General features: G+C 36.8%; 1 long non-coding RNA gene across 1 annotated transcript; it reads left to right on the forward strand.

The window, feature by feature from the left end:
• The first annotated feature begins 5,581 nt into the window (after positions 1-5,581).
• On the forward strand, positions 5,582-96,249 carry LOC132366604 (uncharacterized). The gene is made up of 3 exons (XR_009503476.1): positions 5,582-5,758; positions 9,223-9,289; positions 95,161-96,249. It is a non-coding gene; the product is annotated as an uncharacterized LOC132366604 (long non-coding RNA).
• The last annotated feature ends 47,930 nt before the right edge of the window (positions 96,250-144,179 follow it).

Genomic DNA, 144,179 nt, shown 5'->3' on the forward strand with positions numbered 1-144,179 from the left:
AGACTCAAAATCATACTTCTAACATAGACCTCTCCTTGAGCTCCAGTTCCATATATTCAACTGCCTTCTCTACATTTCCACTTGAGTGTTTAACACTTTTTTTGTGTGGCAGCTCTAATACCTATCTCTTGTAGTCCATTCTCTTCCATTTGGTATAGACTATCATGGACTCATATCAAGACTACTGATTTTGTTTAATAACTGGTTCCTTTACCCCATACTTTTATTCAACTTGTCCTACATTTATCTTTCTAAATCACCACCTGTAATATTGCCACCATCCTGCTCCAATATTTTCAGTGGCTCCCTACTATGAAAATAAACCCCATCTTCTCTGTCTGGCAACCAACAAATTGGTCTCAGCTGTGTCTCCAATAAATTTCTCCAAATACTCTCCAACTTGTAGCCTCCATACCAAACAAACTAGTCTCTTCATTGCATTTGAATATACCATGTGTATTTTTGCCTTTTTTCAGGAATTATACACAAGGTTCTACTTCAGTGGAACACACTTCTTATTCTGATCCACTTATTAGAACCTAAAGTGACTGTACAATTTATCTTCCAAACGGGGACCCTTTGGTGGGGTTGGGGTGAGGCAGGTAGGAAGAGAAGTGATCACTCAGGGACTGTCTCAGGTAAACCAGCATGTATAATTAACCTATTAATATCTATGTATATTTTCATATCTATATCAAATGATATCTATATCTATATCAAATCTCACCTTTCCAGAAAAGTTTTTAAACTCCCTGGGCTCAAGTAATCATTTTCCCTTTTTAGAGCACTTTGCACATACAAGTCGGAACCCAAAGATGAAGACCTGAATCCCAGCTCCTCTACTTATTAGCTGTGTGATCCGGAGCAGGCCACTTAAACTCTTTGGATTTCTGTCCTCATTTGTAAATAGGACTATTGTCTTCATTTCTTTTCCTCCCTGTAGTAGGATGATACATCCACATCCTTTGCCTTGTGACTTTGCATTGCTTGCCGCTGTGGGTGGAATACACTTCCTCTTTCCACTGATGTTGGCCTTGGCCATGTGACTTGATTTGGCTGATGGAAGGTTAAGAGACATGACATAAGCAGATACTTTAAGCGTGCTTCCATGGTTCTGTTTGCCTTCCTTTGAGCTCCTATGATCCACTCTGTGGTTAACATGCCCCAAGAAGCTATAACTTTATCCTGGGCCTCAGAATGAAGACAAATGAAGCTGAACCAAACCTAAATGGAAGCCTGCAGTCGAGAGTAACCCACTCAAAGCCAGGCAAGCCCACATGAGATCAGAGAACCAAAACCAACCCACAGATCAAATGTCAAGAGAAAAAAATGCTTGAGGTTATAAGCCATTGACATTTGAGGATTGTCACATAGCCTAGTTTCAGGCAAAACTGAATAATATAACCATCTTATATACTTTTATAAAATAATATATTTATGTGAAGATGATTTTAGAAATTGAAAATCACAATTCAAATGTTATTTATGATCATTGCTCCTCAGTATTATGAATTATTTTATATATATACTTCTCATCTCCACATTCTAAACTGTAAAATATTAGAGATAAGACCATTTTATATAAAAATAAAATAATTGTATATTATATAAGAAGTATATATTACATAAGAATAACAACTATGTGAGAATTATATAAGAAATATAATTATTTCATATATTTGCCAAGGTACCCTGCACGGGGTATGTCGAGCGTACTGAGAAGTGTTATACGGCTACTGTTGCTATTCTTCCTCCTAATTACGTTTGTTTGTGTCTTTGTTTTTGCTCTTTTAGATCTTTATTTTTTTATATTTTCACAAGGCAGTATAAGATATGAAAAGGGTAGATTACCAAACCAAACAGGTGGATTTGAGACCTGCCTTGATGGCACCTTGGGCAAGTTGCTTAAACCCTCAAAGCTTTAACTTCTTCGCTTATAAACCAAATAATAATAGTAGTAGTAGTAGTAGTGGTAATACATTTCTAAATTAAAATTACAATAAATAATTTAACACAGTGATTGTCACATTTTAAAGCACCCAGTAAATAGTTTTTATTATATCATCCATATATACTCCTTTCTCCTCTCCAGAAATTTCAAAGCAGAATTCTCAGACAATCCTACATTCTCTAGACAAGTGTAATTCTCTTTATTCTAGACAGACAGACACTTAGACACACACCTCTAGAACTCACAAGATTTTCCATAATTAGGTGGGGGAAAAGTGACAGGAAAAAGACGTCTTGAAAGTTCTGTGTTCTCTCTTTGCTCTGTGGCCTTGTTCCTGATATTTCCAATGCCCTGAAATAATTCACATTTCTATTTACCTAACTAGTGCTTAATCAATCTTCTGAGTTCAAAAAAAAAAAAAAAAATCCTGGTAGAGGGCCCTTAAACAAGGAATTGAAATTGCTTTTTTATTTTTTTAAATTTATTTTATTTATTTATTTTTGGCTGTGTTGGATCTTTGTTGCTGAGTACGGGCTTTCTCTAGTTGCAGCGAGGGCCGGGGCTGCTCTTTGTTGCGGTGTGCGTGCTTCTTATTGCAGTAGCTTCTCTTGTTGCAGAGCACGGGCTCTAGGCATGCGGGCCTCAGTAGTTGCAGCACGCGGGCTCAGTAGTTGTGGTGCATGGGCTTGGTTGCTCCGTGGCATATGGGATCTTCCTGGACCAGGGAATTGAACCCGTGTCCTCTGCACTGGCAGGCAGATTCTTAACCACTGAGCCAGGGAAGTCCAAAATTGCTTTTTGACTTGTCAATCTTCCCAACTGTATTACAAGGTCTTTGAGGGCACAGGCCATGTCATTACTTTTCACCAGCCCCTAGCACAGTCTTGACACATGCTAAGTGCTTAAAGACATGAGGTAAAAGAAAAAATGGAAGAAAGGAAGGAAGGAAAGGATGGAAAGAGAGAGGCAGAGGCAAGAAAGAAAGGAGGAAAGAAATAAAAGGTTATTTTTATTTTCATTCTTCCCTGAAAAGAGTGTTCAAAGAACAAGACAGTTACTACAGCATCATGAAAACTCATCTCCACCCAAATCTACATTTTGCATCAAATCCCATGTGAGTGTGTTCTCTTCCTCTCATCAGAGTAATAGGATGTTTATTTTAAAATGTCAACTCATCATAAAACCTATTTGGGGCAAAATGGACTCCAGGGAGATTGACTGAAATTCCAATTCTTCTCCTCCTGGTTCTCTTCCTGCTTCCTTGTTCATTTTAGGAAAAGGCTCTGATCTGTTTAAAAAAAAAAAAAGGTTGGGGGGGAGCCTCTAGCAAGAGACACATATAGAACATGTGTTTCACCTGCTTTTTAATATTAAGTACAGGCAATTTTGAGCTTCGTTCATTTAAAATACTTACTTGTGCTTCACATTTATGGCTAGGTATTAGAGATGAGAAGCCCAGATGTGGTTAGTAATGGGGGAAAAAGATTAAAAATAGAGCCACAGAAAAAGAAAGATGATCCAACGGAAAGAAGAAATAGAAGTCATCGTCTTAGAGTAACGTTTGTTCAGAGCTCTTCAGCTGTTTTAATCCTAAACTCTAAATGCTCCCTCTGAGCATGAACAGGAGAACAATCCAAATGATTCTCAGGTATGCGCTGGTACTGAGGAGTGGGACTGGAGTGATATCCTTCTGGAATTTGATGAAATCAAGTTGAAATTAAGATACGGTTATCAAACCAGCAATTCACATCTTTGGCTAAGGGGACGTTAATCAATAACATAAAGTAACAGGCTTCACCGTTCTTAATTTGACAAGTATTAGATAAGACTTCTCTGTGCTGCCTTTCTATTCTAATTTTTTAAATAAGCATCTTCAAAACTGATTCAAAGAATTCAAAGAAAAAGGAGTAGCAAAAACAATTGGGGAATAAAGGAAGAACTCAGCAATTTTAATTGTCCACATGGGTCATAAAAATGGATTTTTCTAAGGGACAGCTATCCAGTGCATTGGCCACGAAATACACAGATATCCCTAGTGATGCTATGTCAATGTACATTAACTTCTGCTATATAGATGGACTCAGTTCTCCTCACATACTTACTTCTCTGGTGTGTGCCTGGCAAACAGAAGACTCTCAACAAATGTTAGTAAATGAATAAATACAAGATTGAATTAGTGATCTGCTTATTTATTATTAGGGCCAGGGCTGTTGCTGAATCCACAATTTGTACTCATAGTTGATTCCTCTGATAGAGGTAAAACTTAATGGAGACAGCCTCACAGAGGAAGAGAGACAGTTCCTGCCTGCTACCTGACAAGCTAAGCCACTTGTCTAAACCAATTCTGCAGCAACAAGTGCCCAGTGGATGGGGAAGGCAGACGTACAGATGGCTGTCTGGATGCGTCACGGGACGGGATTGCCACTACAGCCCATTGTTACATTTATTGCTGACAGTGTAATTCATTGGCTGACTCCTTGTTTTTCAATTGGTCACCCTCAATGGACAGCTGCACTGGGGGTTGTACTAATCGTGCCTGGGACGAGAGTATGCTCCGCGGGTGGGCCCAGCTCTGCAGCAGGGGCTTTGTGACGTCAACCCTGGACTGCTGTACAGAAGCCCGCGCTTCACTCTCCCAGGGCCCTGAACAGGCGTCCTCATGCCCAGGAAACACAGCACTTTTCTTTCTGAGTGTTCCTCTTTCTGAAGTATGATACAATGGAAACAAAACAAAACACTTCTTAGTTTCCTTTTCCAGTAAGAATTTCTTAAAAATAGACTGAAATATCAGCTTTAATACTCACTGTAGAAAAAGATTACAGTAACTTCATTAGATTTTATCCAAATTATCAAGTAAAAAGAGAAGCTAGAGTTCATGTGGAGGCATCAAAAAGCTCTTTTAACTCATCTGTGTCCAGCAATCATGTATATATTTTGATTTTTATACTGTGGAAAATGATCTTTATTTTGTGTACAGTATGATGAGGATTAAATAACACTCGTGGGATATTTTCATCAAAGAATTCTAAGGGTATTTTTACAGTGAGAAAGCCTCATATTTCAAGCACAGACTCAGCAGGTAATAACACAAGACTGGAGTCATGGCTCAGGCAACCATCTTTCCACTGGTCTCCTGCCCCTCTTTCTTCACCTGTAAAATGAGTCATTTCACTTCACTGACCTTACTTCCACCTGACTAACTTCCAGAAAGTCATGTGGCAGCTCTGTTCCCTAGGGTTTAATCTGTAAAATCAGAGAACTGAACTCAGTGAATCTCTAACATTCTGTGACCTTACCTGGATATTGAGGCAAATAGAAATTTCAATATATTCCTCAAATTAATAAAAATATGTGCATATACCTTATAAGGGCATGCATTAACTAAAAATGCAAGTAATTCTTGACTTCTTTTTTAATCACAAATATCAGTGTCCATGATTTGACAGCTTGCTTATGAAAAAGTCCCTTACATGTTCCTTTTTCTGGTTTGCTAATTTTCCATTCTGTATTCCAAGGCAGGCCAATAATTGCAATGAAATCAGGTTAAACATTGATCTTCCACCCTGACATTGCATTAACTTTTCTAATAAACATCTTCACTGTGTCAACCAGCACTGTGTTTACATATTGAGCCCAGCAACCAATTGTCTTGCTTCTTTTAGATGCTTTTGAATTCTGGAAGGAATCTTATCTGAAAGACTAGAATCGTGCATCTGCCGTGACTTTCAATTTTGTATTTCAGATTAACTGCTCCTTTTCCTCCACGTTCTGAAGGCCTTCTAAGAAATTTCCTTCCCAGTTCATCTGGTAAGTGCCTGCTTTGGCTGTTACTCTTTAGTGAATTCATGTCTTTTCTCCTATGTTTCTTGTGCCGCCCTTGTTATCTGGAGTCAGGATTCTGAGCTCTGACCTCCCTCCTTGTCCTGCTGCCTAGGAGAATTGAAGGCAGACCCTCAGACCTCTAATATTCTAGATTTTTGAAGATCCAGCTTTGGCTGGGATGAGGCCAGGATTGGAGTGGAAATAAGCACTGAATTTTTTTTAATTTACAGCCTTCTGAAAATTAACTATTTCTGTTCAGATTCAGGGGCTGAGTAAAAGTATTAACCAGTAGATGTGCCTAAAGATCCCTGATCAAATACTCTATTTTTAATGTTGTGAAGAATACATGCTTAGGGAATACTTTTCCTAGCAAATTGAGCCAATGCTGCTTGCTTCACTAGAACTACAGGCAAAAGATGATTACCAGAGAGGCTGGGGAGAAATTGCCCCATGATGTGAAGCAAAGCCTTCATTCATGAATGATTTCTTGTCTCTGAATGTGGAAGAAATAGATCATAAAGTGTGGGGCTGGGATTCTAAAGAATATTTAATACCTCATTCCTGGAGATATGGTCTAAAATTTAAAGACTGTGATCACTGGTCAGGTGAGAAAAGATGCTCCAAGATTCCCCTTATTTTAATATTTATTTATTAATTTATTTATTTGGCTGCACCGTGTCCTGGTTGCGACATGCGGGATCTTCATTGCCGTGTGCAGGATCTTTTAGTTGCAGCATACGGGCTCTTAGTTGCAGCATGCAATATCTAGTTCCCTGACCAGGGATCGAACCCGGGCCCCCTGCATTGGAGTGCATAGTCTCAACCACTGGACCACCAGGGAAGTCCCTTCCCTTATTTTAACAAAAGTATCTAAGAATATCTGCCAATATCATGGATCTCTGGGAAAACATCCTATCCAGACCCACAGAATCAGATCAACCAACCACAAATCAGAGTAGCTATAATGAAAAATTCATTAGACTAACTCTCACCACTTGCCAAGAGGGTATTTACACCAGGCACTGTACTAAGTGCTTAACATATCTCATGTGTGATCCTCATAAAGCTCTGTCAGGTACACATGGTTATTCCTATTTTATGGACAGGAAAGAAAGACTCCGATGGACTAAATAACTTCTCCAAAGTCATACATCTACCACTCTTATCAGGATTAAGCCCAAATCTGCACGACTCCAAAAGTTCCTAGCCATTCTATGCTCCTGCAGAATAGCCACGCCAGTAGAGAGCAGAGGAGAATAGGGGTGCAGACACAGTGGGAGCCTTATCATTAGCGTCCCATATAGGCAGAGGTTCCTTATTCCAAGCGAGCTTTGCTCCTACCCTCATAGCACCTTGCATAGACTTATGTCAGTACTTGCAATTCATGGTATTGTGGTTTGTAATTTGGGGGCTGGAGAGAGAGAAAAATGAAAGAATGGATTTCTAAATATTGGCTCTCTCATTTTATTAGCTTGCCTTGAACAAGTTACTGAATCTCTCTCATCCTAATATTTTAACTACAAATGGGAATAAAACTACTTCTCAGTGTGTGCTTTTAAAAAGATAATAAAATCGAAGGACTTTAGACTAATCCCTTTGCACGTGTAGGCACTTCTTTAATGACCCCCTTCTTTCTTACATTTCAATCTTGCCCAATGTCCCATGACCTCTTCAGAGCAGGGACCATATAATATCCACATGCATGTCTCCAGATAAAATGCTTAGCACATAGTTGGTGCTCAGTGACTTAAAATGATTGGTATATATTGAGAATTAGTTTGTTTGCAACTCTAAGAGCTGTTGTAAAACTTTAGGTTTTAGTGTATATATTTATTGATTTTTTTAAAATATGCATTCTTCGCATTCTTCCTTATATATTATGGTCAGTCTCTTGGGCTCTCTAGAAGAGAGCGTTTTCCAGCTTTCTTTGAGTCTCAAGTCAAGAGAATTAGAACACCCCATAAAAATAACACAGGCATCTCTGACAAAGGACCTGCTTCTGCCAATAGGTTGATTTTGCATTTCACAACTAATTTCACATATCAGTTTATACTAAATCATTTATTCATCCATTCATTCACTAAACACCCATCCATTGATGTCTATATCATCCTAGTGATAACAATGTAAATAGGACTAATCTCTGCCCTGGAAATGTTTATAATTTAGTGATATGAAACACATATGAACAAATCATTTAAAATTGAGTATAGTAATTTCTACAACATATATGAAAAAAGGATTATGAGAGAAAAGGGCACATGGTAACACCTTCAAACTTTGTTTCACTTCTGTTACTGAAAGTTACTTTTTCATCCCAGAATTACATTTCTATTCTTCCCCCTGCCCCCATATTTTTCAGTAAACTTTTGATAATCTTCTATTTTTAAAATAACTTATATGTTATTTTAAGGATTTTTTCCCTTCTTTTTGTGCTTTTTCTCTTTAAATAACATAGAAAATTTGGCTTTTTATCAAGTATCACTAAACTCTTCTATTTTTCTTTGCACATTAGGTATGCAACTGCACTGTGAAGAGATGCTTTCCAAAATTGTGTCTCCTTTACTTTCAAATACCTAAAATGAAAAAATCTGTATCCTGTATGAGGATATTTTATTTAACTAGGATACATATATTAGTCAGGTATTTATCTTAAATTCCCTTTGCCATCGTCAGCCTAATATGTTTACTTCTATACTGGACTTTACCAGTTTCACACACTGGTCAACTATTTCCATCACATATATATTTATATATCAACTGCTGCATAGAAACTTACCCCAAAACTTAGGGACTTAACATTCTCTCACCATTCTGTGAGTAGATTGGACTCAGTTGGATGGTTTATCCACGTGACGTCAACTAGGGCTATAGTCATATGGGGGCTTGAATGGGCTACAATATCCAAGGTTGCTCCCTCACATGGCTGGCAGCTGTTGCTAGCTGTTGGCTGAGAACTGCTGGCAAGTAGATCTCTTAAGTTTTCCTCCATATGACCTCTCAATGTGTCTGGTTTCTGAAAGGGAGTACCCTAACTGTGACATTTCAAGGGTAGAGAAGCAGAAACTGATGGTCTCTTAATGCCTCCTTTTCTGCACTCTGTTGATCAAAAGCCATCCCAGATTCAAGGGGTGGAGAAATAAATGCTCCTCTTAACATGATATGTGGTTCATGGAGAGGAGGGAGTGGTTGGTCATTTTAAGATTGACTGTTATATCTATATACTAGTTAGCTTCTAGTATTTTCTTCAAAAATGATTCCCTTCTCCATTTTCCTTCTGTACATTTTCCTTCTATATGTGAGAATTTAAAATCAGTGATCTCTTTCTCTGTACTAACCTAAACATATAGTTGATTGTGTTTGTTTTATGTCTTTGATGAATATATTATGTTTTACATTTAGAATTCTAAGCTCTAACTCCCTCTTTATCTTCTGCTCTGGAATTAAAGAGAAGCCTTCAGACCTGAAATATACCAAAGGCTGCAATGTATGGGAGGTGGACGGTGAGATTTTCTTGTAAGTATTACTTTTCTTTTTCAGTTCATATATTTTGAATTCTTAAAAAAATGGATATAAAATGCTTTATTACATTTCTATTATAGTCTCAATTGTAAAAATAAATACCCAAACTCTAACAAATTTGGCTAAGTAAAATATTATATAACACTAATGCACAGGAGGTGAGGAGAAGGAGTACATTCTGGACTTCCCTTCTCTTTAACTGTTTTGAAGGAGAACACTGACTGAAAGTCTGAGTGACCCAAGCATGGACTTCATTGGAGTAAACCAGTAAGCAAGATGTATAAAAAATGCTATCAAGATAATCAGATAAAATTATTAAAGAGGAAAGAAGATATTTTGTATCTCATTTGCACAGAGAAACATCTTAAATAAGCCCTCTGAAGCCTGAGAACCCCTAGGTGAGGAGAATATGCATTATTCCAGATCAGAACTAAAGATTCAAGCAAGGAGGATGACCTCATGTGGCTTTCCTGTCTAGAGATATGTAAAAACAAATGTTACAACTATGAATTTGACATTAATCATGGGGAAATTTAACAAATGAAAATTACACATTACTGATGGATCTCTTTGTAAAACTTGTTGGATTTCCATGCCATTTTTTCATTCACTGATCATACGGTAAGGATACTGGGTCATTAATTATAGGCATACACAACAAGAGGTGTTTCTACTGTGTAAGTTCTTTCATGCTTTTTTTTTTTTTTTTCCTAATGGGTAAATTATACCTGGATATTATTTAAATTGAAAATCTGTATTAGTGTATTGAAGCAACATTATGTCTGTTACCAGTATGGTAGTTATAATTAGAATTTTGTTACAAGTGGACAAGAAGGAAATATACATTATCATTATATTTAGACATGCAACCTATACAATAAGAAAGACAGTGATGATGGTAACTACATACTTCTTAGCATTGATTTCTTATTTGCTGCAAGGAGGGAAATCTAGAGGGGACTTAGAGATGGAAGCTGGGAGATAAGAAGCCCACACAGTAAGAGATGAGAGCTTGATATGAGGAGACTGGTCATTCAGCATTTGCTTTTACTAGACTATTTTAGAAGACATGATGATACTACTGGTGGGAACAAATATAGCATAGTAATTTAGGGCACTGGTTCTGAAGACTACCAAATCACTTACTAACTCTCAATGTCTCTTTGAATGTCTATAAGATGGAGATAAAAATTCGGACCTCAAATTTTACATGATGTAAGGCGTATGAACAAAAATTGCCAAGATGTTTGCTATTTTTAAATAAGAACTGTAGAATCACAAATGTTTCTGTGTAACATATCAACTTTAAAGAGAGAAAATCTTGAAAGAAGCCAGAGGAGAGGAAGAAAAATAAACCTTCCTTACAAAGGAACAAGAGTAAGAATATATAGCAAATTACTTCAGAAACCATGCAGGCAAGAAGAGAGTGGGGTAAATTTTTTTTTAATTTAAAATGTTGAAAGAAAAAAATCACTAACCTAAAATTCTATATCCAGTAAACTTATTTCCCAAAAGTGAAGGAAAAGTAACATCTTTCCCAAACAAACAAAAATTGAGGTAATTCCTCTCCAGCAGAAGAATAGTGCTTACCTCATATTGTATGGGAACCTGAGGGAGTTGACATGTATTGGAAGATGTGTTAGAAGACTATTTTAGGAGAAAGAGAGTGATATAGGCAAGAATCTCAACTCTACATAAAGAAAGGATAAAAGTCAGAGAAGAAATAATGAAGGTAAAATAATTTTTTTTCTCAATTGAGCTACAAAAAACTTTATTAAAGTAATAACAGTAATAATGTTTTGGGTAATTATAGCCTGTAAATAAATAAAAACAGCAATATCACAAGGAATGGGAGGGAGGAACTGTGAATACCCTAAGTTACTCGTACTATACTTGAAACAGTAGTGTTATTTGAAAGTGGAATTAGATTGGTTAAAAACCAATATACAGATATGCTAATAGAGGAGAGAAAATGGAATCATATATAATGCTCAATTAAAACAAGAAAAAGGCAGAAAAAGAGAGGAAAAGAAGAAAAAAAGAATGAATGTAACAAATAGAAAACAATTATAATCATGGCAAATATTTATGCAACTATATCAGTATTACTTTAAATGTGAATGGTCTAATAACACCAATTAGAAGACAGGTTTAGAATATATAAAAAATAACCTATTTACCATCACATCAAAAAGAATAAAATACATAGGAATAAGGCTACCTAAGAAGGCAAAAGACCTATACTCAGAAAACTATAAGGTACTGATAAAAGAATAAAAGATGACACAAATGGAGAGATATACCATATTCTTGGATTGAACTATAATCTACAGATTATATCTGTAGAACTATAATCTACAGATTCAATGCAATCCCTATCAAATTACCAATGGCATTTTTCACAGAATTAGAACAAAAATTTTTTACAATTTATGGAAACACAAAAGACCATGAATGGCCAAAGCTATCTTGAGAAAGAAAAACAGCTGGAGGATTCAGGCTCCCTGACTTCAGACTATACTACAAAGCTACAGACATCAAAACAGTATGGTACTGGAACAAAAAAAAACAGAAATATAGATCAGGGGAACAGGATAGAAAGCCCAGAGATAAACCCATGAACTATGGTCACCTAATCTATGATAAAAGAGGCAAGAATATACAACTGAGAAAAGACAGTCTCTTCAATAAGTGATTCTGGGAAAACTGGACAGCTACATGTAAATGAATGAAATTAGAAGATTCCCTGACATCATACACAAAAATAAACTCAAAATGGATTAAAGACCTAAATGTAAGACCGGATACTGTAAAACTCTTAGAGGAAAACATAGGCAGAACACACTTTGACATAAATCACAGCAAGATCTATATCCAGTAAACTTATTTTCCAAAAAAAAGGAAAAACAAAAATAAACAAATGGAACCTAATTAAACTCAAAAGTTTTTGCACAGCAAAGGAGACCATAAACAAAACAAAAGGACAACCCTTGGAATGGGAGAAAATATTTGCAAATGAAGCAACCGACCAGGGATTAATCTCCAAAATATACAAACAGCTCATGCAGCTCGATATAAAAAAAACAAACAAACAACCCAATCCAAAAATGGACAGGAGATCTAAATAGACATTTCTCCAAAGACATACAGATGGCCAAAAAGCACATGAAAAGATGCTCAACATCACTAATTATCAGAGAAATACAAGTCAAAACTACAATGTGGTTATCACCTCACACAGGTCCGAATGGCTATTATCAAAATATCTACAAACAATAAATGTGGGAGAGGGTGTGGAGAAAAAGGAACACTCTTGCACTGTTGGTGGGAATGTAAATTGATACAGCCACTATGGAGAACAGTATGGAGGTTCCTTAAAAAACTAAAGATAGAGCTAGCATTTGATCCAGCAATTTCACTCTTGGGCATATATCCAGAGAAAACCATAATTTGAAAAGATACATGCACCCCAATGTTCATTGCAGCACTATTTACAATAGCCAGGACATGGAAGCAACCTAAATGTCCACCAACAGAGGAATGGATAAAGAAGATGTGGTACATATATACAATGGAATATTACTCAGCAATAAAAAAGAATGAAATAATGCCATTTGCAGCAACATGGATGGACATAGAGATTCTCATACTAAGTGAAGTAACTCAGACAGAGAAAGACAAATATGATATTGCTTATATGTGGAATCTAAAAAAAAAAGAAAGGTACAAATGAACTTATCTACAAAGCAGAAATAGAGTTACACATGTAGAAAACAAACTTATGTTTACCAGGGGATAAGGGGAGGGAGGGATAAATTGGGAGATTGGGATTGACATATACACACTACTATATATAAAATAGATAACTAATAAGGATCAACTATATAGCACAGGGAAGTCTACTCAAATCTCTGTAATGACCTATATGGGAAAAGAATCTAAAGAAAGAGTTGATATATGTATATGTATAACTGATTCACTTTGCTGTACAGCGGAAACTAACACAACATTGTAAATCAACTATACTCCAATTAAAAAAAAAAAGTCCCACCTGTATGTCTTTACAAGAAACACGCTTTAAATATAAGCACTCATGTAAATTAAAAGGAATGAAGAATGATACATCATCTTAACACTACTAAAGAGAAAGCTGGAGTATCTGTTTTAATTTCAGACAAAGCAAATCTCAGAGCAAGAAAAGTTATCAAGGATAAAGAGGAACACTACATACCGATAAAAGGATCATCTCCAAGAAGATATAACAATTTTTACTGTGTATGCACCTAACAACAGAACATCAAAATATGAGGGAAAACTAATAGAACTGAAAGTAGAAATACACAAATCCACTATTGTAATTGGAGACTTCATCACCTCTCAGTAATTGATAAGATACCACAGGCAGAGAAACCAATAAGAACACTGTTGATCTAAACAACACTATCAGTAAATTTGATCTAACTGACATTCATAGAAAACTCTACCCAGTAAGAGCAGAATACACATTTTTGTCAAGCTCACATGGATCAGTAAGATAGACCACAGTCTAGGCCGTGAAATGCACCTTATTAAAGTTAAAGGCATAAGACTCATACAAAGTATGTTCTCAGATGACAATAGAATTATAAATCAATAACAAAAAAATCCTCAAACATTGGAGATTAAATAAACATATTTCTAAATAACACATGGATAAGAAAATCTCTAGAGGAATTAAAAAACATTTTGAACTAAATGAAAATAAAAAATACAACTTATCAAAATGTATGGGATTCAGTGAAAGTAATGTTTAGAGGGAAATTTATAACATCAAATGCATATATCAGAAAAGAAGAATGATTTAAAATCAATAATATAAACTTTCACATTAGAAAACTAGAGAAAGAAGAGAAATTTAACCTAAGGCAAGCATCAGAAACCATAAAAAAAAAAAAAAACTATTGAAATATTAAAGAAAAACATTAGATAAAACCAATCAACCCCAAATCTGAAAAGGTTAATAGAATTGATAAAACTCTAGCCAGGCTAACAAAGAAAAAAGGAGAAAAGATGCAAATTATCACTATTAGAAATGAAAGAGAAATCACTAGTGATCTCATGGACAATAAAAGGATAACATGAATATTATGAACAATTCTATGCCCATAAATTTAATAACTTAATGAAATGAACTAATTCCTTGACAACACAAACTACCAAAACCCACACAAGAAAAAGCAAATAATATAAATATTTCTATTAAGTAAATTGAATAGTTAAAAATATTTCAAAAAAGATAACACCAGTCCTAGATTGTTTCACTGGTGAGCTGTAATAAACATTTAAGGAGGAAATGATTCCAATTCTCCACAATCTTTTCAAGAAAATAGAAGGAGAGCAAACATTTCCTAAATCATTCTGTGAGGCCAACATTACCCTAATACCAAAACCAGATAAACACATTATAAGAAAGGAAAACCACAGAATGATATCTCTCATGAACATAGATGCAAAAATCCTCAACAGAATGCTAGAAAATTGAATCCAACGATGTATAAAAAACTAAGTACTATGACCGAATGGGATTTATTTTAGGTATGCAAGGCTGGTTCAACACTCAAAAATCAGTCAGTACAATCCACTATATCAACAGGCTTAAGAAAAATCATATGATTATCTTAATTGTTGCAGAAAAAGCATTTGACAAAATCTAACATCCATTCATGATTAAAAAAACCCTCCGCAAACTGGAAAAAGAGAGGAACTTTCTCAGTTTGATAAAGACCATTTATAGAAAAACTAGTATCGTACTTAAAGGTGAAAAACTGGATGCCTTCCCACTGAGATCAGGAACAAGACAAAGCTGTCCTTTCTCACTACTCCTAGTCAACATTGTAGTGGAAGTTGCAACTGGTGCAATAAGATAAGAAAGTGAAATAAAGATTTATAGATTGAAAAGTATGTAATAAAATTGTCTTTGTTCATAGATGGCATAATTGTCTATGTAGAAAGTCTCAAAGAATCTACAAAAAAATTCCTGGAATTAATGAGTATAGAAAGGTCACAGGATACATGGTCAAGATACAAAAGTTAATTGCTTTTCTATATTCTAAAAATGAACATTTAAAATTATATATATGAAAGAAAGTACTAATTACTAGTATCAGGAACAAATAGATGGATTTCTTTTACAGATTTTATTATAAAAGATAGAAACATGCAATAAACAACTTTGTTCTATATCTATTCAACAAATTGAAATTGAAACTAAAATCTTCCAATAATATCAAAGAACTGTAAGAATCAGACAAATTTATAGTGATTTCTTTCAAATATTTTAAGAAAAATAACAACTATCCATACAGGCTAGTCCAGAGAAATAAAAATTAAAAAAAAAAAAACAGTTCACAAGTCACTTTTTAAGGCTGATGAAATCTTGATACCAAATGATTAGTTCATTTTTAAGAATGAAAATTTACAAACCAATATCTTTCATGAACAATGCAAAACCTGAAAAAAAATGAGCAAATCAAATTCAAATATATATTAAAATATTATATTACAACAGTTATATTTATTCCAAAAAGCAAGGTTGTTTTAGCATTCTAAAATTAAAATAATTAACTGCATTAACAGAATAAAGAAGAAAACTCATATGATAGCAGCAATAGCAGCAAAAGAAGCATTTGAAATAATTAAACACCAAAATTAAAATACGTCAGAAAACTATAATTAGAAGAAAACTTACTTATGTGATACAGAGTATTTATAAAATTATATCTACAGCAAACCTTGTATTAATGCTATATAGTATTAAAAGTTTTCCCCCTGAGACTAGGATGAGATAACATGTACACTATCACCCCTTATATTCTCCTCATGTTGAAGGTCCCTACTAGTATAATAAAGGCAAAAACAAAACAAGAGAAAAAAGGGAGGGAGGGAGGGAAGAAGGAAAGAAAGGAAATGCTCAAGAATGGAAAATGAAGAAATAAAACTCATTCACAGTTTACATGATAGTACATTTAGAAAATCTAAAATGATATATAGCTAAATGATTAAATAAGAGACTTTAGCAATGCCTTTGCACAGAAGGACAATATAAAAAAATCAAAGGTATTCATATGTACTGTACCACCAGTTAGAAAATGAAACTAAAAATTGACATTTGAAATAGTATCAAAAACTCAAACAACAAAGAAATAGGACAAAATATGTAAAATTTCTCAACACATTAATCAATAAAATATTGTGAGAAGTATTAAAATGACCTAGAAAACTGAGAGGTTATGTCAAGGTTTTGGATTGGAAGACAGTATTTATAGGTTTCAATTTTCTGCAAACTGATTTCCCTATTTTATGCAAACCTGTACAAATTCCAACAGATACTTTGTTTTTGTAAAAATGGACAATCAGTTTTAATGTTAGTGGAAATGTAAAGAGCCACAAATAGCCAAATTTTGAAGAACAAAGTTCGAAGGCTTACACTGCTACCTTAATTGAAGGAATGTGGTATTGACATTTAGACAATTAAACCAATGGAGCAAAAAAAAATCCAGAAACAGATTTTCACCTACACCAACACTTGACTAGGGCAAAGATGACACAGCACTGTGGAGAAAGGATGGACTCTTCAATAAATAATTCTGGGTTACCTGCATGTTCAGAAGAAAAAATGATTCTTGCACAATTCACACCACCCACAAAAATCACTTCTAGTTGGATTATAGATATAAATTTATGAGAGAAAATATAGCTTTTGGAAGATAAGAAAATAGCTTTATAATTTATTAGAAGCCAAAGATTTCTTTGACAGAACACAAAATGTAGTATTAGAAAATTATTGATAAATTGTATTACATTAGAATTTTATGGATTACATAAAATTATTTTAAAAATTACATAAAAATTAAAAAGCTCAGTTCATTAAAGACACTATTCCTTCAAAGGCAAGTAAATAAGGGGGAGAAAATATTTGCAATACATACAACTGATAAAGGATTTATGTCAAGAATATTTTTTAAAACCTTACAAATTAATAAGAAAAGGACAACACAGTAAAAAGAAATAGGCAAGACGTGAAGAGTCCTCTCATTAAATAAGTTATTGAAATGTCTGTTAATCCCATAAGAAGGTGTTCTGCCTCATTAGTCATGAGGAAAATACAATTTAAAGCCACAATGTATTGATGATGTTCTGTTTATTGATGTGGATGGTGATTACAAATGTGTGTTCATTTTGTGAAAATTCATCAAACTGTACATTTATGATTTGTGCACTTTTATATGTATATCATATTTCAATAGAAATGTTTCTTTCTATGAGAGATAAGTGGATGTGGTAATAAGGGGAATTTGGCTGGTAGAAGGCAGAAGAAAAAAGTCTGAATGGTACTTAACCTCATATTTTCCACACTATTCCCTTTTCTCATCCTTACTCTTTTCTCTTTAACACACAGTCTATATTGGCAGTGCTTCAGTAGAAGTGTCAGCTATGGCAATTAAGATCAGGATTAAAGAAGCAGAATGGAGTTTACTTCCCCCTCCCCACCCATTTCCTCACATTTTAATTCTATGTTCCCTTCTGCATAATTAATACTACAGCAGAAGGAGTTGGAGGATTACAAGTGGGAGCTTAAAGTGGAAGCACCAAACTTTTCTTTTATTCTATCCAAACCTCATCAATTATTCTTGCTGCTAGATGAACACTGGGAAAGATAAGAAGCAGGATTTTGGTTTGGGGAGTCACAGGCCGTTACAGGATCCATTGACGTGAAGGGGAAAAGTTAGAAAATACCTGGTAGTGGCAGTAAGGAAATGAAACACCTGCGGACACATCTGTGTTGTACGAAATGGAAACAGGATAGCCCAACAGTGAAGATCATGGGCACCGGAGAAAAATAGACTGGTGTGTGAATTCTGCCTCACACATTTACTATGTGATTTTGGACAAGTTACTTATTCTCCCTAAGCCTCAGTTTTCTCATCTGTAGTTTGTATAAAATACCAATGCCTATTTCATAAGATTGTTGTGATGGTCAAATAAAAATTATTCACAGAAAATGCTTAATGGTGCCTGTTGCAGAATAGGCATTCAGTACATGTTAACTAGGATGATGATGATATTGGTGTTTTAGAAACCTGCATCAACAGTCTTCCATTTTATGACCTTTTAAAGTTAGCTTAGCTCTAAGGCCAGCAATGTCTTCTTGGTTAAAGATAACTCAGTCTCATCTAATAGAGGTCTCTTCAGCAGAACTATACATTCATGAGGTTCATAAAGTATGACCTGTTCTAGGTATCCAGTAATAAGACAATTCCACTGATGGTAACTAATATTTCACCATTTAACACATCAAAGGCTTTATCAAAAGCCTGCCCTGATTCCTTGCATCATTGATATGCTGTAGTACTTCTTCTGTAGTACTTCTTCTAAACTTTAATTTCTTAGGCAACTAGTATTGAGCACCTATTATCTACCAGGTACTCTATTAAGCCTTGATAATTCAGAGTTAAAAGATAAATTCGGTGTTCTCTGATAAGACAGATAAACTAAGACATGAATGCAATATTGGATGATAATGTCTTATGACAGACAAAAGTACACAGGAAGAATATCCAAAATCAACTAGCTGAATTGGGCAGAAGAATATTAAAGAAGGATGCCTGGAAAATGTGATGGCCAAGCTGAGTTTTAACAGATGAACAGGAATTAGCCAAACTAGAACAAGGGGAGAGATCTTTCTAGGGAGCTTGTGTGGAGGCAAAGTGGCATGAGAGAACAGGTTGCATCTGGGAAACGCAAGTATTTCAACAAAGCCACCTACTTGCATTTTGAATAATGGATGCTTAAATTTTTTCAAATTTAATATTTTACATCCAAAGTATGATATGTCCATTTGTAGAGTTAAAACTGCATATGCTCTTATTGACCCATCATCAATAAAAGAGAGAATTGATAGCGCATACATGATTTATCAGACCAACCAAATTCCATTGTGAACAGGAAGCGGAATGTTTTTAAACCTTACTTTTGCATTTTGCCTGGTAACCACACTCCTAATCAGTTGAAATATCCTGGGAGACTAGGTGAGGAATATTTAGATTGCACTTTAGGAAATGCAGCAATTAGCTCTTAGGCCCAGTCTGTCAAAGTGGTATCATATATATAACTTTTAATTCTGTCCCCCACAAAAATGATACCACTGGGAGGGAGAGTTAAGGAGCAGACCTAGGGCCAAGTTATTTCTGTCATTATTTTGTTCTGTGACTCTGATGCATTTTCAGAAAGAACAAAACGAAATTTCATCCTGGGAAACTTTTAGTGATTTTAGGTACAAAAACCATAGACTACAGCCTGTTTTATCCTATGCATTCAAGGATTCTGTGAAACCCACCCAGAAAATAATAAACTTTATTCCATTCAAACACCATTCAGCTGGAGTAATTGTTACCTGTTTTTCAAATCTAAGCACCTGAATCCTAAGTGTAATTTTTAGTGTGAGTTTATGCAATTTAAAAACTCTCCTTATACATACCTACTTTTTAAACCCTTTTTTTAATCAGGATTTTTTTCTTAAATCCTCAAAATTACATGAGAATGAATAATTCCACAACACAAAATACAAATTATAAAAACTACATACAACTTATTAGGAGTGATAGATTTCCAAAAATTAATTGGCTGTATTTTCAAGAACTAGGAATAGTATGCAGAGTGATTCTGCATTAACTTCCAGGCCATCCACATTAGGGAACTGTATTCTAAACCAGTTTTGTCTGAATGTTTACATTCTGAGTCTATATGTGTGTACCATGCCAATCTATAGTGAACGTTGCCTAATTTCAGTCTCTCTGGCAGAAAGATCTCAAACTTCAGATTTCACCAACAGTATTTCTATAGTTCTGTGCCTGGTCCATGTCATCCTGAAATGTAAGGTGTACTTTATTTCAATATGCTCTGCAAAATGCCAACCATAGCTGCTTATTTCCTGGGGATGACATCTCTTGTGCATTTTCTAATCTGCTCTATGGCGTTGAGTATGTGTTCACATAAGCACCTGGATTTTTGGCAGAGAGACGGTACCAGATTGGCAATATAGCACCTGAAAATAGCTCCTCACTGTCAAAAATTTTGGATTCCATGATGCTTCGTCTGTAACACTATCAAAGATACACTTTCACTACCATCTCTTCTTACTCCAAACTCTACCATGTAATAGTTCAAAAGTTTAATGTCTCAACTTTCATGCCTGCTCAGCAGAATTCACTACACCTGTATAAACTCTGTATTTACTAATCGAAGATAAAACAGTTAAAATACCATATCTCAGAAGAAAATTACATAAACCAATAATAACTTGTAATTTGCAAAGTTGCTCAAATTAGAAGAAATAAAATAGGTATGTTATAAATCAAATATGTCATTTTGTATAGTTTACTTCGGCAAATTTGAGAAATATGAATGTACGTGAATAAGGATGCTGATTTTTTTATTCCATTAGCAAAATCTGTGACTTATATTATCCTTGCCCTAATCTACATTTGGACCATCAAAACATACTTCTGATCTGATCACACACCCTACTGAGGACAGATGGAGACAATGATATTTTTATGAGTTTGTAGACAGAGAAAGGAAGGTGTTTGTTTTATTTTGTTTTAAAATGGAAAGGAGGCCTTTTAACACTGCAAATCCCTTCAGCCCAGTGAGGATAATTTGCATTGTTTACTTTTATTGGCCTCATCAATAGACCCAACTGTATTTCTGTTTAGCCCCTTTATTTTTCTTACTCACTTTCACCTTCCTGATCCGGTCCTTACTGATTTCATTTAGGTTTTTAACAATTACCTTATCTCTGTGATTAAAAAACTAATAAGAATTTCTAAGTGAAAACTGTATAGTGTTAAAATCAATTATTAAAAAGATATACAATTAACATTTGTATCTCCAGTAAGACAATTTTAAGTATGCACGATGATAGCTGTGATCTACATAACCAAATCATAAGATTCATCACTTTAAGGCCCTCTGCAAAATGCAAATGTATCAACAGTTTACTTATATGTTCTCTATTTTTCTATGATTCTGTTTTTGGGGGATACATACTTCATACTGCTTAAATCCTGCATGTGTGGACATAAACCAGAATAAAAGGAGGGAATGGCTATAACTTTAGATAGCTGATCCTTTAGTCTAGAGCAAAAGGCCACTTTCATGTCTTTTCACTAAGGGAGCAAGAGCTAGTCCACGAAAACTGCTCCGTAGCCATCCTCCCACCCTGAGCATGAAATACTAAGGTAGGTTCAGGGAATGATCAGAACATGTCATTATTTTGCTTTCAAATCACAAATTTTGCCACTTTATAGCCACAGAGGCAATCAGTACAGCTGAGCATAACTTCAGGAAGGCTGGCATAAAGCATTTAAAAAATCACTTTCTAGTCTGTATTAAATTCTATGAGAACACTTATGAAGAAACTGGAAGTAACTTTCCATCCTTCCTCAAGAACTGGCTCATGAGAAAAGGTAAAATATACAACTTGGGGCGTTCTAAAAATCTTTATACTCTGGCCAAACAATAAATAAATCACCTTCCTGCTAATATAATTTTCACTTTAGGGTTTCTTTAACTCTTTAGAGCCTCTTATTAACAGCACACTTTCTTCAGTTTTCTTTTTTCTTAATTTTCCATGACTAGTGTGTTTATTATCTTAATTTTCTATGACTAGTCTGCTTATTCTAACTCCAAGTTTATAGAACAAACCAACAAAAGTCTTGGGATAAATCTCTGAAACAAGGCCCTCTTTACACTAGGGACCAAGTCTCTCTGACTAATTTTGGGATTACTGATGGCCACATACCCACTTCTCTATCCAACCCCAGCTCTTGGTCTTTCCAGTCCTACACACAGGCATGTGCACACCCTGGCCTGCTTGTTTAAGCTCCATTCACACCTATGGCAACAGTTACTTCAAGGCCAAGGGGTGTGGTGCACACTGGACCAGTTCTTGAAGAAAGGGGTCCCATGGGACCTGGAAGATGGCTTGGGCAACTTGAGCATAAAAGTCCAGGGTCCTATGTAGTGAAATGTGATCAAGAAAGCAGTGCTCACAGCAAAGGAAACCATAAACAAAATGAAAAGACAACCTATGGAATGGGAGAAAATATTTGCAAACAGTGCAATGGACAAGGGCTTAATTTCCAAAATATACAAACAGCTCATGCAACTGAACAACAACAAACAAACAACCCAATTGAAAACTGGGCAGAAGACCTAAGTAGACATTTCTCCAAAGAAGACATACAGGCCAACAGGCACATGAAAAGATGCTCAACATCGCTAATTATCAGAGAAATGCAAATCAAAACTACAATGATGTACCACCTCACACAGGTCAGAATGGCCATCATTAAAAAGTCTACAAATAACAAGTGCTGGAGAGGGTGTGGAGAAAAGGGAACCCTCCTACGCTGTTGGTGGGAATGTGAGTTGGTGCAGCCACTGTGGAAAACAGTATGGAGATTCCTCAGAAAACTAAAAATAGAATTACCATATCATCCCACTCCTGGGCATATATCCAGACAAAACTATAATTCAAAAAGATACATGCACCCCTATGTTCATGGCAGCACTATTCACAATGGCCAAGACATGGAAACAACTAAATGTCCATCAATAGAGGAATGGATAAAGAAGATGTGGTACATATATAATGGAATATTACTCGGCCATAAAAATGAACAAAATAATGCCATTTGCAGCAACATGGATGGACCTAGAGATTATCATACTAAGTGAAGTAAGTCAGAGAAAGACAGATACCATATGATATCACTTATATGTGGAGTCTAAACTATGACACAAATGAGCCTATCTATGAAACAGAAACAGACACACGGACATAGAGAACAGACGTGGTTGCCAAGGGGGAGGAGGAGGGGGGAAGGTTGTGGGGGGGGGGTTTGGAGTGGGAGGTTGGTGTTAGCAGATGTAAGCTTCTATATATAGAATGGATTACAACGTCCTACTGTATAGCACAGGGGACTATATTCAATATCCCATGATAAATCATAATGGAAAAGAATATTAAAAAAAGAATGTAGATATATGTATAACGGAATCACTTTGCTGTACAGCAGAAATTAACACATTGTAAATCAACTATACTTCAATAAAAAAAAAAAAAGAAAGTGAAAATACACACAAAGAAAGCTGTGCTCAGGAGTGAGTGAGCACATCCCCTTGACCTCATGCACTCTGATCCCATCGATGAGGTCAGCAGAGAGGCAGGGTAAGGACCTCTAAGTGCAGGGCTCAGAGCTGGGCCCAGTGTCCCAGATCACAAGGTAATACTGGGGAGAAGCCTGATGGATACTCTACATGTTAGAGAATAATCAATATTATAAATAGGATTATTCCTAGCTATGAAGGACAACACTAGGCAGCCCATATTTAATTATAAATGTGGAGTCGGAAAGGCAAATATGCGTTTCATAAGCAATCATAAGCTAAAGAAAAAAAATTTAGTAAGACAGTCCAAGAAAAAAGTGATACTTTCATGACAATGAAGATGCTTTGAGAATTTTAAGCTAGTATTCACTCATTCTGTGACTATTTTGTAGGTTAACTATTATGTCTCAAATGCTGTACTAGGTGCTAGAGATAGAGCAATGAATGAATGTGACAAAGTTCCTGTCCTCATGCAGTTTTCATTCTAGTGGGAGAGACAAACATTAAAAATGTATTTAAAAAGCAATCATGTGTATTATTGAAGTAATTAGAAATATCGATAAGTTCAAAAAATAATCGGTGGAAGATGAGCATTCCAGGCAGGGACAAGTCAGTGCACAGGTTCTTTGGCGGGAAATGGCTTTTCATGTAACAGTAAGAGAGGAGGTTGGAGGCAAGTGTATTCAGTACCTTGGAGACTAAGGTTATGGGTTTTATTCCAGGAAGCATAAGAAGTCATTACACGATTTTAGGCAGGAAAGTTCCACCATGTGATTCACATTTTTGAGATGATGGCTCAGGCTGTGAGGGGAGAGTGGCAGGGAGACTGGAGGCTATAGTATCATCCGTGAGGGATGAGAGTCAAGAATGTCATCATAGAGAAGAGAGCACAACTATTTATTCAAGAGTCTTACTAAGACAACATAGCATGTTTTTGGATGTTGCCATTTGGGTACCAGATCTTAAAACTCCGCATGAGCATTTCAGAATTGTGTTCGTGCGCTGTTTGTGCGCGTAGAATGTGCTTGTAGGAAGAAAGGCCAAGAACAAGTTAGCCTTCCTTCTCAGCCTCTGCCACTATGGCTTGTCAGCTGGAGAAGTGACAGGATTAGAGGGGTAGGACGGAGTGAGCTGAGCGGATTTAAACCAAGCCTCTAGGTACAGAGTTTCTATGATCGCACTTTCAAACCCACCTAAAATAGTTGCGTTGGGACACAGATTTCAGCCAAATAAACAGACAAAGCTAGGATGAGAAGAACAGAACACAAGGTCAAATGTGCAAATGATTTCAGGTCTAGCTGATCCCAAGGTCCCTTAATTTTTTATGCTCCAACACCTGTTCCTCCCACCATCTCTTTTTATTCATTTTCCTGCCATTTTTTTCTGAATCTGTGATGTTACCTGTTCTAGCTTGGTCCAGCCTGGGTCACTGCTTCAATTTCACTGGACTCCAGCTATTTGCAAAGCACTATAGCTTTTCCATGAAATCCCTACCTGGGCCTTCTCTTTTCCTTTTCTTCAATTTGAATGCAGACATTTCTGTTAAACTGTTTGTTAATTCAATTAGAGGTAGTGAAAGAAGCCCAGGGAACAAACTACAAGCTGCCTTGTTTCAGCAAAGTCTCCTAATAGCGTTCTCAACTCTAGAAAACTGTCAGCTTCAACTGACGGTGCTACGAGGACACGTACAAAAGAGTAACGCTAGAGCAGCTGAGAATGTGACAGTGAAAAAATACACTATTTCCAGTCACTGAGAAAAATAATTATTAACGTGTACCCCATAGCCACTGTCGACAGTATTATGTACTATGGAGGATGCAGCAGTAAATGATCTGGTGTCTGCTCTCATCCCATTTGCCCTGAGAACACAGCCTCATTAATTCCAGAAGGCCCCATTAAAAAGGTGGCAATGCTCTGTAACCTTGTTTCCTCACCCATTAACCACAATGCCCTGACCACAAGATGGCCTTTTTCATGTAGGATTACATGACACCACTCTGACTTGCCCAAACATAGCTCGCGTAGTATAATAAGAAACCACTGGCTTTGGCCAAATGAGGCTTAGCCGTCTCCAGCCTGAGTGACACTCCTTCTTGTCACTAGGGAGTAATGATCTAGTTGGGGAACCAAAAAAAAAAAAAAAGTACTTACATGAAATACTCACTGAACAATTCCAGGCAACATAAAAATAAGATCTCTTTGTCCATTAATTTAGGCTACGAGAAGGACGTCTCAAGTGAACTCTTATTCTTTCTAGGCTCATCACACGCTGCTAATCAAGTTGAAACAGTTCAAAGACTGTTTCATTCCTTAGGTCAAGTCCCCATTTTTTTCCCTTGAGGAAAGTCTAGAAAGATGCTGTTAGTAAAGCTCTCAGGACAGCTGGAGACCAGACCTCCATTACTCATTGTGATGCTCTTCCAAACACAACCTTGATTCACCGTGGATAAGTGAACACAGAGGCAGCCAGCTTAGGGAGTGAAACTTTGAAATTAGATATGATCATTGCCAATAAATCTATTTTGGCAACTTAACCTCTAATATAACCCTCTCACAAAGACAGATGCTATAGATAGAGATGTAAAGAGAGGCATAGATATAGATGCATAGATATGGCTTAGATACAGATATAGTGCCTACCACACATACAAAGCTCTGAAGCTCCAACAGGGAATAGAAGAGGCACACTTCCTGCCCATTCTGTGAGGGGAAACCGGCATTAAGTAAATAAACATACAATTAAGTATATAATATTATGTGCCTTGAAGAAGAAATACAGGTGCTTTGAAAATGTATAACGGTGTTTTGATCTAGTCTTGGGGACCTGAATTAGCTGTTAGGATTGAGTTCCAGTACCGATGAATGAACTTCTCATCACTCACCTGGAATTCTTCTGCCTCTCTGCCTGGCAATGACTCCTCTAGCCTACACACTGGCTACAGAGGAGCTCTGCCGGGCTTCTGTAGGACTCTCACACTTCATCTTCTGAGCAACTGGGGGAGACTGGTCACCAGAGGGAATATAATCAGGACTGTCAGCCTCATACCTCACCTTATCAGTTTACCTGACTCAGCAGAAGCAGCCCACATCTCGCAAGTTATTCATCATTATAAGGACACTTGTCCCTCTCTGGCTGTGTACATTCCCTAAAATCTGACCCAGTCTTCCTCTCCTCTGCACCTCCCTAAATCCATGGCTGGCGCTTCCAGAACCGAGTCTGTCATCAGCTAAGCTCTGTATCTGCAGCCTCTGCTAAGCATTCACACTTCCGTACTCTCATTGAAACTTGACCCTCCCTAAGGTCACAGCTTCCTCTGAAGCTTTCTCAAGTGGCATCTCTTTTCTCTCCAACACCTCATGTCTTGCTGGGCCTTGCTCTTTATTGCTCATTCCTGGATGATCCCTGATAAAAACATGCTTACACACTTACACACACACACACACACACACACACACACACACTCCGAAAATCCCACCTCTCAGTTTATTCCACACGCTAATAGCACTTATATATTGATTACTCTTTGCCAGGCATTGATCTGATTTAATCCTTACAACAAAGCTGTGAGTTATGTGTATTGCTTTCCTTAGTTTACAGATGCATTTGAGGTAACTGGGATGTTAAGTTAGCCGTCCACAGTCAAAGAGCTAGAAAATGTGAGAGCCAGGATTTGAACACTGGCAGTTGGGCTCCAGAGTCCATTCTCTTAATAACTGGGTCATATTGCCTCCCATCACTTGGTGCCATTATCTTCTGTCTTTCCAGCCACTGCCTCTCATTCGGTGAAGATTTTAACTCTTAGCTCACTGTTTTTTTTTTTTTCCCTTGCATTATTAGTCCTGTCATCAGTCTTGCTGATTGCAATAGATATGGGAAAGATCCCTTCAGTACCCCCTTGATGCCATCCCCTCTACCATGCACCTCTTTGAGTGCCCACTAGATTTTGTCATTACCACTAATTGCCCCATCTTCCCAATCTGTTTCAAATGTCCCACAGTGTAATCACTACCTCTCATCTTTCCACTTCAAAGTTCTAGGACCTCCACTCCCACAATTTTCTACCACACCACTTCCCTACTTTCTTCTTATTTGCTTGGATTCCATGCATTATTATAACAATTGCTCCCTTGAATACACCCTCTATTTCCTTGCCCCTTTCTTTCTCAATCTTTCTTGCTTGACACAATTCTAATCCCAGTTGAATCTAGTTCTTCACCTACGCTTACAAGCCTGTCAAGCTGAACCTGAAGAAAAAATGTAGTCGGGCTTACTTTAAATGAAGGCAAACCTCAACACTGTCTAGTAGTTCTACATTTTACTAATCAGTTCTCTCTACCAGTTCGAGATAACGATTTCATTGACTTTCCTTCCTCCACAAACCTGAAATATCACCTACTTCATCCTGCATAGGTGATAATCTTGCCTCTTGTTTCCTGAACAGTAAGAATCCATAAAAATAGACCATCCTCACCCTCCTACCTGCAAACCTCCAACCTGTTTGCATCCCTGCACACTACTCTGCCTCTATTCCTTTCAAAAGGGATGGCAGTCTAAGCCCACTTCCAACCACATTTTTTTCTATTTCACAACATAATTGACTCTCAATATCATTTAGAAATCCAACTATATATCCTAAAAATTTAAACAAAACCAAATGAACCTATATCCAATGTTTTTTTTAAATTTTCATCTGTTACTGTTTTCCTCTCAAGATGTATCCCAGTAGTTTTATTCTCCCCAAAGTAACTGTGCACCTATCAGCACAATTGATTGCAGAAATAAGTAATAGACGTAACACCTTCACTTTCTTATTGGATTCCCATAATGAATTCTGCATTTCTCAGCATATTGAGTTTTTAAATTATTAATCATGTATATAGTCCAAAACTACATCCATAACAAATGACATATAATATAGAGAAAGCAAACTATTCCCTGGTGTCCAACGTTTCTGGTGGCAAGACAAACCAGAAGAGGAAAGCTTGAGCTGTCTGCACATGTCACCCAAGATTAAAAGATGAAAAGAATATTTAAAAGGTAAGGGATCTTATGCAAACTTTTATGCATATTTACCTTCTGGATAGTTTGCTATGATCAATAACAAATAATTTGTTTCATTTTTCCATCCCATTCTCATAAAAGGAAGCATTAGTTAAGTTCTTCTAGAATGATGGTCCATGGCTATTTAAATTAATATTAACACCAGTGTGTGATCAGACCACCCAAGATGGCTTTTTGCTTTCTCTCGGTACATCCCCTGCCCAACCTGCACCTACACCCCACTCACAGGACTGACCTCTCCCCTTAATTGTAGGGCCTAATCAGTTAATGCCTACATACTTGTCCCCCCCGGCCCCAGCCAATGATTGTTTTAGTCTTTAGATCAGAATGATAGTTTAACAAAGGGAAGACTTCCGCCCCATGAAGGAACTTAGCCTGAGGGGCTAGGAGGGCCATGCCCCTCTGCTGGTTTCCCTGGTAACTAATGAGCCAACCTGAGGTAATTCCCCGTATAACTGGAAATCTCCCCTTCCCGCTGGGAGGGAAGACTGCTGCTGCATCCTGCCTGCCATCCACCTGTCCAAGGAGGGTTGCCCCCTTTCCTGCCAGATGCGTGAGATCTCCCTTCTGTCTAATAAGGTCAGTATCCTCATAGCCATGTGAAAATCTATGTTTTCTGAGCCTTCATAACTCTTTTTTTCTCACCTAAGCAGCATTCCTCACCACTTCTGCCTCTTAAATTTCAGCCTGTCCTTCAAGACCCAGGTAAGACCCACTATCTCCATGTTAGCTTCCCATTTGCATCCCTTGTTTCCCTCTCCTCTGTGCTTCTGTGACACCCATGGCCTGTACCACAAAGATGAGCACATGTCCACCAAACTTATTCAAAAGCTCATTCAACCATTTTGGTTCCTCCAATTATTCATTCCTAAGAGGCAGGAACTATATTTTATACAGATTTCATAGCACCTGCTCAATAATGAATACATAGCTGGAATTTATAGATAGACACCTAGGATGTTTATAAACCCTCTCTGTGCTGATTTATGTTTCCTAAAAAGTATACATTTAAATAAGTTAGTATAAAAACATTTATCTATTGTTTAATATAATTTCAGTATGTTATTACACATGAGTATGTAATATAAAACAAATTTATAGTCTTTATTTAAAGGATCTTTCTGGAACTCTCAAAAGAATCTAATAAGCACTTAAAGGGATACTTTTTCTACTCTTTTTCTTTCTGTATTAAAGATCTTAGCAGTATCCTGGATTCAGTACTAAGAGCAAAAGCTAAGGGAGGTATTTATTATGTGGCCTCCAGATAACAGAAAATGTACTGCACTGAAAACTTATGATTTACTTTGCATCTTAGACAAAGCCAGACAGGTAAGATTTTCTCTATCATTGTGCCTAGCACAGGCCTGGGGGTGTAAGTGCTCAATAACTTCTTGTTAATTGATTGAATTTTTGATAATTCACTCAATAGAAGATTCCATTTCTGAAATATGCTCATAATATCTTCAGGAATTAGATCTAGGTGGTATTTCCCAAGGCAATCCCTCATTCTAACTTTGAGAAGTGATGTTGTGATTAATGGGAAAGTGATATTCTAATTTCCCATTTTTAGATTTGACTATTACCTTGAGAGGTAGCAGGTCAAGAGTCTTGCTGCCACACTTCCAGTAATTTTCCTTGGGTGGCAAAAAGTTTTAGAGCTGGAAACAGTTTTAGAAACCATGTATTCTAACTTATTCACTCTTCGGATGAGGATGCAGACCCAGAGAAAACATAGATCAGGTCATATAGAGAAGCCAAGGCAGGAATCAAGCTCTCTTAATCCAGCAACTACCTTATCTTCATATAAATAATGAAGGATGGCAAAATACCATCAAATCCTGGAACTGAATACAACTTACAGATGGTTCATTATTCTTTGCTTTAGCACTTCCAATAATTGGCAAACAGCTCTTTCTACAATGGAATGCCTCTAAAAATTAGAAATGTTCTTTGAAAGAGTAATTCTCAGTGTCTTATATTAAGTTAAAATTTGCCTTTCCACAACTCTGTAGCAATAGTCCTAGCCTTACATTCTCGAACAGAAACAACAATCCACTCTCCCTTCCATGGGGCAGATGTTTCTAAACAACACATGTGACTTAAGTTTCCCTCTTCTCGAGTTCTTCTAAACTTTCTTCGTATGGCATGGCCTTCCTCTGTTCTGACAAGAATCTTAGAATTTTGCCCTTGGACTCGTTAGAATGATTTCAGTTAAAGGTGATCAAAGAATAAACAAACAAAATACAACAACTCAATTTGGCTTAAAGAATAACTAAAAACTCCAGCCTCAGGGCAATTTAGGCATAGTTTGGTCAGAGCTCTGAGTCCATTTTCCATTGCTTTGCTCTTCTCTGCCTTTATCTCTGTGTTTGTGAACTTTCTCCTCAGACTGATGACTTCCCTCATAGTTGTTGGATGCCTGCCAGCAGCAATTAGTGCTGCCTGATGCCTCATTCAGCAGGAAGGGCAGGTTGCTTCCCATTAACTGCTGGGAAAAAGAAAACACTGAGATTTACATCAATTGGCCACCCCTGAACCAATCCCTAAAATCAGGCAAATGCCACACACTGATAAGCTTAGGCCTGGATTAATTAAACCAATTACAGTGCAAAGGAAGATGGAATTTTCCTGATTGGCCTTCGTTGGACATTGCCTACCCTTGAAGCTGGAGTGAGGTCAAGCCCACTCAAACTTTACTGCTGGTATCAACAGGGCAGGTGGAATGGACATTGAGGAAATAGCCATATCTTGCATCTGTAACTGTATGTGATACTCAAGATGAGTCTGACCAGAGTCCAAGTTCAGTGAAATATTCGAAATCAGTCTTATTGCCACTCCCCTCATTTGGAAACTGTTCCTCTATTAATACAGTCTTAGCTTGAATTCACTTTTGTTTAAGCAGGTACAACTTTTGGATTTTGTGGTTAACAAAAGGACCTAGAGTTTCATTTTGCTTTGTATTGCTTTTGAGATGAACTTTAAAAATCTCTTAGGTAACTGATTGTCAAAGCCAAAACTTTACCTGCATTTCTGTTGCTAAATCTCAAAGTCCAGATTTTTATGTGTTGTTCTAAGGCATTTTTGAATTCTGTTTCTATCAGTCAATATATGAACTTCCTCCTTCCAGACTGATGTCTCTTCAATCAGATTAGATTTAAAAATGAGACCAAGACAACGCCAAGGACAAAGCCATGAAACACAGCCTGAGAAATCTCCCTGCAAGCTAACCCCAAATTACTAATTACACGCAGTGTTCAACCAGCTACATATCCACCTACCCCTACTGACATATTTCTATACCACTCCACAAGGACATTCTGAGTGATTTCATCAAAATCCTCACTTAGATACAAATAGTGCAACCTCCCAACCTCCTGAAATCTCCCAGGTAACTCAACCTATGGAAAACTAATGGATCCTACAGGTAGTTTCATTATTTTCTAAATACTCACAATTCCTTGTTAGAGTAATCCATTCTAGAATGCTATTAAAGATCAACACTGCTGATCTAATAGTTTCTAGAATCTACCGTTTTACCTTTGAGAGAATTGGTATGACATTCACTCAGATCACATCTCCTGGCAACACTCCCTTCCTCCATGATTTCTGTAGATTGCTGGCAACCATTCTGCGATTACATCTGTAAGCCCTTTCAAAACTTTGGGATGTAATTTATCTATGGCTACAAGCTAGAATTCATTTAAAATGTCTGGGTGACTTGATAATCTATTTTTTTCTGGGACTGCAGTTCACTTTTAATGGTGTTTTTCTTTTCATTCTAGTTTGATAATAACTTTTCCATAATGACAAGGACAGATGCAAGATAGGAGTGGAATGATTCTGCCTCCTGTCTGTATTTGCTAGCATCTCACCATCTTTTCTAAGCAGTGGGAAGATCTATTGTATATTCATAATTATGATTCCTAGCCTTTACATAAATCCTCTTCATTGGGAACACTCTTCTTGTTCTCAACCTTCTTGTTATCTTTTATTCTTCCATCAGACCTTAGAAATAATCTCCTTGAGAGGGCTTCATTGATCCTCCAAACCTAAACTAAGTACCTGTCCTACATCTTACATTCCCTCAGGATAGCCTTCTGTGAAATTTAGCACACTATATTGTAATTGCCTGTTATCGTATCTGCATTCCCCATTTAACAATAAGACATTAGAAGGCAAGGCCTTTACCTTATTTTTTTTTTCTGCAGAGATTTTTAGTGCTTAGCACTTAAGAGGTACTTAATATTAACGATTATTAAATTAATTGAAAATGTAAAGGTCCTTGTTAATGTTAGCGTTTTTCCAATTCTTATATTTTTTCCCAAGACTTCTTTTCTGACCATGTCACCATGAACAAGATTCCTTGGTGATCAAAACTAAATCCAGTGTAACAATTTATTCAGAGCTTTTCCCAATAAAAGGGTACTTGTTGGGCCTCTAAGGTGTTTATCAAAATAATATTTCTTATGAAAAAAGAAAGGAAAAAATCTAGTATCCATACCTAGTCAATCAGAAAGCCATGACTCATTATAAATTCCTTTTTGAGGCATGTGAAGTGTATCCTTACAAATGGGAACATATGAAAACAAAAGTGAGGTAAGCATTTTTGCAAAGACAAAAACGAAACAAATCTCCTGGTTTAGAATTTTTTAAAACACTTTTCAGACATTAAGACAAATTTAATATTTGAAAGATTGAAAAATACATTTTTTAATCAAATGCTCTTGGTAAATTTTACAGTCTTTAGTTTTCCTATTTTACCGAGGGTATTTTTTACTGATACACTTTTCTTACAACAATAAACCTCCTTAGCTTATCCAATTTGTCACCTGTTCTCTAGTTTATAAAATTTTAAAGCTAACGGTATAATAAACTCAAATAATGATATTTCATATTTATAAGTGCATCCTGGGATTAATAAATAATGAAAACACAGTCAGTTTCTATTAAAAGTGTAGGGTGTGAATGTTTAAGAAGTTATCTACCAACAGGAAAGTGGAATAGTCCTGATTTCCTCTGATTTTAAAATTTAAGTAGATTTCAGCCAGATCAGTTCTCGAACAATTGACAAAAATATCCTGTTTGGTTACTTTTTTTTTTTTTTTTCTGTTCAACACTGGCATACAGCAATTGTCTTGATCTATTGCCACAGATCACTTGCTCCAGTATCTTTTCAAACTATCTTGGGCTATGTCTACATGCTTGATGACAACTTCCCTGACTATACTAATCAGTCAAAGGCCATTTACAAGCAACTACAATTGACTGAGACCCAGAAGTATGTTTCTCTGATTGGGGTTAAGAGAGAAAAATTGTTTAGTACAATTGAAAGTTATTGTACAAACTATTCTGCAACAATTCTTTAGCCAAGTGTAATGAGTGATTCCAAAAGAGAAGACAAATAAGTTGTCTTTAATTTTTTAAGTATTACTAATATATTTACAATTCATTTTGTACCTCGTGCTAATACCACCATGAATTATCTGGACAATCTGGGGCAAATCAACCTCTCTAGGTCTCAATTTTTCCATATAAAACATTAGGCTCTCCAAAAGTTGCAATTTACGAACTTTGTAGTAGGGAGTCCTTGAGTTATTTTTAATATGTCAACAAACTCTTAGGAACCTTGTACTTAACCACAATAGAGATTTACAAGCCCAGTATAGTTTCTGATACATTAAAACCACTCCATAATTAATGAATTCAGGAATGAATAGGAGAATGAATGAAAAAAGTAAATGAATGAATAAAAAAATTAGAACATTGGCTTTTGTCTACATCAACCCTGTAGTCTATTGTTAATTTTTTGCTGATCTGATGTCCAATTATATATGCCTTTGACTGTGGAAAAGTGAATTGAGTTCTTCTTAAGTTTGAGGAATAAAATATTTTTAATACCCAAAGCTGTGGGTATTAATAATAAAAAATGATCCTTGGTAGCAATAATATTAGAAACTACTGAAAGAGAGGAAATATTTCCACCTATACAAGTACTGTTAATCCTTTTCATTGTCTCTATTACACCTATGAATTCTTAAACCTTTTCACAAGGATCTTTGTCTATTACTTTCATCACCTTGTGACTTTGATCCTATTTGTAACTCCCGCTTAGCCTAAAATCTCAACTGATCCTTGAAGAAAATCAATAAAAAAATTATTTACATACTGGTTACAACTAATATAAGCTCAATGTTACTTCATTTAAAGCAACATTTTCCTCAACAGTTCATTCATTCATAATGATAGAATCCAAAAGCGAGGCATAATTCTTCCCTCCACGACAAGAGATTCTAATTAAATGAGGAAAAGGTAGAAAGTTTTCTATCCCTCTTTTACTTAGGTCAAATTATTTGACATTCTTTTTATGTAAATGAAAAATTAACACTTTTTTCTTGTATTTTGAAGTTATAAATTTTTAAAAATTAGTGCTCTTTGTTCTAACTTGTCCCTAGATATGTTCCTGAATCCATAACTCTACACACTCTTTATTTTTATTATAGCTGAGTGGGTAATAGGCTCCAATTTTGTTGTAATTTACCTACATTCGCTGCCAAAGGCCTTCATTAAACTGTTTTCTGTTTTGTTTTTTTTCTTTGACTCATAGAATTTATTTCCTTGTGTGTCTGATATTTTTTACTACATTCTAGACATTGTATTTGAAAAATTATTTGGGAAATATTTTGAAGACTACAATAATGGTACTTTCCTCCAAGGAGAGCTTGTGTTTGCTTGGGGGTACTGCCAGTTCAAGTCCAGAGATTGCATAAAAACTCATGACCTGGGCTGTGACTTACTACAGGCTGTGTTATTCCAATGAATCTCACCCTGAGGTGTGGCACTTTGACACTTCAGCTCACTGTAGAGAGAGTCTCTTGTTTGACTCTGAATTTTATCAGAGATCTAAGCTTTGCTTTTGAGTGCTTTATTTCCTAAGCATCTTATAACAAAGGTTTTCACATTCTGGGAAAATTCAAATGCAGTTGGAGCAAAAGACACTTCTATTAACAAGATTTTGCACTAAATGAACAAATAGTACAATACCCATTTAGAAACAAAGGTTTTTGTATGTTATCTGATCTTAAGTACATGCCTTTGGTGTATATTTGTACAAACTTATAAACTGATTTTTTAATTTTCGTACAAGTGAATTGACTAATATCCTAGTCAATTCAGGCTGCTATAACAGGTTGTCTATGTACCATAGACTGGGTAGCTTATAAATAACAGAAATTTGTTTCTCACAGTTCTGGAGACTGGAGGTCCAAGATCAAGTTGTCAGTATGGTCAGGTTCTGGTGAGAACCCCCTTGTGGATTGCAGACTGCTGACTTCTCCTTGTATCCTCACATGGGCAAAAGAGAACTAGAAAGCTTTCTGGGGTCTCTTTCATAAAGAACTTATCCCATTCATGAGGGCTCCACTCTCATGCCCTTACTCCCTGCAAAGCCCCACCTCCCAATACCATCACATTGAGGGTTAGGATTTCAACATGTGAATTTGGGAGGGTACAAAAACATTTAGTCCATAACACCTAGGATAGTGGTCCTGTTTTAAGAATCTGAGTGCCGTGAAATTTAAGCTCTGAGCAGTTCTAAATCCTGTTTAAAATAATTTTAAAAATTATTTGTGTTTAGAACTGCATGCGCTATAATAGACTAAAAAAAGACTATCCAACATAATCCTGTTTTCTTAGTTTATAATTAAAAGTGAGAATTTAGTGTCCTGTCAAAAAATATTAATTTAGCCCTTAAAGTAAATCAAAATAGCGTGAATGAGATTGACACAACCTTATCATCTCTGTTTTCTATTGTCTAGCACTCTGAGCCAGATTGATCAGTGCACTGACCTCAGTTGTGAAATTTAAATCTTTGCAGGTCAATTTACCTTTAAGAATGAAGTTGAAAAATACTAGTTTTCATTCATAATCTCAGAGTAGAAGCAGAGATAAAATTCAAGTACAAAAGAAAATCCAATCAATAATGAACATCAAGTCAACAAACTGTAAACACGTGATAGGCAATATGGAGTTTTCATCCTAAAAATTATTTGGTTCCATTGCCTTTGTTTCATTCTTCTGAGGGTGAAAGTAGAGTTGTAGAACAGTCCAACAAAAACCCAGATCCACAGTTTAGTCAATCTTCCTAAACAGTAGTATTAAATTCCTTCACTATATGGCCCAAACTGAGAGTAGCCTTTGGAAAAATTCCAAAATAATAAAAGCCTTCCTACTAGAACCTAAGCAGCACATTTTCTGTGATAAGCAGCAATAAGGTGGACTCCTTCTAAACAGCTTAATGAGATAAAATTATACCATAATATTCACTCATTTAAAGTTCAATGGTTTTTTAGTTTATTTACTGAGTTATGCAATCATCACTATAATCTAATTTTAGGATATTTCCATTACCTCAAAAAGAAATCTATACCCATTAGCATTCACTTCCCATTTCAACCCCAGACAACCACTAATCTGCTTTCTGTCTTTATAGAATTGCCTCCCCACTGCCAACCTCCCCACCGCCAACTCCAGACAACCACTAATCTGCTTTTTGTCTTTATAGAATTGCCTAGTCTAGACATTTCATATAAATGGGATCATGCCCTCTATGGTCTTTTATGACTGGCTTTCTTTACTTAGCATACTGTTTTCAGGTTCATTCACATAGTAGCAGTTATCAGTACTCCATTCCTTTTCATTGCCTAATAACATTCCACTGAAGAGATATGCCACATTTTGTTTATTCCTTCAGCAGTTGTTGGAAATTTGGGTTGTTTCCCCTTTTTGGCTATTATGCCTAATGCTGCTGTGAACATCTGTGTACAACTTTTGATGTAGACATATGTTTCTTATGAGTAAATACTTAAGAGTGGATTTGTAGATCATATGGTAACTCTATATTTAACATTTTGAGGAATTGCCACACTGTTTTCCAATGTAGCTGCACCAGTTAACATTCCCACCAGCAATGTTTGAGGGTTTCAATTTCTTCACATCCTCACCAAATTTTTACTGTCAGTTTTTTTTTTTTTCTACAGCTATTATAGTGAGTTGTGAAGTGGTATCTCACTGTGACTTTGATTTGCATTCCTGTGATGACTAATAATGCTGAACATCTTTAATGTACTTAGTAGATGTTCCTGTATCTTTTTGGATATTTTCCAATCCTTTTTTGTTAATGAGTTTCATATATTCTGGATACAGGTCTCATCGAAAACAGGACTTGCAAATATTTTCTCTTTTCAATTTTTTGATGATGTCATTTGAAGCACAAAAATCTAAAATTTTGATGCTATTCAGTTAATCACTTTTTCATTTTTTTGCTTGTGCTTTTCATCTCATAGCTTAAAAAATCATTGTATAATCCAAAGTCACAAAGATTTATTCATGTGTTTTCTTCTACAAACTTTATAATTTTGGCTCTTACATTTAGGTCTTTGACCCATATTGCGTTAAATTTTGTGTATAATGTGAATTAAGCATTCAGATTCAATATTTTGCATCTTGATATCTAGTTGTCCCACCACTATTGATTGAAAAGACTACTCCTTCCCCATTGAATTGCCTTGGCATCTTTGTTAGAATCAATTGACCACAGATATAAGTGTTAGTTTCTGGACCCTCATTTCTATTTCATTGATCTATATGTCTATGATAGTACCACACCTTTTGATTACTGTAGCTTTGTAAATAAGTTTTAGAACTGTGTTCTACAACTTTTTTCTTCCGTTTCAAGTTGCCTTGGTTAGTTTTGGTCTGTTGAATTTACATGTGGATTTCAGAATCAGCTGATGGACTCCTTTAGAGCAACATTTATGTGTTAGCTCACATAAATTCAATTTCAGTGCCATACCTTTTTCAAAATATTTTCTAATCAAATGTTTCATTTATTCAACCTCCACCTTTCCACTGGCCTCTTCTTATTCTCCTAACTTCCATAACTAATCATGCTTAGTTATCCCCATTCTTGAAAAAAGATCATTTCTTGACATTGTCTCACTCTTCACAGTCCAGATTCTTCAAAGAGCAGTCTCTAGTTTTACTTTTAAGTCTCTCTTAAAGCTGTATGAAGAAAAGTTATCAACGACATTCTAACTGCCAAGCAGAACAGCACATTTTCAATCCTTATTGCAACATTTTATAGCAACGACCCTTATATTTTTCACCCTTTTCTCATTTGTTTTTATGATACTACCATAGTCTCCTCTTATCTAGTTCTATTTCCTCTTGTCTATGTTTATTTTGCTCAACTCGTGCTTCTACTCCTTACATGTTGTTTTTACCCAGGATTTTTTCCTCAGCTTTCACGTTTTCTCATTTTGTAAAATTTTACCAATCTCTAAACTCTAATCACAGACTCCCTTTTACAGGTTTTATTTATCTTCACATGGTTATTCAATATGTGTCTCAAAAATGCAGAGTTGAACTCAATATCTTTCTTGTCAAAACTTGTTCCTCATTCTTCCTTCCATATATCAATAAATAAGCTACCTAAATTTAAAAATGAAGGATTTTGAAGTCATTTCTAACTTTTCCCCCTGCCCTTTCTCACATGTAAATGGTAAACTTGTCTTGTAAATTGTATCTCTAAAATTTGTCTCTCATTCATCCACTCCTCTTTATTCTCTGACTCAGCTCAATTCCTCATCATTATTTTCTTTGGACTCCAATAAAAACTTGCATGCTATCATTCATGGTTCCAACAATTTTGCTGTAAAATATAGAACTTATCACATCACTCCTATTCTTAAAAATCCTTCACTGACTTCCCATTACGTGGAGAGTAACTGAATCTACTTAGTTTGGTGTTAATGATGCTGCAAAACTCAGTCCCAGCTTAATTTTTCAATCTTATGCCCAATGACACAATTGCTCCTTTAACAATCCCTACCTTCTCTCTGTTGTCTCATTTCGCAAATATACCACCAAATCCACACACAGCTGTTTTAGCCATAAAAGACTTGCTCACTGTAAACCTCACACATTGCTCATATGTTTATATGAAAGGGAAGCAGGAGAGGGAAGAGAAGAAAGCCAAGCAAGAGTATAATCTCAGACAAAGACCTGTAGAGCATAGCTTCAGCCTGATCCTACAGAGGAACTCTGAAGTTACACTTCTCAGATGTCTAAGGCAAGGAAACTAAGCTGTCATACTCCTGTATCTGTCAGCCACTGGGCAAGGGCTCTACAAAAAGGGACTAAATTCCCAGAGACTTCTAGATTTCTGCATGTGTGGACAAAGAACCTCAGTAGAAAAAGTGGAGTTCCTATAGTAGAGGTATATTTCAAACTTGCCAGATTTTAGTCAAAATAGCTTTTGTACTTGCTTACTTCTCTTGGTTCTTATTTTCCCTTCAATTTTGGCCTGTTCTTATCAACTCTTCTGGGAATATAAAAATAATTTTAATATTTAATGTCTTTTTTAGTTGTCTACAATGAGAGGCTTGGTTCTAATAACCTAATACATTTTTTTTTGTAATTTTAAGCCCCGTTTTTATTCTCAATTTTCACTATCTTTTATTTGAAGTGTTTCTTTTATATTTTGTATATTGTTGGATGATGTTTTTCTAATTCATTCTAAAGATCTGTTTTGTCAGTGAATTTAACACATTTACATTTATTACAACTGTTGCTAGCACTCATTTCTACCTTCATATTTTATTGATTTCTTTCTATTACACATTTTCTATACATTAATTCTCCTTTCATGCCTTCCTTTGGACATATCAAGTTTCTTCTTATTGTATAGAAGTTGACATTGCATTCAATTTCTTATGTTGGTTACCAGGAAAATGACATATGTCTGCATTAATTTTTTTACTTTCTACCCATTTGTTATGCCTATCAATGTCTATATCATCTAAAGTCTCTCATGACATGCTCTCCTCACTCCCACCACCATGTTTGTAGTTTTTACATTTTTAACTGAGATTTATGGATCTTTTATGGATTTTAGGTTTGTTTTAGCAACAAGAAAACTTACTAAGTTATTTCCTCACCTCTATATTCCATAGAGAGTAGATCTTCCTAGGTTTATTTGACAACTCACTGGTACACTTCTGAAAAAGTTTTCAAAAGAGCCATTTGCTTAATGAAACTTGAGTTGTTTGTCTAAGAATATGTAAGTATATTTCCTTTACATTTAAACTACTATTAGTTGAATATGGTAGTCTAGATTTAAAGTTCTTTTATTCTGACTCTTTAACAATGTTACTCCTCTTATCCACAAAACAAAATGTTATATGCATTTTGCATATAAGATTTTCATTGAGAAGTATGTTACTGTCCATTTCTTGTGTCTTTTTAAATAATCTGCTCTTTCTATTGGGAGCTTTAAGAGACGTCTTTGATGTTTTAAAATTCACTCTAATATGTTTGTATTTTTTGTTGTCCTAAAGCTGTGGTACTATGAAACTTGTCAATGTTTACTATGAAACTTGTCAATGTTTATCTCTCTTTAATTCTTAGAAATTCTAGGTCATTATTTCTTCAAATATATCCTCCCTGCCATTTTTTTTTCCAATTGGTTTTCTGGAAAACCTTTAATGTGGAAGTTAACACTTGTACACCCTTCCTTCACATCCCTAATTTGTTTTACTATTCTTTTTCTTTGTCCCTTCCTGATAACTTTTTTGAATTCCTCAACTTAATCTTTAAAGTCACTCATTTGTTAACCAGTTGTACTCATTCTCATGTTTTAATCCTTCTACTGAATACTTTATTTTATTTTTTTCTTTAAAACGTTATTCTGCTTCTCTTTTCCAACATTCTCCTTTATCTCTTTGAGAATGCTGATTATGCTTGTGTTATACTTAATTTTTCATATATATTAAGTTTTTGGTCCACTAACTCTCCATTATGTGGTATTAGGTGGAGGGATTCACCTCAAGTTTGAGATTTTCTAACTTTACAATCTGAGCTGAACCACTCTTTGCATATCTCTCCCCACAGTCAACAACTCCACTCTTGGGGGATTCTCCTTTCCTCCTGTCTGGTCCTGGCAGGGATAGTGGGGAAGAGGGGATTCTCAGGAGGCAGCCAAAATGCCTGAGAATCTGTTGTTATTCACCTTCTACCCCAGCTAAGCACGAGTTCCATTCTGCTATTTTCCCACCATCTGTCACTGGTGCTGGGCTGGTGGTACTATTTATTTATTTTTCTTACTGTAGACAATAATCCATGCAGTGCAATGTGAGAAAAGGTAGGAATTACAACTTAAAATTCCTCCTCAGAATTCTGTTGTCCTTCTACCAAGCTCTTTTCATATCTAGGTTGTCTTTCCATATATGAAAAGTAATCAGCTTATGTCTTCATCAGAATTCTCAGTCTGTTAATTTTAGTTTCTCAGAATCAACCATACCATCACTTCTTTAACACCTACAGAATTATATCTAGGGAAAATAATCTAGCAATATCCATTCATTTATCAAAAACTGGGGAAGGTTTTCCAATTATTCTATATTTTACCCTTATAACAAAGATCAACTTTGCCGCTGTATCTCCCTCTTCAACACTCCATTTTTGGCTATCTATTACAAACTAATTCAGTTCCACAAGATTCTATGTAACTAGCACAGTGCATTGGGCAAAAGTGTGTATTATGATCCCAAACTTCTAAGAGAACTTTCTATTTTGCTGGAGAGGTCAATTTATCAAGACATATAAATCTCTGAGGAATAACAAAGTTGTCAAAGTTGTAAGTTAAATAGTCCTGAACTTAATATGATAAAACCCCGCAGTATTACACATTCAGGTAATAAGTAGACAAGAAATAAGTAAAGAGCTTAACCAATGCATCCTATGAATACATAGGAGCAGATACGTGAGGAAGATAGAGTACCATGAGTCTTCTAGCATCTCAATATCACACAAGTGCTGTGAAGTAGTTCATGGTTTAGCAGTATCTTCCCTGAAAGAGAAGAACAACCTTAACACTGACCTTGAACTGCTTTCTAATTCTCCAGAGTACATTATAAAATGTACTTAAATAAGTTGAAAATTGCTTCTCTATCTCTCAGGAAGATTAATACAGATAAAGTATTCCTTTTAAATCAGATTTATTTATATACATTTACAAATGCCCATTTTTAAATCATCCCAGAAAATTTTACCTTTTACCTTGATAATCCCTATGTCATGGCAGAGCTGTATCTGTTGATATTGACAGTAATTAACTTGAAGAACTGTTGTAAATTACCTCTCCCATTCAGAAGTCTGTAACACCTCTAAAATGAGATTGTTTTCCTCCTACATGCAGCGTTATTTCTTTTAGCTCCTCAATACTTTAAATCCATCTATTTGGCCACTGAAGACCTTCCAGGATTAAATGAACAAACAATTTGGTGAAGACTTCTGGGAAATTACAACAAAAGACAAATCATAGTAGGTGGTTGCAACAGCAGAAACGCTCTTTTAAGAAAAGACTTTCAGGGACTTCCCTGGTGGCACAGTGGTTAAGAATCCACCTGCCAATGCAGGGGACACGAGTTCAAGCCCTGGTCCAGCAAGATCCCATATGCCGCGGAGCAACTAAGCTCCTGCACCACAACTTACTTACTTACTTGGTGAGCCTGCACTCTAGAGCCTGTGAGCCACAACTACTGAGCCCATGAGCCACAACTACTGAAGCCCACGTGCCTAGAGTCCGTGCTCCACAACAAGAGAAGCCACTGCAATGAGAAGCCCACACACTGCAACGAAGAATAGCCCCTGCTCACCACAATTAGAGAAAGCCCACGCGCAGCAACAAAGACCCAACGCAGCCCAAAATAAATAAATAAATAAATTTATATTTTAAAAAAAAAGAAAGAAAGAAAAGGCTTTCTGCAGACTCTAAGAGTCAGAATCTCCTACCGGTTTTGCAAATAGCAGCTCTGGTTGCAAATCAAAGGCCCGACTGTAGGTACACAGAGCTCAGCTCAGGTGGTAACTGGCACAAAGGGTCAGCCCTAAATGAAACTGTGAAGTGAAATTCATTTCAGTGCACACAGTGGTATCTTCCTCCTTCACCTCTCTTCCTCTGAAAACTTTCTCAATGCTTGAAGCTTTCTCGTTCTCTGACTACACAAACTCATTTAATCATGTATTCATTCAATGAACAAGTTGTAAGAGTCAAGTGCCAGATACTAGACTTATTAAGACACTTAAGGCATAAAGTATAAACTTAATAACTCATAGTGTAATGGGGAGAAAGATACAAAATAACTGATATGATAAATACAATACTTAGAGTTCGATACTATGCATAAACATGAGTCAGAAGAAAGATATCAACTTCACTTAGAAGATTCAGAGAAGGTTTTAAATGGGAAAAGACACTTAAACCAGGTATTGAACCATTAGGTATGGGAGAAAGAGTATTCCATGGAAATTAACTGAATGTTCAAAACAGAAAAAGTTATAGCAAACTGCTTCACGTTGAGGTGTGAAATTGCTAGGATAAAAGGCAAAATTTTAGGTCTAAGGAATAAATCCCTAAAATATGAACTTATGGAACCTGATAAGTTAGGAATATTATTTGGCTTTGCAGGGAAACCTGTCTAGAAACCCAGGCAAATGATCATCATCAGTCTTCACAGTTTGTGCGTCTGTCTCTCCCTCATCTCCATCTCTCTGTTTTTCTATCTTTATCTCTATCTCCATTTTAGAACATAATCACATACACACACTCTCACTCACACACATTCACACATGCATAGTAATCAACACCTGAAATGGACACAGTACTATAGATTATGTCATTCTACCAGGTTGAAAAGAGTGGTCAGACCATCTGTTTGCCACCATGCTGACAGAAAAAAGTCTAATCAGATTGTTTTCCTGCTTTGATTCTTGGACAGAGTTAGGGAAAGGCCAGGAAAATCTAGAGAAGAAATGTTTTGAGCAGCCTGAAAATAGCAGGCATGACTGAACACTCTCAGTAAATCCTAAGATGCTGAGAATCGGGGTCTGTGGCTTCTCTCATTTAGGGCCCTGTTATGCAGACATGTCCCCTCCCAGCAGCTATCCAGAAATGTTCCCTCACACCAGGTCTGGGCTGCTTTTAAGATTTTTAACAACTACTGTCACATGTACCAGTTTATACTTTGTTATAACTTCCTCTCTGTTTTGCTGTTAAAGACGCATAAGCTAATGGTATGATTTTGCAAGTCTTTTTCTTTCTATGTACAGCCATATTTTATCATCTCCTCTGAAGACTATATCCTTTATGAGGTTCTGGTTAATGCACTCTTCATTGGCTGGTTCATTGTGGATCTTAAAAAAACACAGAAAAATAGTCCAATTACAGAGTGTTTAGCATAAAAGTAAGCGAATCACTTCTTTATTTCACTGCAACGTTTAGCAGTTTGTATTGAGCCACATGTGCTTTGATAGAAATTTGCTGACCTGTGCATTAGGCAGATAGACCAAAAGACAATCCATTTGCACTGGAAACTAAATTGCTTATGCCGCTGAATCAAGAGTAAGTTCAGAACATATCACTGTGCAAGACAACCAGATATCAAGGAGTCTGCTAGTTTTTCATTTAAAAACATATGGTGTATATTTCCCACATTAGCAAGTATCAATCTTAAAAAATCATTTAATGGCTAATTAGCATTCCATCATATGCTGTTCATACTTATTTATATACATTATATAAATAAATATATTGGGCATATGTGTGTTATTGTCTGTTATTTTTTATAGGCAAAATAAACAATGTTTTGTATTTAGTAGGTATTCAGTTAGTGTAGATCAATCGCAAAAATGGTTACAATAATGATGTTTTACCACAAGAGGGGATAAGCCAGTGGATTTAATTATTGGTATTGCAAAACTTCAATTTTATACTGATAATTTTCTTTTACTAAATGTTCAATTCAAAATCACTCCATTAGGAACTGTTACCTGATGCTGTTATTCAGAATTGTGGAACTGAGACTGAAATGTAAATTTCATAATATTTTTCCTAATAAGGTCTTAATGGGGTTAAGGGTTGATAAATATTAGATCTCACAGTAATGCACCATTCCACAATGTAGAGTATTCAGCAGTATCCATAACAACCATGATTCTTTAAAAATATTTTAATTGCAACATTCTTTGGAATTGTTGATGGTTTATTGTGACAAAATGAAGACAACTTAAGGAAGACTATTTATTGATAAATGGGTTTCTAACCAAGATGATGGAGAATAAGCTTTATATTCTGCTTTTCTGACAAGGCAATGGTTGTATCTGAAAGGAAAAAAGATGCAAGATATTGCTTCTATGCTATCTATTTGAGGAAAAGAATTATGTCAAGCATATGAAATAAAAAGAATGTCACCTTCAGGCCCCAAACCACTGAATCTAGGAAACCTTAAATTTAAATATACATATATTGATCAATTAGCCAGAAAACAAAACACTATAAAAAATCAAAATCATTTCAAATTAGAAAAAAAAAATTCCGTTGTAAAGAATTCATGAAAAAAGTTTACTTTGGGAAGAATAACACCAAAATCTGTGCTAAATGTAATTGCTTGATGTAAACTTTATCAACATTTTTCCCTGATTAATAAGAATTCCCCAAAACTATCTTGGTAAATGATTTTTATTTCTATATAAAAATTTATTTTCAGTTTCTAGGAAGTAAATTTGCTTCAGACAATTTTATTATTATTGGTGCAGCCATAAGATAGAAACTTCATTTTACATGGTCCCTTGAGTATTCATTTTAGCATATAGTTCACATTTCACCTTTTGTGGCCAACTGGCTAGATGTTATCAGTCCTGCTTCCTCCCCTGGCACATAGGAAGACTCTGTTGCACAAACTTCCTTGCGTTCAGGGTAAGGTTGTGTTCCTGCCTCCTGTCGGAAGAACATGAGTGGGAGTATTCTATACCTCTTCCAGGGCTGACCAAGATCTCCTCTCACTCACTCTTTGCTTGTTGCCAGTTCAAAGCAGAGAAACCTATGGAAAACTTTGAAGAAGGCCTAGAAGACAGCAGTGCCACAGATGGAAAGGGCTAGGATCCTTTAATCATCATGCAAAAGGCCACACATCAAATATCCAAACTGTGATATAATCCAGAAATAAACACTTACTTCATTAAGTTACTGAGATTTGGGGGTTCTTATGGCAGCTAGCACTGATCATCCCTGAATAACAAACCTGCCCTTAAAAATTTTTCTGTTGACATTACTGGTTTTGTGTTTAAGTGTTAGGTTTGGTAGTTTGAGGAGCATTTTGTGCCGATTGTTCTCTGCAGGAATTTAGATTTTATTATTGAGTTCAAAAGAAATAACTAAAATAATAAATGGGTTGCTCACACCATATTATTAACTGAACTACCTTGTACTCAACCAAAGACGCTGTGTATTTATTCCTCCTGAGTATCAGTTCTCTAAACTACCTCAAGACTTGAATATTCTGAAATATGTTGCTTCATTCAGTTCACAGCTAAGTGATGCTAGTACTCACTAGTGCTTTGATTACTCATCAAAGCCAGCAGCTTTACGGAATAGAGAGAACTGCTTTCCTTTTTTTTTTTTTTTTTTTCAGATGGTCAAATACTGTATAAGAGAACTGTAAATATTTTGGAATTGGAGTGAACCTTAAAGACTATAGAATTATGACACTTTTCAGATGAGCAAACTGTGCTTTATGAAAGGTTAAGAGATTTGAATAAGGACTCAGAGCTGGTTGGCAGCGGAGCTGAGATTAGGACTATCATCTCCTGAATGCTCAATTACATCCTACCTGCAACTGTTTTTTGACAGCAGTGTCAATCACAGGACTTCCAACACCCACAATCCATTCTAAGGGATACCAGCCAGCCCACAGACAAATCTTGTTCAATTTGACTCACTGGCACTACACTCCTTTCCTATTTGTCCCAGCTGAGTAGTCAAAGGGTGGACCCCAACACAAGAACAGCCAATCTATATACTGACCAACAATTCAGATTGAGATCTGGTATATAAAGATGAAGTGGGCCATGGTCTTTGGAATCTGAATAGGCAAACATGGAGAACTTCAGTCAGCAAATGTGAACAGTCCATATAAAGAGAGAGAGAGAATGAAGTAAGTGGAGGTCATGTGGGATCATGACGAGGCCAAGTTATAGGGGGGAATTTATACTTGGAGATACTTGAAATTCCACCAGAGGGAGATGCTAGAACCAGCAGATTGCCAGAGCTCCCTACATTCCTGATGTCTACCTTGACCCATTCTAGTACCAGTCAATAAACCCTCTGTATCTCATGGTGACCTAGATGAGAAACTGTCTTTACAACTGAAAAAAAAAAAAAAGTTATATATGAATGAGAAACACTTAAATACACCCTTCAACTAAATGCTTGTGAAAAAATATATAATTCCATGTGGAAATAAATCACAAAATAAAATAGCAAAATAAACATTTACATTTTTAAATTTAACACCTAGCAAAAATATAAACAAAATTTAAGGGCGTACAAATTGAGTATGAATATTTACTAAAATCATATCACAAAAAAGGTAAATAACTTTACTGTGTAAAGAGAACATACATATGGATAAGAAAAATACTAATGCTGCAATGAGATAATATGAAAAGATAATGGACTAATAGTTTATAAAAGATACAGGAAAAGCTGACTAGCATATGAAAATATGCTTTAACCTCACTAATAAGGAAATGAGAAATAAGTCAATTAGGAAATATTTTTACTTATAAAATTATCACATATTTATCAAATGTTAATAATATGCTAATAGTGGTTTGGTGAGAAATGTGATCTCAACACACTCCCAATGCATTCGTGAATTGAGAGAATCATTCTGGAAAACCATTAGGCAGCACACAGCTAAAGTCTTCAAAATGTTTTTTCACACTGACCCAACAATACATGATTAGAAATGTAAACATAGATTTATATCAATATTATGTTAGCATTTATCATATTTTAGTGTACTTGTTTGTGTTTATAGGCTATCCTCCTCATTTATTCACTTTGGTACCTCCAAAGCCCAGCACAGTGCCTGGCATAGGGTACCTGACACATAAAATGCGTTTGATAACAATTTGTTGAAAGAACAAATAAAGAGGAGGGAAGACAGTTGCCACAGTACTATTTGAAACAATAAAGAATTAGGAAAAAAAAGTATCCTATGAATGGTTCAATAATTTATAGTACACAAAATATATAAGCATCAAAATTATGTTTTATGAAGTTCTTAATACAAGAAATTATTTAAAAGTAAAGGGTAATGAAAAGGTAAAATATAGCACTTTATGTATCATATGCTTTCAACTATGCTAAAACGTGCATGTTTATATGAAGAGGAATAGAAATGTACTAATATATAAATACTGGTCAAATTTTGGTCAAATATTATAAATAATGGTCAAATATAGGTGAGAGTCTTCTGGATGACTTTTATTTTCTTCTTTATGCTTCTCAATATTTTCCAGTTTTTTATACTATTATATATTACTTTCTTAATTAGAACATAGCTGTAAAATTTATTTTTAAACTGCCTGTAAGGCAGTGCCAGCCCTATTCAACCAATTTAACAAAATGTTCACACTGGCACTTTTTCTGTGAATATTTGGTAAGTGCTAATTGGTGATGATGGTCATTAAATTCTTTTTTTTTTTTTGGTATGTTCAAAATGACAGACTTTAAAATTGCAGGGACTTTCAGCACAGCTTAAAGGGCAGAGAAGACATTATCAGGTGATACTTCAGAGCAGCTTTAAGACTAGTGTAGGAATAAAGGGTTAAAATGGCTTTTTTATATATTAAGATAGAATATGTAGAATACATGACAAAGTGTAGCACACAGCATACATTTAATACATATCAATCCTGTTTCCTTATTTGCCCTCTTGCTAATCAATTTAGTTACAGCTTGATCCAAGACTCTCACTGGTCTCATTGACCTCCTTCCCGTACCTCCCACCCTTTTACCTCCCAAATACCAAGTCTTGTACAAAGATATGTATATAAGGCAGTGCCACATCTATTCAACCAATTTAACAGAATGCTCAGAATTGTAGTCTTTCTGTGACTTATTGATTGATTATGCTAATTGATAATGATAATTATTAAAATGGCCTTTTCTTGGTATGTATGTCAGTATGCTCAAAATGAGAGACAAAAATATTCCACGGACTTTCAGCACAGAGGGAAATAATATATCCCTCCAGAACCGGGCACTGGGAACTCTGGAAGACGATTGGTTAGAATCATGGAGCTCAGATTTGGATTGTGGATATTATCCTTCAACATGGTACCTCTGTAGGAACCTGCGTTTCCCTTACCATTACGTGTGTGTCCTTTTGCAAATTAGCTGCTACCCATAGTGTTCAGCTTTTTAGCTATGTAGGTGTGATACATCACTCCAATTATCCCACCCGTATATATTTGACTACATTTCTTCTGCATAATCTGTTACTTTGTTTCCAAGGCATCTAACTTCATCTACTCACAGATTTATACTTAGTTGAATGTACCATTACTTTTCTTCTGTTGTGTGTCAGATATTCCATGTGAATGTCTATAAATAATCTCTGTTTGATAGACTTCTTTTAGAAAGAAAATGTCTTATATCTTCCTAATGCATTAATGGAAAAAATAATCATGATTAATGACACAGTTGTCCCAAATATTCAACATGTCACTGGTATCTGATGCCATCTGTGTCTATTCACCCAACTTGAAGCATGTAACCATGACCAGTTGCCTTACCTTCATCATTCTAGATTGCACCCTTAATTGAAATTCAGTACAAAATGACAGTTGTTTTATCAATATGGAAAAAAACACAAATAACCACTTGAGTATTATTCATCATGGATGACATTGTCATCATGCCACCTCTATCTACTTCCCATTTTATCTGCCCATCCCCATAAATTTGACTGTTCATGTTGTCACTTGTATACATTTGCACTGTTTAGCATACAAAATTTCTTTCCTTCTTACAATATTTTAGCTATGGTATATTGTCTTCTTGGTAAATGGTAAGTGTTATTATTTTAAAATCGTGATAAAAGTCTACAAATTTCTTCTCCGGGCTTTGCGTACAGCATAGCCTTTATCCTTTTGTTTCTCTCTCTCTGGGTTCCCTCCATTCCCTTCCATTACCACATCTTTTATTACCTGGCTTGAGAAGTTGAAGTGACATCACTGAGATCCTTGGCTTAGAAGAAATGGCAGTACTCATTGCATACTTCTTCATTAGTACAAGGAAGAAGGGTATATGTGCCCCTAGGGGAAGGCCCTCAGCACCAACTCACAGAACACTTCAATTCCTTAACCCTAATCCTGTAACCCCAGTTAACTATATCCCAAATGCTTGCCATTGTTCAAAATAAAGATACTCCAAAGGGAGTGTACAGACAAGGGAGAAATGCCTATGTAGCCAAGAAGGAGGGAAAAATCCTCCTAGAGTCCTATCATCAAGAGCTTCCTGTCTATCAAGAGTGGTAGGTATCACTGCCAGAATCCCTCACGTACAAAGGAAATTTCCACATGTAGTTGGGTCATCACATATGCAATATATTCTACTAGAAAAATTGTAAAGCATGGTTCATGAGTATCCTCAACATAAAACTCCTACTTAGTCAAAGCTTAAATAACCCATAAATAGGCATATTCGGCTCTCCCTGAAGCATTTCTCAGCTGTTGTTATGACTCCTTGAGCATGAGAAGAATTGTTTACCCTAGGTTGAGTTCTGGGAGGGTTAAGTATCTATCCACTGATTTATTGTGGCTTATATCAGAAGACTGAACTTTTGGTAGATTATATTCAACTAGACACTGCCTGCTGAAAATTTAACAGCCAAGCAATAGATTGGTCTATGGTCAAGGCCTTAGAAAAGTGAGTGGTGGCCTTGTAGAGATGCAAGCCACTTAATCAATAAATAAAGCTCCAGAAAGCCCAACAGGAGACAGCTGGCACCTTGACATTCTATTTTGATAGTAGTTTCATTAAATTTTGGAAAATGCATACTTGACTTAAGCATTAGTTGTTGAGAGTTGAATGAAAGAGGCAAACACACTATGTTTGCTTTGTGCTAAAAAAGTATGTCTGGTGAAATACCTGATTCTGTAACAATAACCACGGTGTACACCCAGATGTGAAAATGAGTAGTTAGGTTTATAGGTTAATGATAAATATGTACAGAGAAATTAGGAGCTTAGTTAGATACTCAGCCCACACATCACTTTTCTTTTAACTAACAGGGCACTTCTTGAAACACCCCTGCAAGCATGTTTCCTTGAGTTCCTATTGAAAATAATTTGGTTCATTTTCTAATTTACTTTTCTCACAAGTCAGAGGAAATTTACCTTGCTAAGAAAATCATACTTACCGTGCTAAAAAAATACAATGTACAGGATAAACTGAATAATCACCTATTCTTTAGTAAAGGAGAGAGCTTTAGTAAATAGGATCGAACCAATGTACTTTTCAACCAAATATTATATTTATAATATTAAGAATATGAATACACATGAAATCTATAGGTAGCTAAAGATTATCCACAGTTGCTAATATGTTTTGACAGGACTATAAGTTTGCTCTTCCTTGACAAGAGTTAGGGGTAGTCATGAAGTACAAACTGTGGGTTGGCTACTTAATATGTTGTACAAAGAAAAATAGAAAGCAGAACAATCTCATTGAATCATGATGAAAAATCATAGATTAAGCTTATTTAGTCCTTAGAAATGTGCTAGTTCTCAAAAACACTTTAAAAAACTGAAAATAAAGCTAATTCTAATTATTCATTTGAATGAAGAAGAATTAATAGTTAAGGTAAATTGCAACAGTTAGTAGATATGCATAATTATGTATGTCTTGTATTGACTTCTATATGCTCTTATGAATGCAAACAAGAACATGCAGAGTTCATTTCTCTTGCTAAATAACGTGGATTACACAGTTACTGGTATTTTTATATTATCTCACTTTCATATTAAAAATCAGTGTATTTTTCCTTTTTTTATCATAAAAATAACACATACAAGTGAAAGTAGTTAGAATATATATACAATATGAGTACAGTTGTTTATCATCACGCTAAATTCTTATTTTTGCACCAGGATCTCTTAGAATGAGAATATTCCTGAGTTACATAAGGGTTAAAAGATGGAAATATTCTAAAAAATCTCTCTCCCCCCCCCCCTTCTCTCTGAAGTAATCAGAAAACTTATCACCTGTCAAAATAAACATGTAAGGTTAGAAAGGATAGCATTGACAAATGGTATACATTTCTTTTTCTGGACTAAACAACTTTAAAGACATACTTAAATTCTTGGCCATTATTCAATTCACCTTGGTACTGACTTATTCTCATATAAAAGGACCTACTTGACAGTTGCACAATTGTGTAAAAACATTAAAACTGCTACTACTACGAATAGCTAATATTTGAAAATGTAGCCTATGTCAGGTACTGTGTTACGTACTCTACATATGTCTTGTTTACTCAGCCAAACACACTATGAGGCGGCACTCTTATTATCCCCAATTTGTATATGAAAATATTTAAAATATAGAGTCTAAATAACTATCACAATGTTACTCGACAGAATCTAGTTAGAATCTAGTCTTGGAAATTCACACAGTCCAAGGGACTCCAGGATCACACTTTCAACTACTGTGCTATCATGTGGTAGATAAAATATGCTGCAGATACAATATTTAAATGTAAATAAGCATTCACTTAAGGAATAAGCTGCACTGAAGTTGTTTTCGGATATGATGAAATTAAGAATGATGAGACCTAGGACTTCCCTGGCGGTCCAGTGGTTAAGACTCCGCACTTCCACTACAGGGAGCACAGGTTCAATCCCTGGTCGGGAAACTATGATTCCTGTGCAGCAAGGCCAAAAAAAAAAAAAAAGAATAATGAGACCTCAAGTCATGGAATCTTAGAGTATTAGGGGCTGGAGAGGTAACCAAGACCAACAAAGTTTTACTGATTCTCTGTCATGGGTCAGACATTGTCCTAGGAGTGGTAGTGATTAAAACAAAGTTCTGCTCTCATGAATCTAATACTGTAGTTAGAAAACAAGTAAGTAGAATGGATGATTTCAGAGAGTGATCATGGTTATGGGGAAAAGTAAAATAAAGATAAATTACAACGACAAGGGAGAGTTCCTTTGGCTTGAGTAAGGCATCTCTTAGAAGGTGACATTTAAGTTCATGCTAAATAACAAGCAGGAGTCAGCAGTGGGAGCATTAGGGGCCACAGCCAGTGCAAAGGTCTGAAACTGGGAAGGAGTCTGGCATGTTCCTAGAGAAGAAAGATGGCCAGTATGGCGGGAACACATGGAACGACAGGGAAGAAGAGGGCAAAATGTAGTAGGCAGTGACTGTGTCATTTAGGGCCTTGGAGGCAATGGAAAAGAACTTGAATTTTATACTTTCATACTAAGTAAGAAGATACTAGAATGGGTTTAGGCAGAAAATGCACAACATGATTTTGTTTTTAAAAATATCTCTCTGGCTGCTCTTTAGAGGGTGGATTAGAGTGACAAAAAAGAGTAGAAGCAGAAAGACCAGATAGAAGTTTACTGATGCAGTTGGTGTGAGTGATGGTGGTGTCTTGGCCTGGGGAAGGGAAGTGGAAAGAGCAGAATATGCGGTAAAAGTTGAGTCAATAGGATTTGCTTCCTTAAATTGAGTTACGAGGGTCTCCACATTATCTTCACCCACTGACTCGGTCTGGACCTCTAAGGAAATGCAGAATAGATTTAATCCCTTCAAGTATGGAAAAGCAGTACACATGACCTTCCTGAAATCTCCTTTCCGTATTGAAGAGCCCTCCAACTATCTTCTGATATCTTTTTAATACTCCTGAGTAACCTGAACACCTTCTACTGGTTACTTCTTGTTTGACAACGCCTCCTTTAAAAAGTGGTGCCAGCACTGACAGAAGCACTTCTTTTGGGTGTTCCCTGACCACTGTAGAGGACAGTAAGGCTACTTCCGCCCGATGTACTGCATTTCTTTTAACAGATCCTAATGCACATGAATTGCATGCATAGTGAAGAAAAGAGGTGAGGGATATAGCTTGAAGGGTCAGAACCAGGACGATCACTTGTCATCCTGTTGTTGCAGAATACCTGTGAAAGTGATTCCCGTAGGTAAAGGCAACAGAGCTGGGGAGATGATGGTTTTCTCGGCAGATTATCATCTTAAGAGAAGGTGCTAAACTGATAATTAAATGAAGCTGATGTTAAAAAGATCTGCTGGGTGTGGGGTACAGTGAGGAGAGCAGAGGGAGAAGCAGGATAGGAAAGAGAGCAAAGCAAGGTTAATCGTGAGAAAGCATTCTGAGGTTTTCTGTTCAAGGAATAGGGTGAGTGAAGTGGAGATTTCAGGTGAACAGAGAACAATGTTTTTAAGTTGGAAGCAACGGTAAACATGATTTTTGGAGTAAAGTTCTCTGGGCTCTTTAACGACCTTAATTGGTTTGACTCCTTGTTTTGCATCAGTCACAAATAATATAATGTGAACCAAATTTTAATCAATCACTACAAACGAGGTGTCTTAACTCTGTTTCAGCTAACTTGTTTCCTTATCAGTTCTTTCTGTACCAGGGTGCCACAGGACATACAATAAGTCTATTAACTTTGCAGCCGTCTTAGAATGTGAGAATTTGTGCCATATTAGAACTGTCTCCCAAATGCCAGATCTTATTTTCCATCTTTGTTACATTTTGTTTTTGTTATTCCATACAGAATATTGTCCTATTCTGTGACTGAGCATCTGAAATTAGGGGAACACCATGAGATGGTGGAGAGGGACATTTTGAAGAGGAAATTAACTTAATCCTTAAGAGGAAATGTGCCATATTCAATGAATGAAAATACGTCATTCCATTTATCCTCCTCATTCAGGAAGGGGGACATTATGCACACAATTCTCTTCTCAATAAGAAAAAGGATGAGAAGGAAAAATAAAATCATAACAGTTAATATTAAACTCTCATATTTCTTATAATTCATGTTGAGAATGTTGAGTTGGAGGTAGAAATAAATAGGAAGGCCACAAACAGGGCTTCCAAAACAGTCCTCTTTTGAGACCAAATAATCCTTTTGATACTCACAACCTAGATTGTAGAATACAATCCAAGAACCAAAAGACATATCACTAACAAGAACCAAACAACAGCAGAATCTCGTTTTTAAAATGTTTTCTAGGATTACTAAGGATTTTACAGAAATTAATGCATTCATTTTTACAGCTTCCTGAAGAGTAAATTTAAACAAAAAAGAATAGTTATAAAGGTTAGCATCTATTAAGAGCTTACTATGTGCTAACCTCTGTGCTTAGTGAATTGCCCTGATGCCTTACAGACCACCGTAATCCATCCTTAATCCACCACTTAATCCACCGTAATCAGACCTAAAGAGACAATATTTCAAAACATTTATATCAAAAAAACATCATCTAAAGTCCTTGATAGGATACCTATGTACCACATTTCATTGGACTTCCTGAATAACCAATGCATCTATTTGTTAAGTTCCACAGCTTTACCATGCCACATCAATTCAATGTCTGTAAGGAGACTTTATTATTGGCTAAAGCCTTACAGATGTTAAAGGGTAAAACTAAGCTCTTATATAAGGGGAAAAAACATTGAGTTTAATGTAGTTAAATATTCAAAGTATTTTTGGCAAAGCTCTGCCCCAAAGGTTAAGAATCGGAAACTAGTTGAGTTTTACAAAATAAAGAGTAGTTAAAGACTTTTGTTGGGACTTCCCTGGCAGTCCAATGCAGGGGGTGCGGGTTCCATCAATCCCTGGTGGGGGAAATAAGATCCTGCATGCATGCCGCATGGCGCGGCCAAAAATATAAATAAATAAAATAAAAATAAAGACTTTTGTTATTTAACCTGAATGGGGACAATTTTTATTTAACCTTTTATAAATTAACTGGAGGGAGCTCGTGAGTTACAGATAACACTAAGCTCTTCTAGTTAGTGATGAAAGAAACAGATGGGAGTATGTCATAGCAAGATAACGTGAGACTGTGAGATGGCGTACAAATGGTAGCCAAGCTCCTATGGGAGCAATTGCAAAGCAATGCATTAGCCATCAGTTACATCCTTTTAAAAATACTAGACCTGAGTATATGTGCAGAATATTCAAGACATTGGAACATGGTTAAAAAAGTAAAATCAAAGAGCAAATATTATTTTACCCATTTATAAAGTAAGACCTACCCTTTACTGAAATGGTATACAAGGCAATAAGTAACTATTGTTCTACTGAAGATAAAGTCAATGTGTTACTTGGAAGTAGGATATGTGGTTTCCAGTCCTGGCTCAATTGCTTATTCTTTTACTCAATAAATCATTCATTTAGTCATTCATTCAAAGCAAGATTTATTAAGTATTTATTATGAGTCAGATACTCTGCTGGATATAAGGAAATGATGTGTAGATGATGAAATTATATTCCCTAAACTGAAAGATCTCATAATCTAATAGGGGAGATACACAAAATAGCAAACAATTATAGTGATATATTAAGTGATTAAACATATATTTATGTACAAGATGAAATTATTTCAGATGAGGGTAGGAAAGGTTTTGCTAGTAGTTCAGTGTGGTCAAAATTTAAGGTGGAAACAGACTGGAATAGTGTTGATAAAACTGAGATAAAGCAGGGAAGAGCTGGATTATGAACAACCTACTGTGCTAGGCTAAAGTGTTTGCTTATTTGTTCTAACAACTGTAAGGCAAGCAAGTCAGAAAAATGTAAGGAGAGATGGGTGAAAGGCAATTGTTAAATTTATGTTTCAAATAGGTCACTAATGTTATGGAGACTAAATTGGATGAAACTGAAGTCTGGAGACAGGAAATATTAGGATACTACTGAAAAATCGGGGTAAGAAATAAGAAAGACTGTTTATGGTGATGAAGAGAAAATTGGTGGATTTGACGACCTATTGGAATGGGAGATAAGTAAGGAAGGAGTCAAGGATGAACCACATATTTCTGGATTGGGCAACTGGGTTGATAATGAAAATAATACTCATCAAAATAAGAAGAGTAGATTTGTTATAAATAATTTGGAGACCTATTAAATTTGAAGAGCCTTTGTGACCTCCAAGAAAAGAAGTGCAATAAATATTTGAGTGTACACAAAAGCCTGGACATAAAATAGATATCTATCCTGCAGAGACAGGTTTTACAGTTCTCAAAATGTATACGATAGTTGTAGCGAGGAGTCTGCATAAGAATGAGAATAGAAGATTGTCTGGTGATGGAACCTTGAGAGTCTTCAACACTCTACCAACAATAGCACCATAATATAGATACAAATGTGCTTATACACACATTTTTCAATTCCACATTGGAAATTCATACAAAGTATGTTCTCAGATCATTATGGAACTAAAGAAGCAGTCAATAACAGAAAGATACATAGAGGGCTTCCCTGGTGGCGCAGTGGTTGAGAGTCTGCCTGCCAATGCAGGGGACACGGGTTCGAGCCCTGGTCTGGGAAGATCCCACATGCCGTGGAGCAACTGGGCCCGTGAGCCACAACTGCTGAGCCTGCGCGTCTGGAGCCTGTGCTCCGCAACAACAGAGGCGCGATAGTGAGAGGCCCGCACACCGCAATGAAGAGTGGCCCCCACTTGCCGCAACTAGAGAAAGCCCTTGCACAGAAACGGAGACCCAACACAGCCAAAAATTAAATAAATAAATAATAAAATTAAAAAAAAAAGAAAAGAAAGATACATAGAAAATTCTAAAGTATTTGGAAATTAAACAATATAATTCTATGTAACACATGGGTCAAAGAAGAAATCTCAAGAGAAATTAGAATATATTTTGAACTGACTGAAAATGAAAACACAACATAGCAAAATTTGAAGGATGCAGCTAAAACAATACTTACAGGGAACTTTATAGTATTAAATGCTATATTAGAAAAGTAGAAAGTTCTCAGTCAGTAATCTAAGTTTCCACTTTAAGAAAGTAGAAAAAAAGAGGAGCATGCTAACCACAAATTAAGCAGAAGGAAGTAAATATTAAAGTTAATAGCAGAAATCAATGAAATTAAAAACAAAAAATAGAAAAAAGAACAATGAAAACAAAAATTAATACTGTAAAAATCAATAAAACTGATAAACCTGTAACCAGACTTTTAAAGGGAAAAAAGAGAGAGAAAATAAAAATTACAAATATCAGAAGTAAAAGAGGTGATATTATTACAGACTCCATAGACCTTAAAAGAGAATACTAGAAAAATCTATATGCACACATTCGAAAACATAGATAAAATAGGCCAATTTCTTTAAAGACACCAACTATCAAAACTCACTTGAGAAGAAATAGATAACCTTTTCTACTGAAGTTTAAAATCTTAAGAAAAAGAAAAGAGCAAGATCCAGAACGTGCTTTCACCACTGAATTCTGCTAAACATTTAAGGAACAAATAATTACAATTCTGTACAATCTCTTCCAGAAAATAGGAGATAACAACTCACAACTCATTTTGTGAGGCAAGCATACCCTAATTCCTGAACCAAACAGGCATAACAGGAAAAGAAAATTGTAGACCAATAAATTTTATAAATATAGGCATTAGCAAATTAAATCCAATAATATATAAAAAGGATAATAAATCATGGCCAAGTAGGTGCTTTTTCCAGGAATGTAAACCTGGTACAATATTTAAAAATCAAACACCATAATTCACCGTATTAAGAGACTAAAGGAAAAAATACATATGATTATCTTTATACATGGAGAAAAAGGTTTTAATAAATTTCAACATCCATTTGTGATAAAAGTCTCAGCTAACTAGGAACAGGGAACATTCTTAACCTGAAAAAGGCTATCTCGAAAAAAAAAAAGTTACCATGATACATATGAAAAACTTAATGTATTCTTCTTAAGATCTGGAACAAGGTAAGGATGTCTTCTCTCATCACGCCTATTCAATAACACACTGGAAGTCTTAGCCAGTACAAAAAGGCAAGGAAAAGAAACAAAAGATATCCAGCCTGAAAAGATGAAATAAAATCTGTCTCTTTTTGTAGATAACTTCTCAAAGAATCTATACAAAAACTCCTAGTAAATGAGCTTAGAAAAATTGCAGGACACAAGTTCAATATACAAAAAATCAACTTTATTTCTGTATGCTTGCAATGAATTTGAAATTTTTCAAAATACTATTTACAGTAGCACTGAAGAAATAAAATTTTAGATAGAAATCTAAAAACATAATCTCAAGGTCTGTATGCTAAAAATCATAAACACTGATGAAAGAAATCATAGACCTAAGTAAGTGGAGAAATATACTGTATTCATGTGTTAGAACACTGAATACTCTATTTAATTTAATCCACAGACTTAACACAATACAAATGAAAATTGTAGTAGACTTTTTGTAGATACCAACAAGTTGATTCTAAAGAAACTAGAATAGCTAAACAATTCTGGAAAAGAATAACTAAATTCTGGGAATCACACTATCCAATTTCAGGACTTACTATAAAGTTACATTAATCAAGAAAGTATGATATTGGTGAAGGATAGTCATATAGATCAATGGAACAAAATAGAGAGCCCAGAAATAGGCCCTCACAAATAGTTAATTGATTTGTGACAAATATGTAAAGGCAATTCAATTGAGAAAGATTAGTCTTTTCAATAAATGGTGCTAGAATAGTTGGATATCAACAGGAAATCCATACCTCACATCTTACACAAAAATTAATGCAAAACATATCATTGGCCTAAATGTAAATATAAAACTTTAAAACTTCTGAAAGAAAATAGAAGATCTGAATGACCTTGGTTTTGTTGATAGAGCTTTTAGATATACCACTAATAGCACAATTTGTAAATGAAAATATTGAAAAATTGAATTTTATCTAATTAAAATCTTTTGCTCTGCTAAATATACTGTTAAAAGAATGAAAAGGAGAAAACATTTGCAAATCACATTTCTGACAAAGAACTTGTGTTTAGACTGTAAAACAAATTCTCCAAACACAACAGTAATAAAACAAACAGCCCAATAAAACAAATTGGCAAAAGATCTGAACAGGCACCTCACCAAAGAGAATATGTGAATGGCAAATAAGCAGTTAATTAAGGAAATGCAAATTTAAAACTATGTGATACCACCCATTCTTATTAAAAAGGAAAATAGCACTACCAAGTTCTGACAAAGATATATAACAACTGGAGTGCTCATACATTGCTGGTGGAAATTTAAAATGAACCATCACTTTAAAAGACAGTGTGGCAGTTTTCTTATAAAGTTAAACATGTATATACCATATGACCCAGCAATCTCACTTCTAGGTATTAACTTAAAAGAAATAGTAACTGTTTCACACAAAAACCTGTATATAGGTATTTTTAGCAGCTTTTTGCATTATAGCAGCTTTTGAAAGACATAATCATCCGTATGTCTTTCAAATGGTAAATGGATAAACAAAATGTGGTACATCCATACAATGGAATACTGCTCAGCAATAAAAGGGAACAAACATGCAACATAGATGAATCATAAATTCATTTTACCAAGTGAAAGATACCAGACCCCGAAGACTATAAACTGAATGATTCCATTTATACGACACACTGGATAAAGCAAAAATACAGATACAGAAAAGAAGTAAGTCGGGAATGGGGAGGGTACTGCATATTAGTTAAAAAGAGACAACAAGAGAATTTGGGGGTGATGGAACTCTTCTGTAAGAAAACGTGGTGTCAGATACCTGACTCTATGCCACACAGGGAACTCTACTCAATACTCTGTAATGACCTATGTGGGAAAAGAATCTTAAAAAGAGTAGACATATGTATATATATATAGCTGATTCACTTTGTTGTACAGCAGAAACTAACACAGCATTGTAAATCAACTATACTCCAATAAAAATTAAGTAAAAAGAAATAGAGAACAGTAGCATGAACACTGGAGTGCTGGAGTCATAGCCGTCAGTATGGACTCCTGGATTTTATTTACGATAGATACATAAAGAAGCATATATTAGATGGGCAGATGATTGATAAATAGATAAACAGTGACATATGTTTATGCCTGGATTTGTATACATATACACATTTTCTAGCTCTATTGACAAGAAGTATTAGAAGCAATGACATCCCTGTGGCCGTGAGAACAACTAGTATCCGGATGTTTTGGTTTCTAAATATTATTCTTCAATAAAAGCAACCAGAGATTCTGGATGAAGTGGTTGTTTCCAGGGCTGGGGCAGGGAAGACACAAGAGGAACCTGAAGCATCTTGTGGTACCAGGAAGTAAAAAAAAGTATGCAAAAATAATTTTTTTTTAGAATGAGGGTATATCCTCCCTTTGGCTCCTTATTGCTGAGATAAAAACTTGAGTAAGAAAATAAACAACAATAGTACTGGATTCTAACTCATAAAATAAAAGAAGTATCCATGAGTTCATACTAATATAAATAAAAATGTGAATAAGTGAGATAAAAGGTATAATGCTTCCTTATAAAAATTACGAGTAATAAATGAGGAAAATTCAAAATCACCATTAGAAGAGCATGGTACTAATTATGCAGGCAGGATTCACCTATGGATGAGAAAAGTCACGGTGAAAATTTAAACAGGGTATTTGCAGATTCTCAAAGCAGCTTCCTCCATATGTTTATTCATCAAAAAGGGGAAAACAATAAGTTTACAATGAAGAAACTGGCACACACTTTAACCAAATGATCAAAGTTATCATCAAGATGAATGTATTTCAACATCATTAACCTGATTTGATGCCCTGAGAAGGGAACATCATCCCTGCAGCTTTCTTCCCAAGAATGCATAAGCTTGATCTAATTATGAAGACATATTTGAGAAACACAAATAAAAGGATATTCTACATACGAATCCACCAGTACCTTTTAAATACGAAAATCATGAAAGACAAGGTCACCAAGTAAAGGAGAAACTAAGGAGACATGACATCTAAGTGTATTGTGGGACCTTGGATTGGATCCTGGAACACAAAAGGGACATTAATAGAAGGGCTAGTAAGGACTAGTGAAATCTGAGTAAAATGGGTAGTTTAATTACTAATATTATACCAAAGTTCATTTTTTACTTTGATAAATACATTATGATTTTGTATGATGTTTACTAAAGGGGAATCGAGGCAATTGATAACAGGAACCTCTGTCATTCTTTTGCAACTCTTGTGTAAGTCTAAGATTATCTCAAAAGTAAAAGTTAGAAAGAATTGAGGATATTGAGTAACGGGAACTCTTATACACTGATGTTCATCATCAGTATAAAATATAAATTGTTACAAATACTTTGAAACACCACTTAGCCTCTTCTCAAAATAATCCTATACATGCCCTATTTTGTAATAAGTCCACTTCTAGGGATATATCATACAGAGATGTATACATATGCGCTCCCAAAATATATACGATAGTGTGCTTGGTAACATTATTTAAAATAGCAAAAAGCTGGAGACAGGCCCAATGTCTATCAATAGTAGAATGGATACATTTTCGTACATTCATACAGTGAAATACTACACTGCAATGAAACTGAACAGACTACTGTTAAATTAAACAACATGGATGAATCTCCTACGGGTAATGTTGAGTGAAAGAAGCTAAACACAAAAGAACATGTACTGCATGATTTCATTTACGTGAAATTCAAAACTAGACAAACTAATCTATGGTGTTCCAGGTCAGGATAGTGGCTCCCATAGAGGAGAACAAAGGGTCTCATGATTGGGAGGGGATACAAAGAATGCTTCTAGGATGCTGGTAATCTTCCAATTCTAGAGCTGGATAGTTGTACGAATGTATTCATTTTGTAAAATTCATCAAGCTGTACATGTGAAGTCTCTGTATTTTTCTACATGCATATTATAAATTTTAATACAAGTAAAGTTTGGTTTTTGTAAGACAAATGATTCCTTGGCTGCTAGACTGTGAATTGACCTGAAGGATGCCAGAATGGAAGCAGGGTGATCAGTTAGATAATTCCACATTATAAAATATTAAAATATTTCATTTACAATGCTTTTATAAAAAGGAGAAAGATAAAATAGTGGATCACAATAGCATATAAATGATGAGAGATGATCTGAAAGTGTTCTGAAGTCCTAATGTTCTTTGGGAGTAGATTAAGATTGATTAACCTTTGTTAAGCATGGATGTTAAAATTTCAAGAATAATTCCTAAAGGAATAAAAATAGATTTTATTCTTCTAAAGAAGTAGAGAAAATGGAATGAGAAAGCAAACAATCCTCAATCAATCAAGAAAAAAATGCATAGAAAAGTGAGACAATTAGGAAACACAAAGTAAGGTGGTAGAAACAAATCCAAATATCAGCAACCATAACCGAATGAACTGACTTCCTTTCACAAAAGAGGATTTTCAGCTTGGGAATAAATCCAACCTTACGCTGTTTTCAAAGAGACACACCTAAAATATAAGCTGTTAAAAGGTTGAAAGTAAAAGGATGCAAAGAAATATTCTAAGCAAAGATCAAGTAAAATAAAGCAAGGGTATCTATAGTAATTTTATGTCAAAGGAAGAATTAGTAGAGTTAAAAAAAGGGCGGCTCACAATTTAATGATAAAGGTTTTAACACAGAAGATTGATGTACTCAAAACTTGTAGCACCTTATAAAACAGCTTAAAAATTACAAAACAAAAACATACCAGAACTACAGAGAGAAGTCGATACCCCACTATCAAAGTGGGAGATTTCAACACACCTCTCCACGTTATTCTTAGGTAAAGTAGATGCAAAACTTGGTGAAGATAAAGAATACAACAATCTTGATCTAGAGGACTTATATAGAACCCTAGGTCTAATAACTAAAGAATTTCCATCCTTCTTGGATACACATGAGCCACATTTTAAAAGTGGGGCAGGGGCAAATACTAGGCAATCCTCTACTAAATTTCAAAGAATATGTGTCATCAGAATATCTACTCTCACTACAATGAAAATTTCCAAAGCAGAACAGATATATTTTAAAACATACATTTAAATTTTTTTTAAAAAAGTTCTAAAAATTCATTGATCAAAATGAAATCATAACTGAAATGATAATTTTGAACTGAACAATAATGCAAGTACTTCATATCAAAACTTAGAGATGCAGTGCAAGTAGAAATTTGGGGGAAATTTTTGTCTTAAATGCTCTAAATGCATGAGGCTAAAATTAATTAGCCAAAAAAAACCAAAAAACAAAAAACTGTTTGAAAAAGTAAGAACAACAGAATACAACCAGATCAGTTATGAGCAGAAGTAGGTCATGAGAAAGGAGTCTCAATAAAGATAGATTTTGCTATTATTTTTATTATTTGTAAAAAAAAAAAAAAATGCTGAGTATCTATAGAATTGCCAGTTACTGAAGAGAAGTCAAAGATATGAAAACCTGTTCCTGCCTTCAAGTAAGATTATAAAAATCACAGTGAAAAATAAAGATTAGCCAGCAGGAGCAGAAATTTGTGACAAAGCCTGAGAGTGGCAGCTCAGTTGGGGTTTTGGGGGCTGATGAGACAGGGCAGCCCTAACCAGCATCTCTTCAGGCTGAGAAGATCAACTCCTGGCCTCCAGAGATGGGTGCAGGAGAAAGGTGTGTGTCCTTAAGGGAGATTCCGGCTTCAGATAAAGAAGAAAGTGGAGGGAGCTTTCTAAGAAGAGACTGAGGGTGTGGGAAGCTTTGTTTACCGTGTTACAGAGGTACCAGAGGAAGGGAAGAAGGAGGGAGTAAAGAAGTGGGAGAATGAATCTGGGAAGAACCACATGACAGTCCTAGAATGAGTAGGCGTGAGAGGAACAGGCAACAGAGACTTTCATAATGACTTTGGACAAGAAAAAGAGAATGTGAGGCGTGAGGCATTTTCCCTTCTGAAGATTCTAAATGAAACTCGGGAGGAATGTTGTATTAGTGCTTCTGCAGGCTAAAGCTTCTAAATTGCTGTAAGCTTGGTGATTCTGGCAAAATGTAGCCTTTGGCCAAAGTTCTAATGAAACACTTTTAAGAAATGATTAAGGCCTTTCTGAAGTTCTTCTGGCAAAAAGCAGCAAGTCATAGGAGGCCAGTGACAGTTAAAATTAGACACATCAGAAATAATCCACTGTGCTTCATGGCTGATGGTTAAATTGGTTTCTAGGAACATTTCCCGGCGTGGATCTCTGGCAACAGTTGATTCTGGCCTCATTTAATGGAGCCAGGTTGGATTGTGCCAAAACTTAACACTTGTGTGGCCCAAGTTGAAGTAGTTCTTGAACTTCCTTAGTTTTTTTTTTTTTTTTTTTTTTAACTCTCTCTGTATAAAATTGTGAAAATGATACAGGGATCTTGAGATGATTACTGATAATGTAAAAAATTGCCTAGCACAGTAGGCATCTGCCACATCGTAGGTAGCTCATAAATGGTATCTCATCATTATTATTGTCACTTATTCCAGATCACCACTGTATCTACAAGTTACAAGCATACCTAAGTGCTTTTAAAATCACCAGTGCTTTATCACACAGGTACATGACAACCTCTACCTCCTGGCCAGAGTCCACCAGATTAGTGATTTTACTTGCTTTGCTGCCTCCTGTTGACCAGTTCCAGCTTCCTCTTCAAAGTTGCCTCATGTTGTCCACATTGATACTGCCTACCATCTCCCCCAGGGGACGTGGGTAGGGATAGTAGGAGAGCAGAAAGCCTTTTATGCTGTCCTTTATATGCTTGCTTTCATTCTTTAATGCTGCTCTCTGCTTTCCTCTCTTTTATCCTGCTCTTGATTCATTCATTTATCAAACGGTTATTGAGTGCCTAGGTACTAGGTTGGACGCTAGCGATACAAAGTTGACAAAGGCACAGTCATGCCCTGAAGGATATTACAGTCCAGTGGGAGAAACAGATGTGAGCAGATACCCACAGTGCAATTAGATAAATGGTAATGGGAGGGCTTCCGTGGTACTCTGGGAGCACGAATGATGAGGCAACTAATTCTTCTGGGACAGATGAAGTTTCACAGAGGTATCTGAGCATCTTTTAAAAAGATGATTAAGGGGCTACCAGTCCATGAGGTGGCAGTGAGGATGGGGAAGGAAGAGAGAGAGGAAAAGACAGAGTCACTACAGGCCAAAGGGTTGGGTGTGTGTGTGTGTGTGGTGGAGCAGGGAGGGGGGTGGATTCCAGCAGAGAAAACCTGGATATTAGCTTAGCTGCAAGATTTTAAGGGGAGGCTTAGGAAAAACAAAAAAAAGAACAAAATGAAATTCAGGGGCTAATGAAATAATATTTCTCAAAGATGCTTTGCACGGACTAAAGAAAAAAAATTTTTTTCCACAAATGCCTAAGATTGCTCAAGGCAAGAGCATATGCAGTCCCTGTAATTCCTACTGAAAAGATGAAATCTTTGAGATTCATGTCATACTTTATAGAGATATTGCAGTAAACAAAATTATCAAGACACCTTTAAGCATGATCCAGGGAAGAAGGATTCGTTTAGTTTGATGTGATCACACTCTCTCTTGTCTTTCATCCACCTTCTTGTGGTGCAGTTCAGAAGGCATCACTGCCCTCTCCTCTCCTTGTAAGAGTGACCTTGCAATAGGAAGAAAGGACGACGACGGCTATGGCAACCCAGTATCTGCATTTGCATCTCGAATGCCCTTATATGCATTCCCAGATTGGGAAAAAATTAAAATAAAAAAAGCTCTCAGAGCCTCTTCTGCCTCAACAAAAAAGTAACATTATAGCAAAGCAAGCCCAACCCAATGAAGACAACCAGCAAAAATGCAAACTTTTGACTTCGGCTTTAACTCACCATCCCAAGACCAATGGGTTATACGGGAGGTACTGTCGGGAAAAGCTTCCCTCATGAGTTATTAGGAACATAACCACGTTTTAGGATAAAGTAGAGAAAAAAATGTTCTGGGAGTGTGTAAGTGCAGGAGTATGTTAACTGAGACGAAAAATGGACAAACCAAGTACATTTTTGACAACTCTGCCAGGTTCCTTCCTTGACCCTAGGTTCTCCCTCCAGCTCTTAAAACATACATATTTCCTAACAGTTTCTATCATTTCCTCATTCCTGAGGGAACAGATCTAGAAGAGGTGGACTTTTCCTTAAGTCCCAGAACTCTTTAGAGCACCTTGGTAAGTCAGACCAAATAGGAGAGGAAGGCAGAATACATTTGTTTATGATTTTCTCACAAATATTTACAGGTCAAACACTCTAATACTGCTGAGGGGTATCGTGTGGGCATAGATAGTTTGGATTTGTTTCATCTTAGGTAAAGACTGGTGTCAGCAATTTTAGTGAATATCAGAAATGTATCAAACTAGCACAACATTGTAAATCAACTATACTTCAATATAAGAGAAAAATTAAAAAAAAAAGAAATATGTCTGTTTCTAGATATGGTACAGGCCATGCACATACCACATCTCCTTGTCCTGTGGAGCTTTATTCTCTTTTTTAAATTGAGGTGTAATTGACATGCAACATTGTATTAGTTTAAGGTATACGACATATTGATTTGATATTTGCATATATTGCGAAATGATCACCACAATAAGTCTAGTTAACATCTAGTTAACCTATGTTACAGGCCATGCACACACATTTCCCTGTCCTGTGGCGTTTTATTCTAACGCTGATGTTGAGACAGTCACCAATTTAAAATTTAAATTTTAAAGAGTTAGGACAACAAGGTACCAAAGATAACTATCTAATGAGCAAAAGCCCTCACTTCTATGTTGAAACGGAAATTAAGAGAGGTTGAACTATTTGGTTACCTTAACTTGGTATCTCATATCAAGGAACAGTAAATGGTTTAATGTTAATGCTGTGTGAATTACAAGAGTTTCAGAACATTTAAAGAGAGGAGAAGAAGACATTTTAATTACTGTGAAGTTACTCATGAACACAGAACAAATATTTTCTTACTATTTTGTAAATAACACTGAACCCTTTTTATCTCCATCAGCCCCAACCACTGTGGTACCATTTTGCATGCAGACCAGTCAGGCTGAGGAGCATTAAATTTAATTTGTGCAAAAGTTGAAGGTGGAAGAGCGTGAAATTAACTTGACGCATTTTTACAGCATTTTCTATCTTCTAGCTTCCCTCAGCCTTTCCAATCCAGAACGATTTGGTTGGCTGTGTCAGGATCTCCTCATCCCTGGACCTTCCCTCTCCTCTCTGTTCATTGAGATTTGAGGGCATCTGTGTATGTGTAGCTTATTCTTCCTTAGTCCACAGGCAACCCAGCTGAAGGAAATGCTGATTTATTTGGCTTGTTATTTACGTTGGCAGAGCTTCAGTCTGTGCTCAGGGTTCACTCATCTTGGTGACTCATCTCTTTCAGGAGTATGTGTGTGTGAAAACAGCCAAAGATGAGTCAACTCATTCAAGAAATCATTCAGCATGGCCCAAATGGTTTGCAAACATTTTGAAAGAAAATGAAAACTTTTATAAGACTGTATAGCACATAGCAACTTAGCAATCGGTTGCTAGTATAACACCTATAAACTCGAGAGGTTATTACAGACACACCTCAACAGATGGGGATAAAGCTGCAATATCCCATATTGTATCAGTAAAGGAAGCACTTCTACATGACTTTAAAAACACATAGAATAAGAACTGATTGAAGACAATTATGTTTAGAAAGAGAGAGGCAGATGGAAATGAGATTGTGGGTTGCCTACTGTAGATTTCATTTAGTGACCAATTGTTAAGTGTTACAAGAAATGCCTGCACCACGCAGTATAAGCACTCCTCTCATTATTAAAAATCTAGGAAGATGTTCTATCAATTCTGTTCAACTCCTGATATGAACATTCAAATAGTACATATTATTCAAATAACATGGTTGTGCAGAGATTCTGAAGTTTTATCAGGAGAGTTTTGTGAAGGAATGTATTTGCAAATTACAAATGAAGATGGATAATACAAACAAAAAAGAAATGTATAAACACCACAGATTGCAAATTCTACTGTATTCCATTATGCCCTTATTATTTAAAAGGTAATGATCAAAGCATATTTTGTGCATATTTATAGAAATAACCATGTAGTAATTTTTTAAAGGTGCCTATTTAAAATTTCTTCTGCTCATGAAAATGTGCCTTTTCCAGAGCTGGCCCATTATCCTTAATAGAACCTCTTCTACCACATTAAATAATTTATCTCTTTTTCAAGAGAAACTAGGTGTTTCTCACCCCACACAGGACTTGTACTTCATTTGCCAATATCCAACACAAAACTAGATCATCTACATTAATTAATTCTGTCCGCTATACATGGATATTTCCATGGGTGCTGGGCTCTGATAGTGCAGGTTTTATGAAGCATCACACATTTATATTTGATAAATAGAAACACAAAAATGCACATTGACTCATACCTTGATCCTATGAAATATAAATATAGGTCTTCCTATTTCTGAAAGGAATATAGAAAGAAATAATTAAAATGATTCAGAGGCTTTCAAGGAAAGGGGACAAATAATAAACCCGTAATTTAGGAAAATATAATTAGCTTTCCTTTTATTTGAAACAATAAAAACACCAAAGAGATGGAGAGAAAAAGTGGAAGTGAGAACCTTTGTGTGTTGGGAAAGAAGGCGTAGATTTGTTTGTCCTTTCCAAAAATGTTTTAATACTCACAGAAACCCATAAGATAGGGAAATTCATCCTCATTGCACAAATGAGAAAACTGAAGATCTGAGAAACTGTTACTTGATGAAAGTTATACCAACAGGATGTAATGGAGCTAAGATTGAACCCAGTTGTAACAAACTCAGAACTTAATTCTTGTAAGTTAAACCAAAGTATTTCAGAGAAGGTGATGTCTGTGCTGAATTCTGAAGAAAGAATTGAGCCTGTTTTATGAACAGGTGAACATTGGAGAAGAATATTTTAGACAAAGTGTGAGTATTCATAATAACAGCCATCATTTAAAGCATTTACTATGTGTCAGATTCTTAATGTACAAGTACATAACTATCAAATTAACATAACTTATATGATTCTCATAATGATCTAATGAAGTAGGTGATACTACATTCAACCTAAAGAAGAAAAGATGGAGCCCAGGAAAGTTTTGAGTAACCTACCAAATGTCTGACATGTCAGAGCCTGGTTTGAAACTAAGATCCAAGCATCTCTAAAGTCTCTGTTCTTTCCAAAGTCTTAGGATCACTAGTGCGGCTGGATCAGAGTCAGGGGGGAAGGAAAGTGGTGGGATTGAGCCTGGTGAATTGAACAGACACAGGTCACAAAAAGCTGTGTAAGCCAAGTGAGTGTGTTTACAGCTTATTCTTAGTTGACAAGAAGCCTTTGAGAGATATTAAATGAGGAAATGACATGATCATATTGTAGCTTTAAGGTCATTCTGGGTAAGGGGTGAAGTGTAGAGACTCAATCAAATTGGGAAGCAGAGAGAACAATTAGTAAACTAGCTAAATAACCCAAAGCAATATATAATGCCCATCCAGTTAACTAACCATGGAATTGGAGTAGACAAGGATGATTCTAGACATATCAAAAAGGTGAAAATGACAAGATATAGAGACCAATAGATTTCCTTGCTAAGAACAGAGTCTATAATGATTCCCAGGTCTCTGATTAGGTTACTTAATAAATCAAAGACATACTAGGAACTAACTCTACAGTCATGGGGAGGCAAATAAACAACATCTAACAAAGATCCAGTTATCAGGCTAGGTTTAAAATTTATGGTAAAGTTTTGTTGTGGTAAAGATTAGAAAATGCTACCATTAGAATAAATTTGGAGAGCACATGAAAAAACGATTTGGATTTTAAACTATGCGATGGGTGATTTCTGTATTTGAAAGCATTTTATTTGTTTTCATGTTTAATTTTGCCTACCCCACATTCCTAAAACGTAAACTTCTTGAGGGCAGGGATTTTATAATTCTTGTTACCACTCTAAATCCCACACATAGAATAGTCCCCAGTACAGAGTAAGGGCTCAATAAATATGTATGCACTGGATGACAGCCCACTGAATATGACTGAGATCCTGATGACAGGAACCCTCATAGTTTACATAGCATCTTCAGCTAAGTATTTATGTGGTACTTTGCTTCCTGCCCTGTCAAATCAATGAAATCGGGGTCATTTCTGACATTCTGAGAGAACAGAAATGAGAAATGTAATGACAAAACTCCCTGAACTCTGGCTCTACCTTCTTCCTCCAAATAATGAGCACCAAATTAATTTTCAGATTGGACACTCTTAAAATTCCCTAGAAAATCAATAATGCAAAGTGATAAGACTAAGTTTAGATGATTGATTTATCCATTGATTTTTCTTTTAATATTTCTGGCAAGAGATGGTCACTTCAAGGCCAGCGATGACTACCTCAACTCTTACTCCTTCCCCTAACCTTCAGTCTCCTCATTGCTGCATTTAACCTTGAGGACTACCCAGTATTGCTACAGAAAGGTCTCAAACCTTCCAGTGCAGTCATCTCTAATGGGGGAGAGCTGAGGGTAAAGGTAAGGTCAGAAACACTGAGTCTAGGATATGCCTGCAAGGAAGAAGAGTCAGTGAACAGGAACAAGCTCAGAGACAGAAAATACAAACAAGGTTATCAACCCAAAGTCAGAACAGCATAGAGAGAATCAGATGTTGGTTCAGAGGCAAGAACTGCAAGAGAGAAGCAGATCCTGGAAGGAAAGGGAGGATTATATTCACCTGACTCAGAGCCTTCCCCTTTCTTTTACTCAGGTCCATTTCCATAGGAAACTTCTGGAAAAACTTTTCATTCTGTGCATGCCCTTTCTCTGTTTTATTCTGTGGTTTTCCTTATTCTGTGCCTGATCTTTGATAGTCCTCTAAGGTTTCTTCTCACCCCTTGCACGCCCCCCCTGGAAAACCTTATACTCTTAACAGTTTTAGGTATTTTCATAATGTTAATTATATTAAAGTGCCTCTTTCTCTCTGTTTTTGTTGTTGTTGTTGTTGTTTGGTAGATTTTTTTGGCTGTGCTATGAGACATGCTGGATCTTAGTTCCCCGATGAGGGATCCAACACATGCCCTGTGCCTTGGGAGCACAGAGTCTTAACCACTGGCCCGCCAGGGAAGTCCCTCTTTCTCTCTTGAATCCCTGTTTCATAGTATTAACTGCATACAAAACATCTCCATTTGGAACACTTCAAATTCACCAATAATTAAAAAAAAATATTTTCCACCTCTGTTTTTAAACACAGCCCCATCATTACTCCCTGCATCTGAGTGGTCCTCACCTTGGGTTCGGATGACTCCCATGCATTCTCATCTGGAAATTCTTCCTTCAATCTCTTCCACTTCAAAATCCAACTTATACCTAACTTCGAATTAAAGAGAACTCAAATTCCATTTTTATCACATTATTCCTCTGACTTAAAAGGAAAAAGCTTAATTACCTTTCCAATATAACAAAGTTTCTTAACCTATCTTGTACAGGAACTCTTGTTTTTCTGAGTTCTCAAAAGCACTAACTAGGGACTGTATCATCACTAGACCCAATCCTGGGTCCTGCACTTCAAGATCCCACTTGGCCCTCCTCTGACTATGTCTTCCCAGCAATTCCCTGCACTCTACCCCCAACAAGAAATCCATAGGGCAGGACAGTTACCGGTGGAGAGCTTTTCATTCCCTAATCTGAACTACACTCCAGATACCTGTGACCCTGATGGTTCCTTCCCAAATAGCCTAGGGCTTGCTTCTGGGGCCTGTGTGGCCCTCTTCCCTGAATCTGTCCTCCTGATGGAGTCATGAAGCAAATTTGTCCAAGTCTAGGCCCAAAGAGTAGCCAAGGAATAGGTGTTTACAGAGGGTGTAAATAAAGTTGAAACATGTATGCTCAAGTGCCCCAGGTTTCACATTGAGGGATGGAGGTAGGGGTAGGAAGAGAAGGGGTATGAGCTCTAGGCTCACTACTCTCCTGTTCTGAGCTAAAACACTAAGGGTGTTGTAGTAGTTTTCAATTGCTACATAAGCCAATTACCACAAACTTACCAACTTAAAACAACACCAATTTATTATCTCACGGTTCTGCGGGTCAGAAGTCCAAGTGAACTCAGATGGATTCTCTGTTTAGGGTTTCCTAAGGCCAAAGCTATGGTGTTGGCTGGGCTAGGGTGTTACAGAGGATCTGGGGAAGGATATGCTTCCAAGCTCACTCAGGTTTTAGCAGAATTCAGTTCGCCATGGTTGTAGGACTGAGGTCCCAATTCCTTTCTGACTGTCATTCAGGGGCCTTTCAGCTCCTTGAGGCCCTCTGCATTCCTCCTCACATGGCCCCTCCATCTTCAGACCAGCAACAGCTCATGGAGTTTTCATCTCTCTGACTTTCTCTTCAGCCAGCAGACGGAGAAACTTCTGTGCCTTTAATGGCTCATGTGATTTCTTTGGCCCACCAAGAAAATCCAGGATAATAGCCCTATTTTAAGGTCATCTGTGCCCTACAAACTTACATGACGAGTGACGTCTCATCATATTTACAGATTATGGGGATCACGGCCAGACACGTTTGGGAGCTATATTAGTGCCCAGGCTGCTGAAGCAAAGTACCATAGACTGGGGACTTAAACAATAGAAATGTATTTTCTTATAGTTCTGGAGGCTGAAAGTCTGAGGTCAAGGTGTCAGCAGGGTTGGTTTCTTTGAAGGCCTCTCTCAGTGACTTGGAGATGATTACCCTCTGCCTGTGTCTTCACATAATCTTCTCTGCATACATGTCTGTGTCCTAATTGCCTCTTCTTACAAAAACACCAATCATACTGGATTAGGGTCCACCCATATGACCTCATTTTAACTTAATTAACTCTTTAAAGATACCATCTCCAAGTACAGTTACATTCTGAGGTACTGGGGATTAGGACTTCAACACATGAATTTTGAGGGAACACAATTCAGCTCATACTAGGGACAACTTTAAGAAATCTGCCTACCACAAGAATTAGAAATGTGAACCCAGCCTTGAAGGTTTCTATGAGGGCATATTTGTCAATGCAGGAAGATAGAACATATTCTATTTAACAGTTTTCCAACTTTACTATTATAAGTATTTAGATATATGGTATGTAGGTCTTCAATTGTATTCCTGTTCCAACTTTGCAGATCTGGTGGATGTGCCTGGACAGAGAGGTGAGGAATCTGAGAGGAAATGAACAGAGCTGGAGGCTGCCTTTCAATGAAAAGTAACTGTGGTGGCAGCAGCCACATTGGAGTCTATGAGGTGAAGTCTAAGGCTCTACTGATGTAGCTAAGCCTATGATCAGGGAATAAAGCTTATTTTCCTTAACCTGTCATTACTATGCATACAGATAGTCCATCAGGCATTCTTTGCTCATCCCTGTAAGATGCAATACCATGCTCCATGCCTCCTTCCCCTCTCCCAGCCTCTACTCCATACCACGCCCACACACACTCTGACTGCTTTGTTCCTTCCTGCATAGCCCGAGACTGTCCAACTGTCTTAGTCCATTCGGGCTGCTATAATGGGTGGTTTATAAACCATGAAGACTAGGTGGCTTATCAACAACAAAACTTTATTTCTCATAGTTCTAGAGGCTGGAAAGTCCAAAATCAAGGTGCCGGCAGATTCAGTGTTTGTTGAGGGGCTGCTTTCTAGCTAATAGCTATCTTTTCTGTGTCATACCTGGCAGAAGAGGCCAGAGAGCTCTCTGGGGGTGTTTTAAACAGGTACTAATTGCATCCATGAGGGCTCTGCCTTCCAAAGTTACCACCACCAAGCACCATCACATTGGAGGTTAGGTTTCAACGTGTATTTGGGAGACACAAACAATTCCAAGATGACACCAAAAATCTACTTCCTGTACTAATCCTCTCAACTTCCAAGGCATGTGCTTGCCTGTCTCAGTCATTTGGAACTTAGCATTTATAATTTTATACAACTTTTTAAACTTTTTAATGTCATGAAGAAAATACAAGGTCTCTTCTAGATTGTGATCTTGTTGAATTCAAGTACCATGGCTTACATATCTCCCCTAGTGTAGAGGGAATGCACCAAACTTGGGAAATACACAGATGAAATGAATTAAGATTATTTTCCTAGTGTTTGTTCCTTATGGATGCTGCATGAAAATAATTTGGTGTTAAAATAAGTTTGGACAGATTTTACAAGGTTAAAACATGTTTCTTAAAGACATCTCAGAGTCTTTAATATACTACTGCATATGCTTAATATCTAAAGGAGAGATAGTCATGAAGACTTTACCAAATTTATTGACCTTTCATTTCAAGAGCATGTTATGCAACTGGTGTTCCTGAATATATACTTTTTAAAAGGCTGGCTTAAGAATTATTCCTCACCCAACTCTCTTTCTAAATATATAATATTATTTATATGCAGCATATAAAAGAATTCCACATATCTATATGTATTCAAAAGTCTTTATCCTGACCATCCCCACATCAACTACGGGCAATTGTTCAGGTTATATGAAAACTCCTATCTGATATGAAAATTTCCTGCTCACTCAAGGTCTTCAGGGATATAAGTTCAGGTCTTTCCCACAAAGTTTAGTGATGAGCTGAACTTCATGTCCTTTGAGGAAAGATCCAGAGTAAGCAGCTTTATATCAAAATATAAAATATTAAGATTCCAGTTATTAACTGGAATGTGTTAAGGAGGTAGAACATGGAATCTTTGGCTCTGGAGAGCACTTAACATTTCATTACTATAAATGGTTTTGACATCTGTGAGGTTGAACTTATCAGGCTCTCTTAGGTTGTAAGCACCGTTCAGATGGACACAGTAGCTTTCTTAAGTTTCACAGAGTTCCTTAAGAGTATATTGTCTAAAAATGTTGATGACAGAAATGAACAGGATGATTTTCCCTCACAGACATGCTGTGAAAATTAATAAGAGACAGTCTAATAAATACTTTGAGCTCCTTTGGGGAAAACCAAATAAAAATTAAAGTACTTTCATATAATAATGCCTTTGTCAACATACCTAAGCACTTGTATATTAGATGATTTTAAAACATAGGGAGGCATTAACCTCTTTGAAATGCAGATGGATAAAGTTTAGGATCGGCATGAGTGTCTGAACATTAAGAAGCTGGGTCCAGCGGGTGAACCCTTGACTAAGTAGTCCTTATTTTCATTGTTTACAAATATCAAAGGGATCAAAGTTTTAGGATGTAACCTTTAGAGTCAAAGAGAACTGGCAATCCCAAAACCATTCCTCTATTATCTTAGCTGACCTGCAGGGAACTATGTTGTGGAAAACTTTATCTAATTTGTAATAATGCCGTGGGACTGAATTTTCCATTAGTACTCTCATATATTCTATTTTCCTCAAATACTTTCACTTTTTTTTCTAATTGAATTTCTCGCTTTTGAAGCCAGAGTTTCTTTTATCAATACTGTTATTAACATTTGCATTCCTATTTTTAACTCCCATTTCGAGGCATGCCTTGAAAACATTTTGTTGAAAGCAGTTATTTGCCATGTTTAGAGCACTGTAGTTCAGCAAAATTGAAAAATACCTCTACTGCATTAGTAACATAAGAACAAAAATGTATTTTATCACTTTGAGTATGTAAACACACAGAGAACAGCAAATCAAATAATGGAACTAAGAGGAGACATAGTCTAATGGACTCAGCAGAGAATTAAGAGCCAAAAATATCTGAGCTCCAACCTTGACTCCAATACAGGGTCCTATGTCCTTGGGTATGTTCCTTTGTCTTCATGGAATGAAAAAGAACTTAAAAAAAAAGGCAAAAAATAGAAAAACAGAAAACCTCACTGTAGTAGAAATAGGGGAAAGTGGTCAGAAACATGACAGTTATTTCAGTACTATCTAAAGCAAGATTTTCACCTTAGCCATGACTGTTTTATTTCCATCAGATTCTGTCACAAACATGATACTGTTTCTGTTTATGCCACTTTACTTCTAATTGTTTTGTCTCTGTACCCTTTGAACTTGGATACTTCCTGGCCATAAGTAAGTCATTTGAAAGCCCTAAATCAAACAGCCTTACCCTTCATTCTTGTTACAAGGGTATGCAGTTATATAAGTCTTAAAAGACACAACTAGATCAGGAACCAGAGTACGCATACTTTGTGGTCTCAAGTTTCCCTAAGGGTTTAACCAGGTTGAACATATTCTATTACATGCAATCACCATCTGTGCTGTTTGGCCAGGAAATAGAACGCATGGCACCTCACCAGCAACTTGTATCAACTTGTCATTTTAATTAGTCAGAGACCATTTGTGTGAGGGCTTACACATCACCTCATGAAAAACAGTGATCTCCTCACATCAGCAAACATCCCAAAACACAACCTGAATGCAATACCATGTGCTGCTCCTCTGATTTTTCCAGCATCTTACAAAGTATTTTATATATAAAGGGCCAAATAAGTGTTTGTTAAACTGACCTGAATGAGTTGAAGTTTCTCTTCTTAACTGTACAAGTAATAATATTTCCCCCAGGTACCACTTAGGGAAAAATGAATGGGTAAGAACCAAGATTCAGTTCCTTTGCTGTCCATTTTCATCACTGCAGCTGTTGCTGCTACATCCCATCATCCCCGCAACCACGGATGGACTGGACCACAGCCTGGATTCTACCCCAGGGGACTCCTTCTCCGGATGCTGTATCTTGGTGTCCTAGACAAACTGCAATGGGAGTCACCTCTTCTTCTAACTCTTCCCACTCCTCCTCAAGGCCTGACTTACACAGGAAGTGCTCCGTCTCTCTTCCCACAGTGGGCTTCTCAGAATTTCTTTGGGCAGCAGTGGAAATCGTCCCTCAACTACCCCAACCTTTCTCTACCTTGTGAGCTAACACTACCAACCCTTCGCCATCCCCCACGCTAAATGGCCAGACTGCCCCCTCCACCAGAGTCCTCCTGCAGCCACTTCGATTCTCTTTGTTGTGAGGCTCACTGCTGTGTGAAAGATATACTTTCAGTAAACCACTCAGCTACTGCCCTGGAAGTATCCTCTTATCTGAGTTTTTGCGTAAAGTCACCACCACATCTCTGGAAGATAAAATATGTGCATACTTCCAAATTAAATTCTTTTTAAAATTCATGAGGTTCTTGAGGTTCTATATATAAACTGGAACTATTAGGGAATAGACTTTCTTCCCAGAATATTCCTTTGTTGGACCTCTTTCCTTCCCTGCATCACCCAAATGAGACAAAGGCAAAATGTAGCTGTCTCCCACAAAGCTTAATTTTATCAAATGTGCAAGTGGAAAGCCCCACATAAACTTCCTTTCCCAGACAGAAAGGTGAGTGTGATACACAGTACTTTTAAGAGGAAGTAAGTCTGTTTGGGGGTTAACTGCTATGCACAGAAAATGAAAAAGTGAGGGTTCTCCAGCCAGAACAATTCCTTAGCCTTTGGCCGAGTCTATCTCTCAGTGTATGTAAGGTATGGGGAGATGGGAGAGAGGTTGCCATCTGGCACAGAAATTTTCCCCATCTAGCTCTGCTATTAGGTGCTGGCTTGGGTGATCATAAGTTGAAGGTAGAGGAAACAAGAGCAGACAGGACCTGTAAGCTTAGTGGGTAAAGGGGAATGAATTAAGAAAGACAGCATTTCACTTGGAAAAACATTGATATGATGGACTTCATAAATCCACTTTGGAAGAGCTTTGACATTTTTCCTTACACTCCACACTCTGACAAGTGAAGTCCTGTTTTATTTTCAGGCTGGGACCTCAGAAGAAAATAAAGCCTGCAATGCTCACAAGCTGTTAAGCTCATGTTGTGGACTGAATGTCTGCATGGCCCCCAAATTCATATGTTGAAATTCTAACCCCCCAATATAATGGTATTAGGAGGTGGAGCCTATGGAAGGTGATGAGGTCAGGAGGGTGGAGCCCTCATGAATGGGATTAGTGCCCTGATAAAAGAAGCCCAAGAGAGCTCTCCCACTCCTTCTGCCATGTGAGGACACAGTAAAAAGACTATGAATAGGAACTGAGCTCTCACCAGATACAGACTCTGCCGGCATCTTGCTCTTGGACTTCTCAGCCTCCAGAACTGTGAGAAATAAATGCTGTTGTTTAAACCACTCAGTCTGTGGTGTTTTTGTTATAGCAGCCCAAACATACTAAGACAGTATATATGGACCAAGAGAAAGATCTAGAGCCAAAAGGAAGTAGAAATTTGAAACCACTTACTCAGTGCCATGTAAAACATTCAAAACAAAGAGTGACATAAAACTAGAGATCTGACAAAAATTAGCAATGGACACTAATCACAGTAGGATAGGCCACTGAAATACTGGGCAAGGTTTCAAGTAGATTACAAGAAAGTATATCAGAGACTTGGAAAGGCACAGAAACAGCAACAAAATGATAAATAGTATCAATGTTTATAACTGCGAAGGGGGGGAATTAGCTTTATGTTCATTAGAAAAAAGAGATTAGAAAGGATAATTACTGAGGTGTCTAAAACTCCGCTGCATATTGAGAAGGGAGAGACAGGAAATGGCTCAAAAGCAAAAGAGGACATGAGCAGAAAGGAACAAAGAACTGTGCATTAAAGAGAATTCAGAAGCAATGTATTTATAGAGTAATTACTGCCGCCTGCAGAAAAGGCTACCGATATCAGACAGGCAGTACCCTAACCCTGGGTGTATTTTTACAGTGAGTTAAATGAGTGCTTTTCGGGGTTGGGAGGGGCTCTACAAGGCGCACGACCTGCGCGGAGGGATTGAGTTTGTCAGGGCAACGTGGCTGCTTTCCTTCCTGAAATGCGAGCTGCTCTCTCTCATTAAGTTAACACACTGATCTGGCAGAGCCACATCCTGGAATCCTAAAAACATCAGCTTCCATCTAAACTTTTCATTTCTTATGTGCTTAATTTGGCTTAGTCAGCTTGATGGCAAGTTTGCAATATTATAAATATGCATATGGCCTGGTATCTGCCACCCGCCGTCTGATCCTGACTTATTTGCCTATGGGAAGAAGCATAAGCCAGATAGGATGTGCAGCTGGGCAGACCTCCAGGTCTGGAATTCGGGTTCAGTCTTGCTAAACATCAGATAATGTTGAGTGCTTATCTAAACTGGTCAGTCCCATAGAGCCTCTGACCTTCTTCCAATCACCTGACTAGTTCTTACCCTCTGGAGGGAGGGTAGAAATTCAAAAAAATGACCTATACAAATCAGTTTTACCATGCTTTGGTCTATTATTGTTATGAAATATTTTGACACCCAACTGTCTCATGGTTTAGGGGCAAACCCATATTTGTTCTTCTTTATGGGGATGTATATAGGTTACACTCTCCCTGAACATTGAAAGCTGTTAAATCCAGAAAACAGCCTTAACACAGTGGATGATTGAGCCACCTCTGTCCATCCACTGAGTGGAAGTTCAGTCTCACGGAAAGAATTTTTCTGCCTCCTTCCAAACTAATTCAACCTTTGTGCTTCCTTAAGACATTGCTCTGTTAAATCTCTCCTCCCTTCTAAAACATCAATCTCTTTCTTTCCCTTCAACCTGTAAGTATGCTCAAATATCTCCCTACCAAAAATGTCCTCTCTAGTTATAACTATATGCCATCCCTTTATAAATTTTCTCTGTGGGGGGGGGGGGGAAGAAAAAAAAGGCACAGACTCATGGGCTCTGCTTCTCCACAGCCCCCAGACCCCATTAACTCCCAAGCCTCAGCAAGTTGGCTTCTGGCCTCACGATTACAGTAAAACTGCTTCAGTAAAGGTCACTAATGGCCTCCTGATAGCCAAACACAAAGAGCATTTTCAGTGTGGGGTTTACACTCTGCTTCAAACTCTTGTCTTTGGCTTCAAAGACGTCAGGGCCTCCTCGTTGTCCTTCCAACTGCTCTGTTTGCTCCTCTTTTTTTTTTGTTTTTCTTCCCCCCGTGGATTCCTCTCGCTCTATGTACTCTTGCAAGTTGGTGTTTCCAAGATGATCTCATTATTTTTGTTTCTTTTCACTCTATTATTTACCCTGAACTTCCCTATCTAATTATCACCCACATTTCTGAACCTCCCAAATCTGTATTTCCATTCCAAATCTTTGCTTGAGTTCTAAAACCTCATATGAAACTGTCTACAAATACATTGTCTGACTGTCCCTCACATACCCCAAGCTTATTACATGCATGACTGTAACTCATTGACCTTCAATCCCTTTGCCTATCTGCCAACCTCCTCCTCTTCCCATTTTACCGCTGTGAATGAAAACTCATAAATGGAGAGATAATCTTAGATTTTTCTTTTTTCTTCAATATCCACATCCAATTGGTCAACAGTTTTATACATTCTACTTCAAAAAAAAAAAAAGGTTTTTTTTTTTAGATTCAGTTTCCATCTCTCAGCTTCATAGCCTTAGTTCCTGCTTCAAGAATATTTCACTCAGCCTACTGAAATAGCAACCTCATTGATATTTCAGACTCCAATCTATCCATTAGCAAAGTTTTCTATAAATCAAATCTGATTACCTTACTGTCCTGCTTAAACTGGGCCATTTACTGTATCACCCCCAGAAAAAGTGCTCTAAAGTCTGCTTCCATATTCAATCTCATCCCCTGCCATTACCTCCTGTGCTCCATCCAACCTGTCCTGAGCCTTTTAATGTCCTTGAGGACAATACATTCTCTTGTGCTTGATGACACTGCAAAGGTCCTCCTCTGCTTAAATACCTTTTCTCTCACTCCAATTATTTACCTGGAAAACCTTTCCTTATACTTCAAGGCTTGGTTGAAGCATCATCTGTGGCCCATCTTCCTTGATCCTTCCCACCCAGCACCAAAATTAGGCATAATTTGAACTACCACACCCCAAAAGCACTTTGTAAAAGTCTCTATTACAGCACAATAATTGCTCAGTGACACCAACAGACAGTTTTGTTAAGTGTTTCCCAGGAGTGGGATGTTCAAGTTCCCATGGTACCAGTGGTTGGGAAAGAACTTAGGTGGTTTCTTCTACCACGAAAAGTCAAGAAGAAGGTGGGAGTGAATGACTTTGTCCAAGCTAGCTGTAAAAATTCCCATGAATTCAAGCCACTAGAAAAAAGTTTTTAATCTACTCTCCCCCTCCGAAAAGTGCAAAGAATTCAAGTTTTTGAGCAAATGCTTACTAACCAACCCCAGAAGGTAGTTTAGAGGTGTCTAGATCTGAATTTTCTCAGAGAAGTTTAATAGTAGCAACACATGTGGTATATGCAGCATTTTTTTCTAAATGTTTCCATCTTTATCTTGGCATATATTTTCAAAAATCTAGCCAGCAGATATGAGAATATACTGAGATTTCATTTAGCATATGAAGAAACCAAGGACTCAAGATGTTAAGCAATTTTCTCAGATTTATACAGTGTGTCACCAACTGATTGATATCCAGTCTCCCAAATCTATGTTTCATGTTCTAGAAATCTGAACGTGTTGTCTTCTCTCTAAAGGGTCTTCCTTTCTCATGTCATTTCTTTCATTAATGCATATATTCATTTTTTACACAAATATTTTATTAAGAGCTATGATAAGATAGAAGTAATAATCAATTTAGAGTCAGGAGGCCTGACCTTGAGTTCCTCTTAGACTCATGTAAATATTCAAAGTCAGCAGAGCATAACGAAAAGAGGACTTGGATTTGGAAGATCTGGGCTTGATCCTAGCCTGACTGCTTTCCAGCTAGGTGAGCTTGAGCAAGCCAACTCACTTCTCTGAACCTCAACTCCTTAATCAACAAAGTTGGAATAACAATACTTATGCGGATCACTCTTATGAGACACAGCACGTGAAACCACTTTGTAAAGTAAAAATGCTATGCAGGGATACTCCCAGCCTTTTACTGAGTATTTACTATGTGCAATGTGATGCTCTAAGTCTTTTACTAAGATGGGCTCATCTGAATTTTCACAATGATTCTATGAAGTAGACACTATTGTTATTCATACTTTATAGACGAGAAATGAAAGGCATGCAGGAGTTAAGTAACTTTTCCAAAATCACACAAATAAGAAATGGAGCTAGGATTGAACCCAGACAGTGAAATGCCCAAGCTCATCTCCAAACCACTTAATGATGCTGGCTCTCCAGCTAACATACTGAGTACTTTCATGTTTTAGGATCCTAGTGCATATGAACTCAATTGCCCTTTATATGTATTATCTCCCTCAGTCCCCTCTACAACCTTATAATTTTGTCCAGAGGAGGTAAATAAATATAACAAAGGTCCATGCATGCTCCCTGAGTCTATTCTGACCACATCAGCCAGAGCGAGCCCTCTTTGTTCAAAACCCACTAATGCTTCCCAGTTCATACAATGTACAGTCCAAAACCTTTGCTATGGCCTAGAAGACCCTATAAGGTTCAGCCTTTCATGGTGCTCCTACCACTCCACTCATTCCTCCCTTCCAGCCAAGCTGCTCTCTTTGCTGTTGCTGAAAAATGTCAGACGTGCTCCTGCTTCAGGGCCATTGTCTCGACTGTTTCCTCTGCTTGGAATGTTCTTACCCAGATAATCACAAGGCTCATTTCCTCACTTTATTCAGGTCTCTGCTCAAAAAATTACCTATCAGAGGCTCCTTGGACTATTCTAAGATGGGAACTACCAGCCTCTTCAGTCACTCTCAAACTCATTACCCTGGTTTTATTTTTCTTATGGCACCCATCATCAGTGGCATCCTCTTATGGCACCTAACAGATTTTATATATATATATTTTATTATCTGTTTCCCTCCTGCCATATACACATAAACACCCTTAACTTCTCCCTCCACAAACACACACACATACACACACAGTGGAATACTAGCTGCTTACCAAAAGTTCAGGTTTTGTTTTCTGCTATTACCCGCCAGTACCTAGAACTGTGCCTGACATCTAGCAAAAGCCTCAAAACCCATAAGTTTTGTCAGTAAGTGTGAATAAATGATTCTATGAAAAGGCAAGTGAGTCTTGTTAAAGACTCCTCAGAAACAGCTGATAGTGACAGGAAAATCTTGGATATTTTTTATTCCATTTCTTTAGAACCTTTTGGAGATGCAAACACAGTCTTCTGTTATAAACTAAGGTTGAGTAAATATTACCAAATAAATATATAAATTTAGTTCCCTTCCACGGAAGTGCCTCCCTTTTGGTTCCAGCCAGATAGTGGCTTACTTTACTGTCAGTGGCAAATAAAGGATTAAAATTCACCTGATCCTAGCCAATTGTGGACTAGGAAGTAAAGCTGAGTCAAGTGCAAAAGGATTTTTTTTCATTTCTGCTCTATTTTATGAGAAGTTTTTGTTTAATGAGAAATTACAATGCAGTCATGTTACCAAAATACCTCATGCATCATTTTTAATCCAGGAGAAGGTAAGCCCTAATTGACCTATTATGGTTCCCTTCCTTTTTCTCTGATACCATTTATCTACCCAGCTGTTTCATAGTGCCCTGCAGCAAGTGAGGTGGGAAAGTAGGTGTCTCAAGAAAATTCTAGCAAAGCAAAGCATGGGTGGAGGGGAGAGGAAATCTCTTGAGAGGAAGTGTTTATACAAGTTTTAGAAGGGCTGTGAATAGGACAGAGGTAGAGACGTTAAGTTTTTTACTGGTTCTAGTTACCAGTGTCCACTATATTCGACAACCCTGAAACGAAATATAGTGATGTTATCACCACTACATCGAAGAACTGCTCAGAAACCAGGGAACTGGAACATAAATCTCCATCATTCCCTGGTTAGGTTATGTACCTCAATTTCTTTTTTTCTATGAGGCATTAGGAGTCAGTGGAAAAAGCGTGGGCTTTAGAATCAGACACAATTCGTTCTGAATTTTGGATCTACTACATATTAGCTGTGTGATGTCAGTATGTTACCTAACCTTCCTGAGCCTGTTTCTGCCCATCTAAAATTGCATTTATAATACCTACTCACTAGGACTTGTGTGAAAATTCAGTTAAATTACAGTGTAGTAAGTAGCACACCCAAGTGGTCTTGGGGCATGAAAGTTTATGACTACCTCTCTTTGTCTTGATAGAAAAACACAAAAAATACTTGTAGCTAATTCTTATAAAGTATCCAATGATAAAAATATCACTTTATCATTTGCTTTTTGAAGTGAAGATTTCAAATATTTCTCCAGAAATGTCTAGGGATTTGGGAATCCAAGGACTCTAATAAAAAGGCCTAAGGGCCAAACAAGAAGGTTAGGGATGAATGAAAACTCCTGCATTTACTTTCTATACATCGAGTAAAGCATTTAAGATCCAATGGATGATGGATGTCCTTGCAGCGTCCATCCCTTAAATCTCGTCAGAAAAGAAGAGCTGCTCAAATCTTTAGCTTGTAGGAGGAGATATAAGATAAAATGCAAGAAGACCTTTGGTATAAAGAGGAGCCGAAAACAGGATTTGCCCCTAGGGAACGTCAGCTCTCCTCTGACTCTCTTCACTCACACACACAAAAAAATGCTGAGAAATTTCAAAGACACTGGGTTAAAAGAAAACTTTAAAACATCCGGGGTACCTACAAAGCAATCCCTATTCTGCCCTGAGTTATGTAGAGAGCAGCTTGGATCTTCGCATACCTAATACAGGGTCAGAGCCCAGCCATTCCCCGGATTGTCATGAATCTTTTATGAAGGCTAAGCGTGGCTTCAGTCCACTGCCATTTGGGGGTAGGAGCTGGAACCCCAAATTTAGCCCTGTGTCTTGATCATGTCTCAAGGGGGTGGGAGCACTTGAATGAGTTCCTTTGATTGCCCAGGTTGATATTCACAGAATTCAATAGTGAAATTGATACCAAGAGCTAGCAAAAATAGAAACTCTGACTCTATGAGAAAAAAAAAAAAAGGGGGCGTAATTATAATAGGAAGAACAACAACATACTATGAAGCTGTATGAAATATTTTCTTAAAAATCATGCCATGGTCCTTTTGGAAGGGAAATAGAGCTAAATATTAGTAACATGTTTAGTTTTTTGTTGAATTTATTTAATTTAAAATGTTTGAAGCCACCAAAATAAAGTTGGGGGCTGATTTTAAAGAAATTTATGTATTTTTAATTTTCTATTTTAAATATCTATTTCTCCACACTGCTTACTTTCTATAATTTAAGGGCTTGATTTATGAAAATCACTTAACTCTACAAGTACCCAAAGTATTAATGATATCATGGAGGTATCTTAAGAATGCATCCAGCAGGATGAATGCTAATGCACCTTAAAAGATTTTTTAAAAGCTTAGTGAAAAAAAACAAAAAACAAAAACAAACAAAAAAAAAGCTTAGTGAGTTTCTGTATATCAAGTGTATCTGAGCAACTTCTATCTTCACAAAGAACGAAGTTAGGATTAGAGGTTACATTAGGCAAGAATAAGACATTGCAATAATTATAATAATATTTTACTATCATACAGTATCTAGCTCATTTGAATATTTTTTTTACACACAGTTCATTTTATTGTTTCTATATACCAACAACCCTGTGAAGTGAAATTCTCTTTTATACAGATGAGGAAATCGGAGCTCAGAGAATTGAAGGTTCTTTGCCAAGGAACCTGGCTGGAAGAAAGTAAAGCCAGGACCAGAAGTCAATTCCTCTCGGCTCCGAGAGTAGTGGTCTAGACCAGTGGACAATGAAGATGGACCCAGTACCCAATCTACATTATTTGAAAGATTTTTTTTTTAATTATTGTGCCCCGAGTCCATGGATCTCTTATCCGAGAATTTTTCTTTCTTGCTTTCCACTATAAAAGTAACATACTTTTCAAATGTAATTTTGCAATTCAGGGAGAAAAGTAAAAATGTTTACTGGCAGGGAATTTGGTAAGACTGTTTTAAGATCATTATGTAAACATCTTATAGCATGTAACATTTTTAGCTTTATTGGACTTTTATATTTAAAATAACTTAATAACTATTTTATGCAGTACTTTAAAAATATACATTCAGTATATTTCTACACAGAGGGTGGGTACTTTCTGTTTTTTTAAAGGTTATCCCTGAGTCCAGAATGAAAAGTTCTACAACTTTTCTCAAGGTCACTTATGCTAGGAAGGGCCTTAATTTTTTCATTTCATTCTAAATAAACAGAATAGTAAAATACAAGAAATTTCATTTTTTAGTTTGTGTTAACTGGGGAAGGGACATCTGTTTGTCTTGTAGTCTTGTGCTTTAGGAATCAAAATTATAAACATGCAGACTTTTTTCCAGAACTTATAAATTTCCTTCGTATTTCGCAGAAGCCTACTCACATGCAGATAAACAAAATCAGATTTTCCCTAACTAGAAAACCAAGTATTCCATAAAGAATTAAGAAAATGTACAGTCTGTAGGATCCAGGCCTGCCATCTGTTTTCCTTTCAACTTTTTGGTAACTAGGAAGCAGGGGGATTTTAAGAAGTAATATTTCCTTTCAGATATTTAATTTGGGGGGTGGGGGGCACATACAGCTGACCTCCATCATTGCACCCAGGGTCCACACAAAGTGATTTGTATAAATGTTAACCTCGCCTTCCTGACCTCTCCTGTATAGGAAATTAGAGAGGTCAGAAGTGGTAAGTCAGAGCTCCAGGGCTGTTATCAAGAAGGAAAACTCTACTGAAAAATGAAGAAGGAAAGGAAAAAAATCACTAGAAAACTATGTGAGGATCTATTTCAAAATACTGTACTAGATAAAGATCAGGACTCAAAATAAGAAGGAGGTATCCTCAACACTGCCACTCAAGAACTTTTTAATAATTGGTATATTGGCTGTCTTGATAATTAGTGAACATCCTAGGTTTTCACCCACTCTTGGAGTGCCTACTATGAGTCAAGCACTCTGCCAGGTGCTGACAATGAGATGGCTCACTGTCTTTCCTCAAGAAGCTGACAGTCCATATGCAATATTATAAGTGCTGTGCTAGAGACTGGATGGAGGAAGGGCTCTTAATCCAGCCTCAGAAGAGAGGGAAGATTTATCATTGGATTACTAGTTTCATATCAACTAAGGCCATGTCTCCATAACTTCTACACCCTCACTCAAAACCAACCACTATACATACCCCTAATAGATTCCCAATGAATTTGATGACAATCTCTGCTGAGACTTATAGAATGAGCAAGAGTTATACAGGTTATGAGAAAAGAAATAACTTTTCCAGCATGTCCAAGAGTAGAGACTCTAGGGTAACAGAAGTTCTAAGAATTGAAAGGCAAGTTTTAGATATGGCTGAAAAACTAAGTGTTGGTGGATGATGATGAGCCATGAGGCCAGACAGATATGCAAGAGCATACCTTGAAGATTTTTGTAGGCCATGTTAAAAAAAATATAAATATTTTACAGAGGAACATCAAAGTTCTTACTTTAAGAGGTTGAATAAACCAACAATCACAGTAAAATGTATGCTTAGGTTACTGCTACAAGAACGCAGAGGAGAGGCCATATAATCAAAGTTGGCTGTCCAAGAGGTCTTGCCAAAAATGTCACGCTTGAGCTTTGGATGAGCAAAGTGAAGAGAGATCATATTCTAGGGGGAAAAAAACGCACATCTGAAGACATGGAGGTGTAAAGTAGCATGGTGTTTAAACAAACCAATATGCCTAGAGTTATGGGTGATGAAACTAGAGGAATGAAAGTGACCAGACCATGCTGGTTTCTGTGTGCTAAGCTAAATTGTTGAACTTGACCCTGAAAGGAACAGAGAAACACTGAAAGACTTGAAGCAAGAGAATTACATGAGTAGATTTCCATTTTACTAAGATCTATACATGGTGTGGTTGAAAAGTAAGAAAACCAGTGAAAATGGTTCTCAGAGGGAAATTACCACCCTAGAAGGTAGTCTGAAAATTTAGGGAAGTTTTTGTTGTCACAGTATTAGGAGGCATTATGAGCATTTAGAAGACAAAAGGACAGGATGCTGGAGGTCTCCCAATGCCAGCAGCTCTGAACAAGGAAGATTGTTCCTGTACCACACACTACTTCCTAATGTCCCACTGGACAATCAAGTATGTGAAAAATCTTTTCCTAATTATCTGAATTAGAATCTAACACCATTTTACATATTAAAACAAAGTGGTTTTCACTGTTTTAATTTATAGTGAATTTTGCATGAAGGCGGGTACCATATAAACTGAGGTAAAATTTTATTTTGTTTTCTTTGGGACTTTATCAAGAGTTGTTCACCATTTCAGAGAAAAAAAAAAATGCATCATGGAAACACTGTTTGTTACCGATGTAGCACACCTGAATTATAGCAGTTGTAGTGACTATGCTTCCACGGGCCCAAGCTTCCAGACCTGAGCTTTGACATCTTTTCTCTCACAACAGCCTTCCCTATGGCCCAGCCCCATTTCCAGCCACAAGTCCTGCTAATGGTACCTCACCAGGCTCCAACCCTCCTGTAAGGAGTGGTCTTAAAGAAGATCTAGAAGTCATGAGAGACAATGTAATAGTTGAATTGGAAAGAAAATTGGATTTGAACAGTGGCTCTCCAACTCCAGTGTACTTGTATATGAGGATGAGAATTACCCCGGGAGCTGAATTTAAAAGGCAGACTCTCAAGCTCTACCCTCTGAGAATCTGGGTCAGCTCAAGGAGTAAGGCCAAAGAGTTTGAATTTTTAACTTAACTTTTAATTTTAAGTGTCCCCAGGGGACACTTGCAGACGTTAAGGCCTTGGAACAGCTTGGAGAACAACTACACGGGATGATGACTAAGATCTCCTCTAAGCCTAATGTTCTCTGACCCGCTGAAGACTATGGCAATGGGAATGAAGGGCTTCTATCCATTCCCTGACTAGGAACACCAAAACTCTAAGCACCACCATCCTGACCTTGGCTCCAACATAAGTGACCACATGAGTCACATGTGTGTTAGTGACCACCTAACATATGCTCTAAGCAACTGACAAAGTAACCACCTTGTCATTATGTACACAAAGTACCACCTTTAGTATTCACACACATCTATGAAAAGGTAAGTGTTTAAAAAAGACTCAAAATGTGTAATGTACATCATAGCAGGTGTATAAGAAATAAAGTTTTGCCAAACTGTACTAAAATTTACTCCATAACAAGAGCAGTGCATTTTCTCCATGGCTGCCATAGATTTCATGGATCCTGAGAAACCCGGCCATTTTTAGAAATCCCATGAAATTCACCTTTCCACTCAAATCCACATGAAATCAAAATTTTTCCCTACGAGTCCCCATAAAATTGGCACATTTCCTCAGAAGACCCCATGAAATTATAAAGAATATTGCAGATTCTTTGCTCCTGGCCCTTGTTGCACATCTTAAAGAGACAGGTTAGATTATAGAATTATTTCATTTTTCTGATAAAAAGATGAAGTTGACCCAATTTTTTCCTTAAATAATCATTGTTACCCATTTTTCTAATCATTCTTTAAAAATAGAATGTATCTTTACTTTGAAGGAGTAGGCATTTCTGGAAAATCACCTGAAGTTAGGAAGTTATGAATTAAGGGACTATCCAATTGTTTTCACATTCACAAACTATGCAATATTCAAGTCAAAATAATATTTTCCCCAAAGCAAAAAGTCTCATCTCATTGTAATATACAAATTTGCAATGGCAAACAACATCTTTTATAAAGTTCTACTTCATCGGATATTGTGAGAATCAAATGAGATCATGAATGTACAAGTACAGATGGTAATGTGCTTTAGAAATATAGAATGGTAAGGTGGGATAGTTTTAGAATTAATGAGAAAAAATTGATTATTATAATAAATGAAAATATAGACATTTCTGCCAAAAGTAGCACATGTATTCCAATTAATACAAAATGAATACTCAGCCTTTTTTGTTCACAAAGAAAAATTGAATGTGAAAAAAATTAAAAGGGGATCACGGCAACACAAAGCAAAATTGCAACAGATAGATGGTTTTAAGTTATGACTATTTATGTGTTATGAAAATGAAAGGAACACCCATATTTCATATTCCTATAGTAATCATAAAATCTTACCCTCCTGGTTTTACCTAGATCTTTATTCCCTCTGGTTGTTAAGCAAAACAAGCTCTCAGTTCAAGTTGGTAAGGCCGCACTTAAAATGTCATTTCCTGAATGTGAGCCAGTATTCCATTCAAAGGAGGAAGTTTTGCTGCAGACGTACCCTTCTAAATGGTAATCGATCTAACAGAAATTCTAAGCTGCCCTCGTACTTTGACTTTGAATCATGTGAATATTTAATCTTTTATTAGATTCATCATCCAACAATCACAAATCCAGAAAGATGCTGGGGATGACCACAAAAATCAGTATAATGAAGAGAGTTACTCCAAGATGTCAGCCAGAAATTTTAACAATATATCTAACTACCACACAAAACAGACAGATGCAACTACAGAGAGGAAAAAGTCATTTAACTTGTTCTGATATTTGGAATTCTGATTTTGATCCAGATGCGAGAGACTGGGCTGTCCTGGTAAAAACATCAGTGTAGAAAGAAAAGCACTTCTGGCTCTCTACCAACATTGATTGGATTCCCCTTTAGGTTAATCAATCTGCAGCTGAATTAACTTTCTTTCTGTTGTGATAACCTTTCAGGTTTTCTGCCAACACACAGCAGATGGAATCTGGGGTTGAAAAGCAGAGGAATGGGATTCTAATCCTAACTTTGCTATTAAATAGTGATGTGACCTTGTGTGCCTCAGTTAACCTCTTTGAGCTTCATTTTCCTTATCTGTAAAATGGGGACAGTAATCCCTCATCTGACAACTTTTCCGAGTTTTAGTAAAGCTCATAGCACATTTTTAATGGAAGAGAGCTGTGCACTTGTAAAAGCATTTCTCAGAAGGAAATTCAGTGAACAGGGGACCTCCAGGAGCATCCTTCTGAAGACATAGCCAAGGGATACCCCTCAAGTACTTTCCACATTCAGGATGTTTGGACTGAGCAGAGGAGGCATGTATATCTGTCAGCAAACCACTCTTTATGCCTTGGATTTCTAATCTACAAACAACCTGGGTAATGAAATTGAAACTGATGTTTTTCATGTTATAATGTGTTCTGAACATTGAGTGCTTAAAACAAACAAACACACCTTTGGTCAAATGTCAATAATCCAGAGCTTTTCACCTGTTGATAAATTAGTTTAGTCCTTGGCTCTCTGTTTAATGAACTCATGGGGTAAGTTATATTACTTTCCTTACTTTATTGATGATGAAACTAAAAGGCAGAGATGTGGTTGACTGTCCTAGGGTCCTCAGTTAGGAAGTAATGGAGCAGGGCGTTGAATCCAAGCAGTCAGTCAACTGTCCCATGAGGCCCTTGTCTTTGTTTCCATTTATACTTTAAAGTACCTTCTAAAAAGCTTTGTTAACAAAAAGGGTTGTCTGTAAATTTTTTTTTTTTTTATTAACAGACAATTTGGGGGTAGAGAGTAGAATTTAGGATTGGTTAAGGAAAACTTATGTAAAGGTAAAGCACAAATACTAATTTACAAAATGCAGTTTACTATTTTTTTACTTTTATTAAAAAAATAAGAATAAACCAGTAGTGTTAGAAATTACCACACTAAGAAATTTTTGTGATTGGTCAAAAGTGAAATTGCTACTATTATGTGTTTTCCATGTTCCCTTGCCTAGACAAAGCAAACACACAACAACAACAAAACTCACTCGCTGCCCTGAAGGTCCCAATGCTCACATGTAGAAACTCTAGGCTCTAAGAATTGAGGTGAAATGGAGTGTGGACTGTGAACTGAATGGCTTAGAGAAATGTCACTCATCCTGTTGCCAGGGACAACTGGTGTTTCTTCAAAGCTATAAGACTACAGTTGACCCTTGAACAACTTGGGGATTAGGAACACCGATCCTCCACACAGCTGAAAAATGCCATCTAATTTAGTCAGCCATGCATATCCGAGATCCCAATTCAACCAACCATCCATCATGTAGTACTGCTGTATTTACTACTGAAAAAAATCCACATAAGTGGATCAGTGCATATAAGTGGATCAAACCTGTGCTGTTCAAGTGTCAACTATATTTATATTTGACAACGCGTTTAAGTAAAGTGATTGCCTGGCTGAGGTGTCCTGAAATCTGTCTGTCACACAGTCTCCACGACTCACAACTTTTCCCAGAATTGATAAGCTTTATAAACGGAGCATAAATATTGCACAAATAATACTCAATTCATCTGAAGTATCATAGGATTTCATATGTGGAATTTTAAAAATATTAAATAGTAGGAAAAGAGTTGGCTACTATACTTCAACTAAATGGTTATATTTCTTTCTTTATAACATCATCAGTATCCTGGGATTTTTCTGCACTGTAAAAATGCATTTGTTAATTTATCTACTCACTAATTTTACAGCTATTTAATGAACCCCTGCTCTGTACCAGACACTAAGCCTGGTTCTGAAAATTCAGATATGACCACGATCCCCTCCCTCTGCCATGCTCAAGGTTGTTTCAGGGTAGTGTAGTAGAAGTCAGCCATCAGGCAATTGAAATAGGATGTGTAATTAGAACATTGCTTGCTGCTATACCAGTTGCCTCAGGAGTGGATTAGCAAGAATTGTTGCCTTTCCTGTGGCCTAAGAAGTAGCTGGGCTTAAATTAGCATGCTGATACCACACCTAAGAAGGCTAGCAACTGGGCAAAAATACATCTAGAGGCTGTAGGATGGGGGGGTTCATCAGGAGGGAGCTGAGGAGAGGTCAGAAGTCAAGCTAGAGTGGATACTTATGTCACAAAATTGAGGACGCTCCTGAAGTGTCCACATGGGAACCCCAAAGAAGTGCAATCATTTGGGTACTTTGCCCCGCAGATGGTGTCTATGACCAGTTGAAGATTGGGTTGGGGGTGGGTAAGAGCAGTGACTGACAAGGGTCTACAGCAGGAGCCATTAAAGAAACAGAACCAACCTCCTGTGTCAAATCCCTCCCACCTGTTTCAACACAAAACCAAAAGGAAATCGGAGTTGAGTAGATAAGCTCCACTCCTGACTCAAGCTATTAGTCAACCTGGGCTGGAGAGATGGGAGTGTTACCCTGGATATGAGGTTATAATTTTAAATTTGACGGACTGATCTTTTTTATAACACCTGAAAGTGATCAGACAACCATGGGATTTACCTGAGATGTTACTGAATGCGAAAACCATTTGAAGGGGGTCATATGAGAAATAAGAAAACTGTCTCTTCTTTGTAACTTTGGGAGAGTTAGTACTATTCAAAATCATAGCTATAAGTGTGATAAATAAGATAGACGTGTCAACAAGGATATGGTGAGGGCACTTAAAGGGGACAACTGACGTAATACTGAGATGCTAAAGGGGTCTCAGAAATGTTTATAGTTACGAGCAGACTCTCACCTCTGTTAGCTTCTATAAGCCTCTCTTTTTTTCTTTTGTGAAGTTACTTTGTGAAGTCAAAGTCATTGAGTCATGTTTATTTTGGTCTTAACTCTAGATCACTGGCTTTTAAAAATAGTAAAGGCCTTGCTTTGCACAATGCATAGTCAAGTCCATTCTTTCTTTATTTATTTTTAATAAGTGAGCTCTACTTTGGACCATGGTGATTTCATTCCTTTAACTGGCTGACTCACCTTAAAGCATCTTGAGGACGGAGAAGTTTGTTCTTAGGTTGTAAAGAGAAACATGAGTGCCTGATGGAAGCACAGATTTCAAAAACCGTATCATTTGCGTTACTTGTATTACAGGTAGGGAACGAGGAAGAGAAGCAGAACATGAGAATAATAAGTACAAGCCATTCTGAGGAGCACCAGAGCCAGGCCTTCACCTGACTTCCCGTGGGGACGCTGCAGTCTCATTCGCGCTACGATGGAAGCTGGCACCAAGGAGAGAGATGCTAGTCCTGCCTCACCGTTCACCACCAGGTGCGACTGAGCCGCTCACACCTCTACTCACCCTTCCCTCCCTGGCCTGTTGCAGAGTGTGCTTTAAAGAGAGAGGTCCAGGAACTGAAACAAAGAAGTTTCCTTGTTTCTTCTTTAGGTTCTTCTGCCTGATTTTATCCTCGGCCCCTTTTGTCTCATACCATGTATACTAAGACTATAAGAAATGAAATGGGGGGGCTTCCCTGGTGGCGCAGTGGTTGAGAATCTGCCTGCCAATGCAGGGGACACGGGTTCGAGCCCTGGTCCGGGAAGATCCCACATGCCACGGAGCAACTAGGCCCGTGAACCACAACTACTGAGCCTGCGCGTCTGGAGCCTGTGCTCCGCAGCAAGAGAGGCCGCGATGGTGAGAGGCCTGTGCACCGCGATGAAGAGTGGCCCCCGCTCGCCGCAACTAGAGAAAGCCCTCGCACAGAAACGAAGACCCAACACAGCCAAAAATAAATTAAATAATTAATTAAAAAAAAAAAAAAGAAATGAGATGCAAACCCTCTGGAACTAGAGTATTTTAAGGGAATAGACTCTCAAACCAAAAGCAGCCATTTTATTCAGGAAGCTTTTAACATGCCTTTCTCTGACAATGCTTTTACTTTTATATAATTAAGAGATTTAAAAACCTGGAAAACGTGAATGGTTTTTGCTCATATGTATGCCCATATATACACAGCACTCACAATGAATGATGTGTTATTTTGTGCAACCAACCAAAAAGTATTCCTTTGCAGTTTAATCATTTTCATCTTTACTTGTTGCAAAGCCTGGCCCAAGTTGTACACTGAATGTTCGAAAGCGACTTTATGCTACAATTATTTAAACTGAAAAGAAAGACTTTTCAAGTGGGAATAATAAAATTATCTAGTTTCACAAACTGACACCTATTCCACCAATAAAGTGCTGTTACATTTTTGAGCATCTACTGAAAATCATTACTTGTAATTTAGGAAGCTGCTATCATTTAGCACTTGGTTATATGGACTAGTAATGATTTTTCTTCATCATAGATAATTAAAATTTAGTACAAATTAGATTATATAATCATGTAGCCCCTTTTTCTAAAATTATTACATTTCAACAGTATAATTTAAATGTACAATGTGAATAATATACAAATATTTGAAATGCAATATAAAGAAAGTAAATGTAAGATACAAACCAGGTACATTTTCATATAACTGTTATCAGATTTATTAAGTGAAAACCAACCTGGTTTTAAAGTTTGCACACTTATAGCTTATAAGCCTTTAAGCCTTCTTATATTCTTGCTCTTGGGTTTTGTTTTGCTTTGATTTTCTTGGCAAAATTTCAAAAAACCGTAGTGACTCTTGCATCTCTATTTATAAGTATGGGAAAAAGTGACTCAATTGACTTTAATTGTTAAGTTTAATCACTCAACTGGTATACATTAAGAGAAAACAACTTCAGTAATAACGATCAACAACAACAAAAAAGAAACTTCACGTTAGATGTAGTTTTGCACTTTGGAAAGTAGATGGGAATTTCCTAAAAAGTTAAACATACATTTACTATATGACTCAGCAAATCTACTCCTAAGTATCTGCCCCGTCCCCCAAAAGAAAGGTGTATGTCCTCACAAAGACTAATGTGAATGCTCATAGCGGCATTATTCAAAATTTATAAATAATAGAGACAGTTTAAAAATCCATCAACAGTTGAATGGCAAAACAAACTGTGGTATATCCACATGATGGAATACTACTCAACAATGAAAATGGAATGAATTAGTGGATACATGCAACATGAAACCTCAGAAACATTATACTAAGTGAAAGAAGTTTTACACAAAGGACTACTTATAGTATGATTACATTTATATGAAATTTCTAAAAATAGCAAAACTGTAGAGACAGAGAACAGATCAAAGTTTACCTGGGGCTGGTGATAGGAGTGAGGATTGGCTAAACTGGGCATTAGGGAATTTGTGGGGATGATGAAAATGTTGTAAAACTAGATTGTGTTGCTGATTGAACAACTTTAAATTTAATAAAACTCCACCAAAGTGTACACATAAAATCAGTGGATTTTATGGTAAATTACATATAGAGAGAGCTTTTAAAAATCAAGGCTTGGACTTCCCTGGTGGTGCAGTGGTTAAGAATCCGCCTGCCAATGCAGGGGACACGGGTTCGATCCCTGGTCCAGGAAGATCCCACATGCCGTGGAGCAGCCAAGCCCGCAAGCCACAACTACTGAGCCTGCATGCCACAGCTACTGAAGACCATGCGCCCAGAGCCCGTGCTCTGCAACAAGAGAAGCCACTGCAATAAGAAGCCCACTCACCACAGCGAAGAGTAGTCCTCCTCGCCACAACTAGAGAAAGCCCACACGCAGCAACGAAGACCCAATACAGCCAGATAAATAAATAAATAAATAAATAAATAAATAAATAAATAAATAAATAAATAAAACTGCCATCCCTCAAACCACTAAAAAAAAAAAACTTAAAAAAAAAAATCAAGGCTTGTTCTATTCTCCTTCTACTAATACCTCATATATTTCTCTGCTTTTTATTCATGATCAGAGTAGAACATTTTTCATTCTGTGATCTTCTACTGAAAACTCACCCAAATATAGCAGCTCTTCATATCTCCCTCCTTCTGTCTGCCTGGCTTATTCATTCATTCTGTCATTCAATTATTCAACAAAACTATATTGAGCATCTACCAAGTATCAAGCCCTGCTCTAGGTGCAAGATGAATAAGTCATCTCCTAATGCTCCTCTTTTCTTCTCATTACAAACTCTCTTCATTTTAGAGCCACTCTTTCCCCATCTTCCCTATTTATACTTACTATCTTATATAGGTCAGTGATTTGCAAGTTGGTTCAGTGCTTTGCAGATGTGCTACTTCACTTGAAAGTGTCAAGCTTTTCTACTTTAATAAATATATCTTTAAAACACCTAACCAATTCAAAATTAATTAATTTATTAAAATATTTATTCAGTGGTTTCTTCCAAAAAACACACCAGGCAACACCAATGGTTTGGGACAAAGGACTTTCACTTTGCTCAGCAGTATCAACTTAACTGTCTCCATTATTGACAGCTAAGGCAGTTCTGGAATTGTGTAGAGGGTACTGTCCACTCTAAGAAGAGATTTCTAAGCCTGCTTTGGAGATGTCCCTAAATCCAAAACTGACCTTTGAACTGGGATCCATTTTCCAGGCTAAGTGTGATGGACTTATATAGTGTCCAGAACCAATTTAGGACGGTTTAATTTCCTAGATTCATCCATTCACTCTTCCTACCAAGATGTCCATCTTGTAACTCTTGTGCACCAAATATCAAGCCATACACTGGTGTGCAAGATGAATAAGGCCTAGAGTTTGCCCTCAAAGTGCTTACAGTATGAGAGACAAACAAATAAAATGACAAGACTGATAAGAGCAAAACAATGAAAACATATACAGAGAATAGAAACTATGTATACAGTGTTTTATATATATATATATATTTTTTTTTTTCTTCTGAAGATGAGTGATATTGAGCTGATTTTCAAAAACTAAGTCATGGTCTAACTGATATACTAAGAGTAGGATGGTAAGGCATTCAAACTAAAGGAAAAATGTATGCAAAAGTCACCTTCAGGGAATTATATATAACACAAACAGATGCAGTGCACGGTGTAACTGGGGAAGTAGCTTGACAAAACTGAACATTTATTTCCTCAAGAGTTGAATAATGAATGAATTTATATACTAGTCATGATGCTGTGATTAATAAAAAATATACATTTAGTCATTCAGATGACCCAAATATATTTCTCATACATATTTGGTCTTCATCCACGGTTCCTGGCTCACAGCTCCCAAAATCCTTGGAATTGCCTAAATGTTGAGAATGATAAAAAGTGTCTTTTGTTATGTCAATGAGCTGACTTCTGGAGAGCAGCTAAGGGTGGGGGCAGGTTGCCAGTGATTAGAGGGTTGGAACTTTCAGTCCCATGCCCTGATTTCTGGGAAGGAGAGAGGGGCTTGAGGTTGAATCAATTGCCATTGGCCAATGAGTTGGTCAATCATGTCTATGTAATGAAACCTCCATAAAAGCCTTCCCCAGAAAAGCTTTTTGGTCCTTTTTTGGACAGCATCCATGTTGGGAAACCAGAATGCTTCCATGTGCCACCAAGCCACGTCCCATGCTCCAGGAGGACAGAAGTGCCTTTGTTCAGGACCTCACCAGCTGTATCTCTTCATCTGGCTCTTGATTCATATCCTTTAATATCCTTTTATAATAAATTGATAATCTAGTGAGTAAAGGGGTTTTCTTGAGTTCTGTGAGCCTTTCTAACCAACTAACTGAACACAAAGAGTGGGTCATGGGGACCTCTAATATATAGCCAGTTGGTCAGAAGTGGAGGAAATAATGGGCTTGTGACTGGAAGCTGAGTGGTGGGTGGTCTTGTGAGACTGAGGAATTTGATTCTATCTGCAGGTAGATAGTGTCAGAATTGAGGTGAATCCTTGGACACTCTGTTGGCATCCAAGAATTGGTGTGGGTGAGACTAAACACACACACACACACACACACACACACGCTGGAACTGGGTCTAGGAACTCTTTTTCACCAGTCAAGAAATTATACTTTGTCTGATAGATAGTAAATGTTCACTGAAGTGTTTTAATAGGCAAGAAACATGAAATAGACCAATTTTATGGCAGTATGCGGGATGGGGGAATGATTGGTTTGAATTTTTTAGATGGTAAAGGAGAGGAAGAATTGTGGGATGATTTTTCCATTTCCCTGGCTTTTCCAGAACGGATGATGACTTAGTGGGTAAGAATTCTGGTACCTCTTATACTTGGAAAGTAAGTGGCCCTCAGATTTTTGTTAGATAATGCCCAGAAATATTAGTATGCCAGTCTTCAGAATCTAGATTAGCAATTCAAGTCTATTTTCTCTATACACAGATTATTTTTTTGCCCATTTTTGATTTCACTTGTGCTTAACAAAGACATGACTCTCTTCAGTCTTCTATAATATCATTTGCTGGAGAAATCACTTGGTGACCAATACTGCTATAAACACAAACACAAGGACTGTATCAGAGAGAAAATAATTCGCTCCCCAATATTTAACCAATTTTTTTTCAATACTCTGGCCCTTTTTTTTTCATATAAAATGATTAACTTAATAAAATTTAAAGCATTTTCAATTTAAATATATATCTTTAAAAATTTCATTTATGCAGAGACTTTGTGAACTCTGCTTCTTCTCCATCAATCCCAGCATTTTGAGAAATGAGGAAGAAACCTTTGGACAAAAGGATGTGCACTCCAAAAAAAAAAAGAGGCACATGAGGAGCAGAAGTCACTAATGTATGCAACACCACCCCTCCCACATAAACATCGGGCTTTACCTGGTCCAGTTTCGATGCTTGCCTTTACCCAGTCATTCAGTGACAAAAGAGGAGACTGTGTTGATTTGAGAAATATTATAGCATACAAAAATAATTCTCTTGCAGTTATTTATAATAAATCTTTTACTCTCTTATTGTTCAAGGACTTTTTTTTGTTTTTTTTCCTGAAACTGCTCCTATCTCATCTTTTAGTGTTATTCCTTTGTAGTGAGCAGTTTGGTTTCTGTAAAACTATCATCTGTACACACTGATGTTTTCATTTCATGTGGTACATGGCCCTTTGACCCTATCTTCCAACCTGGTCAGAAGCACATATGTCAAGTGATAGAAGTATTCTCATTCAGGATAATTGATCAAAGTAAAAGTCTTACATAAATCAGACTCACATAAATATAAAAAATAAAAAAGAAACTGAAATTTGGTGTCATCTGTGAAAATTGTCTCTTTGGTTGAATTTGTATGGAAATATCTTAAATTCGGGCTCTAGAATGATGTTTTGCTTCCATCAGCTTTAACGCACCTGAAGGTGTGGGTCCTGGGAAAGATTTCTGTTAATAGAAAGACTTTAGTATTGGTTGCTGTGACCAAACACTTCATTTAAAAACAGTTCTGACATGTTATGTTCAAAATATGTCTAAATGTAAGGAAGAAAAAAGTTTGGTCCTGCAAAGGACTCAGATTTAAAACTGGGAGTGGGGATGAACAAAACCAGGTTTCCTTAACAGCACATAGGAAATATAATATCAGAGTTGTGTATTCTAAGTAATACTCATTAGTAGTCATTAACAAAGAAAAAAAATGAAGTGAGAGAAGTTATTTTTAAAAAGATAAATAGCAGGACATTTTCTCTTCATCAGCAATAATATTGTGAAAGTAACCATTTTTTAAATGGAGGTAAGTTATCATGGGTTCTTTGATAACTAGGGAAGAAAGAGCAGAAAGAGGGTACCTTGTCTATATATTTCTATTCTGAGGTGGAAATGGGAAAGATAAGAATATAAGGTGATTTAGAAACACAGCAGGTATACAGAAGCCTTGAGATGAGTTGCCCTTTCACAAGTACTAACTGGATAGAGAGACCCAGGTAAGAGGTCAGTGGCTTTTCTCTAATAAGGAGCTGAAAAGAATAATGAGGTGATGCCTGAAGCAAAAGCTGCAGGAGCCAGGCTCTGCGTGTCACAGAAATATTAGCATTTGTGAGCAGAGCAGCGAATAGGTTCAATGCAATGCAAAGGACAATAGATCAACATTTCAGGTTGGACTGAAACAGAAATTAAAAATAGATTAAAAACATACTTGTGTTTAGGTATTGGTATTTCTTTCAGTCTTGCCTCCCAAATCTGAGAAATGAACTCTTAAATGTAATTTGCAGAGTAGAAATTATATTCCTGTTGTCTAAATCAAAATTAAAATAATAGTGAAAGGTGACATCAAAATATATATTTTGTGTGTGTGTGTGTGTGTGTGTGTGTGTGTATTTTAAAGAACTCATACTCTAGCCTGGAAGTATGATATTTTTTCTCCTCTATCTCAAGTTATCGTACTAGGAAAAGAATAATTCATTCAGTCTGAGTTCCACAATCTATAGCCAATGCTGTCTACTTCAGATCCGCTACCTACAATGCAGGAATTGTGCCTAGAAGGAATCAGTCAGCCTAAACTGAAAATACCCTATTTTTGTAATGACATTTACAAAACTACTGTCATTTTTGAAAGTTAGAATTAGGTTTTGAAAGTTTTAACATTTGTACACAACAATTTAAAAAGAGAGGCCATATTATGAAGAGATGGTGGGGAGAGTCTCTGTTAACTAGGGGGAAAGTCACTCTGATAAATGTTCTTAATGTTAATTATGAAATTGGAAGTGACTTCCAGCCATTCAACATGCAGTCAGAAGAGCGAGCCATAGTTCAGATGTTCCTGGTGTCCTATGGTAACTAGGTCTGTTCAGAGGAATTGCGTTCCCTCCAGCCTGTCTTAAACTACAAGTACTCCCCAAGGACTAAATTTGACCTAGAAAATTTTGGCACACGTATGGTTAGTAAGGTAAGTACATCATTCAAGGTGAGCAGTCGTTCCTGTCCCTGATAGCATTCAGCATACTACCTCTGGCTAAAAGACTCATTTCTAAACCTCAACGGCTACTCCTACTCTCTCAGCTAACTCTCTTCCCCATTTGCATTGGGCTTTACTACGTTCCATATTCCTTTCCTTCTGGAACCTTAGGCTGTAGCATGGCCACATACGGTATGTGCTGGCAACCTAGAAGGGGGAGGGAGTTAATGTTCAATGGGATACACTTTGAACAGTAAGCAGAGGGATCCAGAAGATAAATTCCTCTCCCCTCCTCCCCTCTGCAGACTATACAAGAAACCATGGTTCCACATGGTTCCCCAGAGCCATCCCAAAAGACTAGTTAAATGTCTATGTCTTCTTTGGAAGCTGTGGCCACTTCGATAACATATCGTGTTACATATGCTTTCCCTTCGTCTCTTCCTCACTTCCTTTTTCCCTTCACTCTTGCTGCCCCTGAACTGTACTCTACAATAAAGCATTAACATATAGATTTCACCTCAGATTCATTCTGTTGTCTAAGGCTAAGCGCGGATGCCTGACAAATTTCATTATTTTGATTGAATGCCATCATGAGCAGAAATTATTGGCCCATGATAATATCTAATCAAAAGTCTTTACCTAATTCAGAACACTATGGATCAAGTGTCCTCTATTTTTTATAGAAACACAAAAGGATAAAAAGCACAAACACAAGGTTTTCAGTTGTGGATTTACAGATGGTACAGATGCTACCCTGATTTTATCTTCAGGAAAGGACAAGAAGACTTTGACATATCTCAATTGAGGAAATTAGTGATTGCCTATTAATCCTATATGTTTATGTGAGATGGGAAAAAAAGTCATTACATTGTGGTTCCAGAAGTATTAGGCCCCAAAAGAGACTTTCCTGAAGGTGTCCTTTAATACTTCTACACATAAATTCTGGATATATAGAACTTCTCCAAACACAACACTATAAAACTCTCAGACCTCCATGTCCTTGCACAAGCTATTCATTCCCCCTGAATATCCTACACACACACACACAAACACACACATGCACACATACACTTTCTACCTTGAAAACTGATGATTCAGCTAAAGACCTTTTTTGTGACTTCCCCAACTGTCCCTCCTTCTCATTGCAAAATTATTTCTGCCTCCTATTTATACTTCTATTCCAACACCTCTCTCATAGCAGCACCTATATTTCTACTGGCCTTTTTTTTTTTTTTTGAATTTTATTTTATATATTTTTTTATACAGCAGGTTCTTACTAGTCATCAATTTTATACACATCAGTGTATACATGTCAATCCCAATTGCCCAATTCATCACACCACCATTCCCACCCCCCTGCGGCTTTCCCCCCTTGGTGTCCATAAGTTTTTCCTCTACATCTGTGGCTCAACTTCTGCCCTGCAAACCGGTTCATCTGTACCATTTTTCTAGGTTCCACATACATGCATTAATGTACGATATTTGTTTTTTCTTTCTGACTCACTTCACTCTGTACAACAGTCTCTAGATCCATCCACGTCTCTACAAATGACCCAATTTCGTTCCTTTTTATGGCTGAGTAATATTCCATTGTATATATGTACCACATCTTCTTTATCCATTCGTCTGTCAGTGGACATTTAGGTTGCTTCTGTGACCTGGCTATTGTAAATAGTGCTGCAATGAACATTGGGGTGCCTGTGTCTTTTTGAATTATGGTTTTCTCTGGGTATATGCTCAGTAGTGGGATTGCTGGGTCATATGTTAATTCTATTTTTAGTTTTTTAAGGAACCTCCATACTGTTCTCCATAGTGGCTGTATCAATTTACATTCCCACCAACAGTGCAAGAGGGTTGCCTTTTCTCCACACCCTCTCCAGCATTTGTTGTTTGTACATTTTCTGATGATACCCATTCTAACTGGTGTGAGGTGATATCTCTTTGTAGTTTTGATTTGCATTTCTCTAATAATTAGTGATGTTGAGCAGCTTTTCATGTGCTTCTTGGCCATCTGTATGTCTTCTTTGGAGAAATGTCTATTTAGATCTTCTACCTATTTTTGGATTGGGTTTCTTTTTCTAATATTGAGCTGCATGAGCTGTTTATATATTTGGAGATTAATTCTTTGTCTGTAGATTCGATTGCAAATATTTTCTCCCATTCTGAGGGTTGTCTTTTCCTCTTGTTTATGGTTTCCTTTGCTGTGCAAAAGCTTTGAAGTTTCATTAGGTCCCATTTGTTTATTTTTGTTGTTATTTCCATTACTCTAGGAGGTGGATCAAAAAAGATCTTGCTGTGATTTATGTCAAAGAGTGTTCCTCCTATGTTTTCCTCTAAGGGTTTTATAGTGTCCGGTCTTACATTTAGGTCTCTAATCCATTTTGAGTTTATTTTTGTGTATGGTGTTAGGGAGTGTTCTAATTTCATTCTTTTACAGGTAGCTGTCCAGTTTTCCCAGCACCGCTTACTGAAGAGACTGTCTTTTTTCCATTGTATATCCTTGTCTCCTTTGTCATAGATTACTTGACCACAGGAGCGTGGGTTTATCTCTGGGCTTTCTATCTTGTTCCATTGATCTATGTTTCTGTTTTTGTGCCAGTACCATATTGTCTTGATTACTGTAGCTTTGTAGTAAAGTCTGAAGTCAGGAAGTCTGATTCCTCCAGCTCCGTTTTTTTCCCTCAAGACTGCTTTGGCTCTTCGGGGTCTTTGGTGTCTCCGTACAAATTTTAAGATTTTTTGTTCTAGTTCCATAAAAAATGCCATTGGTAATTTGATAGGGATTGCATTGAATCTGTAGGTTGCTTTGGGTAGTATAGTCATTTTCACAATATTGATTCTTCCAATGCAAGAACATGGTATATCTCTCCATCTGTTGGTATCATCTTTAATTTCTTTCATCAGTGTCTTATAGTTTTCTACATACAGGTCTTTTGTCTCCCTTGGTAGGTTTACTCCTTGGTATTTTATTCTTTTTGTTGCAATGGTAAATGGGAGTGTTTCCTTAATTTCTCTTTCAGATTTTTCATCATTAGTGTATAGGAATGCAAGAGATTTCTGTGCATTAATTTTGTATCCTGCAACTTTACCAAACTCATTGATTAGCTCTAGTAGTTTTCTGGTAGCATATTTAGGATTCTCTATGTATAGTATCATGTCATCTGTAAACAGTGACAGATTTACTTCTTCTTTTCCAATTTGGATTCCTTTTATTTCTTTTTCTTCTCTGATCGCCGTGTCTAGGACTTCCAAAACTATGTTGAATAATAGTCATGAGAGTGGACATCCTTGTCTTGTTCCTAATCTTAGAGGAAATGCTTTCAGTTTTTCACCATTGAGAATGGTGTTTGCTGTGGGTTTGTCATATATGGCCTTTATTATGTTGAGGTAGGTTCCCTCTATGCACACTTTCTGGAGAATTTTTATCATAAATGGGTGTTGAATTTTATCAAAAGCTTTTTCTGCATCTATTGAGATGATCATATGGTTTTTCTTCTTCAATTTGTTAATATGGTGTATCACATTGATTGATTTGCATATATTGAAGAATCCTAGCATCCCTGGGATAAATCCCACTTGATCATGGTGTAGGATCCTTTTAATGTGTTGTTGGATTCTGTTTGCTAGTATTTCGTTGAGGATTTTTGCATCTAAATTCATCAGTGATATTCGTCTGAAATTTTCTTTTTTTGTAGTATCTTTCTGTGGTTTTGGTATCAGGGTGATGGTAGCCTCATAGAATGTGTTTGGGAGTGTTCCTTCCTCTGTAATTTTTTGGAAGAGTTTGAGAAGGATGGGTGTTAGCTCTTCTCTAAATGTTTGATAGAATTCACCTGTGAAGCCATCTGGTCCTGGACTTTTGTTTGTTGGAAGATTTTTAATCACAGTTTCAATTTCATTACTTGTGATTGGTCTGTTCATATTTTCTAGTTCTTCCTGGTTCAGTCTTGGAAGGTTATACCTTTCTAAGAATTTGTGCATTTCTTCCAGGTTGTCCATTTTATTGGCATAGAGTTGCTTGTAGTAGTCTCTTAGGATGCTTTGTATTTCTGCGGTGTCTGTTGTAACTTCTCCTTTTTCATTTCTGATTTTATTGATTTGAGTCGTCTCCCTCTTTTTCTTGATGAGTCTGGCTAATGGTTTATCAATTTTGCTTATCTTCTCAAAGAACCAGCTTTTAGTTTTATTGATCTTTGCTATTGTTTTCTTTGTTTCTATTTCATTTATTTCTCATCTGATCTTTATGGTATGATTTCTTTCCTTCTGCTAACTTTAGGTTTTGTTTGTTCTTCTTTCTCTAGTTCCTTTAGGTGTGAGGTTAGATTGTTTATTTGAGATTTTTCTTGGTCTTGAGGTAGGCTTGTATAGCTATAAATTTCCCTCTTAGAACTGCTTTTGCTGCATCCCATAGGTTTTGCATCGTCGTGTTTTCATTGTCATTTGTCTCTAGGTATTTTTTGATTTCCTCTTTGATTTCTTCAGTGATCTCTTGGTTATTTAGTATCGTATTGTTTAGCCTCCATGTGTTTGTGTTTTTTACGTTCTTTTCCCTGTAATTGATTTCTAATCTCATAGCGTTGTGGTCAGAAAAGATGCTTGATATGATTTCAATTTTCTTAAATTTACTGAGGCTTGATTTGTGACCCAAGATGTGATCTATCCTGGAGCATGTTCCATGCACACTTGAGGAGAAAGTATAATCTGCTATTTTTGGATGGAATGTCCTATAAATATCAATTAAATCTATCTGGTCTATTGTGTCATTTGAAGCTTCTGTCTCCATATTTATTTTCATTTTGGATGATCTGTCCATTGGTGTAAGTGAGGTGTTAAAGTCCCCCACTATTATTGTGTTACTGTCGATTTCCTCTTTTATAGCTGTTAAGAGTTGTCTTATGTATTGAGGTGCTCCTATGTTGGGTGCATATATATTTATAATTGTTATATCTTCTTCTTGGATTGATCCCTTGATCATTATGTAGTGTCCTTCCTTGTCTCCTGTAACATTCTTTATTTTAAAGTCTATTTTATCTGATATGAGTATTGCTACTCCAGCTTTCTTTTGATTTCCATTTGCATGGAATATCTATTTCCATCCCCTCACTTTCAGTCTGTATGTGTCCCTAGGTCTGATGTGGGTCTCATGTAGACAGCATATATATGGGTCTTGTTTTTGTATCCATTCAGCAAGCCTGTTTCTTTTGGTTGGAGCATTTAATCCAGTCACGTTTAAGGTAATTATCGATATGTATGTTCCTCTGACCATTTTCTTAATTGTTTTGGGTTTGTTTTTGTAAGTTTTCTTCTCTTGTGTTTCCTACTTAGAGAAGTTCCTTTAGTATTTGTTGTAGAGCTGGTTTGGTGGTGCTGAATTCTGTTAGCTTTTGCTTCTCTGTAAGCTTTTGATTTCTCCATTGAAGCCGAATGAGATCCTTGCCGGGTAGAGTAATCTTGGTTGTAGGTTCTTGCCTTTCATCACTTTAAGTATATCATGCCACTCCCTTCTGGCTTGTAGAGTTTCTGCTGAGAAATCAGCTGTTAACCTTATGGGAGTTCCCTTGTATTTTATTTGTTGTTTTTCCCTTGCTGCTTTGAATAATTTTTCTTTGTCTTTAATTTTTGCCAATTTGATTACTGTGTGTCTCGGTGTGTTTCTCCTTGGGTTTATCCTGTATGGGACTCACTGTGCTTCCTGGACTTGGGTGGCTATTTCTTTTCCCGTGTTAGGGGAGTTTTCTACTATAATCTCTTCAAATATTTTCTCAGGTCCTTTCTCTCTCTTCTCCTTCTGGGACCCTGTAATGTGAATGTTGTTGCGTTTAATGTTGTCCCAGAGGTCTCTTAGGCTGTCTTCATTTCTTGTCATTCTTTTTTCTTTATTCTGTTCTACAGCAGTGAATTCCACCATTCTGTCTTCCAGGGCACTTATCCGTTCTTCTGCCTCAGTTATTCTGCTGTTGATTCCTTCTAGTGTAGTTTTCATTTCAGTTATTGTATTGTTCATCTCTGTTTGTTTGTTCTTTAATTCTTCTAGGTCTTTGTTAAACATTTCTTGCATCTTCTTGATCTTTGCCTCCATTCTTTTTCCGAGGTCCTGGATCATCTTCACTATCATTATTCTGAATTCTTTTTCTGGAAGGTTGCCTATCTCCACTTCATTTAGTTGTTTTTCTGCAGTTTTATCTTGTTCCTTCATCTGGTACATAGCCCTCTGCCTTTTCATCTTGTCTATCTTTCTGTGAGTATGTTTTTAGTTCCACAGGCTGCAGGATTGTAGTTCTTCTTGCTTCTGCTGTCTGCCCTCTGGTGGATGAGCTCTACTGGCCTTTTAACCATAGTGGGAATTCCCTAAATTTTCAGATTGTGTTGTTTTTGCTTTTATATCCCCAATATGTTTCATGACCCTTGAGACATGATAAGGACTGGGCAAAAATTAACTAAAGGACAGGCCAAAGAGGTGAACAAGGACAAAGAGGAGAAGGAAAAAAAAATCTCCACAGCAATGTACTTTATCAGTCTCCTTCCTTTCCTTCTTTACCCCCAGATTTTGGATTTGAAGAAGAGAATCCAAAGTTAAAATAATGCTACATATTTTTGAAAGTTTTAGAAAACATCACAATATTTCATGCACTGTACCACAAAATATTTTAAGTCAATCCTCTGGATATTTTTTTCTGATTGAAGCATGCTTTCAAGAGTACAACAAAAATCAATGAAGTATCACCTCACACTGGTCAGAATGGCCATCATCAAAAAATCTACAAACAATAAATGCTGGAGAGGGTGTGGGGAAAAGGGAACCCTCTTGCACTCTTGGTGGGAATGTAAATTGATACAGCCACTATGGAGAACAGTATGGAGGTTCCTTAAAAAACTAAAAATAGAACTACCATACAACCCAGCAATCCCACTACTGGGCATATACCCTGAGAAAACCATAATTCCAAAGAGTCATGTATCACAATGATCATTGCAGCTCTATTTACAGTAGCCAGGAAATGGAAGCAACCTAAGTGTCCATCGACAGATGAATGGATAAAGATGGTGTGGCACATGTATACAATGGAATATTACTCAGCCATAAAAAGAAACGAAATTGAGTTATTTGTAGTGAGGTGGATGGACCTAAAGTTTGTCAAACAGAGTGAATTAAGTCAGAGAAAAACAAATACCATATGCTAACACATATATATGAAATCTAAAAAAGGGGCAGGACAGGAATAAAGACGCAGACGTAGAGAATGGACTTGAGGGAAGGGTAAGCTGGGACCAAGTGAGAGAGTGGCATGGACATATATACACTACCAAATGTAAAATAACTAGTGGGAAGCAAGCAGCTGCATAGCACAGGGAGATCAGCTCGGTGCTTTGTGACCACCTAGAGGGGTGGGATAGGGAGGGTGGGAGGGAGCCGTGAGAGGGAGGGGATATGGGGATATATGTATATGTATAGTTGATTAACTTTGTTGTAAAGCAGAAACTAACACACCATTGTAAAGCAGTTATACTCCAATAAAGATGTTATATATATATATATATAAAGAGAAGTATAAATTTAAATATAAATGGGGTTTAATTATTAAATTTTCAAATTACAAAAAAAACAAAATCAATAAAGAAAATGTTGCTTTCCAGAAACTTGTTTTGAGGGAAACTGTCCTGAAACACTTCAGATCTATAAACAGATATTTGTATTAAATCCCTACGTTTCAGATGCAGAAAATGGACACCATGAATTAGAATGGATCATTGTGTAACGTCTAATAAGCCTGCTCATTCTACAGAAGAGATAGAAACTTGTAAATACAGTGTTTTTAACAATAAATTTGATTGAGCACTAACAGACAAATCTCCTCCTGATCTTGAACCTCAAAGGAGTTGACCCAGATGCATGGAAATCTTCCCTAAATGGAATATTTGTGCCACACTCAGGCTCTCAAACACTGTGAGATAAGCACCATTTCCAGAATGGGACTGTGGTATCTTGACATATTTTAAAGACTGAAGAGGCAATTATTATTTTTGATTGTGTTAACTAACCTGTATATAATTATGTAATTACCTACAAAATTTAGGCAGAGTGTTACAGATCTAAATCATTAACTTTAACAATTGACAAGCTGCTTTGATTAGTATTTTCATAGTGTAAGATAACATACTTTTGTCAGCTTTCATATGATTAGTGATGATTGGGAATTTATTTATGTAAAATGTTTTTATTGCCTGTTTGGAGAAACAGAGCTGGAGAGTGAGGGCAGGAGAGTCACATACCTTCCTCATGGTTCAACTCAGGAAATGTCAGTGATGAGAAAACACCGAAGAGGTCCTCATTATCACCCCCAAATGACATAAAATTGTAGTGTCGGATTAGAAGAGTATCCAGATAATTCAGTTTGGGAGAATTGGACTCTCCTTTGGCAAATTAGACTAACAAGGACATCAGTTTATGTGGCATCAACTCAGACTGTCATACACAACCCCCGACTTGGCCAGGCAGCCCCTCTAACAGCATTGATCCTTGCAGCTGCTCTTCTAGGGAAAATGCATGTCAATATATTTGTTATTTACTTTCTAGCAGAAACCCAGCAGCTGCAGCAATTTTTGAGAGAATTCTCTGACACATCTCATTTCCTATCAGTCGTAGGTGCTAGTGGCTGTACACACATGTTCCTATTAGGCTAACATCTCTGAATGCAGCTAGTTATTGGAAGAGAAAATCCTTTAATTTCTTGGCTATGACAAGGCTGTGTGAAGCCAAATTTCAACTCTCTATGGGAGACAGAAAGTCCTCAGGACATGAAGCCTTTCTTGTTTCCCCAGGCAAATTGGCTGGGCTCATTTGTTTAAAGGAACCTATTACAAAAAGTGGCTTAGAGAAATTTTAAAGTAAAATTTAAAATAAAAAGAGTCTTTCCCTTTTGAAGAAAAGTGTTTGGGGTGGAGATGGGCGTTTTCAAAAGGGACCAACACAAGTAATACATTCTAATTGGGAATGAAAAAAAAAGTGTGATTTGCCATTGTGATCAGAAGGTGAGACCATCCTTCCAAAAGAATTCGTGGAGCAAAATGGACCCTTAGCTCTTGTTAATCTTTCCTTTCTTTCTGCATTTTTACAACATTGTATTCTAGTGAAAATGCCTAGAAAGGAAGAGTTTCATATGATTGTCTTTCATTGTCTCCCTACAAAAAAATAAATAAATCACATTCTAAATGCAGTTTGTTTGTCAAGAGGAGCAGAGAACGCTGTACCATGTGAGAGATTTTTTTCTTTATCAGATTAGGAATGTCAAACTCCACAATCGTAAAGTATTGATCTCTCCAAATCAGACATCTCTGTTGTCATGTCTCACAAGCATGACATCGGCTCCGTCTTTCACAATAAGACTTTTCCCCACAATCACACAGGCTACTGTCTTTGAGATGAAAGCTTAATTATACTGTTTTTAAACCTTCATGATTGAACACACATGCAGCAATGCCACCCCCTTACTGCGTCTTTAATCTTGTCTTTCCATCTCTCTAAATATATTTTAAACGTAGGACTTTTTACGAATTTCAAATCGCCATCCAGCCTTATAATTTTTCTCCTACTTGGTACTAATTCTACCTTTCTTGACCGTCACTCTCTAATAGTTCTTATCAATTTAAGAAATATCTACCTTTCTGAAAATTTGGAAACTGAATCCTACTCTACTTCTCTGATAACGTAAGTTATCTACGCCATTGTGCAAAAAAGGAATGTTGTATGATGCTTCATCATATTCTTTTGCTTTCTAAATAAAATAACCACTCCTAATTTTTATTATTAATTATTTTTGTGTCTCCTTTCCATGGCCTACATAGATATGAATGTTTGCAGCCATTTGGGGGAGGCAATATGCATTTCCTGTGTCAGAGCATGCCTACCCAACAATGCAAAATACCAGGAATGAAAAAGGAGCCAGAAGTCACCTGGGTATTATAGGTAGGATGTGTTGTTGAAGAGTCTTCCTTCGTGGGCACATCATATTCTGTAAGGCCATTTTGCAGCCTAAAGAACTAAACCATTTGTCTTTCTTTTCTTTCTTTCTTTTTTTCTAAACACAACATATTTGAATCCAATCCCTCAGTTGAAACTCAGGTATGAGATGATGCTCGGGGATGGGGTCAGGAATGGGATACAATGGGCGTTTGGAGTGGAGAGAGATTTGGGGATATTATGGGGAATGATGTGAGACTCAGCAAAGAAGGGAGGAATGGGGTAAACTCTAGGATGGTGTAAAACAAGGAGTGCCTTTGCACATATTACTTGGTAACAATAAGCTGTATTTATATCTCAATATGGCTGTTTGGGACATTAAGATGACTGTGTTAAAAAAAAAAAAGACAAATCAAATTTCTAAACCAAGATTTCTTTGTTGTGATGACAATCCTGTGCATCGTAAGATGTATAGCAACATCTGTAGCCTCTACCCACCAGATGCCAGTAGGCTTTCATTCAGTTGTGACAACCAAGAATGTCTCCAGGCACAGCCAGATATCCCCTGCTTGGAAAGCAAAACTTCTTCCATTTGAGAACCACTCTTCTAAAAATCTCAAATGTCTCACTTTACTTTTGACTTCACAAGCATCCCTAACATTACCTGCTATGGTTTTCAGGGCAAAGGCAAGGGTCCTTAGAGTTTAAACACTCCATATTTATGACCCAATAGTAACGGTTTAGCAGCCGCCTGGTTGCTCAGAAAAGGAAGTTGATGACCCAGCTTTATCACACATTTATAAAGACCCAGTTACAGCTCTGTTCTCCACAATAGAATCTAGATGGTAAGCAAGCAAAGCAGACCTGGTGTCTCCACATTATACTTTTGGAACACTCTAACTAAGAGCACATGATGCTCTTTACCTACAAGACATCCTTTGTTATATGTAACACTCTATTGACAAAAATCCCAAGAATGGTTGAGGCTGAGGTTGGAACCCAGAAGAGGGAAGTCAGTCTTCAGAGACATTCTCTTAGAGCCTGCCAGGTTTTTTCACAGAACAAAAGAATAGTCTTGTCTCTGGATGAAATTACTATTATTTCTACTTCAGCACATTCAAAGGTCCATGATAAGTTTCTTCTTCATTTAAAAATTAACCATGAGCGTCTTCATATTTCTACAATTCTTAGTAATATGGCCTTTGATTAAAGGGTCCAAACAGAATTGTATAAGGACAGCAAAATCTATCTAATAGAATTTTATTAGAGTTTTATAAGCAGCAGAGGTGCTTTTAAATGTGAAAGGTATGTTACTATCAAGTCTATAGAAACAATACATTTCACCTAATTTTACATTTCTAAGGATATGCTGGCCTTTCTTTTTCTGATCTCATAAACTTTTCTAAATTTCTTAGGAAATGAAAGATTCTAAAAATCATAAAAGTTCCTCTTATTTCCTAAACAGCATGCAAAGCTGTTGCATAATCTCAGAAAAAGATAGACAGGACAGACCTTACAAATATATTTTAAAGCTCTGAAATGTAGACAAGAATATGTAAATTGAAAGTAAATTTATTTTAGTGAACTGGCAAGAAGGGAAAAAATATAGGGCCATATGTTACCATCAGTTTTGCTATGCATATTTGGGGGGGAAAAGTTTCTTAAGCCAGGCATTTGCAGTCCATAAAATGCCTTCCATAGGTAACCACAAGCTGGCAGAAGTAGCAGGCAAGTGTTGAAAGTTAGAAATGAGGACAATGCTTTTATTGGTGGCAGAGCGGAATTGGGAACTTGGTCTAAGAGGAATGGAGATGAGGGTATGATAATTTTATGTAAGTGAAAATGGTACCAGTGAGTAAGGAAACTCTTAGCGGAAGCAGAAGTTCTTTGCTTCTCCTTTCCTCCTGTTGATCTCCCTACTCACAGAGAAACAATTTTGAAATTCACCTACAACGTAAAGAATGTGTATTCCAACTCACCTCTCTGTTCTAGGCACTAAGTGACTTCTTCTTTTGTGCTTTGCTTAATAAGCACATCACACTACCCAAGGGGTCAGTTTGAGTTCTAGCCATAGGTACAAATAACAAATTATGTGGATTTTAATATAAATAATATGCTCCCTGAAAGCAAGGCTTTATCTGTTTTGACTATAATCTGCAATGCTGTAAAAATGCCTGGCATACAATAAGTGCTCAGTAATTTTTATTGAACGAATGAATGAATGAATACCATAAACAATAATTATTTTGTGCATGACACCTGGAGCTTATATATTTTAAGTTAATTATTTTTCTCTGTGTGTGTGATTATATTTGAACTTCACACATTTCCACAATATATTAAAGATTGCTTGATGATAGCATGATTTTATATATGTGTACCCCTTTAGCATTTATAAAGCATTTTCCCATGGCTTGTAATAAATAAATTCGGAGGACAGAATCCCAACTATTTCAGAAGAGAACATTCTATTTTCTAACTGAGACCATAAGCAGACAAGTGACTGAATCTTTAAACTTCTGTTTCTTAATCTATGAAGTAACAATAACACAGCTCTCCTAGGGTTCCTGTGAGGATTAAATGGACTGACATGCATGAAATTGCTTGGCAGAATGTAAAGTACTGGATAAATATAAGAAGCATTACTGAAGTTATTCTCAGAGAACACAGATGAATGTTAAGATCATTTACATACTAGCAATTATATGACCTCCTGGACTCCAAGAAGTTCAGTTTCAAGGTACCAGATACAGGTAACCAAGAGTTTGGAGTTCCAAGGCTAATTGTAGCAGATTTGCTGTGAGACTTGCCCAAATTCTTGAACTTTTTTTGTACCTCAGTAACATCATCTGGATAATAGGACTCTCATAAAGTTCCCTGAGGTTCCTTTCTGCTCTCAGGTTTTATGATTCTATGACAGAAACAGATTGATGAGGCACCTGGAGTAGAATCCAAAATGCAAGACCAGACTTGAGGAAAGCACTAGAAAAAAGAAAGGAGTATGGTTGGTCACTTCTTGTGCCCAAGTTACAGCTTCTCAGCCCAGCTTTCACTCCAGTCAGTGCAGCAACCGGCTTCCCTCAGTTGTAACCTCACTGCACAACACGGACTCCTCAGGAAACCCACCAGCACTCACACATGGGCAGCCTGGGAGTGCAAGGAAGTCAAAACCCAATGAGGAAAACTTTCATCAATGAAGGACAAGATCCAATGGACAAAACTCCCCTTCTTCTATCCCTCAAGTAAACATTTCTGAGGTGATGCTATAGGGCTTCTCAGAGGGTCCTGCTAGGATGAAACCCCAGTTCCCCTCAGTGGTGACCAACTCAAGCCTGCATCTTTACTGGCTTTCCCTCTTCCCCATTTCATACTTCCTAAACCACCACTCCTGTTCCTTGGGATCACTTCCCAAATTAAGCTACCTGAACACAAGCCCTTGTCTCATGCTATGTTTTGCTGATAGATCACAGACTTAGAAACAAGTCTGGAAAGCAGACCTTCAGGGTGGGATTTTGGAATGGAATCATTCACCAAACACACTGAGATAAAGACCTCATCATTGTAGTAGCAGGTGAAGTCCTGATAACCCTTAGCATGCTGTACCCTCACCATTATTGAGGCTAGCACCAAAATTTAGTTGAGAAGCTATATAAGTCATAAGAATCCCAAGGAAGTATTTGGGCTCTTGTCTTCTGCATCTGCAAAGCAGACTTTGCTCCAATCTGAGCCCTGCATTTAATTGTAAGCAGACTGAATTGCAGGGGTTATATAACTTTTATATACCAATGTCAAAGACATGATAGAAAAATCAATAGTATTCCAAGATCTGAGATTGGGGAATTTCATACCAGGAGGTTAGATTGTAATGCTGCATGAAAGAAAATCTATTGACATCAAAGCATTCATGTTTTAGGATTTAACATTCTAGCAAAGAAACCTAGAACCAGTCTCAATATGCTGCTAGGATGGCACCCTGAAGCTTGGTCTACAATAAATAATATAGAGATATCCTCTGCCTTAGAGAGGATTGAGGAAGGAGCCATAAGCCTCAGAAAAAAGAAATAACAGAATGATTTTTTTTTAATGTGAGACCAAAGAATCTACACCTCTAAGCCTGCCACATCAACAAAAGTTTAGGGGTCAAAAGGTCTGGGGCAAGCCAAGGCATCCCCAAACCCTAACCTAATCCTGTAAGGCAACGGACAAGGTGTTGGACCTTGCACCTTCACTACCAGGATAGATGTACAGCATCTAGTAAGCCTATTTTGATGCTGGAGTCAGTGTACACTGTGCTTGGGAATACTCCTCAAACCCATTTACCTGAGGACACAGAAGGTTGCCAGTTTTGAGTAGATTTCAGAGCAAAAGATGGCATTACAGAAGTTCCTCACTCCAGTGCAAGCTGCCCTGACCAACGGGCCATAAGATACAGTGGATCCAATGATTCTAGAGGTGTCTCTGGTGGGTTTCGAGTTTGAATGTGGGGTCTGGTAAGTTCCATTAGTTGAGTCTTAATGCAGAGAACTCTTCTCCATCTGAAAAGCAGTTCCTGGTTTGCTACCAAGCATTAGTAGAGACAGAACACCTTGACCACGGAGCACAGTGAATATGCCACCAAAGCTATCTATTCTTAGCTGAATATTATCCCAACCATTGAGCCATAAGTTTGGGTAAATGAGGCAGTGATGGTTAGGTGGATTGTGTACAAGCAGGTCCAGAGAGTACAAGGAAATTCTATGAGCGTAAGGCCCAGAATCTTATTTCTCCTACTTTTGTTCAACCAACACTTTCCCTCAACTAAGGCCTAAGGCCTCCTGGGGGTGTTGCCAATGTTATAACCCAAATGGCAGAAGAGAAAAACATGTGGACCCAGTTCATCAACGGATTATCTTGATATGTTGCTACTAGTCAAATATGGACCACTGATGTACTACAGAGTCCCACGCCAGGAGATCCCGAGGTGAAGGAAAATCCCTAAAGTTCTTTTCTGTTCTGATGTTCTATGACAGAACAGGTATATTGGAGCACTTGCAGCAGTATCCAGAATGGAGGACTGTATTTAATAAGCATGTACTGGACTTCTCTTGCGCCCTTCCCTTGGCCTATCTTGTACGTTAGCCTTCACTGCCATAACCAGAAACACAGAATCAATCCTGACAGCACCTTGTCTCAGCGACTCCAAATATCACTTGCTTTAGGCTCTGGGGCTTCAGTGACTGCTCAGCAGCATGGGACACTTTTGGGAACTGCCAGCCCCCCCCACCCCCCGCAAGAGAGCAGTCTGGAAGTGAAAGGGACATAATGTCCCATTACCAACCCTTTTGTTAACTTCTTAAGAACCTTGAAAAAAGAATAGACAACCTCAGATTAGCTAATTATAAACTCAGGTCATGCTGTGAAGGTCAGAAGGCCTCCAAGGTAGTGTTTAAAGAGGCCCACTAGGTATTAACACAAGCACAGCTTGGAAGTGCAAGAATGTTACAGCCTCAGGAAATCACTTCCCAAAATGCACTACCCCCAGTCAAGCCTTGTTGTAGATTCTTTTCCAGCTGGGAAAGCTAGGCTAGCCGGGAAAGGTAGGAATAGGAAGCATAGTTCCTTAATTAGAGACCTGGCTCTGATATTCAGTAATTCATGAATGTATAGATTTAACACAAGAAATGGCATTAAACCCTCTAGCTGATATCTTGCACCTTAGCCAAGAAATTTTGCTTTGTCTGCTTTGCAGTGATGATGGCAAGGGGAAATTCCTCAGGGAAATGTGGGGCAGGGGATAACAGGCCTACCTAGAGTAAACTTTACCAGCCTGTCACAATCTATGATGCTGACCTTCCTCACGCTAGACTGATTTTTAATCCCAAGCTTAGATGAAACTGCATTATATCTCCTCAAGGGTTTCTTGAGGAATCCCCATCTTCTTATAACACCTTGACATTTCCCATATTGGATTTGAAGAGGGAGCCAACAGCCTTGGTTAGTTAACCATCTTATCTGAAAGATACTTTAATTTTCAAATCAAAAATAGAATTTAACCATGTATCATCTGTATGACCTTGAGAAACTCATTTATCTCAGCATCCTCATCTGTAAAGGAAAGGGTTGTTATAAAGATTACATGGTAGTATCTAGAGTTGTGTCTGATACAGTCATGCTCAACAAGTATTAGCTGTTATTATTAATATAGATGAATTAAATTTGTATAATACATATATTCAGTTGATCTATAATGAATAAACGTACTCCCTGGTGACTGGGTAATAGAAGGACCTACTCCAAAATTAGGTACATCTCTCTATGACCCTCCCACTGACCCTGTAAGAGTACAAACCCAACAGAACCGAGGAGCCCCAAAATGGCAGCAGGACTACAGGAAACACTGAAGACTTGCTTCAGAAAGATACAAGTTCCCTAAAAACTTCTTCCATGTGGCAGGAAATAAAGTCAAATACACCATGTAAGCGCTGGAAGAAGCAGGGAGGAAATCAAGACCAGCAAATCTCTTCAACATTTTTGAATTCAATTATTGTAGAATTTGAAACTTGGGCTTTGGAAACATTAATTTTTTTTTTTTTTTTTTTACTTTTTTATTTTCTACGGTTTTTTTTTTTTTCTTTTCTCCTTTATTACCTGAAGGTTTTGTCTGTTTCATTAACCTTTGGGAAAAAAATAGTGTCATCCCTAGAGACTGTCATACAGGGTGAAGTGAGTCAGAAAGAGAAAAACAAATATCGTATATGAATGCATATATGTGGAATATAGAAAAATGGTACAGATGAACCGGTTTACAGGGCAGAAATAGAGACACAGATGTAGAGGGCAAACGTATGGACACCAAGGGGGGAAAGCGGGGCGGGGGGTGGGTAGGATGAACTGGGAGATTGGGATTGACATATATACACTAATATGTATAAAATAGATAATAAGAACCTGTTGTATAAAAAATATTCAAAAAGAAAATAATGTCATCATTTACGCTGAAGTGAAAACAAGATAGCAACCCTATCCTTAAAAGCCACACATGATCGAGGCAGTTTATCAAGATGAGGCACCCTCAAAAAGAAGGGTACACAGTGAGGAGGGGTGGTCCAACTAAATGCCTTATTTAAGGCCACAGAGAGACTTCTACAGAGAGACCTCTTCAGAGAGATCTTAAGCCTTGGAGATTTCTGTGTGAGTTTATATAAAGGAAGCCAACATCTTTTTTGTTTTGTTTTAAATTTCATTGTTTAAAAAAATTGTACATATTTAAGGCCTCATGATGATTTGCTATACACAGTGAAAGGATCACTACTTTCAAACCAATTAACGTATTCTCCTCACATACTTTCCATTTTTGTGTGTGATATAAGCACATGAAATGTACCCTCTTAGCAAATTTCCTGTATTCAACATGGTATGGTTAACTATAGTCACCATGCTGCACACTGGATCTCTGGTCTTATTTATCCTACATAACTGCAACTTTGTATCCTTCTACCAACATCTCCCCATGACCCCCATCAGTGGCCCCTGATAACCACTGTTCTACTTTCTGCTTCTATGTATTCAACTTTGTTAGGTTCTACATGTGAGACAATGCAGGATTTTTCCTTTCTGTGCCTGGTTTATTTTACTTAACATAATGTCCCCCAGGTTCATCCACGTTGTTGCAAATGGCAGGATCGTAAAGGAGGTCAGTCTCTTAAAACAGCATCAGAATCAGGCATCTGTCATAACTGCCACTTCTAAATGCCAAGGCCAAATACGAGTCAACACTTCCAAAATACACACAGAAATGTAAGACTCCGTGGCTACTCTATATTATCCTAAAATGGCACGGTGTTTTATATAAGGATCATCTCTAATACTCATCAGTTCATTCATTTTTGCATAACTACTGACATTAGCGTACGCTTATGTCAGTGATGTCAATAAACAACAAAGAAAAAGTTCAGAAACTTAATCAATTTTAGATTATCCTCCACAATTATTACCGGCTCTTTCACACAGTGGCTTGTCTACATTTGTTCTTCAACCTCATAGGAAGCTCCTGCCTCAGGATCCTTTTTTCTTTCTTTCTTATGGACACCCTCATCTCTTTACCTCCTTCCCTATTAAGCTTACATTTCTTAATCCATTATATAAATCTTTCTGTTGTCAATATAGAGAACAGACTTGTGGTTACCAATGGGGAGAGGAGGGCTGGGGAGGGACAGATTGGGAGTTTGGGATTAGCATATGCAAACTATTATATACAGGATGGTCCTACTGTATAGCACAGGGAACTATATTCAATGTCCTGTGATAAACCATAATGGAAAAGAATGTGTAAAAGAATATATATGTACAACTTTTGCTGTACAGCAGAAATTAAACACAACATTGTAAATCAACTATAATTCAATAAAACTTTCCAAAAATCCTTCTGTTGTCAAAAATCTACAAGTCTCGTTCTCTATTTTTCCTTCCAAGAAAGTAACAACTAACAAAACCCTGGGTTCAGAAGAATCCAACTTTCCATCCTTCCATTCTGTATCAGGACTGCCGAGTGCCACGGGCATCACTCAATTCTGTAAGCTGCTGTTGTTATAGACCTGAGGTTTCCAATCTGTGTTGAGTCCTCAACACTGCCTGACCACCACTTACATCAGGGATTCTCAACCCTGGCTACCATTAGAATCCTGGGGAGCTTTTTTCAAATCCTGGTACCTGGGCCTCACCCCAAACCAATGAAATCAGATCCTCTGGTGGCAAGATTGAGGCATCGGTAATTTTCAAATTTCCCCAAATGATTCTAACACAGTCAGGATTTACAGCAGTGTTCTCAGCCTCGGTAGCAGATAATAAGCATCTGGGAAGTTATTTAAAGTACTGATTCTGGGTTCCCCTCCTCACATATTCGGATTTAATTTGCCTAAGGTACAGTCTGGGAGTTTTGACAACTCTCCATGTGATTCCAATGTGTACACAAGGGTAAGACCCACTGGTTAGAGCCACGGTCCTCAGGTCTCCAACCTTCTCCTTCCAACTCACAGGAGATGATGGCCTTGCCTCCTTCTTCACGGAGAAAATAGAAGCTATCAGAAAAAAACTATTTTATCCTTCCTTTCTGCCATTAAAGTCACAGACAAACCTCCTCCTAGCTATGGTTAGTCCCTGCACTTCTCTTCTGGCTCTGTCCCTTCCCACACTCTCTGTAATTTCTCTCCATCAGTCACTCCCATCTATTTGCTCTGTCCACTCCCCATTGGTACTTAACACACTCCACTCTCTTTTTCTAATTTTTATCTTATATTGGAGTATAGTTGATTAACATTGTTGTGTTAGTTTCAGGTGTACAGCAAAGTGATTCAGTCATACATATACATGTATCTATTCTTTTTCAAATTCTTTTCCCATTTAGGTTATTACAGAATATTGAGCAGAGTTTCCTGTGCTATATAGTAGGTCCTTGTTGGTTATCTTTTTTAAATATAGTAGTGTGTATATATCAGTCCCAAACTACCAGTCTATCCCTCCTCCCACTCTTCCCCCCTGGTAACCATAAGTTCATTCTCTAAGTCTTTGAGTCTGTTTCTGTTTTGTAAATAAGTTCATTTGTATCATTTTTTCTAGATTCCACATATAAGCAATATTGTGTGATATATGTCTTTTTCTCTCAGACTTACTCCTCTTAATATGATAATCTCCAGGTCCATCCATGTTGCTGCAAATGGCATTATTTCATTCTTTTTAACAGCTGAGTAATATTCCATTGTATATACTGGGTTGGCCAAAACATCTTACGGAAAAACCCAAATGACCTTTTTGGCCAACCCGATATGTACCACATCTTCTTTATCTACTCTCACTCATTCCAAAGGAATAGATAACCAACGAGGACCTACTGTATAGCACAGAAAACTCTACTCAATACTCTGTAATGTCCTATATGGGAAAAGAATCTAAAAAAGAGTGGGTATATGTATATGTATAACTGAATCACTTTTCTACACACCTGAAACTAATACAACATTGTAAATCAACTATATTTCAATAAAATTAAAAACAAAGGAAACCTTTCCTCCTGCTCACATCTGCTTTCAATCGCTGTCCTATCTCTATCACCTGTTCAGAAGCAAACATCTCGAAACTGTCATGCACCCTGGCTGTCTCCTCTTCCTCACTGAGTGGTCACTCCTTTACATGTTGCCATCTGTTTTTCCCAACAACTCCAACGAAACCAGTGACCTCATTGTCATGAAATCCAGTGTGAACATCTCAGCCTTTATCTTCATTAAATCCTCAGCAGTGTTTGGCCCTGCTGACTTCACCCTAACTTCTTGAAATCCTCCACCTCTCCTTGATTTATATAACTCCACACTTGTCAGGTTTCCCCCTTGTCTCCATGGGTGTGCTTTCAGCTGCAGTTGCAGGTGCTGCTCCCTCTGTTCTTTTAAATGCTGCTGTCCCTTAGGTTGCAGCCACTGGTACCCTCCACTCTCATGTCACATGTTCATTGTCTCCCATGGCTTTCATAGTATGTGCTAATCACTCCTTTGTGGGTGTGAAACTCAACCCACCAAAGCAGGCAGTTAAGAATTACAACTCATTTGAAATTCCATCTCAGAGATGTTACTCTATAGACTGATTTAAAAAAAAAAACAAAAAAAACAAGTTCCTTTAGGGGTCCCCACAAGTAATGCTGCCCCTCTGGGGTCATAGGCATTGGGGTTGGAATGGAGAGCTAAGTAGCACATCCCTTACAACTGGACCTCAAGATTTCTAAAAAGATCTCCCTGTACCTAACCTACATTTGCTGTTCAGGGTCCATAGCTTTTCTGCTGTTTCTGTTTCATTACACTTAGGATATAAGGACTCCATTGTCCTCCTACTTGCAGGGTCCATTATCCCCTAGAGCATCTCTCTTCCTCTCCTGTGCAACCTGTTCCTCTGCCACCTTCAATTCCGTTTCTTACCTAGCTGACTTCTTCTCATTGTATTCCTCTAGGAAAACTGTCCTCACCCCCCTAAGTGTTTCTGCAAATTAAGTCACTATATTACAGCTAATAATGATGCAATCAGGAAAATGGTCCCCAAGAATAAAGTTTGACTCTAAATTTGATAAAACCAGACATCAAATTAGTCAATAATATTTATAAAGAATTTATAACAGGGCTTTCCTGGTGGTGCAGTGGTTAAGAATCTGCCTGCAAATGCAGGGTACACAGGTTTGAACCCTGGTCCAGGAAGATCCCACAGGTTGCGGAGCAACTAAGCCCATGCACCATAACTACTGAGCCTGCACTCTAGAGCCCACGAGCCACAACTACTGAGCCGGCATGCTCTAGAGACCGTGCTCTGCAACAAGAGAAGTCACTGCAATGAGAAGCCTGCACACTGCAATGAAGTGTCGTCCTCACTCACCTCAACTTGAGAAAGCCCGCACGCAGCAGTGAAGACCAAATGCAGCCAAAAATTAAAAAATTAAATAAATTAATTAAAAAAAAGAATTTATCACAGTGATAAACACATAAGGAGCAATTAATAAATGATAGCTATTTATATTTCCCTATTTAAAAATAATTTCTTATACCATATGTAAAGTAAATGATTGAAACAAATATTAAAATGTGAATGCCAAGTAATGGGTTATTTAATGTTGGGCATAAGGATTTCATACCTAATGACAGCTTAAATGGACCAAAAAAATCCAGACAGAAAAATCATTCAACTTCTATAAGTGTTTTATGATGAAAAGAACATGAGTAAAGAATCACATGATTTTGTGTGACTGTATGTAAAGCACTTAGAAATATCTAGCCTGGTTTGTTGACTAGTAAAATGAGAAACCAGACTTGTTTATTTCAGAGGTCCCTTCCACCTCTAAAAGTATCTTATACTACAAAAATAATTTCAAAGAGTCACCATCCAGCTTACTACAGAGAACATTACTAATAACACTGAATCTCTGCCATGTACCCACAGAGACCTCATTCTCCTCCCTTCCATGCACAGGTAGTCTCGATTCTAAATGATCTCGTGAATGAATCCATGCATTTCTAAGCAATACAGTGCTTACTTTTGTGTTTTGAACTTTCTAAAATTATATCATGCTGCGTGCAGTTTCTAAGTTGGTTTTCTACTTATGCTTAATGAGACACATACGTTTGGATGTGTACAAATGATGAGATTTTAACATCTATATTCATCAATGAGTTAGCTTTATAATTTTCTATACTTTTTTTTTTTACTGCGTTTGGGTACTAAAGTTTATACTATGTATATACAAATATTTATATATAAGTATTATGTTATATATAATAGACATTTATAATTTTATACATGCTTATGTAAAATGAGGTAGGAAGTGCTTGCCATTTTATATTTTCTAGAAGAATTTTTATTTATTGGGAATGATCATATCCCTAAATGTTTGGCAGAACTCACATAAAAATCAGTTGGCCTTGGTATTTTCTTGGTAAGAAGACTTTAAAATACTGATTTAATTTCTAGATTAGTTAGGGTTATTTGGTATTCCTGTTCTTCTGAGTCACTTTTGGTATATTTTTCTAGTAATTTTATCCATTTTATCTAAGGTTTTCTATTTATAATTCACATTGTTCATATTATTCCTTTATCATTTTAACTGTTTACTGTAACTACAATTATGTTCCTTTTCATGTTAATATTTTATGCTTTTTTTTCATGATCCATTTTGCCAATGGTTTATATATTTCACTAAATGTTTCAACAATGTATTTTTAACATGTGTATTCCATATTTTTTTTTTTTGGTTTATATCACATTAATTTATGCTTTCATCTTTACTGTTTCCTTGCTCCTATTTTCTTTGGGGTTATTCTATTGACATTTTTTCTATCTTACGGTGAACACAAAGCTCATTAATTTTAAGATTTTATTCTAATATAAGTACTTACTGCCATACATTTCTCTCAAAATGTGGTCTAACTCTATTCCAGAAGTGTCGGTGCATATGCTTGTGTGGTGGTGACCGTGGAGGTGCGCTGCTTGTCTCTCCTTCGAAAGGCTGTGCTATGAGAACACGGCTGAACGGCAGCTGCTGCACCATCTGATACCCTCCCAGGCTGCTCAGAGCCAAGGACCAAGCACAGCTAGGGTGCCAGAGCAGGGCCTCATTTGCTGGATATGGGACTCTTTCAATGGGCAGCCTTGACTTGGGGACTCCCATCAGCTTGGCTGAGGTTTTCTCAGAACTGCGACTGTGTGAAGTTCTTCCCTCCTAATCCTCCTTTCTTTTGTCTTTTCACAGACGTCAGTCCTGCATCACAGTCTGAAGGCTCTGGTGGCCTACTCCTTCCCCGTCCCTCTTTATTCTTCAAGGGCATCTCCCCAAAATAGCTCATGTACATCTCATTCTGTATTGGTGTCTGCTTCTCAGAGGACTCAAACTGACACAAGTGTTTTTGTTATTATCCATCCTAAATGTTTCCAAACTCCTATTAAGATTCCTTCATTGTTATTTATGAAGTTCTTTTCCCAAAATGTTTAAGAGGGCTTTCACCTCCTAGCTTAATTTCATTGTCTAATGTTCACAGAGTGTATCATTTGAAATCTGTATTTTTTTCATGGTACTTGAAGAAGAATGGATATTCTATAATTATTGAGTGCAGAGTTCTTTATAAATTCACTAAAACTGTTGTGTTATTCAAAAATAAATAATATCCTATAATGTGAGAGATGTGTAAATCTCCCATTCTGATAGTGGATTTGTTCATGTCTCCTTTTAGTTCTGTCAAGTTTTACCTTATATGTTCAAGGCTATTTCATCAGGTGTACACAGGTTTAGAATTGCTACATGTTCCAAGCGAACTGGAACTTTATCACTGTCTAGTGAGTCCTTTCCACCTTGGTATTGCTTTTGACATAAAATCCTGAATTATTCTTATCTAAATTTTTCAGGCTAGTTTTGCCTTTTCCCCCATCTTTTACATTAAAATATTTGCTTACCTTTATGTTTTAGGTGTGTCCTTGGAAAACAGTTTTTGCTATATGTTGGTATTTTATGCAATCTAGAAATATTACCATTTTCATTAATGAGTTTAATACTTTGTTCACTTACATTTATTGTGATTGCTGGTACATTTTTTTCTACTTTCTTATTTTGTGTTTTTCATCTGTCCTACTTTTTTATGTTACCTTTGTCTCATTTCCTCTTTCTTCTGCTTTGATTGCATTGATTTTTTAAAATTTCATTACACCATTTGACTCTATGTTCTTGGTGGTTATCTTTGAAAATTTACCTTGTATTCTTAACATTTAAAAAATCCTTTTATTATTCCTCTTGCCAGACAATATAAAGACTTTAGAATATTTCAACTTTCATACTTTAACTCCGATTGCCTCCATTGAAAATTACCTTATATTACTGTCTAGTATTTTAGTTCTCTCTTGCTTTCTAGTTAATCTTAACCTCATACATTGGACATAACCATTTCTTTTTTTTATACAATGTATGTCTACATTTGTTGGCATACTCACTAATACCTTTTTTCACTATTATTCCTTACACTTCAGATCTTCTATGGTCATTTTTCTTTTCTATTATATGCATCCTTTAGAAGTTTTTTTTTTTACTTGATGGGGTAAATTTGTAATGAAGTCCCTCATTACTGGAAAATATATTTCTATTGTACATAAAATCTAAATATTTTTTTCTAGTTTTTACTTTATTGAGGGGGAAAATCCTTGGGGATTTAAAAAATGTTCCTGTGAGTTTATCAATGCATTTAAAAGTATGTTCATTTAAAATCTAAATTGATTTACACCAGAAGGCTTTTAGAATAATCTAGTCTATTATTATAGTCTTCCTATAGTCTAGTCTTCCTATAATTCTGGAAGCAGTAGTCTATTTCTATTATTTTATCTGTAAACATAATTAAGTTTTACGAATACTACAATATATAAATTGATGGTTGTGCTATCCCTCATTGCACAGATTCTAAGGTCAAAAGTCACCTACAGAACATGAGGTCCTGAGGAAAGAAAGGAATCTGCCCAACTCAGATAAGAGTTGATAGGGATCCCTTCATGAATGCATTTTTGCTTAAAATATTGATATATATTACAGTCAACAATTAAGTAGCTTTATGAATTGTATTATCTAGTTCCAATGAAATAAACCTCATATAAGGGACAAGAACCTTAAAAAAATTCTTGTAGAAAAATCACAGATTGCAAGTTACACTAAATTGAAGCATAAAAAACAATCTATATTAGCAGAGCTGACAGTTCTCCTATACCCAGGATGAGTTCTTTTTTGGCCACTGTACAAGGTAATAATAACGACAGTTTAATTAGATGTGACAAGAAGCCAGCCAAGAACCTTAACCTTATGAAGAAGTTGATTTTATATAAAGAGTAACAATTATCATTGTTAAATATGAAACTGATCTAATTGATTATCGTGGCTTTAAATAACAAGTTAATGATAGATAAGGGTACAACTATTGGCAAAATATTTTTAAAATAAGATTTATTTCATCTTTATTTTACCCTTTTTAGTTTATATTATACTTATTTTTTACTGTGTATATGTTATATCTATAAATAAATTAATATATTTTCATTAGGGTTGAGTGCTCAAAGTATTTTTCTTAATAAAGATATGTAATTTAAAAAAATTGGGGGTACCAATTTACTACCAAATAAGCAACTTGAGGGCTTGAGTCATTTAGGATTTATCTTTATTTCCTCCATAGAGGCTAAATTTGAGCTTTGCACATGGTAGTAAACAAATAACTATTTGTAGAATATTTTGTTCATCTTACATATTTTAAAAGTTGTTCTTTCCATTGAGTCTATTTTTGTACATGGTGGGGATTTTGAGAAGTATTCCCTCTTGGATCATCTAATCTATTCCCAGAATGTTGGTAGAATTGATTTTTATTATTCCTAATTTATACCTGATGTATGAGTGTCAAGTGCTACTTTGAATATTATTAGTAAAGGTGAATTCATTATTTCCCTTGATAATTTGCATCGTTGCTTAATTGTTCTCATGGTTAAAAAGTTTTCTTATATTTAACTTAAATTTCCCAGGTGCAGTTTAAGCCCATTACTTCCTGCTCTGCTCTCACTGACTAATGAGAATTGGTCCCTGTCCTCCTGGGAGTATCCCTTAACATATTTTCAGAGGCTAACATGTCTCCCCTTAGCCTTCTTTTCTCCAGATTGGGAAATTCCCAGCTCTACTAACCTTTTATCATACATCGTATCCTACCTGAATTTCTCATATTTTGTGGTTTTCCTCTTAACTACATTAATTTACCCATAAAGAGAAAAAATGCATTCAAAATTTAGTAATTTCCTGAAAATGAGAAAAAAATAAATAGCACCATGTATAATTTACCTAATTTGATGGAAAGTAAGCATGAAATTCGACTTGGGAAGTAGGTTTGCTTAAAGTTAATTCTTATTCACAGTTTCATAACAGACCATGTAAGATTATCTTTCTGTTTCTGCCCTTATTAGAGAAAGATTTCAAGGGTCTGAAATTTTATGCAAACTTGTGTACATGCACCCATATGCATAAGGTTACATGTGCAAAGTGCATTTTTCTGGAAAACCCACTCATAGCTTTCATAATGGAGCTCTACTTCCTTCAAAAAGGCAAAATCTGACTGGATTCTAGCCCTGAGACAAAACTAAAGTCAATAGAAAACTAATGGGTTTAATTTTTCTGTTACTCAAATTTCCTTGCTGAAAATGAAATAATTTATAGCAATATACTTGAAGTAAATAAAGTAATATCTACGTCTAACAGTTTTAAAAGAAATCTGAAATCAGTAGTGACCTGTAAACCAGGACTTGTTCTTAGCATTATTTTCAGTTTATTTTTATCCCTTTGCACATCTTCACTAGGGCACCGATTCAGAGCATCCTCTTTCTGTCAGTTACAATGTTGGCAGCTATATTACCAGCTGTTCTTGGCCACTCCCAAGTGTGTAATATACAGCCCTCACATTTGTGAGTGATCCTTGTAACAAGGCACAAATACTCCATAAATATTATTCCCAAGAAAGGAATCAAAGGAGAGAAGAATTTTACTTCCAAGCATGCTCTACATTCTCCCCTCTACAGGTATGGACCACGAGGCCCTCCATCCATCTTACAATGTCCCCCATGCATCATCCTTTGGTAGCAGAAATCCCATCAGCAATATCCAATAGGGAGATAATTCCAATAAGAAGGAAGTTGTCTCCAGTGCAGAGACTGAGCGCACAGGGTCTCATATCCACTAGGATATGTTTAGATCATGTATGTTTACAGAAGGAAATAAAGGAAACAAAGACCTTTGTATCAGACACCAATCTTCCTTCTCTTCAGATCCTCATCTTGGCATCCTTGTTCCAGCTCTCTGTGTGTTCTAACCAAATACACACAGATGTAACCAGATGATGCCCCATCTTCCACCCCTTCCATGTATGTATCTCTGTCCTCCTATCCCGGGGCTGCCTTGCAGGTGATACCAAGGGACTCTGCTCAGTTCCCATACACTGTATGCACAATGCCATGAGGTAAAACTTACCAATGGCTTACAAGAACTAGTGGATAGACTGTTCTACTTTCTCCCTTTCCTCCACAGGAATGGTTCAGAGATGCAGTTTATAAAATAGCTGCACATTAGTCTTTTGCTTTGGCTCTGCTTTCTGGGGAAGTCAAGCTAAGAGACTCTCTTAGCTCTTTTGATCAGTGATACATGATAGAAGAGCCCACGTGTTTACTGTAATTTTTCTCACATAACAGGTATTCAATACAAACCTCTCTTTCAAATTAGAGACAAGGCATCCTCTATCTTGATCAGTAAAGATAACATATTGAACATGGTGAATATATCTATTGACAATTCAACAAATATTACTGAGCTTCTATAATGTCTCAGATTTTGTGCTATAATATGGCTTTCTGTCCACAAGCTGAGGATTGAGAAAATTTTCATATTATAACAAGAAATGTTAGCTAACTAATCTTAAGGACTTCCCCCTCCCAACTTCTGTAACTATAGTCTTTCTAAACAGCAGATAAGTAAAACTGATTCCAAGAGATCAGAGCAGATCAGTAAAACGGATTCCAAGAGAACCAAGAAAAATAAAATGTGAACATCAGCTCTGAACCCCAATAAATTTGTTAAGAAGTTCCCTTGGAAAACTCTTTAAACCCAAGTGACAGTAAAACTAGAACTAATACAAACAAAGAGAAATTCTGCTGAAAACAAATCCATTTTTAAAAAAATGAGAGAGAGAACACAAGCAAAATCAAAGTTTCTCAGAGAAGAGGGACATAAAGAAGGAAAATCCGCTGTTTTTGCAAAAAAATGAAAAGTAGAAGTGATGACTAACTCTATTCTTCCGATATGCTTATAGTGTTAATGAAAGAGAAAGGTATTAGGACAAAGGTATTCCATAGTTATAGCTGTTTCTAAATGCTTTTAATTACAATTATGAATGTATTGAGTATAGTAAGGAGAAACTTCTTTGACTTATTATGTGCTTTCTTGAATCCAATGTATACAGAGAGTCTATAAGAGGTGAGAATGGTAATCACTGTGTAAATGTGAGTAACTGAAGCTTTCAAGGAATAAGCAAGGTTGTCTCCCAGGAAACCAGATTACATGGGTGGTTGTCAAGAGGATTTTCAAGAACAGTGAGGTGAGGTTGAGGGCAAGGAGTATGCACTAAAGAAACAAGAAGATTGATGGCATCTAGTTTGGAATCTAAAAAGAACTGAAGGTATGAAAAGGTGGAGGCAAATGAAAAGGAGAACCAGTGGGGAGACAGAACAGAGGTCTGAAGTGGTTCTTCTCACACTTTTTTCTTTCTGCATTCTCCATTTGCTTAATATAGGGAGAGGAGCCCAGAATACCAGCTGCATGAGAGTTGATGCTAGAAAAATAAAATGGGCTTATAGAAAAGACCCAGGTGTGGGTTTTTAAAAATATTGTGAGTGATCATGGGAGATCCTCTTCCACGTAAATTACATTTCAGACATTAAGAAACCACTTTAAAGAAAAGTAAGAAAGAGTTGGTAGCAAAGATAGGAAAAAAGGTGTTGCTTCCTTGACTGCTCGGACACCTAGATAGGGTGACCATGCATTCTGAGTATGGAAGTACAGAGAGGAAGAACAAAAAAGAGAGGGAGAGTGATTTCTGTGAAGGTAGAGTTCTCAGGAGACAGCATCAAAGAGTTATGCACATTTATATCAACTCACTTGGAGCATTATGACAAAGATGCAGGCTCTAAACCAACATCAAAGGTTCTACATTGCCAGCTAACATAGGCAGAAACTTACTCACTGGCTCTACAGTAATTCCCGGTCATACCACTAACTCTGTCCACAGTCTCCCAAGCAAAATCCCCTGTTCTCTTCATCTCCCCTCATCTCATAGGAAACAAATTGTTTCTACACATGTTCATTCAGTTTATTAAAATCGAACTTCTCATCTGAAGAACATTGACAAAGTTAGCCTGCTCTCACATTTTTTAAAGTGTGTGTAAGTACATATGTGTGCTTTAATGCAAATTTTGAATATTTCATATGAATAAGTCATACCTATTGTAGTCAGGGTCTATACCCAACCATATGGGAAAATGCCCTTATGTGCTACTAGGACTAAATGGAGAAAAAGACAGCTCTGACCACTTTGGTCTAATACTGCTACTTAAATTTCTTATTTGAGATTTTGTGAGAGTTTTATAAAATCAACTTAATTAGGTATAGTTTAAATACAATAAAGCAAAGCAACTTTAACTGTACATGTTGGCAAATTTTGACAAGTGTATACACAGAAATAACCACCAAAACAATTTTATACGGTGTTTTTATTGCCTCAAAAATTTCCCTAGTGCTCTTTGCAGTTAGGTCCCCACCCTCACCTGGCCACAGATAATCATTGATCTGCTTTCTGTTACAAAAGGCTACATTTGTCTGTTTCATAAAATGAAATCATAAAGTATGTATTATTTTGGACTGGATTTGTGACTCAGTGTAATATTTTTGAGCTTTATCCATGGTATTGAGTATACCAGTATTTCATTTCTTTCTTACAGTGAAATAGTATAAATAGTCATAGTACAATACATACTAATAGTATGTATAGTATGGCTATAACACAATTTGACCCATGACCTGCTGATATACATGTGGGTTCTATTCAGTTTTGGGCTACTATGAATAAAGCTGCTAAGAACATTAGTGTTTAGTTCTTTGTATGGACCTATGTTTTCATCTCCCTTGGGTGAATTTCTACTCTTTGTTGAGGTAGTTGTAACATGTTCGTTACCAACAAGCAATGTGCATCACATCCTCGACAAAACTTGACATTGTCAGACTTGTTAATTTTAGCTATTCCAATGAAAATATTGTGGTAACTTGCTATTTTTAAAGTGCAATTTCGTGACATTAATGATGTTGAGCATCTGGCCATTTGCATATCTTCTATTTTAAAGTGACTGTTAAAATATATTGTCCATTATTATTAGATCCTTTTTCTTATTATCATTGAACCGTGAGTTCTCCTTACATATTGTGATCCAAGACCTTTGTAGCTATTTGTTGCAAATATTTTCTCCCCATCTGTGACTTGCCTTTGCAGAAGTTTTTAAATTTCATGAAGTCTAATTTATTAATTTTTCTTTATGAATCATTTTTTTCTGTTTCACTTAAGAAATCTTTGCATTTCACCAAGGTGAATACCACAACTAATCAAGTTCAGATGAGGTCATTAGGGAGGGCCCTAATTCAATATGATTGGTATCCTTATAAGAAGAGGGAAATTTTGACCCAGACACCTGGAGAGAATGCCATGTGACAATGGAGGCAGAAATTGAGGTACCGCAGCTGAAAGCCAAGGAATGCCTGGAGCTGCCAGAAGCTGGAAGAGTCAAGGAAGCCTCTTTCTCTATAGACTTTGAAGAGAGCACAGCCCTGTCAAAACCTTGATTTTAGATTTCTAGTCTCCATAACTCTAAGAGAATAAATTTCTGTTGTTTTGAACAAATTTGTGGTACTTTGTTATAGCAGTCAGGAAATTAATACAATATCTTTGTGTGATTTTTGGAGTCAGAATAATTCTTGCCTCAATAAAATGATTAGGGCAGTATAACGTTTTTGTATAGAAATGCTATCAATTATTCATAATGTCTTCTCAATGTTACAACTGCTAGTAAAGCCACACGGGCCTGAAGAATTTTAGTGTGGGAAGATAATTACAAATTTTTCTTTAAGTGATATAGAACTATCTGGAATTTCAGTTTCTTCTTGGGTCAGTTTTTATAATTTGTGTCTTTCATGGAATTTGTCCACTTTGTCTAGGTTTTCAAATTTATTGTCATAAAATTATTTGTAATATTTAATTATTATACTTTTAATGTCTGTAGAATATTTAGGATGCTTATAAAACACAAAGAGGTGTAGCAGGTCCTATGTTTCCCTTTTTGGTGAAAGAGGATGCACTATGCAGCAATTTGTCTGAGGGGTTTTTTTTTTTTTGGAGTGGATATAGCTGTACCCTAACCACCAAACCCTTAAAATTTTCACTGAAGAAGCAGGTCCCTGAAACTACACAGAGTTTCTTTCCCAAACTCTGGTGGAATGTGTCTTTCCAAAGTTTCCAGTTCACTAGCCAAATCTTATTCATCATGTCTCTTTGGCATGATGTCATATATTTCATGGATCTGTATGAAGACCGGTGGGATGACCAAACAGTTCAGATTTCTTCAAACTATAGTATAACAGAGAGGAGAGTGTTAAAATAGCCTAGTGGTAAAACTAAATGAAAATTGTTGTGTACCCTACATTAATGCAAACTATTTTAGATCTACTTTTTAACTTAGAATGAAAAATAATGAATTTGCCAAAACAGTGGTTATATAACATGTACCCAGGGCCTTATTAATCTCCTCTAGCAAAACACACATGTAGAAAAATAAATGTTATAGGGGCAACTATTTGGTCGAGATTGGTGTAATCTATAGTCATTTGCCAGGATAATCCAGTTTTTGCAGGGACAAGAATAACAAATTTGGACTTCTCTGGTGGTGCAGTGGTTAAGAATCCGCCTGCCAGTGCAGGAGACACGGGTTTGAGCCCTGGTCCGGGAAGATCTCACATGCCGCGGAGCAACTAAGTCAGTGCGCCACAACTACTGAGCCTGCGCTGTAGAGCCCATGAGCCACAACTACTGAAGCCCGCGTGCCTAAGGCCCATGATCCACAACAAGAGAAAGTCACCGCAATGAGAAGCCCGCGCACCGCAACGAAAAGTAGCCCCCACTTGCCACAACTAGAGAAAACCCGTGCAGCAACGAAGACCCAAGGCAGCTAAAAATAAAAAATAAAATAAAAATAAATAAATAAATTTATTTAAAAAAAAAGAATAACAAATTTAACAGATATGATAGGGACCCCTACTGCTCTCTTTGGGTCTTTAATGGTCACACTAATCTCTACCATCCCCTCAAAATGTTATAGTATGTTTTATTTACAATCTTAACTGGAATATTGGGAGAGGAACAGCAAAAACATTTCAGAAGTTCCTGCTTGGCATTTCCCATTATGATAGTGCACAGGCAATGTGAGGGTTGCTCCAACTACCAAGTATATCAATTTTCCATTGATAGAAAGGGGAAATGACTATTGGGTGAATCTGGGGATCCAAGGAGCCTACCCCGAGCCAACTTTACTGAGGACTCCATTTACTATCTGCCCTCCATATGTTTCCATTCTTAGAGCAAAATAAAAATAACTCTTTGAGCCTCTAGGTATACATATCAACTCATACGTTGTGTCCAAATGTCCTCAAAAGTCTGGGTATTCCTATGTAGTAAGCAGAATGGACCCACAAAGATACTCATACCCCTAATTCCTAGAACCTGTGAATAAATTTCATTTCATGACAAAAGGGACTTTGCAGATGTAATTAAGGTTACAGACTTTAAGATAAGGAACTTAGCCTGATTTATCCAGGTGGCTCAATCTAATCATATAAGCCCTCAAAAGCAGAAGACTTTCTCCAGCTGGAGTCATAGGGGCCATAAGAGGTAAGAAAGATTTTAAGTGTGAGAAGAATTCAGTGCACTCTTACTGGTTTAAAGACAGAGTGGGCAACATGACGAGGAACAAATGTTGCCTAAAAGAGCTGAGAGTCTTCTGTCTGACAGCCATCAAGAAAATAGGGACCTCAGCTTTATGACCATAAAGAAATGAATTCTGCTAATAGCCTCGTGATATGGAAACATACTCTTTCCTAGGAAGAAACCTCCATAAAGGAATGTGACACTACCAACCTCTAGATTTTGGTTTTGTGAGACCTTAAACTGAATCAACTGAGCCACACTGTATTGACCTTCTGACCTACAGAACTGTGAAATAATAAATTAGTGTCATTTTAAAGTGCTACGTCTGTTGTGGTGTGTTATGGCAGCAAAAGGAAACTAATACATCCCTTTTCCCTAATGTGCAGTCACCCAAGCAAACAGCCATCAGTCCCTTTGGGGAAGGAATGTGAGAGTACTACAGCATACATGCGCCGTGCAGTTACACGGTATTTCCTCCTATGCACCTGTAGTCCTCTTTTCAGTCAAAGAGTTCTAGATCTGGAAATTGGCTCAGGATCAGCAAATGAGCAAGGGGTAGAAACGTTTTATTGGGCTGACCCTCCTCTGCCTACTGCTTTTTTGCACACTTTTGGTTATAGATTTTAAATAGCATGCTTGTTGGTTGCCAAACTATTTTGCCCCAAGGGACACCATGCTCTATTAACTATATCATTTTCTGAGGGACAAGTCCCCTTTGCTGCCCCTTTGATCTCGCTAGTAATTAAGGTAATTGCAGCAGCCTCATTTCTGATGATTAAGTGCCACCTCCTGGCCTCCATTACTTCAGGGCCATCCTGAGGTGTACACAATGTCCCTGCGTACACTAACGAGCCCAGGTTTATGACTGCCTCTCCTATCTTCAGCCCTGTCCTGCAAAGCAACACCACCACAGAACCTATTGATGCTGGTGTGTCTCTCGTCAACACGTTCCTAATGGCCTTAGTGAGGACTTTGGTCTCTGAGCCCTCCTGTGGAACTAACCCTTTGAGGGATCTTCTGGTTTCACATACTAATGCAACACACCCACTCCCCCAGCATCTTTATTCCTTTCTTTCAGCATGCCAAGACAGTTCAGACACTTCCACTTCACTCAGTGTTGACAACTGTTTTTCTTAAGAGCAACTCTATTGGAGAGTTTGCCCCTTCCCTTAGGGTCTTTGCCAGGATAATAAACCCCATGTGCTGAGAAAGCGTTCCCAATTAATTATTTTTTACTTTTTCACTCTTTCATCCCAGGCTTCTTGATCAAGTGCCTATCAGCATGGCAGGCAAGAGAGAAGGGAGGGGCACCCTCTTATGGGGGTACCTGCTGCCTTGTGGCTGAGAGTTCTCTGCAGCATTGTCCATCTTAGGAAAAGTACTACCTCCAGAAAGAGTGGGCTACCTCCAAGTTCTGAGGATCTAAGGGAGGAGGGTGAGTCCACAGTCAATATATTCTCAGAGGTTTCCAACCACTTGTCCACATCCCATGTTTCAGGGTCAGCCCCAGACTTTCCCAGTCAGGGCCCTGACGTTAGCATAATAGGTCAACCTTGGATGAGCATTCAAACAACCCTGGAACTCTACAATTCTAAGTATCAGATTCTTAACTTACTTGGCTATGTCTGCTCTTCCACTGCAGGAGAGAAGGATCTCTTTGAAAGCTACAAATGAGGCCTCCCACTCTCACACTTAGCATTTAACTGCTTATTAACAATCCTCCGTTTCTGACAATCCCTCTATGTAGCATAAATACAACTCAGAGAACAGTCAACTCCACCATCTTTGTAGAAATGTTTTTGCATAGCTTTCAAATGACCCACAGAAACTACAAGGGCATTTCCCTCCACTTGTACACTTTCTTGTTCAACAATGGTGAAATCTTTATCAACCATGCCACTACCTTGTGCCAGGGACAACTCATGCCCAACCTACCATTCAGGATGGATTCCATTTTGCCTGCCCTTCAGTGAATGAGCCAGCCCCAAATCCCTATTTATCACCTGTTTATTTAGACTATTCCTGGTACCATTTGTATTAGTTTGGGTCTATTGCAAAGCAAATGTCAGGATGGGTTTTAGGTATGCAAGAGATTTAATGTTGGAGGGAGCAATAGGAGGTATGGAGAGCCTTTAAACCATGATACAGATCTGATATTTATAGAAGAGATAAAAGGAAGGGAGAAAAATCTTGGACGGCAGTATATTTCAAAAAAAAAAAAAATTCAGTAAAGTCAATGGGAGAGTTTCAGCCAAAGTCACCCATTCAAGAAGTCCCAGCACTTGCTGGAATAAGCCCACATTAGTGTTCTCACTATGTCCAGGCTTGGGCTGTGGGCAGCCTGAGGACAGTGTGCCTTCAGCACAAAAACAAGAGTAAATCCAGAATGATAGCCTGCTCCCTGCTGCAAAATATCTGAACAGTACACTTTCATGTCCTCCATAATTAATTTTTCTCTTGGCTATGATTCCCATTTTGTGCTTATTTGTATGTCTAGTAATTTTTATTGAATATTAAACATTATGAATTTTACATTTTTGAAGACTGCATTTTGTTTTATTCTTTTAAGGAGTGTTGAATTTTCTGGCAAAGAGTTAAGTTCCTTTTAGGTTCTTTTTCTGTGTATCTCCATAATCTCAAATTCTCTGTCCCATGCATTCTAGCCATCTCAGTCTCCCTGTCTTCTCAATTTATGAGATTACCAGACCATGTTTTGGTTCTTCCTTGCTACTCCATAGTCTAGAAACTACTTGAAGTTATAAAACCCGGGTAGTCATAGAGTTCACTTCGGTTGTTTTCCTTTTCTCAGTCCTGTACTTCCATTGTCCAAATCCTGAAATATTTGTTTCTTGTATTTTTGTCCAGTTTTTTTAATTGTTTGTAGTAGGAGATTAAATCTATACCATCTTATTCCCTCATGACTTCATCAGATGTCTGAGTTTCTCAAAAATTTAAAAGCAGCATTATATTTTTAATTTTATGTAGACATGTGCTCAGCTTTATCATTTGTATTATTTTATCTGAATGAATTTTATTTCCTCCCTAGCACAGGGACCATGCTTCTTCTGTTCCTTGGCTCTCCTGCTCTTCCCTTCTGTGTGTTTTTTCACCTATCACACAGTTAGGATTACAGGGCAGACATCTGTACAAATGTATGCCCAATGAACAGTAGCCCTGAAAGTGAAACTGGATAAATTACAGAGGAAAAGAGCAGAATAAATTAAGAAACTAATATATCATTGTAAAGCAATTATACTCCAATAAAGATGTTGAAAAAATTGCTTATTGAACCATAACTCTAAGTGCTCTAAACATTTTCAAGATTCCTGAGTATTTTAGATCCCTTGTAATGCACACGTAAGAAAGCATGAAAGGGTTAAACACAAACCAATCTGCAGTGAAAGAGAAAATGAATAGCGTCTAACCTTAGCTACCAAAAGAAGTGCAGAAATTGATAATATCACACAGGAAGTAAACATCATGTAATGATCTTTTAAAAATGTGAGGAAAGATTTCTGATAGCATCTGTGTTAGTGGTGTGCTGTTTCCTACCAAAAGCAATGGGCTTTTGAAAACTCTTCCTGTACAACAACACAGAAAACAAGGCACTCTAAAATTTTTGCAGCGGGCATATTTGCAGAATTTGAAGATAGTAAAACCATTAACAACTACAAGGATGTGTATAAAAGCAAGTAAAAACTAGAAATAGCTCCAGTGAGACTATAAATACTTTGATATCAGCAAATGTCTTATTCATTTTGTGTATCTTTTAAATATTCCAAACAAATTGGGAACCCAATAAGTACTGATTGAATTACATTGCCTTAACTTGGGTTTTTTTTTGAAATTACAGAAAGTTTCATATTTAGGTGGTGTACTTGAGTTGATGGAAATACATGTTAGACTATAAATTTCCAAGAACAGGAGAGATATAGATGGAAAAATAATAGAGAGCACTAGTTCGTCACAATGGCTGACTTCCTCTTTTTTCTCCCAAAAGATAGAAGGAACTGCCATAGAATTTCCTAAAAAAGATAATTGTGTTCCCAGAATTTCAAAAGATAAGTGAGGAGGATTCTTCCCCTACTATGAAATTCATTGGAAAATCTGAAAAATACAATTGGGAAAGAATGTTCAATAAGATGGATAATTTACAAAATATCAGATTAGAAAATGTCAACATAACAAAAATAAATGCCACTTTTTAATGGTATTTTTGTTTTGGAATACTTGCCATTTTTAAGACTTATTGTTCAATGTTAAACTGAAAAAAAGAAATCCAAGCAAGAAAATGCCAAAAGGAGTATTTACTGTGGATTACGTGGGGGAAAGAATTAACTGTCACTCAATACCATTAATGCTGATGTCAACTGTAGTGTGTGAGTATTCCCAGTTATTCCTAAGATGGTATTCTTCCTCCAAAGTGCTTATATAACATTCCCATCTAAAATCTGAGAAAATAAATTTGGAAAAACTATTACTATTTTTATTAGGGTCATTTAAAAATACATATATAGCAACCTATCAGTTTTCTGAGGTTTCCCTGCTTCACTGACATCACTACCACTTGCGAATGTTAGTGTTCTCAAAATTTTTACTTTTATTGAATTTCTCAGTAGTAAAGTCTGACTCATCAAATTGTACTTAATAAAAAAGAGAAAGACAATTGTTATCAAGACACAGAAGTTTTCTTAATCTAACAAAATTTTATACTTTCTAATGAAAAAAAGTAGAACCTTAATAAATTATTTTTTTTAAATTTCATGTAATGTCTGAAACATTTATATTAACATATTTCCATACAAATAACCCAAAGAAAGTTTAGTATTAGTTTTTTTTTTTGAATTTTTGAATTTTATTTTATTTCTTTCTTTATACAGCAGATTCTTATTAGTCATCAATTTTATACACATCAGTGTATACATGTCAATCCCAATTGCCCAATTCATCACACCACCATCCCCACCACCCTGCAGCTTTCCACCCTTGGTGTCCATGCGTTTGTTCTCTACATCTGTGTCTCAACTTCTGTCCTGCAAACCAGTACATCTGTACCATTTTTCTAGGTTCCACATACATGCATTAATATACGATATTTGTTTTCCTCTTTCTGACTTACTTCACTCTGTATGACAGTCTATAGATCAATCCATGTCTCAACAAATGACCCAATTTCGTTCCTTTTTATGGCTGAGTAATATTCCATCATAGTGGCTCCCCTGGTGGCGCAGTGGTTGAGAGTCCACCTGCCAATGCAGGGGACACAGATTCGAGTCCTGGTCCAGGAGGATCCCACAGGCTGCAGAGCAGCTAGGCCCATGCGCCACAACTACAGAGCCTGTACTCAAGGGCCCATGAGCCACAACTACTGAAGCCTGTGTGCCTAGGGCCCGTGCTCTGCAACAAGAGAAGCCACCGCAGTGAGAAACCCACGCACCACGAGGAGTGGCCCCCGCTCACTGCAACTAGAGAAAGCCCACGCACAGCAACGAAGACCCAACACAGGCAAAAAAAAAAAAAAAAAAAAATTCCATTGTATATATGTACCACATCTTCTTTATCCATTCATCTGTCGATGGGCATTTAGGTTGCTTCCATGACCTGGCTATTGTACATAGTTCTGCAATGAACACTGGGGTGCATGTGTCTTTCTGAATTATGGTTTTCTCTGGGTATATGCCCAATAGTGGGATTGCTGGATCATATGGTAATTTTATTTTTAGTTTTTTAAGGATCCTCCATACTGTTCTCCATAGTGGCTGTATCAAATTACATTCCCACTAACAGTGCAAGAGGGTTCCCTTTTCTCCACACCCTCTCCAGAATTTGTTGTTTGTAGATTTTCTGATGATGCCCATTCTAACTGGTGTAAAGTGATAACTCATTGTAGTTTTGATTTGCATTTCTCTAATAATTAGTGATGTGGAGCAGCTTTTCATGTGCTTCTTGACCATCTGTATGTCTTCTTTAGAGAAATGTCTATTTAGGTCTTCTGCCCATTTTTGGATTGGGTTGTAGGTTTCTTTAATATTGACCTGCATGAGCTGTTTATATATTATGAAGATTAATCCTCTGTCCGTCGATTCGTTTGCAAATATTTTCTCCCATTCTGAAGGGTGTCTGTTTGTCTTGTTTAGGGTTTCCTTTGTTGTGCAAAAGCGTTTAAGTTTCATTAGGTCCCATTTGTTTATTTTTGTTTTTATTTCCATTACTCTATGAGGTGGATCAAAAAAGATCTTCCTGTGATTTATGTCAAAGAGTGTTCTTCCTATGTTTTCTTCTAAGAGTTTTATAGTGTCTGGTCTTACATTTAGGTCTTGAACCCATTTTGAGTTTATTTTTGTGTATGGTGTTAGGGAGTGTTCTAATTTCATTCTTTTACAGGTAGCTGTCCAGTTTTCCCAGCACCACTTATTGAAGAGACTGTCTTTTCTCCATTGTATATCCTTGCCTCCTTTGTCATAGATTACTTGACCATAGGTGCGTGGGTTTATCTCTGGGCTTTCTATCTTGTTCCATTGATCTATATTTCTGTTTTTGTGCCAGTACCATATTGTCTTGATTACTGTAGCTTTGTAGTAAAGTCTGAAGTCAGGGTGTCTGATTCCTCCAGCTCCGTTTTTTTCCCTCAAGACTGCTTTGGCTCTTCGGGGTCTTTGGTGTCTCCATACAAATTTTAAGATTTTTTGTTCTAGTTCCGTAAAAAATGCCATTGGTAATTTGATAGGGATTGCATTGAAACTGTAGGTTGCTTTGGGTAGTATAGTCATTTTCACAATATTGATTCTTCCAATGCAAGAACATGGTATATCTCTCCATCTGTTGGTATCATCTTTAATTTCTTTCATCAGTGTCTTATAGTTTTCTGAATACAGGTCTTTTGTCTCCCTTGGTAGGTTTATTCCTAGGTATTTTATTCTTTTTGTTGCAGTGGTAATTGGGAGTGTTTCCTTAATTTCTCTTTCAGATTTTTCATCATTAGTATATAAGAATGCAAGAGATTTCTGTGCATTAATTTTGTATCCTGCAACTTTACCAAATTCATTGATTAGCTCTAGTAGTTTTCTGGTGGCATCTTTAGGATTCTCTATGTATAGTATCATCTCATCTGCAAACAGTGACAGATTTACTTCTTCTTTTCCAATTTGGATTCCTTTTATTTCTTTTTCTTCTCTGATTGCCGTGTCTAGGACTTCCAAAACTATGTTGAATAATAGTCATGAGAGTGGACATCCTTGTCTTGTTCCTAATCTTAGAGGAAATGCTTTCAGTTTTTCACCATTGAGAATGATGTTTGCTGTGGGTTTGTCATATATGGCCTTTATTATGTTGAGGTAGGTTCCCTCTATGCCCACTTTCTGGAGAATTTTTATCATAAATGGGTGTTGAATTTTATCAAAAGCTTTTTCTGCATGTATTGAGATGATCATATGGTTTTTCTTCTTCAATTTGTTAATATGGTGTATCACAATGATTGATTTGCATATATTGAAGAACCCTTGCATCCCTGGGATAAATCCCACTTGATCATGGTGTAGGATCCTTTTAATGTGTTGTTGGATTCTGTTTGCTAGTATTTTGCTGAGGATTTTTGCATCTATATTCATCAGTGATGTTGGTCTGTAATTTTCTTTTTTTGGAGTATCTTTGTCTGGTTTTGGTAACAGGGTGATGGTGGCCTCATAGAATGTGTTTGGGAGTGTTCCTTCCTCTGTAATTTTTTGGAAGAGTTTGAGAAGGATGGGTGTTAGCTCTTCTCTAAATGTTTGATAGAATTCACCTGTGAAGCCATCTGGTCCTGGACTTTTGTTTGTTGGAAGATTTTTAATCACAGTTTCAATTTCATTACTTGTGATTGGTCTGTTCATATTTTCTAGTTCTTCCTGGTTCAGTCTTGGAAGGTTATACCTTTCTAAGAATTTGTGCATTTCTTCCAGGTTGTCCATTTTATTGGCATAGAGTTGCTTGTAGTAGTCTCTTAGGATGCTTTGTATTTCTGTGGTGTCTGTTGTAACTTCTCCTTTTGCATTTCTAATTTTATTGATTTGAGTCTTCTCCCTCTTTTTCTTGATGAGTCTGGCTAATAGTTTATCAATTTTGTTTATCTTCTCAATGAACCAGCTTTTAGTTTTATTGATCTTTGCTATTGTTTTCTTTGTTTCTATTTCATTTATTTCTCCTCTGATCTTTATGGTATGATTTCTTTCCTTCTGCTAACTTTGGGTTTTGTTTGTTCTTCTTTCTCTAGTTCCTTTAGGTGTAAGGTTAGATTGTTTATTTGATATTTTTCTTGGTCTTGAGGTAGGCTTGTATAGCTATAAACTTCTCTCTTAGAACTGCTTTTGCTGCATCCCATAGGTT

This window comes from Balaenoptera ricei, chromosome 5 (assembly GCF_028023285.1).
Source record: "Balaenoptera ricei isolate mBalRic1 chromosome 5, mBalRic1.hap2, whole genome shotgun sequence".
Taxonomy (NCBI): domain Eukaryota; kingdom Metazoa; phylum Chordata; class Mammalia; order Artiodactyla; family Balaenopteridae; genus Balaenoptera; species Balaenoptera ricei.